Raw genomic sequence first — 107,074 nt, forward strand, 5'->3', positions numbered from 1 at the left:
TTTAAAATATAAATATAGCAAAGAGGGGAGGGATAAATTAGGAGTTTGGGATGTGCAGGTACAAACTACTATGTACAAAATAGATAAGAAACCACGTCGTACTGTATAGCACAGGAAACTAAATTCAATATCCTGTAATAATATATAGTGAAAAAGAATATGAAAAAGAATACATCTATATAGATGTATCACTGAATCACTATGCTGTACACCAGAAACTAACACAACATTGTAAATCAACTATACTTCAATAAAGTAAATAAAATTAAATATAAATATAGAGATTTCATTATATTTGGTAACAGCCTCAAGCAAACGTATCAAATTAACATGTTGTACACCTTACACAATGTTATATGTCAATTATACTTCAATGGAGAAAAGAAATGTGGGAAACGGCCTTATTGCTCTAGGTTATTCACTTTTCCCTATATCCATGCCTTCTGATGTGTGACATTGTGCTGTCTCGGGGTTTTGTTTACGGGGAGGTGGGTTTTTTTGTTTTGGTTTGGTTTGGTTTGTTTTTTTTTTTTTTTTTTTTTTGCTGTTTTAAAAATATATAGTGTTGTTTTAAATTAGTAATAATAATAACAGTGAACTTTAATAAGGGCTTACTATATGGAGGAAGTGCTCATTTGACGAACTTTTCTTACAGGGTTTGTAAGTGCGGAGAGTTCTACATCGCAAAAGCAGGATACTGTTTAAAGTATTTGATATCCTATGTGTGGTGTATATAGATAGGTCTGTTGAACTTTGTTATTGTTTTTCTTTCTGTGGCAACAAATGTAGATGCCACATTTCGAGAGTGACATGGGTAGATGGGAGTGCTTCCTGAGGAAGTGACAGGGATGGCCAGGGTATGGGAAACCCCGGGTAGGGATCAGGGAAAGGAAGCGAAGGTGTTTACACTAGAAGGAGACGGCTTCAAGGAAACATAGAACTGCTTTCAAATCCAACCAGACAGTGTGTGGAAAAGGGATTGCATTGATTTTGAGCAGTTTAAAAGGACAAATTATAGCCAATAAATGAAATGCATGTGACAGAAGATTTTGGACCAAAAGAAAAAAAAAAAAAGGAAAATGCACCAACAACTCAGGTTATCTAACACAAAGGGGGCTGCTGCGCTGTGGACCAATGGCTCCTATTCCTGGAGGTCCATGGATGTCCGCGCTTTGGAGAAAAATTCCTCAATTAAGTTAAAAATTATACCAAATGATATCAAAAGACTATTCCAAATCTCAGCTATTTGATGACACCTTCAAAATTACAGTCACTTTGATTCACTACCCCTGCAGTTGGATATTGAAATATTTACTTCATGTATAAATCTCAGAAATGCACCTGTGGGGAGGTCAGTCTGCATATAAGTGATATTTAGAAACTTCAAATACACACCAGACTGAGTGAGGGTGAGAGACCATCACTGAATCAACGACTCATCATTTGGGAAAGAACAGACCTTCTCAAAGAAATAGCAGAACAATATTTAAAGTCTGCAAAATAAATGTGTATTAGGCCACGTACTTATTTCTTGTGCATCCGCATTACGTTTAAAATCACCTTATCCATTTTGACTTGGTTCTGTCCTCCGTTCTGTCCCCTACTGAGAATTTAAGAAATCTCACAGAAAAGGTCCTTTGAAGCGGGGGTGTGCTGCTCAGGCAAGAGGGCCCCTGTCCTCCGCCCCAGGACCCAGGCAGGGGTCTGAAGCCAGCCCTCCAGGGAATAACAATCCTGCTTCTGCTCCGAGGTTCAGGGTCTCCTCCCACACCCGCGCTCTCCAGGGAGGCAGACGTGACCTATTCAGAGTAAGGAAGAAAGACTCAAAGGACTCAAGTGTGCCAAGAAGGATCTTTTTTTTCTTTCCGAGTCAGCAACAGTTTGAATGCTTTAGCTGAGCTCATTGGAATGGCCTTCAGGATGGGGGCGAGGGGGAGGGGAAGAGAGGGGGAGGGCGCAGCTGGAAAGAGGTAGCATGCGAGGTCCCTGGTGGGGCTGCCTTTGATTAGGGTGGTGGTCATCCGAATAGGCATGGGAGATAAAATTGCATAGAACTATATATATGGGCGTGCACACTCACACACACACACAAATACACGTGTAAAAACTGCTGAAAGCTGACTAGAACCTGTAGCCTGCTTAACAGTTTTGTACCAATGTCAATTGCCTGGTTTTGATACTGCACTAAAGACAGAGGAGATGACGGCACTGGGGGAAGCTGGGGGAAGGTTAAGGAGGACTCTGTACTATTTACGCTACTTCTTGTGAGCCTATAATCATTTCAAAATAAAAAGTACAAAATAAAAGGAAGGAGAAGGAGGATGGCCCTTCGTTCACTTGCCTCAAAGCTATGAATAAAGAAGGAAATAGGAAAAGAGGGAAAGAAGGGGAACCCCACAGGAGCTGGACCGCCTGTTTCCTGGATCCCTGAGGTACACAAAGTCCCTAACAAGGCTTCCTTCTCCAGTCTTGCCTCCCTCGACTCCATCTTTTTCTTGGCCAATGGATATGCTTTTAAAAAATTTGACCAGGTCTCTCTCAAGCTTGCCCATCACTAACAGGGCACTTTGCCCTCCTGCTCTCCCCACCCCGTGGACCTGGCCGTCCAGGGCTGCCTGCACACTCCTTGCCTTCTAACATCTCCGCTCAGGCTCAGGCTGATGCCATGGCCAGGTATATGCCCCTCCCCTCATCCTTCACCAACTCTCCCTCCTCTTCCCAGTTATCAACTCAGTAACCGAGACTCCAAGGCGTCTCTCCTCCCCTGACCCAGGGCTGAAGGAAGCCCGCCTCCTCGGTGCTCTGCTTGCTCCTGGCCAGGGATGCTCAGCTCTGTCTGGGCACCTTCTGCTCAGAACAGGGGCCCAAACAGTCAGAACAGATAAAGAAGAAAAGGGATGGACAGCGGGGTGAGGGCAGGGAGAAGCGCTCCGGGTTATTTCCCTGGTGGGCTTCGTGTAGTAAGCGTAAGTAAGGACGGGAGGGCTTAAATAAGAGAAGCTGGTGGAAAAGCAAAGTTTTTACAAGCAGCCATCTTTGGGCCCCGTTTGTGATCCTAGGGCTAATAAAAAATTTTAAATCATCCTGATAAAGACTCTGGAAGACCACCGTGTGACAAGTTCAGCAGGCAGAATATGCCTTACAGCAAGTCAGCGGGGATGTGCTCACAAGCCCCAGGGGACAGCCCCACACAGGAAGGGAGGGACATGTCCCCATAGAAGGGGCATGAGGTGCACCTGAGGACTGTTGTCCCCGGAGAGTCCGGAGGGCCTCCGTGTGGGTCCTGTCAGAGGCTCACTGACTCAGAGAACATCAGATCTTAATGATTCCAGCCCCGTCGTTTTATAAATGAGGACTCCGAGGCCTGAAAAAGTGATGTGCTATCCAAAGCTTCAGAACCAGCAGCTTGCTTTGGGGGTGGGGGGTCATCTCCCCAAATTTAAAGCATCACTTTGCTCTAACTAACCTTCCTGACCCTGAGCAGAGGGGCTGCCGTGGCCGCCCCCTCCCACAAGTGGCCCGTCAGTGGCCTGTCCCACCGGTCACAAAGGCATTGCAAACAACCAGAGAGAGGGAGTTACTGAGAGCAACACTCAAACTTCACTGTTTTTTTTAAGCAAAATGAAAACAAATAAATAACCCAGAGTCTTTGTGACTAACAATTCCTAGCACAACTGCATAAGGTATTTGTAGAGAACCATTCACAGAACCCTTTGGAAAGTTTTGGAGTGTTTTCCTAGAGGCCCACACGCTACCCGGAGCCCACTGTGAGCTTGAAAGGCTTTGCCCTGACACTTTCCACTTCCTGCTCATCCTCCTGTTACCAGGATGTTGGGGGGGGGTGCAGTGCGGAGGATGAGAGAAACTTCCTGCGGCCGCGGAGCTGAGCCCAGGCTGACCCGAGCTGGAGGAGGCTCTGTCCAGCGGAGCCAGCGAGGAGGAAATCTTGTTTCCTCTTAAGTCACCCAAGAGGTGGCACAGAGGGATGTGTAGGAAGTCAGTTAATTGTTGCTCAAGTCACAGTCTGTTTCTGAAACATGAGAATCGTGGCTCTGATTATCTCAGAGCCGAGAGAGAGGAGGGAACTGAAGGAAAAGTTTCCTCCGTCACTTGGAGAAGCAGCGGCACTGGCTGAAGAGTGGCCATTGGCTCGAGAAGGTCACATGCTGTTCTCGGCCACCAGAGCCAGACCCCAGGCACTGCGAGTGCGTCACCCTCCGGTAACCAAAGGCCAGTGGGCGCCGCACTTAGCTCTATGCCAAAAGCAGGCAGGAAAAAAAGTCTAGTTTTGAAAGCTTCTTCTCGATAGTTCAAACAGGACCATTCACATGCTTGGGAGGGGGCCCAGGGAAGGAAGACATTTGGGAACCATTGTTAGCTGGAGAAAAAAACACTCACACTGTAAACATGTATAAACGGCCTGGGTAACTTAGTTGCCTAAGATCCTGTTGAGAACTTTTACTCATTACTCTTGTTATTGTTACTATCGGAGACATCCCCTCCTACACATCCTTCCTTGCTCCTGGCAGGAGACATGTCTTGATCAAAAGCAACGAGTACTCACTCTCCCTTCCAGTGATGAAGGATGGGGCTGGCTGGGATGATGGGGAAATACACCGTCAGAGCAGTTTTCTACCATTAGTAAGGAATGGGGGTTTTGATGGGCATTAGTCAAGCAAAAAAATGTAATCCAAATAGTGACTTCTGAAAAGGAGATACACGTCCCATGATTTCAAAAGCTATGAAGAGCAATTTAGGAATACCTCTCAGAAAGGGGACCCTGACAGCAAGCTTCCTATCAAACCCGCAGAGACGGGATACCATCACGGCCAGGGACTCAGTGGTCTCAGGTAGGGATTTACATCAAAGAAGCCTTAATATAAATATGGCAGTCTGAAACAGGGCTGCATTTTTTCTCATTAATTAAGGGCTTGGTCCAACCTTATTTTGCCAGCAATGAACATCTGACATCGAATGTGGAAGTTCATCCCTTAAGGTCTAAGTCCAGATGCCACATCTTCCTGGAAGCCCTCCTGGATTCCCCAATCAAAATAATCATCCTTTCTTTATGGTCCCACAACACCTTCCTCCCACCTCTACCTCATTTCCTCTGCTTTGCACAAGAGTTCCTTGAACACACAGCGTCTCCTTCCCTAAACTGTAAGCACTTCAGGGAAGCGAGGCAGTCCAAAGGACTTTGGAGTCACACGAAATTAAATCCCAGCTCTGCTTGGTATGAGCTCTGAAACCTTAAGCAAATTCTTTACCCCACCTAAGGCTCAGTTTCATCATCTGTAAAGAGACATCATAATATTACCTACCTCGCATTTATTTTCAACACCTATGTGTATGCTGCACACAAGTTTAAAACAAAAACAAAGCAATAAACAAGAGGCAAAGGCTCCTCTCACCAGGAGCCTTCACTCCAGGGGAAGTACTGTAAGGGGCGGTCGGATCAGGCCTAAAGCGAGCTTCGCTGGCACATAATCAGCTCTAATTAAATGTTCACGTAATGGACTATTTAATCCAAAACAAAAACGAAAACAAAAACAAACCTCAGTCAATGAGTGAAAGGTGTAAGAATCGTGGACAAGCCTTCCAAGGTGGAAAGCACGGCCTTAATTCTCCAAATGCTTTGAAAATATTTATCCACGTCTGGGAGTCTATCCTAAGGAAATAACCTTTTTGGAGGGGATTACTACTCACTTCCTAAAGACTGGAAATTCAAAAAAATGAAGATTGTACTCTGAGATTTAAGTATAAAAATCACACCCATAACAAGGAAAGGAATACTTGTATCATGGTCTTCAATGTTGGTTAGAAATTCTCTCTTTCACTCTGAAGCCCAGGGTCTGGGTGGGTGCACAGTATTTCTGATTTAGTGTTTTCTGAGGTGAGTGCTGGAACCAAGATGTTAGAAAATGCCCTTCCATCACCTGCTCTTCTTTGCAAGAGAAAAGAAGTTGGGGCATTTCAACATTTGGCATGGCCTTCCACCTCACCCCTGACTCTCCCATGGGGAGCCCCCCATTCTCATCGACAGACCACCTGTCATTAGCGGTTCCCCCTTCTCACTGAAGCAGCAGCCAGGGTTTGGAAAGCTGCCTTCCTTCCCTCTGACCCACCTCCTTTTCTGGTGCCAACTCCCCCTCAGAGGAGACTTACAAGGAATTGTTTGTGTAGGGAGTGGCTCAGCCTCCCTCTCAGTCCCCGCTACCACCCCGTCCTTCCCAGCAGCTGGCTTTGTTGCTGCAACAAATGGGAACTCTTTCCTAATGTGGCACAGAGGTGTCTGTAGGCAGCCAGCCCTGGGACACCGCTGGCCACAGCTGGCTACATGTGGCTTTAGAACTTGTTTGTGCTCCAGGGTGACTAATACTTACCTACCTCGCTCCTACTCATCTGGCACTTGGAACACAATGCACCAGCTCCCCAGCCGCTGCCCAGTCATTCACAGGCGAGGCAGAGGGACTGGCTTTGGGTGGGACTGGAAGGCAGGGCCCCAGGGGCCCCCGGGACTGGGAGATGCTGGGGCAGCTTCTTCTCTGGAGAGTTTCTGCTCTTTCCACTGATTGGAAGCTAGTGGGTGGTCTGGGTAAAAAGCAGGGAACACACTCAGAAGCCTTTGACGTTCTCCTCCAGTTGAACAAGTCTTTCTTTACAAAATAATTTCACATTTAAATAAAGAAAGCTAGGTTGAATTTAGTCAAGGACTTAGAGTGACAGGCGTTAGGACTGAAAGAACTGAAAAGCAAGCAAGCGAGTAAGTGAGTGAATGAACGAATGGACTGATGAGGAAACACAGAGGAACAGGGGAGGCAAGGAGTCATGTATTCTAGGAATTTACCCAACGGTACCCTCCATCCATGTACGATGACTAATGAACAGATAAAATAAATTACGGTACATCCCTGTCATGGAATACAATACTATGCGGCTGTCTGAAAAACGAGATGTCAATATACATATGGGTATGAAAATGGCTACAATCCACTTTGTATGAAGAAGACAAAAGGTAGGAACAGAGCAGCACAGATACTATTTATGTGAATAAAATTGTTTTAAATATGGTTATAACTACATAGACTATCTCTGGAAGGACACAGCCTAGTCACAGTGGCCATGTGTGAAAGGAGAAAAAGACGGCTGGGGCCAGGGGTAGATGGACACTTCCTCCTCCAGTGAGTATCTTTTGAGTTTTACAACCTGTACATATATTATCTATTCCAAAATACTCATATATTTTTATTAATAAAAAATAAAATTAAAAGCATAAGGTAGATTTCTGTCTGTAGAAATGATCATATCAATATTAAAAATGAGAAAATAAGTCCCACAAAATATATACAGTATGAAACCATTTATGTTTTAAAAACTACTCTGCATGTGCGTGTGTAACATGCTAAGAAAATATTGGGAGGGAAACGGTGAGGGATTTACACATTTTATTCTGTATATTTCTATATTATTTCAAGGTGTTATAACCTATGATTATTTAGTAATTAAAATAGAAATTAAAAAAAAGAAATCGCTCTATACATACTGATCAGTTTTTACCTCTGAGATACAGTGTTAGCTAAAAAAGAGAAAAAAGTTATGTATATAATGCAGTATCTGTGCAGGAAATTTGCAGATGACTGCATGGAGATCTCTGAAAGGACCTATGTGGAACTGGCACCAAAGGTTCCCTCTGGGGATGGATCAACGGGGAAATTTCATTCCATGGTGTGTAAGTTGCAATTTGGTAGTTTTGTGCCATATGTACCCACTACCTAGTCAATATTTTAAATTATTTTTATTTTTAAATATAGCTCTTCCTTCTTAGACTAGATTATGCCAACAATAAGAGTAAAAGCCTAAAAAAACTTGGAAAATCAAGTGGTTTATGTCCCTTAACACACGTGCACGTGACTCCCATTCTAGAACCTTGCTTTCTCGGGAGCTGGTGCTCAGAGGAACTCACAAAAACACCCCCTCAAAGGCCAAAGCACAACTACGCTCCTACGTGCTCAGCACTCAGCATCCTTTTGACACCACCTGGGGGCCCCACCCTGCAGAGAACAATATCGAGCCAAGACTAAAATCAAACTATCGCAGTATTTGCTGTAAGCAAATTAATCATTCAAGAGTTGTTCGTTGAGTGACTACTATGTGCAGAGACTGGCAACACGCTCCCATTCATCTCTTAAATGTACCAGGATCACTGACAACGAAGCCCATTTTTTAAAAATCAAATTAATACAGTTTGATAGAATGTTTATTTTTAATTCTACCTTCTTCAAAGCACAGGTAGTGGGTAGAATGTACCTTCTGTCAAAAGTCCCCTCCTCTGGACAAAGTCACAGTTTCATGTATAAATCCCCAATTTGTCCAGGTGTTTAACATGTAGCTCCTAAAATAATTGCTCCAAAAATGACCACAGTTTTCGGAAGTCCCAGAAGACGGTCCCTTCTCTTCTCACCACGCCCACCCTGACCCAGGCTCGAGGGTCAGCCAGCGGCCTCTTTACTGGGCTCCTCCCAGCTCTGCCCGCCCCTCCCCACTGGGCACCACTAACAGGATGATGACGGGTCACCACAAATCCCCGACTCTCCACCGGTACCAGTCCCACTGCCGGAAGGTCCTCCCATCACCTACCATCTGAAACCTGCCATCAAGACCAGCCTCAGCCTCAGCACTTCTGTCCCTCTCCAACCACGGTCCTAGACAGCCCTCTCCCCCTCACTACAGTCCTTCCGGGGACTGCAGTATCAGAGTGCACATCCTTGGACAGACACTTCTCTGATTGAGCATTCCATGATTCATCTCTGCTGGTGACAACTACAGTGAGAAGGACCTCGGGCTTGGGAGTGGGAGGAGTGGGCTGGCAGGACAGGAGTTGTGGTTCGGTGGTCCAGCAGGCAGAGAGGCGGGAACCAGGTCATTTGCACCAGGGCCTTTTCACCACCTTCCTGTCTTTGGGGGAGAACCCTGGAAGGGAGACAGCAGGAGAGACAGGCAGCCTATGCATCCCGGATGCCTCAGGCCTGGTCCAGGGTTGGGAGTGAGGGCACAGATGCTGGTTCCTCCCTGGGCCTCCCTCCACCACCTCAAGGTGCTTTCATCCCCGGCCGCACCTTCTCAGCCCTCAGGTTACTGGAGCCACTCCACCAGGGGGCCTGAGGGCCTGGGAATCTTCCCCCCAGGGCAGCCCTGCCCAGTGAAGGATGGGTGCTGGGGTAATTCAGAGACATAATTAACATTCCAAGATTCTTCCACAGAGCTGGGCTGAAGCCACCCCTGGGGCCTCCTCCTGAAACACACCCTCGCCTGGGGACCTCGGCTCCCTGGCCTGAGTCTTCTGCTCCCTCACCGTCTCCCCAGGGAGCGAGTCCCAAAAAATCACAGGTGCGGGAGGCCTACTTCTGGGGAGCTGGGCCTTGACTCCTCCTGTACTGTGTCTCACTGACCACACTGGACGGCGAGCAGCCAAGGTCTACAAGCAGACTTTGCTCATAACCATCTCCTCCCTTACTGGGCCCTCCCTGCACTCCGAGCACCACGCTGGGAGGCCTCGGCCCATTCTCTCTCAATTCCTCAGAACAAGCCTACGGAACGGTATCCCTGTTTCACAGATCAGAACACTGAGGCTGAGGAATGGGGCAACTGGCCCAAGGAGACAAGCAGGGCCAGGCCCTGCTCCCTGCGTGTGTAACCATCATTCTAGACTCTGCACCCACCATGTGCCCACCCCAGGGCCTCCAGATCACACTTGCTCGGCATTCTTTACTGACTGCTCCGAGTGGGAGAACCCTCAAAGTAACCAGAAAGAAGCCTCAGAACAAGCAGACTGCAAAGGGAAATAACCAATTTTACCAAAATCTAAAGTAATCGACTTAGGGGTTGGGGGGGATTTAAAAACAGTTGGTCTTAAGATCATGGATTTCCATCATCCCTCCCGACCCTCCAAAGCCCTGGGTAGAAAGTAGGTCTGAGGCCCCTGTGGCTGATCTGATCCAACTTTGTAACTTTGTAGCTTCCACTCTTCCCCTCGTTACAGAGGAGTTTACCTTCTTCAATCCCTCTGCCCGCCCAAACAGACCAGGTGAGAATTTTTATAGAAATGTTCTTTGTACACATATAAAAAGTAAAGGGGGAAAAAGGTGAATACTGGGCTTTTCCGGCTGTCAGGAAACGGCATCTATAAAACCGAATTCAAAACATAGATATTGTGGGTCATAGGAAACTGTACCACAGAGCAGCATATAAAATTCTTCTGAAAATCAATTAAAAATTTGCCCCTTTGTTTGCTTCTTTCATTGGAGAGTGGTTCTATGAGCTAGTTTAGTAGGTGGTACTCAATGTATTTTAACAGCAACACAGCACCCTTATCAAAAACACTGGACACTGCTCATCTAAAAGAAAAAAGAAAAGAAAGCTCCATTGTGTTTACTAAGCTTGCTGCCCCTCTTAGATACCATTGTTTGGGGCTTAAATTGCGAGTCTATGGAGTAGGACCCGTGGCCCTTCCCTTCCTTGTGCAGACGCGGCAGTGCCCAGTGGGCGGGGACGGGGCGGGGATGGGGGCAGTGGTGCGTCTACGAAGCAGCACTGAGAGGCAAGGGGAGCTGCAGAGGGGGTGCCGTGCCCAGTGGCCAAGCCAGAGGCAGGAAGGGAAAAATGGGGGACCAGAGAGGCAGTTTAAGGAAGTACGTATACTGAGGACCATGGGAGTCCTGATTATGTTTCTCATCATCAGAAAAGGAATCTATGAATATTGAAAGGAGAAGGCAAAACAGAAAATTGATGTGTTAGATCAGAATGAGATGCCTCAGTGTGCACTCACTTTATAATACGTGTACAGGGATAAATACTGACATAGGTGGGTGCATGTGTCTGTGTACGAACAAGCTCTTGGGCCTCTAAATCTCACCCTCCACTAAAAGGAACAAGAGCCCCTTGGAGAAATGGCGATTCCTAGTCTGGGGCCATGAGCCTGGAACGTCTGGTGACACAACGTAAGGAACAGCTAAAAGAATAATGGGGACATGACAGGTGCACTCTGAAGAGGTTCCCACTGGTCAAACATGTAGCACCAAAACTAGATAATGGTAATAACAGGCAGCCCTGTGATGGAATACTACTAAGCAATAAAAAAGAATGAAATCTTGCCATTTGTGACATGGATGGATCTTGAAGACATTGTGCTAAATGCAGTAAGTCCAAAAGAGTAAGATAAATACCACACGATTTCACTTACATGTGGAATCTAAAAAACAAAACAAGCAGACAAAACAAAAGCCAGACTCAGGTATAGGGAACAGATTGGTGGTCACCAGAGGAGAGCAGTATAGGGGTGGGGGGTGGGGGGGAATAAATGGGTGAAGGGGATCAAGAAGTGCAAACTTCCAGCTATGAAATATGTAAGTCATGGGGACGTGATGTACAGCCTGGGGAATACAGTCAATGAGACTGTATTAACTTTATATGGTGACAGGTGGCAACCAGACTTACTGTGGTGATTCTTTTGCAGTGTATACAAATGTCAAATCACTATGTCGTACACATAAAACCAACATAATATTGTATGTCAATTATGCTTCAGTAAAAAAATCTGCCCATTAAATCACATGAATTCATGCATCCATTTGTATATATGTGAATATTATGTATTATATATATTATATATGGATATTACATATGTGACTATTATATATATAACAGTCATATATATAATATAATATATATAATAGTCATTATATGTAATAGTCATTTATATATAGATGAATGTGTGTATATATGTGTGTGTGTGTGTGTATATATATATATATATATATATATATATATATATAAAACAAGCAAATAAATGGAGAAAGGAAATTCTGCTTACAATGGAATGTCAGCAGAAGGCAGAGGAATGATAAAAATACAAAATTGTCATTTGACAACCATCAGGGGTGGCTGATTCAGGAGGCAGTCATCTGTGGAGACTTAGGCTGGTGGGAACCGGATATTGATGTGGTCACCTCACAAAATCCTTATCAGTTATGAAGGGAAAATGGGAACTTTTTGTTGAGAAACATCTCCAGTGACGAGACAGCTGACAACTGCTCAGTGCACAGCATCATCTCTATAGGATTCCTGCCAAGAATGCATGGCCTGAGTCTGGACAGGAGGAGCTATCAGACAGACCCAGGGGTGGGCCACCCTACAGAATGAAAGACCAGTACCCTTTCCATTCAAGGTCCTGAAAGCAAGGGAAAGACTGAAGAACCAATCCAGATCAAAAGACACTGTAGACACTTGACCTCTAAATGCAACATATGACCCTGAATTGTATTCTGGACCAGAAAGAAAGAAGTGGCATCGCTGGGACAGTTGGCAAATGAAACTGGAGTCTGGGATGAAGTGACAGCACATGAAAGGGACTTGGATGGTTGTGTAGAAGTGTCCTCGCTTGTAATAAACTATAATGGAAAATACATTTTTTAAAGAATTTAGATATAGACACATACATATGTATAACCAAATCACTTTGCTGTACACCTGAAACTAACACAACACTGAAAATCAACTATACTTCAATAAAAATAAAATTTTGATATAGTTGATACAGTTTTTTAAATAGATTGTTTTTTTTAAAAAAAAGCCAAATGGGAAAGGAAAAAAATAAATGGTTTAGAAAATAGCTGAAATACAATTCCAAAGGGCTCCCTCAGAAGCCAAACCCAACTCCGCACATCACTGTCAGGAAGGAGGACTGCCAGACGCGTGTGGATGCAGATGCTGCTGCAGCAAAATGACCTCCATCCACCTCTGAAACAAGGACTCATCAGTCACAGGCCCTCCGTTACAGCTCTGCTCTCGGGCGCATTAGCTGCCTTCTGAGCCTCGGTTTGGTCGTGTGTCATGGGGATCATCACACCTATCTCACCAGTTGTTATGAAGATTGGGGGGACCATCTAGGAGCAGACCACGTAGGGTCAGTTGTTGATGCAAACTTCTCACTGAGAACTCACTATCACTCTGGATTTACGCTGAGCATCAGTGAGGTTTTGGATTCCTGAAAGCTTAACTTTCACCCCTGAGTTTGTCACTTAACAGTCTGTATTTAAAGAAAAGAAAGCAATCCAAAAACTGTTGCAATTAGGCATTGGGATCATTATATGCAGAAAATGGGATAAAAGGGACTTCAGGCACGTTTATGATTCTGATATGCGGTGAGACGCCCACTGTTTAAACAAATTCGTAACTTGCTGATTGGTATTTATTTACCCTGTGCTGGGCAGAATGTGCACGGCAAAATGACCTCCATCCACTTCTGAAACAAGGACTCATCAGTCACAGGCCCTCTGTTACGCCCTGAAATTTATGACATCTCAAATAAAATGCCTGTTTCTGACATCTGCCGGCCTTGTGATGGGGTTTCAGTATTGACCAATATTGACTTGTCCGTTTTTTTGACTGCTCCTCAAAATCCATCTTTGTAACCCACAGAGGTCGCCAGCAATGGGTCCAGAATTTCTATATAGGAGAGGATGAGATTAAAAGGGGGAAATTCAGGAACTTGTCTTGAAGGAGTGTTTTTGGTTTTTTTTATATAGCCAGTACATCTTTGAGGCAAGTTTAACAAAAATAGCAAAGTTCCTTTAGAATTTCACACAGAATTGAAAAACAACATTTGTTCAGATTAAAAGATATTATGAAGATTACTATTATCACTGCCAGGTAGCTTTAGCAAGGGCTTTTGGAGACAATGACGGGGGAAGAGGGTGTAGCTCAGTGGTAGAGTAGCTGCCTAGTTTGCACAAAGCCCTAGGTTCAATCCCCAGCACCTCCATTAAAAACTAAATAAATAAGTAAACCTAATTACCACCCGCCCAAGAAAGAGCGAGAGTGGAGTCAATGACGGTGACAAACCCACCCTTGAGCTGGGCCACAGTCCTCAGCTTACTCTCATGCCAGCCCACCCCTGTCTTGCCAGCTGCGTTTTAAAGATGTTTAGACTCAGCTCCCAACCCATCACAAGGCAGAGTTGGTCGCTGCGCCTTCACTATGCTGTTAGGTGCTTCTCCGTCTATCCTGAGACTCACACTCAGGAAAGAAGGCAAGCCGCGTGAGAAATAAAGGCAAATTCAGCCCAAAGAAGGTGAACGACTCATCACAGCTACGGAGTCCTGGTGGCGAGGGACTGCAGGAGGAACTGCAGGGACGGGGCCAGCGGGGATTCCTGTGGAAGGAGCCCGGGGAGGCGCCAGGTCAGCAGACTCAGCGCTCGTTGTTGCTCGCTGCTGATTGAAAACAAAGGGCAAGGTAAATGTTATTTCAGATCCTCTTGCCGAGACAGACGATTCAAGTGTTAAGGGGAGCCCTCTCAGTATTTTAAAATTGATGACACCCCCCCCAAGGAGTCCAAGTGATGGAGCGCCCCCCCACCACCCACCACCAGATGCCCACGCTCCACCCTTCGTTCTTTCCAGGGACTCCTCATAGCCTTGACTTGCCTGTCTCTCTGATGATCTTTCCAGCAAGAATGGAAGCAGGAAAAGCAGGCTTTGGGAGGTTCTGGCAAGTTGACCCAAGGGCGGGGCCACCTCTGAGGGCCACCCTGCATCCACAGTTCTGGTGTGTGGGTGCCGGACCAGGTGCCCTGGGGGAGGCATGAGCCCCCGGGGTGCAGCCTCTCAGGAGCCATAATTGGTTCTCAGAGGGCCTTTGAGTCCACAGCCAGACTTCTTGAAAGAACAGAGCTGTTTGAAGCTCAGAGCATTCTCTCCCATCCACAGAAGCCATCCTGCAGATCTGAAACACTTAACTCACTGATCATTAATCATGAGGAACAGGTTTTGTGGCCAGTACTCCCGCACAAACACCCAGCTGCCATTAACTTGTACTGCAGATGTCGATGGGTGCGAAGGCTGGGCTCTGAGCACCAGAAATGAGTTCCTCTCAGCTTGGGGGACGATGAGGTGAAAAGAGAGATTTATGCAATGTAAGCTCTCTCTCTCTCTCTCTCTTTTCTTTCTTCCTTGGATTTTTCTCTATCTTGAGTAAAGTTCGGTTTTTAGAAGATCAAGCCCGGTTGTAAACACAGTCTTTAAAACCTTTGCACTGCTTTACTGCAGAATTTATGATTTGTTTACATTTGAGGCGAGGAGCGGGCGAGAGGGGTAATCCTGGGGCCTCTGGTAGACTACTCAAAAGAAAAAAGGGAATGCGGGACACACGAATAAAAATACTTCCTTGTTCCATCCATGATTTGTAGGTGCAGAATTCTCCCAAAGAGAAAGGTCATGCCCTAAGGAAATTGGCCCAGCTGGCCCTTTGTCACCATTAGAATAAACCCCTGACATCTTAAAAGAAGCTTCCAGAAATCCACAGATTGCAGGATTTGGAAACTGCATGTGAGAGAGCCAATGAGGCAGGTGCCTCAGGTGTTGCCTTCTGGGAACTGAAGGACCAATAAAGGAGAGGAATGAAAATACCTGGGTTCTGGTGAAAACACGCACCCGCTCCCGACTCACACCTCCTGGAGAGGCGACCTCCAGCAGACGGCACGCTCCACCCCAGTCCTCACCAGCCACGTGGCGACACTGGTGCTCGCCACTCAAAGGTGCAGTGAGAACGAGAGACGGCAAGTGGAAGCACTAGACGATGTTAGTCCTACAAGATGTAGAATATATTCTTGCTAGTAACAGTGATAATGGCAACGATAAATAGTTTCAAAACCAACTCTCAGTCTCTGCTCTAGAAAGAATGGGTTTTGGAAGTAGAGAAATAGTCCCCTTTCCTTATCTGGCCACCCAGGAGGACAGCTGCAGCTTCTGCAGGGCGGCCTCACCCGCAGGCGTTCCCCGCGCAAGGTGAGCCTGAGACGTCTTCCTTCGGAGGGAGTGCTGAGGTCACGGGGCTGGGGGCATCGCCGTGTCAGTGGCAGAGGATCACTGGCGTGGGTGAGGTCGGGAAAACTGGGTTCCATCTGGGGTCTGTCACTATCTCTGAATTTTCAGGGAAGTTACTTGATCTCTTTGGATCCCTCCAAAGTTTAGGTCGGAGATAAACCATAGGTTTCCTAAGTCGTTCCCAGTTCTAGAATCCTATGACTCTCTATCAGGCAATAAGAAGATAAATCAAAAATAATAAACAGTTAACTTCAGGATAGTTTTTTTTTTTTCCAGGATAGGTTACACGTTAAGTAACAAAATGGATTCGGCTGAGATGGATTGCGAACCAACATCAAGCAAGAATTAACTTGGGTTTTGTTGAGAGTTTTAACTTACTCTACAACTCATATCTACACTAGGCTTGTCAGCCACTCTTATTGTTTGAAAGACAAGACTAAAAATCTTCAATTATTGATTTAAAGAATTTGAGTAATACTGTTTGGCTTTTTACCAGACATCTTAAAGAGAGAATGTATCAATATTTGGATTAAACAAACAAACAAAACAGATGTAAGAACATCTGTGCCCTGTCGGTTATTAAGATAGTCCCCATTTCAGAATGAGGTAGATTTTGTTGCCAGCATAAAGCTGCCCTGGTGTCCAGCAGGAAGAAGTAGAAACAATTTGAATTCATATATGTTCTAGGCTTCTTAAGGCTTCTTTGAATCTAAAATGCATTACCTAGGAAGGGAGCGTATAGCTCAGTGGTAGAGCGTGTGCTTAGCATGCAGAGGTCCTGGGTTCAATCCCCGGTACCTTCACTAAAAATAAATAAATAAACCTAATTACCCCTGCCTAAAAATTAATAAATTAAAGATGTGACCTAAAGTTGACTGGACGAGGTCACATAGTTTGGAGGGAACTGCTTATCAGGTTTAGATTGTATCACCTAATCCCAAAGCACGAAGGATTCAATGTGAGTGGGAAACTGTAACAATAATATATAATTACATTACTGTCTAATAATACATATATGCTGTACAAGTTCCGAGCACCCTCTCTGACCTTGATCTATAGCCTGCCAAGCTTCGGGGGAGCTGAAAGCGCCAAGCAAGCCTGAGAAGGTATAAATGACTCCTGGGATGTTTTCAGGCTGCAGGTTTAGGATGCATTTTGCCGTTGCCTAATTTCTGGAAGCTGCACCATCTGCTCATGAGGGCACCATTCATTCGTGCCTCATAAGCCACATGCCAGTCTGTGGAAGGTGCCCGCTGGGCAAAGGGGACTGGCGAGTCCTACCCACTTCCCCGCGGGTGAATCTGTGGCCGAGGACTTTGTTTGGGGACAGCAGGGTGCTAAGTGAGCGCTCCTGCTCGCAGGTTCTCTGACGTGAGTGGGGAAGATCCGCAGGACGAGGTCAAGCGAGGTGTCAAGTCCCCCAAGAACAAGAGGCCTCCGTCGGCCGGGCAGGCAGGGAACGCACGCTAACAGTGGAAAACTCACTTTCTTGCCCCAAAAGACGTCCCCATGTACTTCCTTTAATAAAACAAGTGACTCAGGAGTGACTGAGGACTTTTGTCTGCCTGGGGCACTGCTAGAAGAGTGCCTGGCACGCAGGAGATGTTCAAAACTTGTTGAATGTGGGTGGAATGGTCTTAACACATAAAACATGGCTATTAAAAAAGTAAAATTTCACCTCAGTCTTGGAACTTGATTCATTAACACAAGGCCCCAAGCATGCCCACATTATGGATTTAGCGGGTATTTTGGCTGCAAGGAGCCTTATTTAGTACAATTACCTTACCTCACAGATGCAGCATCTGGGACCTAAGCTCCCTACATGATTATAGCAGAAGCACAGGACTGGGAGTCAGAGACAGACTCCAGGCCTGCTGTCTGCCTCTCTGCTCTTCAGCCGGAAGTTCGTCTGTAAACCTCTCCAGGCAGGCAGCAGGCAATGCGGTGTGCTGGTTAGGACTACGGGCTCTGAGTAACTTTGGGACTCACCCCCGCTAGCTATGTGGCCTGGATGTCTCTGAGCCTCAATTTTCCCTCCCTGTAAAATGGAGCTAATGATAGCACCTACCACATTTCACTGTTGTAAGGAGTAAATAAGGGAAAGCATGTAATCCCACTGCCTCTGCGGAACCAAGAAGAGGAGGATGATTCTCTGTGTAAAGATAAATTGTACCGTACACGCAATCCCGGCCAGCCCAAGGAACATTTGTGCTCCCAGGACACTGTGAAGAAATCATAACCCTCATCAGAAGCCACACATGCATCTGAGAGACACCAGAGCCAATCTCTGCTGGCGGACAGTGCCCTCTCCTAGGCATCTCCCAGCCACGGAGGAGAGGAACCGAGTATGACCACCCCCTGCTGCAGAAGCCTGTTTGGGAGGAAAAATTACCCAAGGAAGTGACAAAAAGGCAAAGTGGAGTGTAAGAGCGTAATTGCAAGATATTCCTAAACTCCAACACTAAAACAAAAGGATTCCTGAGTAACGTAAACTTTACACAGCGTCTAAGAGCAGGACTCATGGGTTTCACAGGAGGAAGAGTTCCCATTGCATTTGCCTGCAGCAGGTTTTAAAATCTTTATTAAATATTTTTCTGCAACCTTCTCACCTGCTGTTCCCCCTCCTCCACCCCAAGCATCTGTCTCTGCTCCTAACCCAGGAATGCCTGGTTCTGTTGGCTCCACCCTTTTTATGGTGGATTTTTCCTCTTCTGATCCCCAACTTCAAATCCTCCTTCCCTCCACTGTGCAGAGCTGGTCAGCTCCAGCCCTCTCAGAGTCCAAACCTGGCTCATTTCCAAAGATGGCGCCAGCAAGATGGCACCCATCTAACACCACCCAGCATCGTTAGAAGGCAGCTGTGGTTACAGACAGCAACATTTTCCTCATTACATCTCAACATACTGCTTGTAGCCTATGGTGGACAGACTTACAGACCAACCCAGCATTATCTGACCTCTTTTCCACTGAATCCACGTGTCTCTTCTGGTACCTACCCTCCGCCATGCAGTCCTCCACTTCAGTGGAAGCTGACATTTATTCCAGCTCCAGTGGTGAACCCATTCATCTGAGCCAATGGGACCAGTCTCATCACCTTTTACAAAATGCTTGATTCAGGGGTGGGTGTGTAACTAATCAGGGCCAATGATAAGTGACAGGAGATTTTCTGTGAGTTTCTGAGAAGGGAATTTCCTCGCTCTTCTGAGAGAGCTACAGGATGCCAGCTCTCCTCTGCTGGACAAGAAGGAGCCTTAACCCTGACTCCTACCAGCTGCCATCCTACAGTCCAAGATGAAGCAGCTTGGGACTGGCAGAGGGAAATAACTGGAGAAACCTGCATCTCAGACTAAGTTTTTGAGCCTCTGGACCTCTAGCCTAAAACCAGTGCTACCTCTGATGGCCTATGACTTGACCAACTACCTGGTTAAGCCAGTTTCAGCTGAGGTTTTTATTTCTCACAGTCAAAAGCATCCTGAGACAGGCCCCATCGCTTCCTAGGCACTGATCTTAATGTCCAAATAGACCACAAATTCTTGAAGGACGCAGGCTTAGTTTTTTGTATTTCCCACAGTACTTGGACAACACTGCACACCTGGCAGGAGTTCGAGTATTCAGCATAGGCTGGTTTGTTGTTATAAGGTCCTTGCTTTTTGTACTGTCACCCTGAAGTATCAATTTGAGCTCAGACACCCATCAATAAACAATTGTCAGTTAACGAAAATAATGGCTTTGGATATTCTGAAATTTTAACCATTTGGGAGTCATGACTATAAATGACAACTCTGAGCCTCAGGGAATTTGAACACTCTTCTCCGTAACACTCTCCATGTTTCTAAGAATCAGCCTCCACACAGGCGGGATCTGGCCAAAGCCCCAGAGCTGCAGCATCTCAGTGGTTTTGACTAACTGTGTTGTTGAATTTGGAAACGTAGCTTTTAACAAACGTATTTTAATGAACTTTGAAGAAATAACCCTTTCAAGGTAAATTCAGCTAAATTTTCTCCAGAGTCCAAAAGAGAAGTAAAAACAAGCTTAATCAAGCCATCGACCAGTAAGTGGCGGCCCAGAGCGTAAACTGTATTTTTTCAGGACTCACACACAGCAAGCAAAATATCCAGGAGAGCCCGGAGCCTTCGCCAAATCACAGACACAGCAGCCCTCGGCAGCCCGCATCCCAGGGATCAGCTCTGACCAGACTTGATGGTGGACATGTCAGCAAACACGTTTCCACTTGCACACACAGTCTGCTCAGAAGCCACACGCATCCTCTGGAGGCCTTTCGGTAAGACACGACATGCGCTGAAGGACCTGGCATTTACGCTGAGTTTAGGGAAAGAAGATGTATTTAAAAAAAAAAAAAAAGATGTATTTATTAGGATTTCTTACAACACATTGAAATTCTTACGCGTTAGCCCAGGACAGTGTCTTGGTAATTTATGTGAGATTTTCTGCATATTTCAGTGACTGACCTGCAAATTTCTATTCTGAGCTCCAACTCCTCTCTTGAACCTCATCCTACGCCTGAAATCCCCTGTTCCTCATCCAGAACTCCCTCCACACTGTAAGGGCTCCTGAAGGCCGCTGTTTTCTGCTGATCCTCTAGGAGTCAGGGGCATTTTCAGCGACCCCTACTTTTGTGGAATTCTCCACCACTCATGACCCCACTGACTGCATCCACCAGAAGGGAAATGCTTTATTTAACATAGTAGGTATTAATTTCTGCGGTATGTTTATCTATATCTCCATTGCCATGTTTATTTGTATCTCTGTATTATCTGTATTGATCATGAGCTTCTAATTGGCAAGGATCTTGACAGATTCACTCAAACTGAACAACGGGGAAAAACCGTAAAGCAAATGGGGTTTCCACTGTTCCTTGTCCTTTGTTCCGTGCCTGCTGCTTCCCGGACTTCTAATGCGATAGGACACCCTGACCTCAGGTCACCCACTTCCTCTCCCCACCTCCCCATTTCAAAATCCATCTGTCCTTTGCCCAGCACCTTGAAACTCTGCTCTCAGCTAAGTTTTCGAATGAGCTACAGTATAATGAGCATGTCTGACTATTTTTGTCCCATGCAGCGGACATACAAGTGGGACCCATGGTGGGAATTTGGGGAGGAACAGTCTGACCCTAGGAGCCTCCCAAGCTCTGTCAGTCAGGTAGGTATCCACATGTTTGAAGAGCTCAGAACCAGCCCTAGAGAAGGCCTGCTGTGACACCCCACAAAAAGCAGAGCTTTAACAGGTGGTGGTAGTAACAGGGCAACGACGACAAGTAGCATTGCCTACATGTATGTCTTTCACTGTTGACAGTGCACTTTTACATATGTTATCTTATTTCGATGATGATACTGACACACGTATGTGCGTGAAACTAAAACCTTAGCATCCAAGTGGCTCTTTAAATGTGCCCCTCAGCATGTTATCACAGAGGACGATGAAGCTCTTTTTATTTTTAAGGCATTTTTTTACAAATTTGGGGAAATGACTCTTTTGTCTGTAGCTTCACTCTTCTACATCCTCTGGGTGGGCAAGAAGGGCCTTGAAACCATTCTCATCTTATTTTCTATGGTCTGTCTCTGTAGTGTGACCATTCCCACACCTTGGAATGCTCGTGGGAGCGAAGGAGAAGCTATTTCTTCCTGCTAAGAAACCTAAAAGCAAGGCAAGCAACATGTCAGGAAGCAGCGCTCTTCAGCCAAGGAAATGTTCATGACTCTCTGACCCAGAAGTACGTAAAGGGAGACATCCTTCCTCATCCCCTCCCCCACGGCCCACCACCCCATCCAGCGTGGGACGAGAGGGGTGACTTCAGGGAGAGGGCAGGAGCTGGGGCCCCAGGAAACTGGGGATGGGTTTCCCCAGGCATCGCCAGCATGTTAGACCCGCTCCAAGATGTGAGTCTCTGGCCAGGACCTCCACACCCTCACACAAACATAAACACCTCTGGGGTGTGCCTGCAGAAACTCCAGGTGGTAGTGCAATTCCTGCCTTCTCCCCGAACACGCACATTCGCAACTCCCTGGATTCCAATTAGGAGTAGGAGGCGGAGAGTGGAAAGGCAGGTCAATCAGATACTTAGAGATGAAACATCCCAGGTGTGAGGCCAGAGGCCAGGTGGCTCTGCATTAAAGAAAGGTGGCAGCTTTTGTTTCTCTAGAAAAATGCAGGAGGGGAGGCCTGACACCCTCAGATACCTGCGTCTCTACTCTCCTCATCCAAACCAAAAGCTCAGCTCCACAGATCAATCTCTAGGGAAAGAAGAGATTTCACAACATCTCTAGGATATAGCAAATTCTAACCACTGCTTTCCAAAATCTTACTCTTTGCAAAATAGCCCAGGAGATATAAAGGCCAAGCCAGGTTAGGTTTTATAAGAGAAGTACTAAAGGGAATGCAAGAATCCTGCACACTTCACCCCCTGCTCATGAAAAGCCCCAGTGCCTGTGCACCTAGTCAGTGCTTTCTGGATGGATGGATGGATGGATGGATAAATCAAAATCTTTATATTGAAAAGAAAACCGATAACAAGTGTTGGTGAGGATGTGAAGAAAAGGGAACCCTTGGGCACTATTGGTGGGAAGGTAAATTGTTGCAGCCACTATGGAAAACAGTATGGCGGTTCCTCAATAAATTTAAAATAGAACTACCTTGTGGTCCAGCAATAATTCCACCTCTGGGCATTTATCCAAAGGAAATTAAATCATTATCTCAAAAAGGTATCTGCATGCCTATAATCATTGTAGCATTATTTACAATAAAGGAAATATGATATATATATGAGATGGAATATTATTCAGCCATAAAAGGAAAAAATCCTGCCATTTGTGATGACATGGATGAAACTTGAGGACGTTACGCTAAATGAGATAAGTCAGACAGAAAAAGACAAATCCCATATGACCTTGTTAATATGTGGAATCTAAAAAAGCACACGCAGAGAAATGAAAAGCAGACTGGTGGTTGCCAGGGGCGGGGGTGGGAGTGGAGGAAATGGGTGAAGGTTGTCAAAGGGTACAAACTTCCAGTTAAAAGATGAACAGGGCCTGGGGATCTAGTGCACAGCACAGTCACTATAGTTAACAATACTGTGTTGTATACTTGACAGTTGGTAACAGAGTAGATTTTAAAAGTTTCCAACATTAAAAAAATTGTAACTATGTGAATTGACAGATGTGTTAACTAACCTTATTGTGGAAATCATTTTGCAGTGCACACATACGTAAAATCAGTATACCATATACCTTAAACTTCCACAGTGTTGTATGTCAGTTATATCTCAATAAAGCTGGAAAAAAATGAAACTGAACTCTCCAGCCCCTGGGTGGCTGCAGCTGGGCACACCCACCTGGACCCTTTAGTTTGCTGACAGTTCACTTTGTGAGCTGGAAGGACTGCCGGAGCAGCCACCCTGGAGACAGCTGATGCTCTTCGGTGTTTAATCGTCTGTCAACAGAGGATCTCTCACATATATTAAAAAGCTTGTGTCTGTTTGATACCTGCAAACTAAACAGGCCCAGAAGAGTTAAATGACAAAATTAGCATTGGGGATGAAAGGCATTTTGCCCCAGAAGTTACATTTTAGCAACTTCTCTGGGGGAAAATGAGATCCTTTTAAGCAGAATTCCAATGATAACTGCAGTTTCTAGCACATACTCACTACATTTGTTGAAGGAATACACGGAAGAATAAAAGAATTTCAAACCATCTCTCTGAGATCGAATTTGCGGACACATGTGCCAAGCTTCAGATCAGTCACTTTTCCAGCTACTCTCATGCTCACCCGTTTCGTGATGATGGTACCACCAGCAATTTGAAGACAAAATCTCAGAGAGCTGGGGGTATAGACATCCCATTTTCATTAAAGTCTGTTTGTTCCCACAACCTTACGACTTTCAGAAATTGACCTACTCACAGACATAGAAAACAAACTTACAGTTACCAGGGTAGAAAGGGGCTGGGGAGGGATAAATTGGGAGCTCAGGATCTGCAGATACTAACCACTATCTATAAAATACATAAACAACAAGATCCTACTGTTATAGCATGGGGAACTATATTCAATATCTTAAAATAGCCTATAATGAAAAAGAATATATATATGCATAACCAAATCACTATGCTGTACACCAGAAACTAACACAACATTGTAAATCAACTATACTTCAATAAAAAATAAAATAAAGAAATTGACCTTCTAAACTTCTGGCCTTGTCTATTTCAAGGGATGCAGTAAAATCACTGAGTTTTGCACGACGCTTAATCCAGACACCCTGGAAGCCCAGAGCCATGAACCTCTGATCGTGGAACACAGGACTTCAGGATGGTTCTCTCTGCTACCGATTTGCTGACATTTCAAACAAATGACATCCACAAAATGGATCGGCACCCAGGCCTTCACTTCCCAGCTCAAAAAGTGATTGAGCAAAAGAAGCCAGTGAAATGAATAAAAATGGAGAGATGACAGGCATAAATGTGTGGGTCTCAGCCTGTCAGTTGCTCACAGAACTGCCGGACAACTGTCACCTGGCTCTCCTGTGCACGGCCCAGTCACCCTGCTAGCTCTGGCACTGTGCTGCCAGGAAAGGCAGCCGGACGAGGGGCCGAGACCCTCACTCCGGACACTGCGCATACAGCACCCACACCACCCCTTCCCTGGTCCACACCCCACTTAAAATACCATCTTCTGCACAGCAGTGTGAATGTACCTAATGCCACAGATCCGCACATTCAAAAATGGTTACGATGGTAAATTTTATGTTACATATATTTTATCACCATTTTTACAAATGAAAAAAGAAATGTGCACATTACCAGAGGAAGAGAAACCTAGCTTTGGTAATACATGTGAGGACAAGTCAGCCTTTGTAATAATAATGATAGTTAACATTTAATGACCCTTAACAAGGGGACTGCTTTAACCACAATCAATCCACATAATAACACTATGGGGCAGGGACTAATAGTATTGCCATTTCATAAATGAGGAAACTGAGGCACAGAGAGGTGAAGTCACTTGCCCAAAGTCACACAGCTGTGATATTGGATGTACCAAGGGACTCTAAAGCCAAGACAAGCAATTTATGTAATTTAATTACAATGCAATTTAAACGCATCCTCATCTATTAGCAGTGAACAAAAATGTTCGCTCCTGCTGGGCCTAAATCTACCAGAGATCAAGTCAGTATTATCACCGCAGCTTTGCAGCGTTTCTGGACCAGCTAGAGCATTCCCCAAACGACTTAGAACTGGCAACTCTTCTCCAACCCACATGGCAGAGCATTTCTGCTAAAACGCCTTATGTGACAGGGGAGGGAACAGCTCAGCGGCAGAGCCCGTGCTTAGCATGCAGGAGGTCCTGGGTTCAATCCCCAGCACCTCCATTAAAATAAATAAACAAATAAACCTAATGACCCCACCCCCACCCTCCAAAAAGAACAACAACAAAAGTTTTTTAATGCCTCGTGTGGGCGTCACGTGGCGAATCTAATGGGTACTCAGCAGACTCGGCTTTCCTCTCCACCCCTCGTCCACTTCCGTCTCCCGAAAATATCGAAGGCTGCCATTTCCAGGCCTCATGCATTGACTGCTTCACCAATACAATGTCCAATGAGTTCCCTGGAATTTTAACTAACACAAGAACGATATTTACAAGATAGACTGTAAGACCAGACAATGGGAGCAAATCACAGAATACGCATAAAAACAAAAAAGAGGGATGAGAGTACATCAGAAATTACCATCATTTCCCACATCAGAGAGTCGGCACCCTGGACAAATACGTAACGCTGAGTTCAGACTCTGACTTAACAACTTACCGCCTGAGTCCCTCACCGTCTTCTCCCTCAGTGTCCACTTGTATAAACAGAAGTCGACCCATATCTACTTCACAAGTTGTTATAAGAATAAGGAAAATATATATTAAAATGCTCGTTGAACTATAGAACAATACATACATACAGTCATATGTCTCCCTCCTATGCAACTTGTATAAAAATAATAGAAAATTCATAAACGTCAACACATTTCAAATACAAAACCAGATTCTGTGTTAGAAAGAACCCATTTGTAGAAACCTCCTACTCATTTAAGCCGTTTTAAAACCTGATGTAAAAGGCCCTTATCAGATGAGACTTTGATTTCCCTCCTACTTGATGCAATTTCTGTTTAACTCATGAAAGACCTTAGCTAAAATTATCAAGGGAGGTTAAGTATATTTCACTACTATCTTAGGATAAAGTCAAAAAGGATAAAGCTGTACCCTTCTTGATGTCAGTGGAGAATGGATGGTCCCATTGGCTTGATACAACAAAAGATTTTTACACTTGAAAAATCCTCTCCAAGGTTTACTTTCCATTCGGAAACATTAAGTATTAAAACCCAGAAATCATCCAGGAGTTCCAGTACCACTGTCCAACACCACAGAAGGATTGCCCCAAAAGGTGTCTGCACACCATTCCCTTGTCTGTGGCCCTGAATTCAATTTGGCGGGACTCAAAACGCTTCATGAAATGACATTCTAGTGGTTAGGACTTCATCCAAGAACCCACTCAAATGCCAGTACCTCCCAGTAGCAGAAGCCCCAGACACTTTTCTGAAACCATAGGTGACAGCTAAGAGCCACCCCCTTCTAATGAAGATCCTCTCCTTGGTGGTCCTCCCTGGAAGCCTGGCTCACTCCTAGCAGAGGTTCTGCCTCCCCGAACGTCTACTTACGTCTTCTAATTATTGACACTTTACAAGGACAACATTCCACGTTTGCCAAGTGCCAGCAGGGCTCTCTGTTCTCCACGCCACATGTAGAGGCATGGCCCTTGCCTGGAGGACTTGTGATGTAAGTGGGACAAGAAATAATACTGAGATAAGACATCAGATCCAGAGGCTGATAAGAGTCAAATGTGTGTTGGCTTCCCCTCTCCATCCCTCTGGGAGCCGATCTTCAGAAAGGAGGAGGCAGGAGTGAAAAGATGGATCAGTCCGAGAAGACCCTTCAGAGATGGGGAGATGGATATTCGTGAGGAGGCTAAGGGGCAGATTTGGGCTGAGGAAAGACAGTGGGAGAGGGTGTGGGAGGAAAGGACAGCAGAAGCAGAAGTAGGAACCAAGGACGGATATTTTAAAGGGACTGAGAAAGCGCTTCAAGGAGCAGCCTAGTGAGATGGTTTGAAAGCAGAGCATCTCCCTCCAGTAGGGACAGAATCGGAAGAGCGGTACCATCTCTTCAGCTGCTTTTTTTTCCAGCTGTCGCTGCTGGCATTTCCTTAAGAAAGCCATTTCAAAGAAGACAAAGTATCTACACACCAAAATGTTCCTGGCCCCTCAATGACAGAAAATCTAGAAGTACTCAAAGTGCCCATCGAAAGTATTGGTGACACAGGAGAGTCAGAGGGGACGGGTAGCAGAAGCACAGGTCAAGGTCATGTCATCATTGACTTTGAGGTTGGAATGAGGGCTGCCTCTCGAAGCTGCAAAAGGTGAAAGCTGAGTCTTCAGAAGGAACCCAGTGAAACTGGCATCCTGATTGTAGCTCAGAGAGGTAATGGCAACATAATACATTTATATTGTTTTTAAAAAAAAAAAAGAAAGAAAGTATTGGTGAGAACATTGAGGGGGGCAGTGTGATGAGTCTGGTACAGTAATCATGCTGAAGACAATGTACAAACACACAGAATCATGTATGTGATACTAGGAGGAAAAAAGCACAATACCGAATAGGCCTGAAATGCTGCAGTCACGTGAGGATGGGAGTATTGTTGGGGCTTTTCCAAACTTTGTTAGCATTCTTTTTACGTTCATCTTTTCAGTTTTAAGTCTTGAGCACTATGGCGGTTTCATTAATGGAGACATCCTTCCAGGGTTAATCCAAGTATCTCAGAAGGGAAGAGAATGGGAGGAGGAGTTGGTCTTCTTTGTAAACGCCCACCTACAGCCTCCACTGGAGAGGGGTGCGAATTAGTAATGTGGCACATTCGCTAATGAACAGGCCACCTGCGGGGAAACTGCTCAGGTCGCTGCGGGGCCCGACTGAGCTAATGGCTTGGAATGGAAGCTGTGAACCTGAAGATGCTCAACGGCCACCTGGACCATTTGCCTCAGATTCTGATAGCCCAGCTTCCCTGAGGGCCTCGTGGTTGCCTGTCAGATGAGACCCGAGCTTGGCATCTCTAAGCCACACCTCAACATTTCATGCGGCCTTAATTTCCCAAGTATTTTGTTTCATAAAACTTAGCACCATGGATAAAAATAAGAAAGGTGAATTTAAGCACTTGGCAATCACAGCACAGAGAAATGAAAAAAAAAAAAAAAGAAGAAGTCCGTTTAAAGAATTGCTTTGCTATATTGTTTTCCACCCTGATCCTCTCTTGTGAAAGTGCTACCTTTGGAAAGATCCCCAAAATGCAAACACACACAGCGTTAATTTTCTCCTTCAATGGCTAACAAGCAAAGTGTCGCCTCTCTTGCTGACCTAGTTAGTACTTAAGCAGCACCAGTGGGACCCCAGGGCTGAGAAGACCAGAATCCTCGGAATGCCCGAGGAAGAGTCCTGCAAACCGTGGCCCACGTGGCCCACGTCGCCCACCCGTCCCTCAGACACTGTCATGAGAATCAGATGAGACACAGGAATAAAAAGTTTTAAAAAGCTTTATACATATGTTACTAATATTATTAAATAAACAAAAAAAAACAATCAAACTCATAAAAAGGGTGTGTTTCAGGCATGTTAACTGCCCCCGGGAACTAACAGTGAGGGCACAGCGTGGGAACCGGGCTGGAATGTCTGTAAACTGACGTCTGGCTGCCTGGAGTGAGCAGAGCCCTGGAAAGAGCCACCCCGGGTCACAACCACCTATTGAAGAACAAAGAGGAAACACAGGCCAGAAGAGTAGAGAGAAGCCAAGGCCAGCACCCGTGGCTCTGGGCAGGCAGGCAGGAGCCCATGTCCGGAGCCACCTGCTCCCATTATCATCAGCACAGCCCTGCCCGCCGACTCCAAGCCCCGGCTGCTCACTGTCAGCGCCAGCGCTGCGGGCCCCTGAGTCACCCTCATGAGGACGCCCTGGGTTCCCCATGGATCCTCTCCCACCGGTGCTGCCAGATGATGAGATCATGACACTTGACAAAACTCTCTCTTTCAAAACCACCTTTTATCCAAATGGATAAAAAAAGAATTTAACAGGCTTTATCTTACCGTAGGCTGTCCCACCTTTGGCAAAGCCCACGGCTCACATATTCAACTGTGGTGGCGGTTTTAACATATATTTTTAGAGCAGTTTTGGGTGCACAGTAAAATTGGGTGGGAAGTACAGAGAATTCCCATCTACCCCCATCCCCCACAGGCACGGCCTCGCCCACTGTGGACAGCCACACCCGAGTGGCACATCAGTCACAACCCATGAAACCCCCGTCGCTATAGCCCAGGGCTGACAGCGGGGTTCACTCTTGGCATTGTGCGTTCGATGGGCTTCAGTTTTCAAGGAAGGAAACCAGCAAGAGGCGATGGGAAATTCAAATACCAGTCAGTAAGCAAGGACTCCGCCGTCCACGATGCTTCTACAAGTCCCCAGGTGATGCCCATGCTGTGCTGTCAGACCACACCTTGAAGCAAGACTCTGGCTTCAAGCTATGTTTGCAGGGGTGGGGGCTTTCAAGTTAAGTGGGTTTGGGTTCAAATCACAGCTCTGCCACTTACTGGCTGCCCAGCCAGTGACCGGATCTGTAAAAGCTTGATTTTCAAACCTACCCTGCAGTATTCAATGAGACAGTAACCACAAAGCTCGGGTCAGAGCTGGCACTGCATGCGCTGACCTGTGACTTGTGTCACTGTTCTTTTTGTTACTATTATCACTACCATTACAGCAGATTTTGGTTCATTTCTCCTTTAGCCATCTTTGTACAAAAAGCGTATTTACCACTTTTAGACAAAAGCCATATATTTTTACAAATATGTCATATTAATCTCACTAAGAACACATCATAAAATTAGATATGAGGTAACAGAATCATGTAACCTAGAATTTTAAATATATTCCAAGATTTTTCTCTCCCACCCTAGTTTGTGTGAAAAATCAAGGGACGGGGTTCTTTCTCTGCCCTTGAGCTTCACCCTCAAGGCCCGGATCTGTACTTCAGCCTTTCCCACCTGGCTTCACGTGTATTTGTCTGAAGTATAGAATGTTAGATTGGGAGAGAATTGTGAGAGGTCCCAGCCCAACTCCCTCATTTTATTAAGAAAATTCAGGCCTGAGAAGATGAGCTGGTGATTTGCCTAAAGTGACAGTTATGTTTTCCTGGCACCAGGATAAGTTGGGTCTATGTCTGTTTAATTAATTAAACAAGGAGGCCATTAGACTGAAGTAGTTCTGATGCCTTAGTAACCCACGTAAGCAAACCAAAATCTTAGCCAGCAAGGCCTCAAGGTTAAGAAATTGAAAACTAAGGACAACCAATCACAAAGAGCCAGCTAGGCTTTGCCAAATAAGGCAACTGCTGAGCTGCAGCCAATCAAATCATGTCCTTGCTCCGCCGCTGTGTCTCCTCTATAAAAGTCCCGCCCCGACTCCTGTCGGTGGAGTGCTCTCCACTACTTCTGGTTTGATGCTGCCTGAATCAAATCAGTTTTTGTGCAAACTCTTCAAAATTTTAATGTGCCTCAGTTTATCCTTTAACACATCACTCTCTCTAAGGCAGCTGTGTAGGTAATAAGAGACACGTCTCTTGTGTAGGGGACAGTGTGGGGAGACACTGAACAGCACACTCTGAAATCATGTACAAAATAAAGATAATCCTCTAGGTTAGCAGTTCCTAGAAAGGGGGATTTCAAGGCCAGAAAAAAAAAAAAGGGCGTGGGGAGAGAAATAAAGAAAGAAAGGAGGAGGGAGGGAAAGAGTGAGGAAAGAGACAGGGAAGGAAGGGGAGGGAAGGGAAGGGAAAAGAAAAAAGAAATTGCAATTTGGGGTGTTATCAACTTTTTACTTTATTAAGAAAGAACTGTTTTCTACAGTTACTATTCACAATAATCATTACTCCATAAAAAGAAAGAATATTATAAAGCTAAAAAAAATTGAATGGACATAATCCCAGAATAAAGGGCATTCTTAAAATTTTAGGTTTATGAAAAATTCAATTGTATCTTCTTACTTTTCTTATGGTATTGCAATCCAGCAATCAGAAGTGATCATTGGTTCTTAATCTACTTTGAGTCACAAGTGCCTTTGAAAATCTGATGAAAGCAATGAACCTTTCCCCAGAAAAATGCACATAACTACATTCCTATAAAAGTTTAAGGCCAAGATCACCTGATCTTAGACGACAATTTAGCCTCCAGTTGACTCACCAATGACTATATCCTCTGGTCGTCACTAAAGGCTCTGAGGTCCTCTATAAGCTGTAGCAGACTCAGGACAAGGTCCCACACTCAGGTCCTGAGGCCGTCAGGACAAGCCTTCTGCACAGTGGCATGCATTTCCATGAGAGGAGTAAGAAAGATGGAGCTTCCTCTCCTTTTGCCTGGATCCCGCCCATCAATTATACTGCCAAATCCAAAAAAATCCCCCCAGAAAAGCCCCAAATCCAGAAGTTCATCTGGGTCCAGGACCAAGAAGCTCCACCTGGTGGTGTAAGGTCTTTGAAATCTGGGAAATAGACTGGAGAGGGCAGGGAGTTACTCTGAAACAGGATCAAGGAACACATTGAGGTCCATCTGGGTCTCACATCCAGATCATTCTCAAAGCCCTATGGAGGAGGCAGCAAAATGTAAGAGAACTAATAGTCAGTACAGATTCAGCCCAGCGGAGGTAGACGTAGGAGGACACCTAAAAATCCTAGAAGCGATGTCTGGTGGCACCCAGAAAAGTGAGAGACTGGCAGGTACACACATAGAGTGATGTGTGTGATGACCACATAATCGCAGCCTGCTATGGAGTGACAAGCCATGGAAGGAAGGTGCTTCTTGACCTTGAGCAGTAGGTAGACAGCATTGCTGCTCAGCAGGGCTTCTCGGCCACCTGCCTTAAGATGACCTAACCATCCTGTACCATCCCAGCCCCCAGCTTGTAGTTCCCAAGGTCACCCATACAGAACATATCTGCAACATTCCTCTGGAAAAGGCCAGACAAGGAAGAGAGATCTTTGTTGCAAGTTTCAACACCTGTGTATTGAAGAGAGGAAAATCGTATTTGCAACCTGCCCTTCCATCCCCCATCCCTTGAAAGGCCCCCAAAATACCAAGTCCCTTATCTGTGCTGCCAAGAGAGGCATGTGCTGCTTCCTCAAGTCTGTAAGGATTCCCAGCTCCAGTATCACAGAATTTAGGAAGAATCGGGTAGCTAAGTGGATATTAGTCACAGAAATAGGTCTCCCTATATGGATATCAACCTTGTTTATTTGCGGGCAAAAGTTGGGGAAAATCCTTAATGGTGCCAGGGGTCAGGGAGAGGTTAATGAAAAGGTTTGGGGGAAGTAGGGAATCCTTCAGATCACTAAAACCAACTCTTATCTGGAAAACGCCAAAAGAGGCGATAATTTGACATATTTAAATGTAAATGTCTAGTGGATTCAGACATCTGGCTATGGAGTAAGTAGCCACAGGTAACTGAAAATTGCCCCTCTGTCCCACAAGGGGTACAAAGATATTGTAATGCTCTGTTTCTTAAGCTAGGTGGTGGGCACCTGGGTATCTCATTATTATTAATCTTTAAACTGATTATACATGATATATATGTTCTTTTGATTCTATATTTCATTAAAACAAAAAATTTGTTTTGAAAAAAAGTCTTCTCTATGCCCACTGCCTACTCTACCTGAGTGAGCAGAATGCCAATTACTAGACCAGATTTGAGATCGAATTTTTCTGTGTCTTTAGGTCTCCCCCTCTGTACGTCTTTCCTTTTTTTGCATTCCTGTTTCCTGGCCCTGCTGGAGAGTGGGCAGCAAAACCTTCAGGAATTTGTGAACAGGACTCAGGCCAGTCCCAGCCTTTGGATGCTCAGGATGGAGGCTGGGCCACCGGGACCCCTGTCCTACATGGCTGAAGGGAGACATGTCAGGTGAGCAGAACAGAGGACTTCCCTGGGCCCACCTCGCATGGCCTTGGCCTCAGCTGAGAGAATAGAAGCTGTTGGACAGACAGCAACTATAGCCTCTTGTAGCCCAGCCCTAAAGGGTGCCACGGGCGTGGGCCCTGCAGAAACACCCCCTCAGGTCTCTTTAGTGCATGCTTTCTTCTTCTTTCTTCTTGTTCTCTTTCTCTCAACCTACTGTCCTACAATTTCCGCCACCTACTGTAGGGAAGGGTTCAGAGTTGGGAGAGACGGGAGCTTGCCTTCCACTTTGGAAAAGAAGAGCAAGAGCCCCAAATCCTTGGCCCTGTTAAAATCAGCCCTGTTGGAAATGTCTTAGTTTACTCCATGTGAAAGTGGGCTTGAGACATGTGGCTGCGTTGACCTGGCAGGTTTGTAGTAATCAACGCAAAGACGATATGGCTCTAAGGGCACACATGACACCAAGTCCCAACTGCCACTATCTGGGGGGTGTCCATTAACACTGGGGAGTGTCCAAAATACTAAAAATAGCATTAACCTATGATCCAGCAATCCCACTCCTGGGCGTATACACAGAGAAAACTCTAATTTGAAAAAACACATGCACTTCAATGTTCATAGTGGCACTATCTGCAATAGCCAAGACATGGAAGCAACCTAAGTGTCCATCAACAGACGACTGAATAAAGAAGATGTGGTATATTTATACAATGGAATACTACTGAGCCATAAAAAAGAATGAAATAATGCCATTTGCAGCAACACAGATAGAACTAGAGATTATCATACTAAGTGAAGTAAGTTGGACTGAGAAAGATAAATATCATATCACTTACATGTTGAATTTAAAAATAATACAAGTGAACTTATTTACAAAACAAAAATAGACTCACAGATATAGAAAATAAACTTATGGCTACCAAAGGGAAAGGTAGGGTGGAGGGATAAATTAGGAATTTGGGATTAACATATACACACTATTATATATAAAATAGGTAAACAACAAGGATCTACTGGACAGTACAGGGAACTGTATTCAATATCTTATAATAACCTGTAATGGAAAAGAATCTGAAAAAGTATATATATATACACACACACACACATATATATATATGTAAAAAACTGAATCTTTGCTGTACACCTGAAACACAGTAAATCAACTACAGTTCACATTTTGAATGTAGTAATGTGACCCCCAGACACAGTTAAAGAATCCTTGAGAACCTATCTCCTTTGAAGAGCAGAACAGTTGAAAAAAACTGGTTAGGGTAATTTACAACAATTTGGGGCTTGAATGAAAGGTGGAGAGAGAGTGAGTGCAGCACAAACGATGCTGTGAAAAGGGTGTCAGACCCTTGTGTTCACCCTGCCGAGGGCAGTGTGGGCGCCCTCAGTCCCCCGGCACCGCGCACTTTCCAGGCAAATGGGAACTTTTCTCCAGCACCCACAGAGTCCTATTTTCAGTCAGTCAGTTAGTTAGTTAGAACATTATTTACCATTATTTCCATCACTGATTGTTTACTAAGTCTTTTGACATAAAGTTGTGTTTTAATTAATTTGTTGTTGTTGTTGCAATATATTAGCCTTTCAAGGCCTTGGAGAGAGAGTGACAGAGATTGAAAGCCAGGATCAACTCACTCAAAGATGCTGACTCCAACCCTGGGATGACCATCTCCACTCTGATGCCTCCCAAAATTGTTCTCAACTGAAGGTTCTATTTTTAATTACTTTCATTGATAAGGTACTTAAGAAAGAAAACAGTATTTCTTGTAATGATTCATCACCTCTTCCTAGAATGGAAGAACGGCCAATTCCTAGAAGACAGAATGTCTGTTTTAAAAGTAAAACGTGACTTAACCCTCCTCTTTCACATTTTACAAGCTCAGAAGGTGACCACATCCTGATGTGGGTTGGGGTTTTTTGGGGGCTGTTTTTTTTTAAGAAAAAGCAGACATTGACATCTCTGAAAGTGAGCATCTTGCTTCATACCTACTAGTAGCACTGCAGGGCCCAGAACGTCAGAAAGAATCCAAGGGAAGAGACAGGCACTCATTTTTATTTCAAGTTTGCTCTGTGTCAAGCTTTACGCTTGGCAGTTCACATAGAGCGTTTCATTTAATTTCATGACAACCTTGTCATGACATCCTATTACTCCCATTTTATAGATGAGCACACTGAGGCTCAGGGAAGTTAAATATTATGCCTAAGGTCACACAGCTGGTAAGTGGAAAAGCCTAGATTCTGTCTTATTCCATTGGTTCTTTCCAGTATACTCCAGAGTTCCCTAAACTTGAAGAAAATGAATGCAGAGGGTGTGGCTACCTATCGTTACCCTGAAGCCTCTGTGGTGAACATGTCTTTATAATGAGACATACTTTTAAGAAATATTTGTTAATCCAAAAAATACCTATCAATCCAAAAATTACCTATCAAGCACTCACTGGATGAATGACGTCACCACATCACCGAGATAAAAAGGCATCACTTCCCTGGTCAATAAACACATCTGATGCTAACTCTTAAGGCTGTTTGAAAATATGGAGCCATTTTCCAAAACATGAAGCAATTCCAAGCTGTATATTCCTAACAAGTCTTTGCAAATCTTGTATCAAAAGAGGAGCAGAGAAACCCACTGCTGAAAAAGACCTTAAAACGCATCAAGTCTAAATGTCGCCCTCTGTAGGCAGGTAAGCTGAGGCCCAGAAGAGCCCAGTGACGTGCTGGGGGTCCCACAGCCTGACCTTCGAGCCAAGAGAGGGGATGGGAACAGGCAGTGCCTGCCTTCGGGACAACGTGCTTTCCACCAAACGCCCCCTTGGTAAGAACCCTAAGAGAGTCTCCAAGTACCACCCGGCACAGAACCTCGGTCCTGAGTGAGCTCCAACAGATCCCTAAGGCCTCCTCCCAACAGTGCTGTCACAACGCCCGCTTCAGTTAAGCCCTTTAACCTTAGGCTGAGGCCCAGCTGCTAAGGCTCAACGACCAAGCCTGTGGAATGTGATGCTTCACTTGACGTGTCAAATTGGCGAGGTGATGGCACCCAGTTGTTTGGTGAAACACCAGTCTCAATGTTGCTGCAAAGGTATTGTTAGATGTGATCACCACTTCAACTGCGCACCGAGAAAAGCAGGTTACCTTCTGTGCTGTGGGTGGGTCTCATCCAAACACGGGAGTCCCTGAGAGCAGAGACTGCGGTTTCCCAAAGGGAAGAATCCTCCTCAAGCGTGCAACACAGTCTTGCCTGAATTTCTAGCCTACTGCCCTGCAGAATTTAGGCTTAAGACTCCAAGATCAACTCTTTGTAGTTTTCCGGGGGGGCATGGGTGGGAGGGCAGGTAATTAGGTTTGTTTGCTTATTTATTTATTTAATGGAGGTACTGGGGTTGAACCCAGGACCTCGTGCATGCAAAGCATGCACACTACCACTGAGCTATACCCTACCCCCGCCAACATCAACTCTCAACCGGAGTCATCAGCTTGCTGGCCTGCCATATGGATTTCAGATTTGCCAGCCCCCACAATAATTGAGTGAACTGTCTTGCTTAAAATAAATGTAGACAGGCAGACAGAGACAAAGACACACAGAAAGATGTGCACATATATACATAAACATATACATGTATGTATGCATATAGTTCTTCTTCTCTGGAGCATCCTCACAAAAATATGGAAAATGAAAGAATGATGATGTTCTAGGCTGCATATGGGAAGCAGAAAGCAGCTACATTAGTGAGTGTCTATCTCATGAAGGCACCGTGCTAGCACCCCAGCCAGGGTCACAAACGTGGCTCCTCTTCTCACAAAGCTAAAGCTGAGTAAGGCTTCAAGGCTGATGTCGGGGCTGTCAGGTGGCAATATTGCACTTTTTTTTGAAGTAAGGATCATGCAGCCTGGAGGGGTTCAGTAACCTGGTCAAGCCACAGAGCTGGTGTGTGCAGCCAGGATTCAAACCTGTGTGTGCACGACTGCACAGTCTTTCCACTTCATCACACCCCTGATTTACCTACAGCATCATGAGAGTCAAAAGGGGAGGTTTCAGGAAAAATGGAGTGGGCCACCATGTCAAAGGCTTCAAAGAGGTCAAGAGAGGAAGGCTGAACTGGGAGCAGCTCCCTCCGCTGCCCCAATCCAAGATATAACCACCAACCAAAGGCTTCCTATGGTCAGTTCCAAAAATAAAAGAATCTCTCGCCCATTTTTAAAGGAGAGGAGGCACCTTTGGGAATTTCTCCTAGGAGGACCCAACTGAAAATTCTACCACTGGATCTAGTGGTATCAAAGAATCAGAAATGTCTGTTGTAGACTCAAGTAATTGACAAAATATAAATGGAAGAACAGGTTTTTTTTAAGAAAGTCCTGGTAAAAGTACAAAGAATAATAAGTGTGTAAGAAAGAGTAACTGGGGTAAGAGTTACAGAAATGTTAAAAACTGTGTAATCATGTAGTGTGTTCCACAGAGACCAACTGGCATTTGGTTTTATAAGTGATAGGAAATACACAACAGGTGCCCCCAACATGATTTTCCAAAAAATAAGATGCCCTGTGTTCTCAAAATGTAAGGTGCTCTCTGAATTAAGTATAGTGGGTTTACAAAGTTCATTCAGCTGGAGTCATCACTCTCTCCTAGCCAGCCCTGTTCCTGGTCACTGCCCGGCTGATTGGAGCCAGAAATCTCCCTTCTGCCAGATTCAACAAGAGGGGAGCATGAAGAATGCAGCCTCTTATTTACAAGCTGTGAGGCCTGCAAAATCTTTGCAGAGTCTATCTCTCCATTTGGTGATAACTGATCTCCAGGGGCTCAGAAAGGGAAGCTGTTTGGGTCAGCACGTGTAGGTGTTTGTCCCTATTTCCTGCTCTCACAGTGCTTTCATTTACTCCAGCAAATGCAGCCTGATGTCACTGGAGACCAATGGTCATTTATGCTGCTCCCTGGAGGTAACTCAGAGCTGGTAACTCAGAGTTGCAGACACACAGTCTTTGAAACACCAGACTAGCTTGTTAATTCCTAAACTGATGAATGAAGCCATGCTCATAGTAAGAAGTTGCCAGCCTCTGCCAAAGGCCAAGCTTTTGCTCACAGTGGTCGGTTCTCAAGTTTCATTCAGTGTCCGCTCCGCTTAGCCAGAGCCAAGGCCATTGAGCAAGGAATCTAGAAACCCGGGTTCTACACTGATCCACAGGACTCAACCTCCAGAGACGCAGTTTCCTCAGCTAGACCTCAGCAAGGTCTCATGCATCTCTAAGGCTATATGAATCCATGATTTAAGTGAACAGCGCACTTATGTATTTCCTTAATCAGACAAGACCAAGAGCAGGGGTTCCCCACCAAAACCCAAGCCACCAGCAGTGCAAGTGGAAAATGCATATTTCCCTAGAAAATGCAAAAGAATCAAGTGAAAGAAAGATATGAAAATTCAGAACGATTCTGGGAAAGAAGCTTAATATTCTCTTAGCATACTTAACAACTGATTAGAAGAGTTATACTAATATCAAAAAGTGTGAAACACCTAGGAATAAACTTCCCTGGAAATATGTACAAGATCTACATAAAGAAAAGTTTAAAATGCCAATGAGGGTCATAGAAAAATATTTAAACAAATGAAAAGACACACTTCATCTTCGACAGGAAGACTTAACAAAATAAAGATATTAATTCTCCCCAAATTAATTTAAACTTTTAATATCCCAATAAAAATACCAACCCTTTCTTTTAACCGAACAAGTTGGTTCTAAAGTTTGTATGGAAAAATAAATAAGCAAAAATAGTAGTCAAATTCTTATTTTTTTAAAGATTAATGAGAAGGGGCTAGCCCTCTAAATATATTGCAAAGTATGATAGTCAAAGCAATTTGGTATCAAAGCATGAATAAACAGATTATTGATACAGAATAGAGAAGTACAGAAATGGACACACACACACATGCACACATATAAATTTATGTTAAATATATATCCACGTAAGAATTTATACAAGAATACATATACACATGAGAATCTACATTTTTTTTTAAATTCCCATTTTGAATCAGTGGAATGTAAATGGATTATTCAGGAAATGCTGCTAGAACAATTAGGTTGCCATTTGGAAAAACATAAGGTTGAATATATGTATACTTTACATGTTACAAACAACCAAAAACAAAAATTCCAAATGAAAACAAAATATAAACCTCAAAAGAAAATATAGGATTTAAAACATAATCTTAACAGTGGAGAACGTTTTCTTAAATATTATACAAAATTCCAAAACCATAAAACAAAAGATTGGTAAACTGAATTACCTTAAAAAAAGGAAAGATCATCACGATTTTTTTAAAAACAAAGTCAAATGAAAAAACAGGAATAAATATCTTTAAAGTATATATCAGACAAATTTCCTTCATATGCAAAGAACTTCCCAAATCAGTAAGACCAATAACTCAATAGAAAGAAAAGGTGAAGAATAGGAACAGAATTGGGCAGAGTTCACGTAAAAGGAACTACACATGACTCTTCATCGTAAGATGTTCAACCTCAGTCAGAATAAGATAAATGCAGAACAAAGCTCAGAGACACAAAATCAACAAAAAGCAAAATGTTTGATAACGGACTCATTTGACTCGGGAGGGAAAAAAGGCACTCAAAATGCCTGTGGGAGTGCAAACTGGAGAAACCTCCAGGAGCAATTTGGCAATATCTGTCAAAATTAAAAAGTAGAGATACTCCTTGACTCAATAATGCCACTTGTAGAAACTCATCTCATAGGTATATTTGCATATGAGTGAAATGACACAGACAGGAAAGAAAAACTGCAACGCTGCCCAAAGAGCAGAAGACTGGAAACAGGTTCCTCAAAGGGGCACTGGTTAAATAACGGACTACCCAGATATACAGTGAAAAAAGTAAAATGCAAAGCAATGTGTATAGTGTGCTACCACATGTGTTAAAAAAACTGAATATATATACTTGTATGTGCTTGCATCTGCATGGACTGTCAGTGCATATAATCAATACAAGAAATAAGAAATTATATCTGGGACAGGAACTGAGTAGCTGGGGAACAGGCATGAGAAGGGCAATTGTTTTTCACTGTATTCCCATTTATAACTTTTTAATTTTGTTCTATTGAAGAAATTTCAAGGGGGCAGGGAATAGCTCAAGTGGTAGGTCGCATGCTTAGCATACACAAGGTCCTGGGTTTAATCCCTACTACCTCTTCCAAAAATTAATAAACCTGATTACCTCCCCCCACCAAAAAAAAAAAAAGAAAAAAAAAGAAAATAGTTTTTTAAAAAGAGAAATGAAAAAAAAAAAGAAATTTTGATTAAGGCAAAGGCCAAAAAAAATGCAGATTCTTCAACCTTACCCAGGACCTGCAGAATCAGATTCTCTGGGGCTGTGATTCTAATAAGCACTGCATGTGATTCTTGCGCACAAAGGAGTTTGAGAACTCCTCTACAGAGAGCACCATTAGTAATGCAGCTTATCAAAATAATAATAGCAACAGTGATGTCAGCAGTTATGAACACTTACTTTAAAAGATAAAACCTGAGACATCCCTGCCAAATCTTGCACAAGTTTCCCTGAAAAAAAATTCTTTGGCACAACCACGCATAGAGTTTACATCACAATGAAGTATTCCTTCTTCTCTCTGGTGTTCAGCTTTAACCACTGTTAATCATTTCGCTAGCATTTTATACTTTGCTAAAAGCTTTACCCTAAGCTTTTGAGCTAGGTAAGGGCATAGCAAGGGAAGTGAATTGCTCTGGGACAACACAGTGCCTCCAGACTCACCACCTTCCAGCAGACAGCTGTGCACCCACTGCCTTCGGTGCTGAAAAGAAACCGATGACTGGAAGAAACGCATACATTTACTAGGATTCTTCAGTCTAGGCATGCTTGTGTTGCAAATCGCAACTGTGTCTTTCTGAGATGCGAGGGGAGAGGAAAAGGGTATAGCCTCAAGTCTCAGACAGCCCTGGCTCCCTTCTGTGTTCTTCCATTTCTTCCCCTTTAAATTAAGATGAAAAAACGCTATGGTGGAGTGACTAAGAGCCTGTGCTCTGGAGCCAGACTGCCGGGTTCAAATCCCGGTTCTGCTGCTGTGCGACCTTGGGCAAGTTACTTAACTTCTCTCTGCCTCCACAGACACGTCTGTGAAGTGGGGATAGCACCACCTCACTCACCTGGTGTGAGGATTAGATGTATGTGCAGCACTCTGCATGGAATCTGGCACACAGTAAGTGCTAGATAAATACTTGCTGTGATTCTTTCAGACCAGTCTTGGAGTATTAAAGGGAAAGAATTCACAAAAATAAGGGTAAACGCAGGGAAGGGGCAGAGAGACAGGGAGGAAAATCCTGGAATGGCTAAAGAGAAGACACTGAAGGCAGACGACAATGAAAAGTTGGTTGTTTCCAAGAAATAAAAAACCAACCACAAGATATTGAAGCAACGGGCCAAGCAAAGCAAAGCTGTTTTTTCCTTGTTCTGCGGACAGCTCGGCCGCCAGACATTTCCACTTTCCGGTCTGGGTCTGTATCGCTGTATAAGTTTTATATCAGGGGCCCCAAACCAAGCAGGTTTGGTGTTAGGAGGCGGCAGCGCCTCTTACCAAGTCCCCGTGTTCACGAGTATGAGCAGGACTCTCACCCCTACTGTCCCCTAAAGCAGCAGGAGGATGCGGCCTCCATAGAAAAACCTGAGGCGGTGAGGGACCCAGAAGGTTGCTCCAAGGAAATTCCAGTCCCATCGGCTGCCCTGGTCCTGGACTCAGGGAACCCAGACCAGACCACAGATCGGCCGTCACCTCCTCATGCATAATCTGCATGTAGGACTGTGGGCAACAAACGCAGATGGAAGAGACCTTTGAGGCCACACCACCCGGTTTCTCCATTTTATGGCTGCTGTGGGGACTGAGGTCCAGAGAGAGGAAATGACCTGCCCAAAGCTCAGCGACAGCTAGACTATTCTCTTACCACAGGGACCACTGATAACTGAGATGGAAGCCCTCCTACTAAGTAAGCGTCAGTTCATCTTTAACTGCCATATGTGAGACATTCTTAAAATGTCCATCCTTTTCAAAAAAAGTCACTAAGCAAAGTAAGTATTGCTTTAAAATAGTGACATCAACTGTGGAACCATGCTTTCCCTGTAACAGCTCCTGAGCAGGAAGAAAGGTGAAGTACCAGCCATCCAGCTAGTGGTCCGGGCAGATTTGGGAGATGCCGTAGGGCACTTGGTGGGCTCATGGCCGCTTGCTCTGCTGTGAGGCTCCAAGGTTCACCTGCAGCATCCAAACTCTCCTTTCGAAGCTCTTTGGAACTATCAACCATAATTTATTTACCCAAAGTTCCTATGAACTTACTTCGGCTTTCAGCCTACTTATCTTATAGTTGAACCAACTGAAAACACCATGTGACTCCTCTCGTCTACAGATCCCACAGACAGCTATCACCTTGTCCCTGATACCCACCCCTCCCCACCGCCACCCCTGAGACCAGAGCAGGGTGGTCTGCTCAGAACCCAGCTCCAGTTAAAGATTCAGCCACACAGAATCCATCCCGAGGCCTCAACTGGCCAGAGCTGCAGGTACCGTACTTTTTTTTTTACCCACAAACCATACTTTGAAAGATTTGGCCTAGCAGATTTATTAATACCTGTTTCTCATTTTAAATAATCAAACTCATATCTGAGAAAGCCCATCAAAGCTTCCAAGCAACAGAAGATAACCAGTGTTGCTAAACTGACTTGCTAGCTCAACCCAGAAACAAAATGCAATTTAATTGGCTAGAGCTGCCTTATTCTGAATAAATGATCCCTACTCTGCTCTCCCACCCTCTCCCTCCACATACTATCATTTCCTTCTCAGAGTCATGGGGATCTGAAGACCCTGTGGACAAAGCTGGTACACAGAAAGAACTTAACATGCCGAAGCCACCATTCTGCCTCAAATTGAAAGCAGCCTGGAATCTGGCAGGGCCAAAGACTTGCTGGCTGTATTACCCTCCCGGCAGCAAATTTATCTATGATCTGAAATTACATCGAATTTCCAGGACTGGGGAAAACATTTCCCGTGAGCAAGAAGTTCATTTATTTGCAGGAGAAAATGAATGGCTCCCTCTGCTTTCCTGACCCTCCCACAGGCACCGGGAAACAACACGAAGTAGCCCTGAAGGGAGAGACCCAGAGCCCACCTCGCCCACCCCCGCCAACAGAGTTATGTAGGATGACCTAGAATCAGCCACGGGTGACAGGGGACATAAATTCTGCAACGCACAGTAATGGGTCTGAGGGTTCTTTAAGCTGAGGCACACCCTCTATTTAAACGTACTCCCTATAGAGAAATGACTTGTTTTTTTGTGTTATACTTTGGGGGAGGGGTGCTGAAATTGTGTGCTTGGAATAAATCATCAAATTTCTGCTTCATACAACTATATGTAAGCAAGTAATCACAGAAAAGGCCCAGATTAGTGGAGCTCACGGCGTTAGCGCAGGCTGTAAGAAGCCCCTCCCTCTCTTTCCACCCCTTGGAATTTATTTCATGAATTCTTTCCACTTTGTGTTTAAAAAAAAGAGAGAGAGGCACTTTAGACTCTAATGGCATCTTAGGATTGGAAGGAGCGATATTTGAGACCATCCCCAGAAAAAAAAAATCCTTTGGAAGACCCAATAAGAAAAATTCATTTTCCAATCAAAGCATATTAGCTCTAACATCTCCCAAACCACCAGAAAGCACTCAAAGTAGTAAGAACCGTAAGAGGAGGAAGGGGAAAAAAATGAGTCAGTGGGGATAATTTTCTTCTGCCGTCAGACAATCCCTGTTCTATAAAACAATCAGCCGAACTCAGACTAGTATCTCTCAAGCATCCATCTCTGCCACCACCTGGACTCAGTTGGGGGTGGGGGGAACCCTCATTCCAGTCTCCCCAGCTTTGCTCTATGCAAGTTAAGCCAAGGGACATCAGACTTTCACAGACGATAAGCTTCAGATACTCCACAAAGAGTAAGACATCCAAAATGCCCGTGTGCTAAGTGCTCAACACCACCCTCCTTCAAAGTCAAGTTAACACTTAATGCTGGCTATGTGCCAGGCACCATGCTGGGCACTTCACATGGATTAGCTCACTTAATCTATGAGTTACATTTCACAGATGAGAAAAACGAGAGTTGGGTAACTTGCCCAAGGTTACAGAGCTCTGCATGCAAAGCAGTGGCTTGAAATCTCATGGTCTGACTCTAGATCCACCTCTTCTCTGTTGTCCTAGCCCACCACAGGGTATCAGGGTGCAAGTGAGCTTCAGTGACATCCCCAGACACACACACACACACACACACTCAGCCCTGGGTCTGGCTCCCAGCACCACCCAATCCCAGAGGAAGACTTCTCTTCCCTTGATTCATACTGGACCCCATAGAGGGGCTGTAATCAGGACACGAAAAACACTCCATGTTAGGGAGCCAAAATGAAATGCCACCATTTTGTTTGTGAAACAGCCTCCTGATTTCCTGAAATCCATGCAGCAACGCAGAGAATACAAAGAGGCTGTTCAAATCATTTTACATCTTCTGCTGAGTGTAAAGACTTCAACCTCAGAGGAGCTTTGAGACTTCACAGTGCTTTATAAAATCCAAGAACTAGAAAGGAAACCATTCTGTTTCCAGGCCACAGAGGATATTTCATTCAGAGGGAAAGAAACTCCTGACTTTTAAAATATTTTTAAGGATTGATCCTAAACAGAATGCTTTTCCTCTCAGATGTCATATACTGTTGGGTCCTTTTCACGTCTATAAATTGTCCCCAATGTGAGTTGAAAGTGATAACTTCACTCCATGTGCCAACTTCAAATGAACCAAGGCATAAAACAGCTCCAAAAGGACAATTCATTGAAAGGAAAGCCATAAGGCAATTTGCAAACATCACATGCACTTGTTTTATATGAATATCTATAGCCACATACAGTATCAAAATGAAACGATAAGGGAAGGAATTCACTGTACAGAAGACAAAACAATACCCTTTTTATTTTTAAAACTCTGGTGAAATAGGTTTCCATAGCACATCCCATTTAAAAAAAAAATTAACGTAAACCAACCTGCCCGTGGGTTAGTCACACTATAGAGACTTCATCATAGTGTGTACAGATGCCTAGAGTATTTACAAATGTTATCTGTTAGGTAGTAAAGTTCTGTTGCCACTTTTCCAGCACATATTCCACAGTAAGATAAAGGGGAGATACTGGTGTTCTTGTATAAAAAATCTTAACAAATGGATAAAGGCAATTTACCTGAGAGAAGATTTGTTCTTGAAATATTTTTCTTTTCACAATGGGAAATACAGAAATGGGATGTAGTTGTAAAAGAAGTGTAAGAATGTCTAAGTTTACATTTTTTCTTTTAAATTATTTAAGTACCATTAAGTTAAAATGTTTACATTCATTATAAAAAATGTTGTTAAATCTTATGCAAATGATTTAACACTGATTGCTGCAACGCAAATTGCACTTTTTTAAAAAATTATTGTATACATGGAAGAAAAATATCTTGTTTGCTACCCTGTTTACAAATTCCAACTGACTTTGGGTCAGTCACACGATATGAACTTTGAGAAACGTCAGTCACAGTGTATGTTACAGTCACGATGCAGTCTTGCAAACTGAGTGATCCTTTTGACAAGAGACTTCGTGAACCGACTCAGCCTCCAGAGGTGTGTACCAAGCCAATGGTCTTCTCCGTGAACACATGTGAACTCAGGGGTGGAAAAGGTATGAAGAAATTTTGGAATAACCGATACCGATCAGAAGAAGCACATGATTTGCGGCAATACACATAAAACCTGTGTTTAAAAAATCTCTCAATATTCCTCAGCAGGCAAAGCCCTGGTCCTAGTCCCGGGTTCTGGAAGTAGACATTGAATCCCCTGGCCAGCCCAGAAAAAGGCAGTCTGGAAGCGGCTGTGGCCATGGCAGGGGGCTGCTGCGGCCCTTCCCCAGAAGCAGTCCATCTTCTCCCTGGTCTTCAGGACGGGGCCTGGGTGATAAGGCAGAACAGCCTCTCAGGAGATACATCTCTTTCAAATAAAGGCACGAAAATCATGTGTCAGAGGAGAACGTCCCGTGGGCATCCCGGGCCCAGCCTGGACTGCTTGTCAACATCGGCTGTGGTGGTGCCGGCCATGGCGCGTCCTCCTGCTCCCACAGTGGGCTCAGGCCAGGGCCAGGGCGCACCAAGAATCCTGTCTCACCGACGATGTGACTTCGGCCGGTGAGGCCAGGCTGACGCCTATGTACAGCCCATCTTGACCTGAGTACTTGAGCTCGCTGCTGTTCTCGGGATTAGCGCTCTCCCCGGCACCAGACATCACCGAGGCGCCTGCCTGGTGGAAGAGGGGGACCGAGAGAAGGAGAAAGAGAAGGGGAGACACAGTTACTGATAAATGTGTCAAGCGGCTGGCTTCTGCTAGGTCAATGCTTGGAGACAAGTGAGATGCTGGTGCAGCCGGCAGAGCTGCTCACTGGGTGGAGCAGTGCCACTGACCTAACCCTGGTCAGTGCAGCTCTTTGAAACATCCCCCTGTTAACGTTATTAACTCGTGGCAGTAACCACCCAGCAGGATGCACAGCTGAACACAGGTAGGAAAGGGGAACTAGAGGGAGCCTGTTCATAAAAGTGCCGAACGCTCAGATCCTGACAGTGAAACAAACCACACCACGTAGGTAAACAGGCCTTAAGGATGCCCACACAATCTAATCATTTCAAAAGAGAAAATGCAGAGCCCTGTGCACACACACACAGCAGAACCACGAGGCTCAGCAATTCCATCACAGTCTAAGAAGGAAAGATACACAGTTCAGCAAGGCCTGATAAATGAAATTTTTGAGCACTGACTTCATGGAAAATTAACCCATGCATACACAGGCTTGAGTTCTTCCCAAGAGGAACAGGTCATGATTCAAGCAGACCACATGGCAAGGGAAATGCTAACATCCTATATCCGTCATGATTGTGGCAATTATTTCTCGAAGCAAAAGGTCACTTTCCTCATTTCATTCATTCCTTCCATCCAAACAAGAAAGGCCAAATAGAAAACATGATATAATTTAGCAGAATCAAACCAAAATAACTAAAATCATGTTTAGACTATGGTTTGAGAAAACAGTTGCATTTGACTTTTTAAAAAATCTGTCATAGTCACATACTTTTTAATCATGCTTTTTTTCCCCTTCTAAAAGCTCTGAAGTTCACCATTTCTTCCAAGCCTTCAGGGTTCCAGTCCATAAACTTTCAGATACTTGTTTTTTTGACACAGGTAGAACATCTTGTACTTTTCAAAGCATTCCTTTTTTACATACACAATCCCATTAAATCCTTAAAACATCCATCTATCTGGCCAAGCTGATGCTACAACCACTTCAGAGAAACACGGCACCAGACACGGAGCAAACTGAACGGAAGGTTCGCAGAGCCTCCACCGCTCCACTCAGGGGCCTGGAAGGAAATGTGGTCCTGACCTTTCCCGGAGAAGATCTGCTTTTCTGTCTAATCCTCACAATAACTGCATGGGGCTGGGAGGCAGGATTTCATGAGGTCTGACCATGGAACTTCCTATCTGCCATCCCAACTTCCTCTCAGCTGGACAGACCAACTCCAGCAGCGCCACAGGTAACCAACCCTCCCCTTTCCTAGCAAAAGTGAAGGTCTGTGCAAGTCCAGCAACAACTGTACCCTGCCCCCAAACTTTTTTTTAAATAACACAAACTTAAAGACTTAAACCGTGGGGCTTTGGGTGCCTAAAAAAAGCAAGTTTCACAAACTCATTGAGATGTCTAAAATTTAATAAAGATACTTGTGAAAATTCTGAAATAGATAAAATAATCCTGGTATAAACATGGGGATTACCTTTAGCCTAGAACTTCCACTGTAAGCATAGATCTAGATTTAACCCCCAGGGAAATAAACAAAAGGATGGATGATATTCAATCAAAAAAAGTCTTTGTTTTAGAAAAGAGCTACCACATAACCAGAAGCATGAGCTCCCTTATAAATGATTAATGTCAGACCCACTTTGTATGACCCACCTAGGCCCCCTAGAAGCACGTGCATTTATCTGACTACATCTGACTTCATCACAGCAAGTGCTCTTTTCTGAAATGGTGCACGTAAAGCCCTTGCAAAAGTGTCTGACGACAGGAGAGACTAGATCCATACACGCTACTATTAGAAGTGTGTTATCGTGGTGAAGAGGAAGGAGCGTGGACCTAACTGAATGTCCCCAGTGTCATCCTTCACCAGGTGAATTGCCACCATCACTGAGTGGGGGCAGCCCTAAGAACTTATCCAGAATTAAGCGGAAACCACCTCAATGATGACCTTCTCCTAATCGTTACTGACAGCTCTTCACAAAGAGAAAGCCAGGCGCTTCCACAGCCCTAAGGGCTCACTGACCCTTTTTCAGATCAGCCACATTAAAGAAATCTTACCACCTTGGACATTATTCTTGCACCTAAACTGCAGTCCCAAAAGCTACTGTTTAAGTACTTATTGTCTTCTTTGTTCAGACAAAAAAAAAATAGTCCAGCTATATGGCAGGCAAACCCCAAATTACACGAGAGATGACCTCCCGAAAAGACAGCAGCTCGTTTGAGGTTGCAACATCTGAGTCTGTCAGAAAAAAATACAATAAGCACTGGTGCCCAAGGTTTGAGAACCTTATTTTTAAGTGGTGTTATACTATTTAAGTATGAAATGCTACAACGTATAGCATTTTTTTTGTGTCATCATAACTCAATAAAAAATACTTTAAATTTTATGTCACGATACACAATGATATCATCATGATGAGAGCTGATGAGATTTGATGGGACCGATGACCCCAGTCCTCCCATCCCTGGCTGGTGGGGCCATATTCTGGCACACGCCTTAGAAGGCAGTCAGCACAGCCATTAAGAACTTTATACCCTACTTAACTCGGTAATTTCACTTCTGGAAATGGGTTATAAGGAAAGAATTCACAGGGAGGGAAAGATATCCATTGCAGGGTTACTTATAATAATGGAAACCATGGAAATAATCTAATGTCTCATAAAATGGGGATGGTTTGGGAAAGCAAGGGACATCCGCTCAATGAACTATTATGCAATTATTAAAAATAATAAGATCATGCAGCAAAATGGAAAAAATCCTGTAGTGCAATGTTGAGTGAAAAACAGCAGGATATAAATTCTAACTAGGTCATAATTACAACTGACCCATGCACATGCAGAAGTATTTCAAGGGAACCCAGGTCGGGGGTGGGGGACAAGGGCACCATGTGAGAGGGCCCAACCTATCAGCCGTCTGTACTTTTCTTGTGAACTTTTTACTTGAACGGCACAGTGCAGTCTCACTCTGGGGAAGGGCAGAAGACATTAGCACCAGAAATGTGAGGAACTAGCCCTTGAGAGATGAGTCAGCCTGGACAGAGGCATAAAGTAGCATGAAAAATAGTAAATAATCAGAGCGGAGGGAGGATTGGAAGGGCCCCCACCCCCAACGCACCCCTGAAGTCAGCCCCTCGCCGTTACGTGAAGCCAGGCTCCAGGCACGAGAGAACACCAAGCACGGTACACAGAGGGGTTTAGCGTAGCTTGCGCTCTTGAAACTGGCACTGTAACTGCAGAAGTCTAGAGTGGGCACCACCACTCTCCTCAAGAAACCTGGCCTGTCACATTGTGCATCTTAAGTGCCTTTCCCTCACTGGGGATATTAAAGAGCTACCTCGTGAGAGTCAGTTTAATTTGGGGAGAAAAATCAGAGATGACTTATTATGCCCCGAGACCCAGTATACACACACGTACATATACAAAGACAAATTTAAATGTCAACTGATTAAGGTTTTCCCCATCTAGTTAAATCCCTGAAAGGATCAGATCGCAGACATCCCAACGCAGCCAGAGCAGGCAGGTCAGCAACCTAAATCACCATCAGCCTAATCCCCGGGACGTTCAAAAACAGAGGAGGGTGCTTCGAACGCCCACAGTTGAACCATCCTTCCTTCTTTCAGAGGCGGCTCGGGCAGGCGGAGGTCCTGGCTCTTTCCCGGATCAAAGTGCAATGTGAGGGTGGAGCAGAAATCTGTTCTGTGTTTCCACTCACAGCTATGGGCCTCCACCCTCCCCCAGACACTGAAAATGGAGGCACTTCCTGTTGAAAGAATGTGTTATCAGCACCAGACCCAGCCCGGGCTTAGTGCTGAGAGCAGGCCAGGGCAGGTTAGGTGGGAGATCCAGAGCAGTGGGCTGGACACTGGCCTCCTGAAGGAATAAATGACTTCAGGGACAATATGTTGCTGCAGACGTGGCCATGGAAAATATCCGCTAGCCTGGGAAGTAGCACAGCTCCTTTTTTTCCTGTAACTATAAGCCTTTGCTCATTTTTGGACCTGTATCTGGAAGCTCAAGGATTTCTGACAACGAACTCCTGGAGTCAGTGCCCAGCAGTGTCTGGCTCAGAGTGGGCTCACCGACAATATTAGTCCTTTTCTTTTCCTTTACTTATCATTTTCATTCATAGACAGGCCCAGAGACAGCCCCCCACGATACCCACACAGCAGCTCTGGAAAGGCAATCAATACATCCCAGCAAAGGAAAACCTTATAGGACACAGCCTTCCCAGAAGAATAAAGGTTCTCAGGCTTATGAATTATAAATTTCATTTTTGAAGAAGAAAACAAACAAAATAAAACAAAAGAGCCGGCTGGTGTGTGCTTGGTCCACCATGCTGTAATCTCTCAGTGCAGCCCCGATCTGGAGAAACAAAACGTGGCACCCCAGGCAGGTTGGGGGTGAGTGTGATCATTCCCAGAGCCCAGGACTTTGAAGATGATTACACTGTCTCCTTAGCTTGAATTCGGGCTGTCAGCTTCCATGGCCTCTGATCTGTCCTTCCTACACATCTCAGTAAGTTGTGGTTATGGCTTTTCCTTGTGTGACTGTGTGAGGGGAAGCCAGCCGTCCCTCTCTGCCAAAGCCCTCTTGTCTGCTTCCATAACCTCTAGGTTAGACCCTGACGGTGCCTGATAGCAGCCTTCCTTAAAAGTAAAATTAAAAACTGTGCATAAGTTCCAACAAAGGAGAAACACTTTCAGATAAACCCTAACTTCCACTCTAAAAACCACGGCCATTTCAGTTTGGATGGAGGTAACGGGACCAGACACAAAAGTGACCCAATGAGAGTTGAGGAAGTGACACAGGAAGATACACAAACACACAGAGGTTCTGTCTCCCCCAGGACATGTGAAAACCATCAATCACAACAAAACCCCGAAATTTCCCGTAACAGCTCAATAAAGCTCAAGAAGGGAGAGTCACGGTCACCTCAGCTGATGACCTATCTCAGTGTTTAGCAGAATGGTTTATTTTTTGTAATTTAGCAAATTCCTTACTGAGGAGAGCTCACTGGCTGCCCCCATGACCCCCTTGCCCCTTCTGGGCCTGAGCTGGCCGGGTTGTAGCCATTCCCGGGATGCTGCCATTTTCAAGGAGGAAGAACTCGTCTACACACACCATCTACTCTGGACAAAGAAGCAAACTGCTTTATGTGTCTGTACACACTCAGACGGCAGGCATGTTGTGAGACAGACAGGCACGGCCCAAAGTTTCTAAGTACTCTGGACTATCAGTAAAATACTGATGCACGTATATAAATTACAGGGGAAAGGGTTTGTCCCACAACTTGAAGTCATTAGCGTGCTATAGAAAAAGTTTATCTTCTAAAATGAATGCATGCCTCTATTCTAGTCAAATTAAGAGGCAAGATTTAAAATCTGGTTGATTATGATCTTAACTTTTAAAAACTGGCTTTTTAGGAAATTGGACAAGCAGCCTAACACCGTGGTCCAAGAACCAAGCAGCACTCACAAGAAAGCATCATGAAAATGCTAAGAATCATAATGTATGAAAAATTGTCGCTTTCAGGGAAATAAAAGTATTTAAATATGGTTACATTGTTAATACAATAGTTCTACATCTCTAAATCTCCCCCATTAGGAGAGTTAGGATTTATTTCTAATGTCTTGGGATAAAAAAAATGCCATGTGAATAAAGCACATCGCTGTTAGCTTCCAAGGTCATATTTAAATAGTGCTTTTCTACTTGAGCTTCAAAGAGGTCTGCAGGCATCTCCCACTTATGCTACACAATACTCCTAAGAGGACCAGATGGTAGGAATTATTTTTCCCCTTTAGTAGAAGCGGGAAAACAGAGTCTTTACAAAACCTTGGCGGCTTGCTAGTCACACACAAAGCTGGAGCTAGCGCCCGGCTGCCTGGCTGTTTCCTTCCAGCTGCTAATCCGTGAACCCCCGGAATAAACTTCAGGCCATATTCAGGCTTCACCATGAATCAAGTGACTAAACTTAATGAGAGCTTTAAATGAAAAGTATTTGTGTTTAATAGGATAAAACTAGGATTGTGAAGCATGTGCACCAGCTCTGGTGAAACCATGCCATGCTAACAACCACCAAAGGCGCAGCACCCTAAGTAAACTGTCATTTAAACATCGTCAGATAATAACTTCGAATTGTTTATTCAAGAGACTTCAACAGGACACTGAAATCAATACCTGTTATTTGCTCAAATCTTTCTTAAAATCTGTGGTCAATAAAATAATCTCTTCGTGCTCTGGCTCACAAACTCTTAAATACTGGCCCTGGTATAGTAGAGAGCTGAACTATGAATGATCGCTTACATCAACACCTGTCTTTGAAGATGCTTTTTAAAATTATTAAAATTTCAGAGAAAATTAACAGATAGGTCTGAACACAGAGCTAACAGATTGTATTTAATTCATATCCATTAGATCTTCATATTGCTAGTAACTCCTTTGGCAGACACCCATGAAATGCATAATAAATTACTTTTGTTCCAGTAAAGGAATTCATTTTCTTCGAAGATTCATTTAGCAATAACATTTCAGAGCATTCTAAGCCAGATTTCTTAAATTTGGCCCTGTTTTCCCGTAACATTATTTCATGGTTTGTGACAATTTTGTATATTCTTTTAGAGGCAAGGGTGGGGGAACTGCAAAGCATCCGGAATCAGCAAAGAAAAATTGTGTTCTGAGTGAGATGAAGCCTTCTAACCCGAGGCCATATGAAAAGAGTGACACTCTGCCTACACTTAGTCTTTACCTAGCATTCTGGCTTTCAGATTGTGATGAGTCACTTATTAAATAAACCACAGTCCTGTGACAAATTGGGTAGACATATATGTTATAAACTATTTAAAGAGCAATACAGTTTTACTGTTTCCTAATATATATATGTATATACACACACGGAGTCATTGGATATTAATATAGCACAAGGTATTTCTAACCACTCCTCACCATCCTTCAGGACATGCACGCGTGCACACACACAAGGAAAAAAAACAGGGAAGTCTAGAAAAGGCCTCCAGATCAAAATGAAAGTATGTGAACTCCACATGCTTCAGCGTTCCCTGCCAGGGTGACGTGTGACTTCCATGGCGAGGGCCGATGTGGTCAGACAGGAACGTGAGTGAGTTATTAGGAAGGGCTGCGAAAGAAGAAAGAAAGGGAGCCTGGCACGTAAGGAGCGTGAAGATAAAATGCCAACAAAATATTTATGTTCATGGCTTGCAGCAAGTGGCAAGAGGGATATTAATAACCGTGATGATTGGTCGACTCCCTGGGAGCGGCGGGAGACGTCGGTTCCAGCCCCGGCTGCAACGCGGGCTGGTTTGGTGACCTTATGGAGTCACTCCGGGTCCTGGTTTATAAATGAGGCAATAATAATACCTAACTGCAGCTCTCTCACAGACCCTGTTGGGAGATTAATGCCTTTTTAAATTCATTTAGAAAAAAGTATTTTGGACTATAAACTCTGGGAAAAACAAATGGACATTTGCTTCATAAGAAATGCCTTTTTAATGATTTTTAAAAATTAAAGTGAAAGCAATTTGGACATTCTGAAAGTTCCAACTAACTTAGCACTCACTGTGTATGGGTTTAAATCACACCACCAGAAGGACTTTAGCACTGTAATCTTGTATTTCATACTTTAAGAGAGACTCTATCATCACACTAGGCACATAGCAGTTAAATTTTACTGCCTATTATTTTTCCTATTACTTGACTAACACAAGTCTTAACGTTTAACAAGAAAATTTATATAATGTGCCTTATATATTTCCTTATGAGCAGATCACTTCTCTGGAGCTATTTTCCTGGCCTTCTTTGATGCTGATATTATTAACCAAATTAGATTTCTTTAAGAAAATGTTATTTCTTCTCTCTAAAGACTTCAATATCACATATACTCTCACATATTAAATCCAGTGTGCCATAGTGATAAAAACACTGGCTCTGCATCTGCCAGACTTGGGTCCAAATCCAAGTCACGTTTCTTAATTCAATACATAATCTTGGACCTATTACTGAGTCTCTCTCCACCATGTAGAAATTGGAAACAAAACACCTCATTTGTAGAGGGACAACTGGGAGTAAAAGAGAAAAGGCACATCAAACACCAGGCATGGAAAAGGTACTTGACAGAAGCCGATTTCCTGCTTTCCTACATCCACTATCTTATAAATGAGAAAGTACGGGAAAGGGAGAAAACTCCCCGAAAGCACCATAATGATTCATCTAGAGACGAATCCACTAGTGCCTGGCGCTCAGGAACCCTACAGGCGCGTGTGGAAGAGTCAAGGTAAGAGTTAAGCAGAAACTTCTGTTCCTACTCCAGCAGCCTCTGAAATCTTCTCTTCACGTTCAAGTTCCTCTGAGTGAAAGCAACTTGTCCATATGTAGATGCTTTGTGAAAGTTCCTTTAGTTAATAATAGAAGCTATTTTGTGACCAATCATAACGTCACAGTAAATCCAAAGTGATTCAACTACTCGGAGAAAAAGACAATAGGATATAAATGTGCTCATAGATATAAGCTATGTGACTCAAGTGATGTTTTCCAACTTTTATCATAGGATGCAAATATTAGCATATAAAATAAAATCTATAAAAAGAATTTTAAATGTTAACCTGCACAAGTACTCAACTTTTCTTCAGAAGGCCTTACAAAGACATCCAGATATCCCAACAAGGGTCAGTCCCTGAATCACTGCCTGCCGGCTATAAGCACTTAACTCTTTCAGACTGCTGCTAGTACAAGATTTAGCACCATGCAGCTCAGTGGTATTTCTCCTGACAAGATCACTGAATAAGGCTATTACCAAGCAGTGACTGAAGTAGGGAAGCAGGTCTGGCTAGGCACATGGTGTCCCAGAAGGATAAATGAGGCAGGAATGAAGATACCTACTTCATATCAAGAAACTGACCAAAAATGGGTAAGGGCCGCCGAAAAGCAGAGAACCAGAGAGGAATCTGAGATGAGATCTGGATCTCAGTCTAAGGACACCTGCCTCTCTTTGTGGAAGCTATCTTGTCACCAACAACAAACCACAAAGGTGAGGGAAAGAATTCCTATCACTAACACACCATCCCTAAGACGTTTCCATTCAAGTGTCACCAGGCAGCCACCCTGAAACCATCTTGCCCCGAGGAGCCCTGGGGACCAAGAAACTAAACATTCTAAGTCCTAAGGTCAGGACACATCACCAGCTCGGAGGAAGTAGTTTTCCTTACTTATTGTGAGAGGAAACCCTGCTTGTAAAATGTAGAAACAGGAGCATGCTAGCATTTGCTGGCATCAACAATCAAAACACTCCCAGTTAAGAATGTTTTAATTGTTGGACCATAGCGTAGCAAAAACACATTCATCACTGCACTGGGTGTTAGAGAAAGACCATCTTTTAGAAATGAATGTAGTGTGGATCCTACTTAAGGCTGACTTAATATTGACTTCAAACAGCTTTAATTATCTGCCTTCCATCTAATTTATCCACCTCATCTCCTGCCTTTGGCTTTTTACACCCTACAGTCCAGCCATACTGAATTCCTAAAACTATGTCCCTGGAGTATCATAGCTGCCCATGTTATTTTCCTTCCTAGAGACACCTATCCCAGCTTTTCCCCTGCAAACACCCCACTCAACCAATCCAAATGTCCTCTCCTCTGCGAAGCCATTCCCAGCTCTGCAGTCACAATTCACAGCTCCCCACTTCGTTGCTCATTTTAAAGCACTTCCAAATCTGAGCAGCAGTAAGAACTGTCTCTACGTAGGTGCCCCCACCACTACCACTACCACTACCTACGTTGGGAACAATCCAACGTCCAGAACCTTGTTTTACTCAGTGGTAAACAGGGCCTCCCACAGCCCAATACTTCTTAAATGGAACAATGACCACAAGGCAGGGCTAGTCAGAAATAGTTCACCTCCATCTATTTCAACATCACATATTTAATGATAACGTCGACATTATATTTGCAGGTTTAATACAAACTTAAGTGGGTTTTAGTTTCTGTTAAATAATTATAGAACTACTTTTAGGAAGGCAAATTATGCTCAGTGACTTCTTATTCTCAGACATTGCCTTACTGCTCATTTTACCACCAGATTAAGCCTTCCTGTCCCAAAGGAAATTAAGAAAAATATCTTTTACCTTTAAAAGTGGGGCATTAAGTTAGAAAGTTTATATACATTATTTTACATACATATCTAACTATATATACAAGTTTTTTATATACATGTATGTATGTGAAGTATCCTCTAGTTTTATAAAATTTTAGTTACTTGTCGTAAGAGGGATAGGAATATAGAGACTACTTATTAAACCTTATTTGGAAATAGAATGTTACCATATTTGCCTCCTAAGAACAATAACAATGAACACTGTAGAATATAATTCAGTCAATAAATAGAATTCAATGAAAGATGTAAATATTCTTATAATACATAGAGAATATAAATACCAAAGAAAATCTGGTGTGTATTTAGGTCATTTTTCAGTAAATCTACACATGAAAGAAAATTTTAGACAGAAAGATTATTCTGGGGAAATTTATCTTTAAGCTCAAAAGTCACAAAAATTAATCAACTCTATCAAAAATTAAGTTCAGTGTGTTAAGTTTCTTAACACAAAGACTTCCCATACAAGAAACTGATTAAGTTTCTAATCAATACAGAAAAAAATAAGGAAAAAATGAAAAGTAATAAGGTCCAATGAATAGCAAATACTATATAAAGGAAAGCAAATAAATCACTTATTGCAACTTAAAAAAAAGAATTCCCAAGGAGCAAGACAGGGGCTATTTTAACACCAGGCTGTGCGGGAGCAGCAGCAGGTCTTCCTGTTCTCATACAGGAAGCTGCCCTCCCAGCTGCCTCCAGAACCTACACCTGCACAGCCTGCAACCCAGAAACTGAGTCTCAAGGGAGCCGAGTTAGCGACCTGATGACCATCAGAAGGAATAAGACAGACATCTAGTTTTTAAAAAACGCAGAGCAGTAAAAGCACGTAAAGAGAAGAAATGCCAAAAAGTCAACGAAATGAGGCTTCAGAGCAGTGCAAAAATGATTTTCATGGCACTTAGACATTTGTTCTGGAAGAACACTGTGTCCTAGGAGTCCTGCCCACACCTTCACTCCTGCTGGGGAGGGAGCCCCGGAGCCCCCACTGTCAGTGCCTCCCTCCAGTACACTCGGGCCCTGCCAGACTTGCTCGGAACCAGGGTACGTGCTGACCTGGTACCACCACTGAATACACCCACATGCAAGGCAGGGCAGGGCCATCAGGGCTTAGAAGAAGCCTGCTGGAAACGCCTCCTGGTGATCTCCTAAGCTGACTTCCCAGAGAAGAATTAAAAGAGCAAGTGTGATCCTATGCTGCAACAGTCTCCGTCTTTTGTGCAGTAACTCACAGTCATTAAAGAAAAGGTGGAGGAGCAGCTATGTTGCCACTTAAACATCTCTACATAGAACGTGTGACCCCAGTTTCCTTGTTCCCCTGGGAGTATGTCAAACATTGCCCTTTGTTTTGTAGCTGGTTGTCCCTATTAACCTAAGACAACCCTGCACTACTAACTTCCAGTCACAGGGGCCGCTGGAGATCAGCAGGACGGACCGTCATCACAGGAAGCTTAACCGCCACGCTGAAGGCACCTCGTACTGCGTCCCAGATACAACCTTGCCATGTGGATATAACAGCCCCTCACCTATGACACTTCACAGAATCCCATAAGCAAGCAGTCAGCTGCCCTCCAATGTCATACACTGGGACCCAAAATGAGAAGATGAAACATCTTTGTCAACAGAACGCCTTTCACAAATGCTTCTGCCCCACGGCTCCTCAGCTGCCATGCTGACCACGAGGAAGCCACCGGCCCAGAGAAGGCTCTGAAAAGTGCCAAGGGACCAACCAAAGGACATACATTGGCACCCCCGGGGAAACCACTGAGTCTACTATAATTATTCTTGGAGGGGGATAGTTTCCGAAGGCAGCCAGCAGATTGCCAGGTAGGCCTGGTTCCAACCACAACCACATCAGGTAGGCACTGATGGAGGGAGACATCCGGGATGGGCTCACCATCGGCAGAAAACCCACTAGCCCCGGTGCCAGCCGGGCCAGGAGGGCTGGATCCCCGGAGGAAGGAAAAGAGGGAGGGCAATCCTCCCACCCCCCACCCCAACCCCGGTGTTTCAAGAAAAGCATTTCAGAGGGAGGCCACCTGGACTCAGAGAACTGCCTCCCTGTCTGCAGCTCACACAGCTGTTCCTGGGGAGGCTGCCCGGGCTCAGGGAGTGACAGGGAACCTGCAGTAAAAGACCTTGTAGGGAACTGTTCTCCAACTCCCCCAATCTCTAAAGTATTTTTTAAAGTTTTTTTTTTTTTAATACTAAAATTGCCTTGCCTCCTGGCCTCTAGTAGGGAACTGAGCATTTCCCCGAAGGCTCTGGCCAGCCAGCCGCCTCTGGCTTACTGGGTCCTGAGTGAGAGATGCCTGGACACCAAAGTTGCCCTAGGACCAGCTGCAGAACTCCTGAGGTCCCCTACCAGACAGGCCCGGGCCAGACCCCGTCACTGCCTTTGCACCGTTCCTCCCCTGGAGGGCAAAACTGATCGGACTTGCAAATAGCCAATTTTGAAATTTTACATCACAAAACCAAGAGAGCAAAACAGACTCCACCCACTATGGTTCCAAAGCCCATTGTTGGGCAAATATCTCTATTTCTGCGCCGTTTATCATTCAGATTTAGCTTTTGCCATGCTAAGGCTGGACTGTATCACCGAGCTGGCAGTCCACATTTCAGACAGACACTGAAGCCGAGACCGAAACCCTGGCTGATCAACACTCTGGAAAACCACAATACTGCACTGTTTTGCTTCATTTAAGCTAGATAACTGCTTCTGAGGACTTAGAGCATAATCAAGAAGATTTTAAAATAATATTGATCTTTTCAGTTCCTCGCAAGTAACTGTTTTATTTACCATTTTAGATCCTTAAAGTTACATCTTACTCTCCTGTAAAACCGTCATTCACCAGAGTCCACCTTTAAAAAGAATAGACACATTCTTTAAGAACATGTGTCTGCAACAAACAGAAACAGAAAGGGTTTTTTGCCTTGTGAAACTCTGAAAAACGTCTCGTTCATGAAGGAAAAAGCCCAAGAGTTTGAGTCAGAGGACAAATAACAATATCAAATATAGTTTTAAACAGTTCTTTTAAAAAAATTTAATGCTTAATTTTTCTTTGTTTAAGCCAGTAAAAATAATGACGAAAATCTACAGTTCCTAGTTCAAAGACACCTTGAGAGCAGCAGTTTAATTTTACCTGCAGCACAAATTTCCAAGCCCCACCCCCAGAGGCTCTGACTCAGAAAACCCAGGGTGGGGCCCAGGAATCCGTAGTATTTCAAAGTACCAGAAATAAAGCAAAATTAATTGTGGAAAACAATTACTAAGTACGTAGGGATTGTAATGCTGATGTTTCGTCCTAAACTAGTCTCAGTGTAATCCTACGAATCACCTGGGGCACCCGCCCAGGTCCCACCCTGGGTATCCCTGAGGACCCGGGTGAGGCCAGGTCATTTCTAAAGGACATTCCAGGTAAATTTGGGAAACATGAGGGTGGGAAAGTGCTCTTCACTTGAGAAAAACTGAGTTTCAATCAGTTTTACTGAAACTAAGTCTGTGATCTTCACAAAGAGCCTGGCTGGCATCCTCGTCCTCTGCATAAATCACTCACGAACCGAATTGCTTACAGGCCAGTCGCAAGGTTGAGATAGGCCTGGGTACAGTTAGGGTGCATTGGAAGAAGGCAATGCTGTCTAGCCCAGCAGGACAGTTAGCGTAAGATCTGTGAATACAGCAGCACGTGATGCATTGTGATGCACTTTGCTTTGGGTAGATTTAAAAAAAAAAAAAAGGAAGGAAGAGAAAAGAGAGAAAAAGAAAGAAGGCTGGAGATGACAGGACAAACAAAAGCAATCTGAATGTCATGGACACTGGGATATATGAAACCACTGAGCTGGTACTTTTTCTGATCTATATTAGAAATATAGATAGACAGACAAATATAGATATCAACTCAGATAAAAACCAGGAAATAAAACACTTTAAAGCACTTCAAACCAAAACTTCTTGCTTTTACTTAGGTCAATTTAACCATAAAAAAAATGGCGTAGCTCTTAATTAAGAGGTTTGTAAAGTACTTAAGTTTGTCATTTTGTTGACAATTAAATGTAATTTCCTCTAAAAACTATTCTTAGGTATCAGCTACCTAAACTGAACTGTTGGTTTAGATTATTGTACTACCAGATAAGATAAAATTTGAGATAATATACCAACTCTCCAGCTTAGAAAGAGTCTATACACTTACCCCCGAAGCTGTCGGTTGTGTTGTAGGGGAAGTATTTTTGCTGCAATCATCGGAGTTAGAAGAGGTGGAAGTTGGAGTCATGGGAACAGAATTATTGCTATTACCTGCAATAGTCAAAATTGACCTCATAAATACACATATACTCAACTGCTAAGGTTGGCAAATACTTTACAGTCAAATAGCATTTTGTTATATTTACCAGAGCAAGCTTTTGACTTATTTATGTTCTTAGGTTTTCGTTTCCTGGTTTGAATTCCCTCTTTTTTCATAGCAAGCGGTCGAGGCACCTAAAAAATTTCACATAGGCCATAAGTTTAATAAATACATTGAAGAAAAACCAAACTAACTAAAGACCCAACATCAGTACTGAAAGCCCTTATTTAAAAGAACTTGGCATAAATTTCAATCCAATTTTTATACACACTTCATAGATTTCAGCTGCACAAAGACTACACTTTCCCCATCAAATGCAGAGATTCCTCCAGAAAAAAATGGGGTGATTTGCCAGGGAGAATGTATTCCTTCAACTTAATGTTTATTGTTATAAAGAGATCATGTATTCTTTTTCTTACATATACCAAGGTTATTTTTCTTTTTTAAAACTGATGTATTTATAATATCCTGTGCTATCCTTGTGCCAACTATAAGTGTCAAATATATTATTACTTTTTGTATAAAAGTATTTGATTATATTCAAAATTTTAAGATATAAACTAGTTTAACTTTAAGATATAAACTAGTGCGCTTCTAGTTTGTTCCATACTTTTTTTCTTCTTAAATGTACTACTTTTTAAAGGGTTAAAACCATGTTATCAATTCTAAAATATACATTTCCCACATTTTGGTATTTCTAAAATTGGGATGTCCTACTCTGGATGTGTGAAAGTTTAATTGGCAGCATTTTGTTTGTTTCTTACTAGTATGTAAGATAATAGTTTCTATTATAATTAACAGGACCCTAAATTCACAAAAGTTCATATAGAATATCAGAATTTTCATTTTCATGCCCTCTCCTTTGATTTTTTTTAACTGAAACCATGTACAAACAAGACATCAGACACGTATACACATGAACAGAGTATGCAGCGCACCCCATGGAGTTTCATGTAGAGTCCACAAGCATTGCACACGGGTTCACCCTCAGCGTTTCTGCGCCACAAAGTGGTGGTTGTGGTGTGACAGTTGGCACAGGACAATCCAAGCCGCCGGGAGGAAGGCTAGAAAGCAGCAGAAGAAAGTTAAGTGTACAGATACAAGTGGTTTGTATGCATATGCTACATACATCACCATGTCTCATCTCTGCCATCAACAAGCATGTACCTGGTTATTACAAATAAGAGGTTCCCTGAGAAAAAAGTTGAAGTGTAATTAGGTTGCCCTTCCTGGACCATAGAGTGCTCCATCCAATGTATACGTTTGACTTGCTCCAGCCTATTAGCATAGATTACAGCACTCACAATGTTGCCAATGACTGCATGCACCGCAGTTGTCAGAGGCCTGAGATATAAGGGTAAGGAAATGCAGTCAAAAACTGCCTGCCAATGTGTTAAATGCCTTAGGGGAGTCCCCACCTCATCTGAAAACTGAGATAATCAGTCCTCAGATATTTGCAGAGGAACAAACCAGAAATTGTAGAAGGGCTGATATGTATTAATAGAAATGGATTTTGGAAAATGCACAAAATTTTTGTAAAATATATTTAATACATCTCATTAATTATCATGACCGCCTATTGCCTGAATTTCTGTATTATCCATTTTACAAAGGAAATGCAAATATTACGACATGGTGTTAGTGCTGGCATTGTCTTATATATGGTGATACTGCTATATTTTATTACTGTCAGTATAGTACTCAACTTTCACTCAAACGGTTAAATGGTATTATCAGAAAAGACCAACAGCCTGGCATTGTCACTCTGATTTCCCTGTTCCCTTTATACCCATAACATCCTTAAATGGAATTTATTTCCTCTAAATTATTATGTGTGAATTATAAAGAGGGGGAATTTAAGCTAGGATAAATTTCTGCCTATAGTGGCAAAAATCTAAATTTGTCTTTAAATTACCTAGCCAGGCAACTAAAAATTGTGCCATGACTATGGGGAAAATCCAGGGACAAAAGCAAGTTGAAAGATACAGAATCAGGGAAGTCAGCCATGATGATTAATTTAAGAAAAATATAAAGAATGGAAAACAAAAATATAGATTGAGCATCTATTGAACATTCAGGTTAAAAGACAGATTTCCAAATTCTTTGTTGGCAGATTTAAAAACTAAAATTGAATTTTGCGTTTACAATTCACATCCTGTCAATATTACTGCAACATTACCTTTACAGACAAGTTATAAAACCAAAGGCAGACTAGGCAGCCTCTTAACACCATCACATTTTTGGTTGAAATGAGCATGCCTAGATAATAGAGCTATTTGGGGGAATTGCTTTGTTAAAATGATGAAAACATTAAAAAAAAAAAAGTACACACCAGGGCTTCTTTATTTCCTTCCCCCAGCCCCAGCCTTTATGGTTAAAAGAAAATAATTTCCCAGAACACTCCTGTCTCTTCATAAATGTGAAATCAGTAAACTAGGGACAGGAAGGTTCATTTTATAAACAGGTCATTTATGACAGTTTCCAGTGGAATTTGGAGCCAATGTGAGGCAAACTTGTTATCAGAATTTGCCATTATAACAAAGGGCTTTATGACAGTCAACTGCAGATCATAAGTGAAGTCAGTCCCCATAAACATGTGAAATGAAGGTGAGTGGGTTATAAAAGTTCCTTGTAACAAGTGATCTCAGTTATATTCATCACTGACAAGGAATTCAAGTTACACCATAAATCTCTTATTTTGCAATGTATTACAGGTTCAAATTCACAGTGATTGGTTCTGTATTGCTGGCTAAACAAACTTTGGTTCAGTATTCTATTTCTGAGAACTAACCTAGATTCAGCAAAACCATAAATAAGAAGCCCACAAGGAGAAGTAATTGATAGACACACCCTTCAATTGGTATCATTTATAACCCATTTACAAAGCACATTGGCTGACCTTGGTCACTGCCCAGACACCTGCCACACAGAAGGAAAACTAATAGACTTAGAGATGTTAAAAACTGAGGGTTTGGTTTTTTTTTTTTTTTTACTGTAAGCGCACAAAACTCACACCACTATCTAAATATGGATGTTACTAGATCAAGTTTATAATGCCACTAGAACCTAAATGGCTCCTATTCTGCCAGTTTTTGCTCAATCTCGAGAAAATGTTACCTTTCTAAGCTCAGCTAGTTAGTACTCAGCTCAATGTGCCTTTCCAAAAAGTAAGAATCAGTTTCATTGTTCATACACTAGCTAATACATGAAAACAAGGAACTTCCTTGGAATATTTTCCAGCTAGCACTTTTTTTTTTAATATGATGCATGTAAGAAAAATAAAAACTATAGGGAGTCAAGCACTGAAGTTAAAGATGCCCTTTGAAGAGAAGTTTAAGCTGTGGGAGGCTATAACAAGTTTAAGGCACATACACTCATTAAATTAACCTCGGCCACTTTATTTTAAATGCATTAAAAACAAAACAACCATAAAACTAATTGCTTCTCTTTAAGGTGTCAGACTTACATTGTGATGCAATTTCACTCTAATCTATTTAACACAAACAACATGTGCAGCGTTTGTTCCTGCTAATTAGAGTATAACAATTAAATAAATTACTTGGATACTTAAGATGTCTGGCATCTAACTGTAAAATATTTTACTTTAAAAGGTATTAGAGTATGAGAGCTGGGCTAAACAAATGTTAGCCTTACAGTGGGGCTTGTGGAAGCTTTCATTTATTTTCTCTAATCACTAGAGCACTAAATACCCTCTCCTTCTAAAAAACACACATGACAATAAGAGATTAATGCCTGAAGAAAATCAGAATTCCCACACTTTAAAACGTGTGGGGATGGTGAAAATCGTCTACTTGAGAAAAACATGGAGATTGCATTTTTTCTCAAGTTCTATGTAGTTCTCTGAACAGCCAGATTTCAAAATAACAAAGGTTAGAGTAAACAAATTTTTCACCAGACTCAAGGACAATCCAAAAGACGGATGGAATTTGGAGCTAAAACTAGTCTGACTCGGAGGAGAGGTGGAAGGGAACCAGAGGTAGACGGCACAGAATCAAAGGATGTGGGGAGAAAGGGAGGGTGGGCTCCTTGCTGCCGTATTCCATTTGAGGGGGTGTTACAAACAAGCGTGTTTTTTTCAAGAATAAAATCCAAACCAGACCAGGGTCTACAGGGAAGAAAAACTCCTTCCCTCACCTGACCTGGGGAAGTATACTCAGTTTTTCTCCTCAGAGGTTACCATTGTTACTAATTTCTTGAGTCTCCTTTCGGAATTTTTTCAGTGCATTTACAAGGACACCTAGAGATATGTAAATACAGAGGGATTTTGTACTTTGAAAAGATGGAAGCACACTACACCCTCCCTTTTATCCCGCCATTTAAGAACGTCATTCTCTACATGTAAATTTGGACAGGAGGCTGCCTTCGTCCCCCGGCCGCTGGTTTCGGGATGATGAAACGACTGGATAACCGAGAGTCCCGCGGGCCCTGCGCTCGGCCCGCCCCGGGCGCCCCCGCGGGGACAGGTGCGGCGCGGCCCGGCAGGCCGGGCGGGGAGACCCGGGGCCCCGAGCGAAGAGCGCCGCTCCGGGCCGCGCCGCAGGGGAGGGCAGCGCTCGCACTCACCACTCGCTTCTGCGGCTTGATGAGGGGCCGGCTGAGGCCGTTCATCTTGCTGTAGAGGCCGCAGGCGTTGCACAAGTAGTGGCCGGTGCCGTCCCGCCGCCACAGCGGCGTCTGGATGGAGCCACAGTTCACACACTCGCGGCTCTCGGGCAGGTCCTCCAGCAGGTCTGCGGGACGAGAGGCCGGTGAGGTCGCGCCGCGCCCGCCCTCCCCACGGCTCTCCGCCACCCCGCTCCCTTCCCCACCGGCTTTCTGCTCAGCCGCCCAGCCGGGAGCCGGCTGTTGACCACGCGATCGAGCTGCTGACCATTTACTTGCCCCATACTTCTGCAGCCCTGGGCGCGCCCGACGCAGACCCCAGGGAAATCGGAGACAGAGCTGGAAGCCCGGCCCGAATCATCTGCCTTCTGTCTCCAAGAACCTCAGAGCTGAGATGAGCCGTGGGGAGGTCGGTTTGGGTCCCCTGACCCCTCTTTTCCGGCTGTTCCCAAGTTTTTCAAAACTGAAATCCATCATAATTACAATGTGCCACTTGCCAAACCCCAGCAACTCGTGCAATATTAACAGTGGTCATGACCCCCGCCCCAACTTACAAATATCCCTGGACATGGGGAGGCTGCCTTTTCCACTTTTATCTCAAGTAATTTTTTAAAAGTATTTGCCCTATCTGCCAGCTTTTCCTTTCCTCAATAAAAAAAGACAAATGAAATTAGAAATACTGTTCTTGGGCACTTTTGCCAGTTAATTAGAAAATGACTCAGGTCTCCTGCGGTGGGGGGTAGGCACTAAGATTAATAAGCAGAGACAAATGTTTGATTTTCATGCCACAGGGGCCAAACACTAAAATATTATGATCTCAAAGTGAGTCTGATTGCTTCAATCTACAAAATTTCTACAGACGGTTGATATTTTATAGATTCAGAAAATTACTAAGATTGTTCCAATGGTAAATAAAAGCATTTCCTATTTTCCTACACTAAAATTTCAATTCATGCAATCTGTTTAAATTGTATTTGTCATTTTGCTATTTGCTTAGTTTTCTGAAGTTCACAATTAACTTAAACCTACTAATTAGAAAAAAAGTCTTTATACTAAATGGTTGCAATCTCTATTACTTCCCCTTGAATCAGTTAAATATGAGCGAATTATCTAAAATGAGATATGTATGTATTATGTAATTTTAAGTAGACTTTTAAAGAAGATCTCCTGTTTAGAGTTATTATGTTTGAATGTTACAATCTGGCTTTCATTGAGGAGCATTTCTGAATCAATTTTTGAAGTAAATATTCAAATAGTTTTATTTGAAGATTGTGTGTACTAGCGAGACTTTCTATTCTTTCCCTTGCCCAAGAAGTTTACAGCTTGTGTATACCATCTACTTTTGCAAAGATATTTAAATGTGACTTTGGCACACAAAAATCCTTAATTCCATCAATATTAATTTACCCTGCAAAACAAGTCTCCTTCCTCATCAAGAAATGAGTTTAAAAGGAACTACCATCCTACATAACTCGAGTTCAAAGTTGTCATGGGGATACTGCAACTTACAACACATCACAAAGATTTATTCTTCTCCACCCTAAAAGCCACTATTGACTACGGTAATCAGCAAAATGCTCAGGACTTCAAGGACATTGAAGTTAAACAAGGTATTTGTCTTTGTTGTTGACTTTAAAATGTTACCTATCAGAGCCCCTCTCCATGAAGAAGTGGGACATTCCCTGGAGAACCCAGCCCCATGTCTGGCCTCCTTCTCCCAGGCTGGAAACAATAAAGACTCCCAGGAGAAGACAGTGTGGATGTCCTAGGTCAATCTCTTTAGTCAGCTGAAAACTCAACGACAAAAATTAAAGTCCACTTCGGAGAAATAAAATTTAGGAAGTTGGTTTATTTTTAATTAAGTAAAATCTACAGCTCTCATTTCCCTCCACTTTTTCCCACTAAAATAAGAAAAATGCTACTTTCTATAAACCACAAAATCTGATTGTGATGGAAGCTCATTCACAGGTTGCCCCTATTCATCCTCTCTCTCCTAACTCGGCTGCTTTGGGTGCCTCTAGGGAGTGAAAGGCTCAGGGGAGAAGGGCACCGCCAGTGAATGTCATCCAAGGACCCAGATTATAGAACCTGATTCCGCAGGAGTTTGGGAGCGCACTGGACCCGGGGACAGAGCTCATCCTACGACGACTCCCCACCACCCACCACCACTACCAGCACCAGAGAGAAGTGAATGGAGCAGGTTCTCGGAGGCCGTCCGCACTGTGCAGGTTGAGAAAGCTCAGGGATCAGGTTTTAGCCCTGCTGTTTGCTCAGATCAATTAGAGTGCCTCCCAAAATGGTTTATTTAAAAAAAAAATCAAAGTGGAGAAGCAGACAATCAGTTAGGAAGCCAGGAAGAGTGGGGCTGGGGGTGGAGGTCTCTCCAGCATGAGAACACCTTGAGGATAAGCAGAGTTAGGGTCATTGCCTCCCCACCCCAGACCCCAGACTGACTTATTCTCAACACCTTCCTGCCTTCTTAAAAGACTCCATGTAAAAGCTGGGTGTTCCCAAACCCCTTTCCTTTTTTCTTTTTTTTTTTAAACATACTCTGGGTCTATAGAAGATTTTTCTAACTTTGCAGTGTCCTACCTAGAAAGTGAAAAAATTAGTGAAAGGATAGGCTAAGTTTAAAGTGAAAAACTTGACTTGTCTGCAATTGCACCCTCCTGCCTCTATAAGGATTTTCCTCACGAAGTCAATGGCTTTAAATCTCCAAAGACTCAAAGATTATGACTTTTGGACTGTTTATCTGTCCTCTGAAATGCTGGCAGACAAGGGCAAAGCAGTATGGAGATCACGCTAAGGTGCGTCCCAAAGCAGTCATAGCTGCCCCCTACCCAATTCATACAGCTTTTCAGATTCCCTGCTGGATTCCTGACAAAAGCCTCACACCCTAACCACCACCCCCTTCCCATCCTTTGAAGATTCAACATCTCGTCTCTCTGCTCCCAGGAGCCAGACGCGGGTCCCTATGCAGCAGGAAAGGTGACAGTGTTCTGCTCTCTCCAAACCTCAACAGGGCTCCCACCCACTGCCTCTACATAGACCGTAAAAAGACGGTCTCCAGGGCCAGCTTTACAGGGGAGAGGAGAGGAAGCCCAATGTTACTGAGAGAGGGTGGTCCAAATCCGATCTTTAAGGCCACTTACACTCAGCTTGTCTCTGAACACAGGCTGGCAATGCCTCACTTGATGCTGACTAATCAGGGACCCTAAGAGACTTGCTATCCCTAAATGAAGGGCTATGAAAATCCCCACCCTGGGGTGTGAGAGCACCAGGTAGGATCATTTGGGCTGATGTGCCTCCTTCATCTTTGCCACCTTTGTGACTCCCGCGGTTCCCCTCAAACAATGGGCAAAATAACCCCCAAAATAAATCAACTAAAAAACATTTTTTTGGTCTTAGGAGGCTGTCAGGTTTTATCAAACAGATGAATACAAAGAAGAGAGACCTGTGAAACCACCAAGGACCCAGAATGCTGCGGACCAGGAAAGAAGCCAACGTGCCTTTTTCAGGCCAGACAACAATAGTTCACACCCTCCCTGCTTGAGCAGGACACTTTTCAAGACGCGGCATTTCCAGGTATTTTGACAATTGTGTTTTCACAGTTCGCTCCAAACTGCCCCCGGCCACTGAAATGGAAACCATGAATGGGACTGGAAACTGAAAAATCGTTGGGCTGAACTCGCAAGACTAGCTGTGGGTGCTCCAAGACCCCTGGTCCCAGCCTGGCAGGCGCAGGCGGGAGCAGCACCCCCAGACACACGCGGCTCGCTGATGCCAAGCAAAAGGGCCCCTCCACCAGCTTTCCCCCCGGACAGTCACAAGGCTGACCTCTCTTCTTTCCCACTCATTGAGGGGCAGGTAGATCCCAACTAGGTCCTTTTCCATTGTAGAGCTCTTTTCAACCTTCTCCTAGAGGAAAGCAAACAGCTTCCGAGAGTTGAACTGGGTGAGGCTGTGTGTGAATCTGAGGAGAGGGTGAATCAAATGCCCAACACTCTCCTAAAGTTACCCCCCCAAATGGAGTCTCACTCTTTCAACCCACACACACTAGGGTCTGCTACAGGGCTCAGGCCCTGTCAGTTCCCTCCTGGGCTCTTCTGTCCCCAGTTGCCCACCCCAGTCACTATTCATCAAATCGCTGGGCCTCCTCCCAGGCACTGAGGTCTATCTGCGCATCTGTCTCTCCCGCGGAAAGGCACCGAGACAGTCCGCAAAACAGAAGCACCACACCAACACTGCCAGGCTCTGGATCACCCTGCTCAGGTCTGCAGATCCTGCCTAGGGCCAGGCCGACTCTGGCACCCAGATAGGAAAGCTCCGGAAACAGGGCGCAAGTCACGGAGCTGCTGCACACCCACTTGCGCCCCAGCACCTCAAGCCCCCACCCCAACGCTGCGGCGCGACCCTTACCTGCGCTGGGGCCTCGCGGCACCGGGAGCGGGGCTCCGGCGCGGCTCTGCAAGCTATGCAGCACCGGGGTCTCAAAGGGTCCGGCAGGCCAGGCGGGCGTCAGCGGTGCTCCCACGTAGGGCGAGTAGGCGCTCGGGTGGTGGTGGTGATGGTGGTGGTACGTCCCGTTCAGCGGCCGCGCCGCCGACAGCGAGCTGTACTGGTGCTCGCGGCCGCCCATGGCCGCCAGGCTGCTGCTGCCGCCGCTCACGCCGCCCGCGCCCCCGCCGCCGGCCGCCGCGTAGCCCCCCGGGTCCCGAGCCGCACCGTTGGCCATGGGCGGGCTGGGCGAGTAGGGGAAGCGCGCAGAGACGTGCGCCGCGGCGGAGCCGGCGCTGCCGGGCCCCGCCGCCCCGCTGCCAGCCGCGCCGCCTCCGCTGCCGTACGGGGGGCTGTCGGCTGAAGCCTGGGGCCAGCCCGGGTGCGCGCCCGCGCCGCCCGCGTGGTTGGCGGGCCCGCTGCTCGCCCCCTGCAGGTACGGCAGGCCGGGCAGCATAGAGCCCACGCGCGTGGTGGGAACGTAGACTGGGGAGCTCGCCGCGGCCGCGGCCGCAGCCGCCGCGGCAGCCGAGTGCACGAAGCCGCCGGGCGCGCCGTCGTAAGCGGCAGGCCCCTGGCTGGAGAGGGCGGCGAGGGTCTGGTACATCTCCTCGGGCTGCTCGGGTGCGAAAGGGCTCAGCTTGGCGCCGCGGCTGGACCACAGCAGCTTGCTGGCGGTCGCGGCCTGGTCGAGGTCAGTGAACAGCAATAGGTCCTCCCAGCTCGACAGGGCGCCCCCGGGGCCAGAGACCCCGGGCGCCGAAGGTCCGTGGGGAGCCCCAAAGGGATGCGAGGCGTAGGGACTGAGTAGCAGCGAGCGGGCCGTGGGTCCCGCCGCCGCCTCCGTGTCGAGCTGAGGCGTCCTGCAATTGTTGGCGCCGCCGGGGCCGCGTTCCCCACCCCGAGAGCAGCAGGAAGAAGAGGAGGAGATGGGAGAAGGCGGCGTGGAGGGATCCCGAGCTGGAAAGGCTCCGGAGTCGCTGGCGTCCACAGCCGCGGCCCCGAAGCGCTTCGGCAGGCACCAGCCGCCGTCAGTCAAGGCCATCCACGGTTTGGAGCCGCTCCAAGCTGACTTCTAGCTCCTGAGACCGGGTGGGGAAGGAGACAGGGTCGAGAGGAGAAATAAAAAAGTTATCAAAAGCGTAGGTACAACGTCTCACTTCTACTACGCTCCCTAGCTAATGAGATTCCTCAAAATCTCGTTCCTGCCCCTTGCTCGAGGGGTGGGGTAGGAGAGGGGCATGGAGCCTGCGCAGCAGCCACAGGGTCCTCCCAGGACCGGGCTACTCGCTCTCCCTCACCTGCATCGCTCGGGTCCCCTCGCCTTCCCCTCCCACCTCCTCCGCAGCATCCTTCATTCACGCGCAAGCCAGATCCCAGAGGTGACTGCGAGGCTGGCCGAGGTTTTCCTTCCGCCCCAAAGTGGCTCCCTCCCGGCCGATGGCGCACAAAGGAACTTTTAAAGTAGCACTGTGTGTTGGCGCTGCCTTATCCCGCCTCAATACGGGAGTCCTTCGCCGGGAATGCCACAGTGTGAGGGTTGACTGCGTGGAAATCATTCGCCCAGGGAAGGCAACCTGTCCCCGAAAACGAAACCGCCGCTTTCTCCCATACTGGCTTTCCCAGAGCTTCCCGGACTGCGCTGACGAGACAGAACGCCGATAGAGAAATGTAACCCAGCCCAAGGAAGGTGGGGCGCCAGGGCAGAGACTTCAGTCTCAGAGCTTAGGGGCACGGGCAGTCCAGGGTGCTTGCAGAGCTGGAGTCTCATGCCCAACCCGCGTCCCCGCCGCGCCGCACACCTTAGATACGGCTCGCCTTTGCAGCCACCAGCGCGTGCGCTCACGCCGGCCGGGCCACCCCGGCCCATCCCGCAGTCATCCCCAGCCGCAGAAAGGCCAGACCATTCCGGAATCGGACGTAGCGGGGTGGAGCAGAGCGCAGAGAAAAGGAGGGGTAAATGCAAGGGGGGACGTGAGACCTCCCTGGAGCCAAGGCCACCCCAAAGGGGAGAGCAGGAAGAATGACAGGGAGCCTAGGAGGGGGTGGAGGAGGGAGGCGAAATGCAGCCGAGCTGGCCTCCTCAGGGCTGCTTCTCCAGATCACTTAGGCTCATCGGAGATAACCATACTAAAATTAATACCCACACACAGACCCGGGCTAGATAGCAAGAAAGAAGTCTCTGCCCGCCTGACTGCCGGCTCCCGCCCCTTTGCGCCGAGATAACTTGGAGATAAGGCTGCGCACAGATAAGCGCTTCGTGGAGAGGAAAAGACAGCAGAAGTTGGTCTGCGGTGTCCCAGGAACCTGGGAGTCGCTACAGCCTGCCGGGAGCGGAGAAGGCAGACACCCTCGGAGCCGCCCGCGGTCCGCAGAGGGCCAGAGAGCCGAGGCTGAGGGGCCTGCGAAGGGTGGGGGGACAGAGGAGGAAAGAGGGAAGCTCGAGCAAGAGAGGAAGCAGTCGAACCTCGGGTGGGCGCTGCGCATGGAGAACGGCGGTGGCAGAGGGTGCTCCCGAGCGCGGAGAGAGGCCGAGGGCGCCGGTAGGCAAGCGCGAGTCAAGGGTCTGCGCGGTGCTGCTGGTGAATAAAAAGGAGAGAGGAGGCGCCTCTTACTGCTCTGCCGGAAAACTGCAGCCTGCGCTCCTGATTGGACTCACCGAGCCCTAAACAAACAGCGCTCGCCGAAGGGTGCCAGGCTGTGGGTCGGAACTGCGCTCTGTGAGCAGCTGGGCGCTGGAGGTGAAGAGGAGGAGGAGGAGGAGGAGGAGGGAGCCAGGGGAGGAGAGAAAAGAGGGTGGGGAGGGGACGGCGGGCGGCGGGGGGAGGGGAGCACGCCGCCCGGGCAGACAATGAGCCCCGCGCAGCCTGCGGTTGTGGGCTGAGCTGCGAGCACAGCCCTGGGAGTGGGGGCGAGTCCATCCAGGGGGCGCCGATCGCCGGGACGCCGGGGGAGGGGCTGAGGTGGCAGAACGCCAGACCTGGCTAGCGACCCACACCCATTCCCCCGCCCCCGGTTACACGCGCACTCACGGGAGCGGGGTTTGGGGGGAGGGCGATGACTGCACAGCCCCACGCGGCCACCGCTGCTAGAGAGACGCGCCAGTTCCTGGGTCAACGCGCCCCCAGAATGAGAGGGGAAAGTGGCCTTCCCCGCTCCTCCTTCCACATTAAATGAGCTTTCTGCTCCGCAGTTGTGTGATCGACTTTAAACTTTCCAGACCTCTTCTTGAGACCCTAGGGCTCAGGTCGTGGTGGCCGTCGGGGGTCTAGTCTCCTGTGATCTAGTAAAAAAGGAACTCGAGTGCCTAGCTCCCTGACTCTGCCCTGCCTTTTTAGAAATGTACTAAATTCCTGGGAAGTTTCACGTCGGCACTCCTCAGCTAACCTTCGGGAACTTTTAATTCGGGGCCATTGTGTACGTAAAGGTCAGTCCCTGAGGTGAGCAGAATGGAAAAGTGCTTCCACACCAGTCGCGCCCGGAGGTGCTCTCCGAGTTTTGGCGTCCCGTTTACTTTGAGCTTTCCCTGGAGAACTTCAGGTAAGTCTCAGATAAGTCGTTGGAAAGAGGAGGGGGTCACCTTCCCTGGTCCCAGCTTGAAATACCGCTTCCCAACCCCCACCCTCGCATACACACCCCTTCTTCGCTCCCTCCAAATGGTTATCACAAGTGTGTACAAACTGATACGGTCCTTAGCCAGCAAAGGGACTGGAAATGAACGTCGCGGGGTTATCAGCGCCGATCTGTCAGCAGGGAGTCGCGCGGCCGCAGGTTTGTCCGCGGCAGGAGCCGTGATATATGTCTCGCTCCCTTTCGCCCACAAAAAGGATTTCTTCCGACAGCTGTGACCCCAGAAGCCTGTCGGGAGAGAATTTTAACTAGGGCAGGAGGAGTTGTTTTGTGGGAATGGATTTTTACACTTTTTTCCCCAGGTAAATCGAAGTAAATGATTTTCTAAAGGTCAGTCTCCCTGAAAGCGTTTGGGGTCTGTGTGTGTGTGTGTGTGTGTGTGTGTGTGTCCGTCCAGCTGGGGAAGGGAGAGGAGCCTGAGCAGAGTTGAACTGGGGTAGGTAGGAGCACAGTAAAATAGGGTTTCGAGAGATTGTGAGACCTCGTGGCTAAATGTGCTTCCTCTCGATATAACTGAGCTGTGAACCTGCGTATCCTGGGGGGACAAGGGGACAGGGCCTGGCAGCGCGGGGGAGGAGGGCGGGAAATCGAGGAAGTCAACGATTCTTCTTTTTTTTTTTTTCATTCTTCGTTGTAAATTGCTGCTAAACACTTCTGAATTTTAAATTGCTACCGAGAAGGTCCATAAACCGTTCTCATCCAATTTAGTCACTTTTATTACATTCCTTTCTGCCTCCCCCAATCACTAAGGCGGCTCCCAGTTTCAGCGCGGCCGCAATTCCGAAAGACTGAAGGTAGAAAACTCTGGAACGGAGGCTGCCTACTGGAGCAGGATCCAGGAGCTTTAAAATTTAACCCGAGTTCGATCGGATAGGTCTACCAGAAGAGATAACCCTGCGTTCGCCATCCACTTACTTAACTCTGACCAGGGCTTCCAATGCCTTTCTTTTGGTTTTTACCTGCGTTCCGACCAAATTTTTACGTAGACTGGGTTCTGCAGAAGCTCATTTGTAAGCAGTTACAGAAAGGTTTGATTTTCTCTGAGTCCAACTGTTCTTAAATATTTTGGGGGTTTGCTCTCAAAAGCAAAGTTTTCATTTTTAAAATTCTTATCTCGGTTAGGTGATTTCTAATGAAGACAAGTTAACAAATAAATCCTTCAACTAAGAGTCCAGGCTGTGAACGGCCTCCAAAGCCTAAGCCCCAAGGAGATCTGAGCCCCCTAAGGAGATCCGAGCGCGAACCTGACTCCTGCTGTGTGTATTTCTATTTCAAGTACGGGGGTGTCCGTGTGAATTTCCTTGGACAATAGCTGACCCTCAGGGACCTGCTTTTCCCGCCGCTCTGCAACAGCGGGGAGAGGGTGCGCTGGCCCCGGCACCGCTGAGGCAGAGGTGAGCGGCGGGACGCAGATCACAATGTGCTCATTCTAAGGCACGAAGGGACCCTCGAGATTCTCAATTACTTTTTAACATTGCCTAAAACAAAGGTGAAGGCAGGGAGGTCACTGCTCTTCTGCAGGTTCACGAATTGTTTTTTCGTTTTATTTAGACTGGTTTTCCAACCAAAGGAGAGAATGGGTAATGAAATGTTTTACTTGTCAGTTAATTTAAAAATAAAACAAAACTGACCCGTGGAGTTTATCCAGACAGAAAGCCAGGTTGCCTGACTCTTTCAGTTCGCAGTTTTCCCAACGCATCGGCTTTGGCCCTGGGGACAACACCCCCGGGGAGCCGCATATTTTTAAAGCCACCCCCACGGGCCCCAGGCCCGGCGCTCTGAGCTTCCTCTGAGCGTCCCAGCTGGTCTGAGAAGGCGCGGGGGGATAAGGGGTGAGGAGGGAGAAATGCACCCCAGGAGCTGGCGAAGGCCCTCAGAGTGCTCCAGGTAGACGGGCTCCTTGAAGTTGCCGTTTTCTTCGTGTTTCCTTTCTTTTTTTTCCTTTTCTTTTCCCTCCGCCGCTCTCTTCTTTGGGCATTTGCTGATCTGAAACGAAATCGTTTCTCTCAGGACTCTTCGGATGCAAGGAGTGGCCCCTCTGGAGCGAGCCTCTTTCTCCGAACGGCCTTCACCCTCGGAGAGGGGCTGGCTTTCGGGAGCCGCCTGTCCCCAGAGCTGATTTATTTGGGCCGCGCGCGCCACACCGCTCTTTGCGATTCGAATCCAGCCAGAACCCGGCCGCCAATAGGGCAGGGGGCGGGGGCTCGGCGGCCAAACGGGAAAGGGTGTTTGGGCACCCAGTCGTGCGCCGCTTCCGGAGGAGTTGCAAGACCCAGGCGAGGACCCGGGTCACGATCCGCCTTTATCCCCGCAAACTGTTGTCATTTCATAAAGCTTCTGGGAGCTCCAGCAACGTTTCAGGAAGAAAAAGAATACATACAATTTCTGGCTTATCATTCTAAGTTGAGCGGATTTTTTAAAAAAGCCAGATTTATGGGCCCTTCTTTCTTGTACCATATTTCTTCCCATCCTGGGGACACTTTGGCCGAAGGATATGGGGTCGCCTCGGCGACTCCCACCCCCGCCACCACCCGGGCCCACCAGCCGGGTCAGGGCGGCGCGTCCCCGGACTCGACGGCTGTCAGTCCAATGGAGGCGATCGCTTACAGTCTTGATGGTGGGTTTTGCGGGGTTTGTTGTTTAAATTCTCAAAAATTCTAGAACAACTAGTTAGAAACATCAGGTGGTGACGACGGAAGCGCGGCAAGTACGCAACCTAGAGGTCGCCCCAACCGCATACCCTGGCTCCCTGCCCCCGCCCGCCGAGGGTCACTGGGCTCGAAACACGCAGTACCCACGCCGGGCCCCGGGCAGTCGCGATCCGGGCCGGGCCCGGCGGCCCCGCGCCCCGCAGCCCCTGGCCGACCTCGCGCGCCGCCGGCGGCCGCCAGCACGGCGCGGAGGTGGGCTCGCTGCGGCGGCGCGCGAAAGGTCACCGCGGTGGCATTCCTCTCCGCGCGCTGTTTACGTGACTTAATGTACTTCATCCGCCGCGGGTAAGTTAGGGCCGCGATAAGGGGGCGGCCGGGGGAGGGTCGCTGTAAAAGCCCCAAGCTGGGCGCCTTCCAGCCCTCCCCTCATCCATTAACCTTTTTACTTTCTTCTTCCCTCTCTCTTTTAAAGCTTGTTATCTAGGCCACCCAATGACCGACGAGAGATTTTCCCTCCCTGCTTCTCCCAAGGCCGCTTTAAACCAAATAAATTTAGCTATTAAGGGCCACGATGTCTGACAAAAGATCGAAAGGTGTCTTTCCATGATCGCTTAAAGAAGCGAAGGAGAAGCTTGTAGCTCTCGGATCCCGATAAAGACATTCCACACCGGCGCCGGCCTCCCTCCTCGCGGCCTGCTTGCGTCCCGACTCCCTGAGATCCCCACTTGGCGGCCCAGATCTCGGATGGGCCCCGCGGGACCTGCGGCCGCTGACCAGGGAGTGCGGAGGTCCCCAGCCGCCTGGCCGGCGAGGACCAAGCCCAGGGATCCCGGGAGCTGTGGGACTCCGGGCCGGAGCTGGCCTCCCCAGACAGCCCCGCTGCACTAGACAGAAAAACTAAACCGAGCTCGGTGAGACCCACATCACCGTCCCATTTTGATTATTTTCTGATACTGAATAATACTACAAAGCCAGACCACCCTTACTTTCTCGCTCCCACTCCTGGCAGTTCTGCCGAGGGGCAGTGTTGCTCCCCATTTCTGGGCGTCGGAAGCAGACCTTTCGAATCCTGCTCAGAACATGGTGGGTGGAAGGAACACCACCTGACTCACAGTGAGGTTGATGAAGAGGGTTGAGCATGCAGAATAACAGTGTGCAAGGGGGAGTCAGAGGTCCAAATATTTGGTCATCCTCAGGTTGTCTCGTTATGAAGCGTGGTATTTTTTGTTATGTTGTTGTTGTTGTCACTATTATTTTTATCTACTACTGTCATCACCACATGAAGCTTAGGGCTGCCAGCTGGGCTGAGGCCCTGCCCCTGGAGTCATCCCCTCCCTTTTACCAAAGGTGAAGCAGGGAATGGCCAGCTTCCTGATCCAGGACAGAAAAGTAGGTCTGGGGAGTCAGAGGCCAGGTTTTCAGTCTCCTGCACTGAGTCACTTCTTCTTGCCTTAAGTGGATGGAGCATCTCCATACTCCAGGCCCACATAAGCCTTTTCTACCACTTTGTAGCAGGTGAGGTAGAAGATGAGACCTCCGCCCCTTGACTTCCCTCCTACTGGGCTTCTTCCGCCATCTCTGCCCTCCCTGCCTGTTCTCTGGCAACCTTGGAGACAGGACAGAATTCCAAAAGGCAATTCAGCACCTTCAGCTTCTGTCTGTCCCTCACGCTGTCCCTCAGAAGTTAAGGATTCCTCTCTTTTCTCATCCCCTTCTCCAAATAAGGTGAACTCCAAAATCATCTACCTTATCTACTCCTTACTTCTTACCCACCCTCCAGGAGTGGGAAAAATTAGAACATCAGAGGGAAAGGGATCATGTATACTCTCAAGAAGGTGAGAGAGATGCAGAAATTTCCATCCCACTAGACAGCCAAAACTTGGGCTTAGACCTCAGATTTTGCAGGTATCATTAGGTGTTTTAGGCATTGCCAATTCTAGGGTCAGGGTCCAGATGCCACTGGCCCAGAGCTGTCTCAGCTCAGAGAGCTTTGGGACTGGTTTTCTTTTTCCAGTAGGGCAGGGGGCATTGGGTGTTGCTAAGGGAAGCAGAAAATAGGCTTTTGGAGATTTGCTTAATAGCTAATGCTCCTTCCTGAGTCAATTAAGAAAAAAAATGCCCAAGAAATAAAAAATTACTGCATTCGTCACCCAGAAATATGACCTCTCCCTTCAGCTATGCTGCAAATATGCAGAGAATTAGGACCCATATGCAGTCCTCCAGTTTCCTGCACGTGCCCAGCAGTACTGAGTAGGCACTGCACAGAGAAGAACTAGGAGAGTTAGCTACCAGTTTTGAAGTGTTTACAGTCTAGAAGGTTGGCACTTCTGTAGAGCCGGTTAGGCAAAGTACCACAACTTCCAAGATGGAGGGAGATGTCTGAGCCTTTTTTCTTTCTCTAGGAAAGTACCCAGGCTCAGCTTTTCCTCTAGGCTTCACAGTGAGTTTATAAACAAGGGGGTTGCTCTAGCCCACACACTGAGGATATTCCTAGGAGCCCAGACTCTGGGCCAACCTGCCTGGGTTTGAATCCTGACCTCACCCCTTCCTAGCTGAGTGACCAAGACAAGTCACCTAACCTCTCTGCCTCGATTTCCTCATCTGTAAAATGGGTTTGATAAAAGTATTGTTGAGAGGATTAAATGATTTCTTAGATGTAAAGGGCTAAGAATACCCAGCACAGAGTAAGCACTAAGTGTGAACTGTTATTTCCAGTATCTATATTGTAATAGATTCACATATGCTGCATCAAATTTCAATTTCTTGGGTGACCTATCTGTCCCCTGGAGCTAAATTAATTCCCAGGAAAGAACTTCTGGGAGCACTCATTCAACTCAGAGACCTTTCATTCACCAGAGGTGTCAAGCTTTTCCTATGTACGAGCAATGAGGATTTTATCTATTGCATTATGGTAGGAAAGGGCAGGGGGCGAGACAAACATAGATCTTTTACTTGCTTTTGGTTCCTTTGAAGATGAAAAATTCCTTGTTGTTCCCCTTGCAAATGCCAGCAGCAGACTCCAATGTCTTCTACAGGACAAAGATAGTAATCTTGACGCTCATCCTCTGCTCCAAGAAAAGAACCCCATAGATCAATGACAAGATCCTAGCACAGGGGACTATGTTCAATACCTTGCAATAGCCTATAATGAAAAAGAATATGAAAAAGAATAAATATATAGAACTGAATCACTATGCTGTACACTAGAAATTAACACAACATTGTAAACCAACTGTACTTCAGTTTAAAAAGAAAAAGAAGACCCCAGTCCTCAGCAGCACCCCTCCTTGGGAACTTCTTTCTGGCAGGAGATAGGAATGAATTAACAAATGGGGCCACAGAAAAGGGCAACCTTGAGGACCGGCATTAGATATAAGGGGAGAGAAAGAACTAATTAAAGTGACCTGGTCATCTAACTAGTTTCATGTTTTTACCTTTCAATTTGTTATTGCTGTTTGTGCTGGAGACTTATTCTACATTAATCACATTTTGTTAAGGAATTTAAAAAGAAAAGTAAAGATCTATGAGAAGCTAGGGGACCCATTATTGACAGAGGAAAATCTAGGCCATTCCAGAATTTTTTCAACTGATTTTCTGTTTTATTTGTTTTTTTTTTCTTATAGCACCCAGTCTTCTAAAAAGAGATCTAAGCCTCACTAACAAAAATTTTAAAAAAGAAATCCATGGGACATAACAAAGAATACCATTCTCTAGATGAAATGACAGGGAAAGAGGTTTGTTTTTCAGGAGGGAGCATGAAAGTCTTCCCCTCCACACAGGTTTTCTGCTGGGTTAGTGCCAGAGCCTGTTTTCCTCTTGTCTCTGACAGTCCTGATCTTCCCTAGGTTTGATTTACTGAGTGCTGTCATTTCTCTGCTCTTTACTTTCACAATCACACATTCAAACCTGATAAAGTTCAAGACCCTGAATACTCACAGCTTTCCCAGATTTACAGTCCCACTGCCCCCCACCCCGGCCAATGGTCCCCAGGCTGATTGAATCCTCATGGACAGAAGCCATGGGGGATCAGCAGAGAGCCAGCAGATCCACGAGGGTTGGATCTACAAGGAGCGTTAGCCCCACGTCAGCTCTGTTAGTCAAAGCGAACCTTGGCAGCTTTCTTCCCCTAGAAAGTGATTGTGGTCTTATTTTAGTTTCAGCTTCCAGTCTGTGACCTGCTTGTGGGCAGGGACTGGATTGGTAACTTGCAAATTTTATAACTAGTGAGAACTGGATGTAAAATCTTGATCAGCTTCCATGATTCTCCTGGACCTACTAAACAGCCTTGTGATCAAGGGCAAGCCACTTAACCTCTCAGTGCCTCAGTTGCTCCATCCATAAAATAGTAGAAATATTACTTTCGACAAACGTTAATCATGAACTAATGACTTGAGTCCTCCTCCCTGGGTATTGCTCTGTCAAGGTCCCAGGAGAACCACTAGCATGTTTCTGATCTGGCTGTTTGGATTCTGTCAGGTTAAAACAAACCTACAAGTTAATCTAAATACTATATCAATGGGCTAAGCAAAAGAAGTGATTCATCTGCAAAGACTGAGCAGTTAAATTAGGCTCAAGTTTTCAAACCCCTGAAATCTCTTCTGATGGAAGATGCTATCTAAATATTCTTTGCCTATAAAAATGTAATAAGTCAACTAAATCACAGAACAGTGGCGAAAAGCAATTACTGACCATGAATGCCCTTATTTCCAAAATGGTGACTATATGGGGACTTCATATTTACAAAATAAGTAATTATTTTACATGATTTAATGTTTTTATTTATCTTGACCCATCAGAATTTTCTGAGTAAGGTAAGCAACACTTTAAGTAGGTCTTTTTATTTGTAATCACTGTTCCAAATCCATGAACTAAAAAAGTTTTTTTTTAATTTTTTCCCCCTTTAAAATTCATATTCTAAGGGGTAGGGTCTAGCTCAGTGGCAGAGTGCATGCCTAGAAAGCACAAAGCCCTGGGTTCAATCCCAGTACCTCTATTAAAATAAGTAAATAAATAAACTTAATTACCTCCCTCCAAACAGAAACAAAAATAAAAAAATAAAATTCATATTATAAAGACAACTAAACTGTCATAATATCTAAGAGTAAAACTATATACATCAGTTAGGGAAAGAAGCTGAATTATTGCCTGCGTTCTTCAGAAGGCACTTTTTTTTATCCTATCCAGTTGGGAGACCCCAATTAGAGTATATTATGATGCTTTTTTTTTTTGACTATAATGATACATCTACGGGAGTGAATACAAATAGAAACTTAACTTGGATATCAAGTAACTTTTTCTGGTAACTCCTGAGCTAAGTTACTGCTCTGTTTATAATACCACAAATTAAAGACATGCAATTATCCAACAAAAACTGTGAATATTACACCATTTTAAAAGACTGACTACCACATAGCCAGTGCCTAGCCATCTCTAGCCAAAAACCACAGTGTAGAGCCACAAGTAAAGCTGTCAATCTTTGCATTTCAAAGGCACCTTTCTGGGGAAAGCTCAGCTTGCTCAGGGCAGAAGTGAAGGGCTTGGCCAACAGGAAAAAGCCTACCCAGCGGCTGAGCTGGTGGGCCAGCAGCAGAAGCTATCCACATGGCAGGGCTGTGGCTGGATCAAGCTCCCACGTGGAGGCTGAGAACATGGAGGTCTGGGTTGGAATCGCAGCTCTGCAGCTTGCTAGCTCTCTGGCTGTGTGTCCTTGTGCCAGCTCCTTGATGTCCCCCCTTGTCATTTTCCTCAGCTGTAAAAAGAGGGTGGCAAGAACAGCAGTCACCTCTAAGAATTGTTATGAAGACTACATGAGTTAGTATTTGTAAAGTGCTTAGAAGAGTGCCCAGCTCAACATGCAGACTATTTGAACCATTGGATCAAGAAGAAAAATGCAAACTTCTTTTTCAGACCACCTCTCAACGGGGAGGGAGATGGGGGAAGAAAGGACATATGAAAGCCTCAAAAAGGTTGGGTAGGAAGGTGATCAAAGGCATACAGAAACGATACAAGGGGGGTCGAGGGTATAGCTCAGAGGTAGAACCATGCTTAGTATGGATGATGTCCTGGATTCAATTCTCAGTACCTCCATTTAAAAAAAAATCTAATTACCTCCCTCTAAAAAAAAAATAATAATAATAGCAAAAAAAGAGAAAAGGTATGAGCAAAAGCCTTTAAGAATGTCAGACATTTCCAATGGGGATTATTTAAGATCATAAGCACACCCTTTCTGAGGATAAAACCTTACAATGTGCTGTCATTGCAATGACAAATGTGCCAATATCTTGATCAGTGGAGTCATAGGCTTCTGCCCAGTGTATCGTGTTTATATGAGAGGCGAAAGTGAAGGTTGCAGAGGCAGTAAAACTCTCGGGCCAAATATTTTCAAAACTAACAAATATAAAAGTTTCTTCTTTCTGGTGTGCCGGTAACACTTCTCACTTGAAGAAGCCCTGCTCGATGGCTAGAACTCAGCCCTGGGGTTGCAGCACCCAATCCATCCTCGTGAGCTCCCCCAGTGTATCCACAGTCACAACTGGTGTGACTCCGATGGCTGTGAAACCCATCCTAAAACCAGTGAAGGCTGCCACGTGTTTCTCTGTCACACAGCGGCCCTCTTCTTTCTCCACCCACCCCACCACGCTCCCACAAAGAAGGCTCAGGCAGCACTCTGGTCACTGGAACATGAGATGGATCACACGTGGCTCATCTCTACTGAGTCGCCATGCTCCTCTGGTCTGTGAGACTTGAGGGGCCCCGATCACATCTCTTTTATCTTTGTATCCTCATGGACACACACAGTGTCTAGCACATAACACTCTAGACCCTGCCTAGTTGAACAGACTGTTGAATGCGATCATTTTGAAAGTTTTAAGATATAAGGCTCCAAGCCCAAGGCATGAATTCCAACATTATCAATATCACATTATTCTACACTAAAGACAATGATCTCCTGGGGACAGGGTATAGCTCAAGAGGTAGAGCGCATGCTTAGCATGCATGAGGTTCTGGGTTCAATCGCCAGTACCTCCATTTAAAAAAAAAGTAATCAAAAAATAAATAAACTTAATTACCACCTCTTCCTGCACCAAAAAAGATAATGATCTCTTTATCTGAAGCTTTAAAATTAATTTTTTTTAAATCTTTTTTTTTTTTTGTGGAGGAAGTAATTAGGTTTACTTATTTTAAAGAAGGTACTGGGTATGGAACCTAGGACCCTGTGTGTGGTAAGCACACCCTCTACCATTTAAGCTATGCCCTGCCCCCTAAGTTTTTTTCTTCTACGTCCTCCTAAATAGAATTCTCAACCAGAAGGTTTGAATATCAACTTTTGGGGGGGGATTCTATATTGAATAGTGTTGATTATCAAATGACATGTTTATAAACCATTTTCTGATCCAATAATCTTAATACAAACAAATCCCGACTGTAGCCTGTGGAAGTTGGCTAATCCCAGGCATTGTATGGTTGGTCCTCACAGGGCTACTACGCAGCTACTACTGCAGCAGGTGTGTAGCTCCCCAGACTCTATCTCAGTTTTTATGGACTTTATATTTCGCCATGTCCTACTACCTCCAACTTCAAAAAACTTTCCACATTTTTTTCTCTTAATTCAGCCACTTAAGAACATTATACTGTCCACAATCAGGATTCTATATTGGCCAATAATTTATTAAACCTATTAGAAAGAGCACTTTAAAAGAAGAATCAATGGCTAATAGTCAGCAAGAATTTATTAAACATCAACAACATCTCTAGCACCAAGAACACGAAGCAGGGGGTAAATCACATTTTGAGTACTGGCCACATACTCCTTCTCTGTTTCCATCATTCTGATGTTAAGAAACAGATGTCAGTCTTGAGAGCAACTGCCTTTTGCCAATAGGTATAACAAAGGAATAGATTTATGAATGGCACCTATCCAAAATAAAATAGGATAAGGTTATACCAAAGAAGGGGAAAACAGTACAACAGAAACAAGGGTCCCTTCTGAAGGATACATTCAAATACAATGGCAAGTTCCTTTCCCTTATGTTTTCCATTGTGTGGTTCAGCTTAGTCCAGATTTCTCTTCAATGGTGGGGATGTGCCTAGTTTGAGACCTAGTGCCCTAGCTGAAGAAAGCCAGCCATCAACCACACCATGGGTCCTCCCTCCCTGGAAGCCCCCCAAATACACAGGAAACAGGGCAAGACATGTTATGGAAATGAAATTCAAATGTTCTCATCCAACATCGCAAAAAGTAGAGCACCTTACAAAAGTACTGCAGATAAATTACCCGCCCTGCAGAATCCTTTTTTAAAGACTTGTCACCATAAAATATCCTACGTAATTAGAAGCACCCCAAATAGGTTCATAGCACAGTCCTAGAGCCACATCAGTTCAACTATACTTCTGTAACGCAACATCAAGAACAAACGCCAGTATCATATTTTCTCTTCTTGATTTCATCTCTCACAGTGATGCAGGGACTGGGGGCTGGCCACGAGGAAGAGGTGAAAAAGAATTGTCTCTCATTTCCTCCCTCCATGTACCGAACCAGGGCTCACAGAAGAGGTGTTAGATCTGGACATAATCGGTAATTCATTCAAGGGAGAGAAGAAGCATCCAAACAGCTATTCTTTTGCCTACAGAGCAACTGCCAGGCTACAAATGGGGGTCTGGTGAGACCTGGACCAGGATTCTGTATGTAGATGACCATATAGTGAGGAACCACAGGGCAGAGAGTAGGAATGATGTGGAGGGAAGAGCTACCCCAATCCACACCCTCTGAGACTCAGGGAAGAAAATGAGATCTATTGACTTCTTTGGAATCGAGAGATGCAAGGAAAGCCCAAGGCCACGCTATGAAAGAGGTCAGATTATCTTCAGTCTCTTGTTCCTGTACCCGGTGCTGTGTAACCAACAGGGACCCTCATCAATTACCCTACATTCAGTCCTCCCCCTCTCCCCTCTTCCAACAACCCACCCCAAACAGGTAGCCCCCACACTAACCTAAGTTAGGGTGCTATTGGGAGTTCATGGGTTAATAACCAGCCCATCAGAAGTGACCTACTGCTGGTTCAGTGGAGACTTTGTACAGTGCAGTTTCTTAAAACAGGGATTGGTGGAATTTTAGACTTCTTGGCAGTCCTGTGGGAGAGTTTTGTGGGGGAAAAAATCTCTTAGTAACACTTAATTCAGGTAGGCCATCACCTGCCACCCCTACATGTAAAGGAGGCTTTACCTAATCACTATTCTGAGCATGGATCTTTTCATTTCAAGGCACTCTCTGAGCTTACCTGGTCACTTGTTTTTCAACCTATAACTTAAGCGTTGAACCCAAAGTATTATGAACCATTGCATTTTTATGTTGAAACCATCCAAAGATGACAAATATCTCTAATCTGAGAAAAACTCCTTGCTTTGACTAACCCATGGGTGGAGAAGAAGAAAATTATTGTTTGCTTTTGCTTAGAAATGTGAGCCTGTTAGGATCTCTCAGGTGTCCCTAAAACTGACAAATCAGAAGGTGAGTTTGCTGTATAAAATAAGGTGTTCTGTGTATAAACATTTAGAGGCAAGATGTGAGCATGATGTTAAAAATTCAAAAATGGTTCAAGTAATGATGGTAAATCCTCAACGTCTGTGAAAGCAAACAGGATACAGCTTGCTGAACAGCAAAAGAACAGTTGTCAGATGTCGTATTATTCAAGAATGCTGTCCTATTACAGGGATTCAATTTTACCTACTTCAAATGAACCAGTAATGAAGAATCACAGAATGTTAAAGATAGGAGATGCCTTAATCCTCATCTAGTATTACACCCTCACGAGAAACCTGAGATCCAGAAGTTCACTTATGAGTTGCTTATTTGGAATTTGGAGCAGCTTTTGTCATAGGAATACTGTAATAAGTGATGGCTAGGGCCCTTACCTCACCTCACTAGTATACAATATTGCACACTTGAGCAATATTGTTGTCTAGTATTGTTTCCTGCAAGTGTACACCATTTTATCTCTGTTCCTGGTGAATATGCACAATTGACTACCATCCATAAGATGTCAGAAGGAAGACATAGCCCCTAGAGACAGTACATACAATGCCCGGATACAAGACACCTCCAACCTGCTGTGACGGTCCCAAGACACAGCAACTGGATGGAGCAATGAGAATATCCAAATCTTGATGTAACTGAAAGTTCAGAATCAGTTTAATCCAGGAGCTCCTTCCCCATTTCTCTGCCACTCTCTTCTTTCTATGTGTCTCTCCCATTCATTGATTTCATCTTCAGGTCACTTTTGTCAGGTGGCAAAAGGACTTTTTATGGCACCCAGAAGAAAAGGGAGAAAACCCCAGTCACAGGATTCCAAACAGGAGTCCTGAGATTCACCTTGACTGGAACGTTTAAGTCATATGCCGGCTCTGAATCAATGACCTGAGCTTGGGAATAGAATGGGCTGATTGGGTTAAGACAAGCAAGAGTTAAGGTTGAGATTGTCTCCCCTCAAAGTACATGGGTGATGATGTAAACGCAAATGAAATTGTGGACCCACTGAGGTGGGTGATGGGGAGAAATGGATAGATAACCAACAATATCCACTAACCCATCTTTCCCTGTTGACCCCAGCCCTAGCTGCTGAAGAAGGTAGCAGGGTAGAGCTAAGGAAGTGGATTAGCAGGGGCAGGTGCACAAGGGTGGGGATCAGAAAAAGGAAATGGAAATGTTCTGCTCTGGTCACTCCATCCTAGCGTACACTCTACCCTCATCCTCCAGGAGCCCAGGCCTTAGATCCCTACTCCATCTCAAATTCCAGCTACTCAGACTTTCACTCTACCTTAGAACTTTAGGATTGACCACCACCACAAGAAAGGGAAATATCAATCGAAAAATATCTCTTCCTGCCTCATTTAGAAGTGGCTACATGTCTTCCATCTTCCTCTTCATTCCACTTCCTTGTCAAAGGGAAACTCAAGGGTCCAAGGAATATGACTCATGCTTTGTCCCCTGTCTAAGTGGCTTTGTTACCTACTGACTTCCCAGTATGCTTTGGGACAAAACCGTGGTGGCTTTGAATCCACTTTTTAATGGTCTGTCTTTAGTCAATCACATACTAAAAATTGCAAGCTTAACCATGAGGCTGGCTAAAGAAATGCACAAAGAAAGTGGGATTAATGATGCTTTCCCAACTACCCTCAGATTAATAAAATTACATTCACCCACCTTTACAGAATATCCTCTTTCTGACTAACAGTGGTCACAATGTTCATCCCTGAGCCATCAAGCTGTAAAGTATAATAAATAGGCTTGTGATTGGAAAACACAAGCTACAAGTTTACAACAATCAATGAAGACACAAAAGTAAAGTAAAGAAAAGGTCCATTACTCAGGCTTCTCTGCAAAATGGTCCCACAAAAAGATTGATTTCAATCTCACTCCCACTGTGCTCCAAAAAGCCCAATTTCTAAAATGGTGGTTTCCCCCTGGCTCAAAGCCCAGGCCTCTATCTCTAGAGCTTTCCACAGAGTTCCAAGTAATGCAGCCTTTGCTTGACTGAAAGTGGAAGGCTGGAAATAAACTGTCCTATTAAGTGTTAAATTGAAAGAGTTAAGCTGTCATATTGCGATAATAATAATTTAGATGTTTGTGATGGCTCACAGTCATTTAAAATGCTGACTTAGTGAAGAGAGGCATCCGTGCTGCGTAGGAATGGACGTACCTGCCGTAGGTGCCCAGCAAAGCTGACGCCTGGTCTGCGGTCTCTGAGGCAGAATATGCAGTCGCAGAAGAAGAAAAGTACCAGAATGGAGTTTTTCTTTCTGATAACGGCAAATAATTTTTGAAAGTTTAGGCTTTTATTATATATCATTTTTGAAAATGAAGTTTTTGTTTCCGAATGAAACAAATATATTCCTCAGAGTAGAAGTGAATTGTTCTTACAGTCATCTCCCCTTTTGATTGATTTCTCTCTCAAATAGTCCCTCTTTTTCACTAGCATGATTTTACCTCTGTAGAGAGGAATTCGTTTTTCCCTGGGGGCCATGAATGCAGTGACAACCATCAGCATAATGATGTTAGTTGTTTTGTGTTACTTAGAAGCTCAATTTGGGGTGTCATTGTCCCTCTGCTTTATTGAACGAGCCTTTTTTAAAAGGGTGAGTTCTCTCCTCAATTTAGGTTTAGGTTTCCAGGAATGTTTTCCAAATTATTCACTCCCTTGTGATTTACCCTACCCTTCGCAGGGGCCCAGAGTTAAGTCTGGAGGAAAAGGTTAGTTCACTCTCATCAAACTGGAGTCTGTTTAAAAGGAAAGGAGCTGTTTCGAAACCCTCATTTCTCAACTGTCAGCGTTTAAAATATATGCAGCAGTCACAAATGGACTTAAATGGATATAATCTTTTTGAAAGTAACTTGATAATCAGCTTTAATAGCAAGGGAGTTTATTGTGCAAGCTTACAACATTATCTCCAATGGTGGTCAACTGTAAAGAATTTATATGTCCCACAACAAGGAAATGGTTAAACATGGCACATTCACACAATAGACCATTCTGTTGCCATTAAAAACATGTTTCTGAAGGATATTTAATAAATGGGATAATCTGTATGGCATCATCATGCCTACCGGCTGGTGAAATAAACAAACCTTTATTTTCTATTATGTGTGAGCGTGAGTTTCTCTATTTCACGAATGTCTATAATGAGCGTTCATTGGTTTTGAAATAAAAAAATTCCAGGAATTCAGGAGGGCTAGGCTGGACCCTCACTCTGGGTGTGAAGTCTGGCTGTCAGTGGGTCAGTGGATCAGGGAGCAGTACATATCCAGTGCCTGCTTTGTGCCAGGCATGGGGACAAACACTCATGACACAAAAATGACTTAAAAATAAACCAAAACAACACCACCCAGGTGAGGTGGTTGGACTAAGGCACCCTACAGTTAACGGTGAGTCTTGATTGTGTGAACCAGTGTGGTGCTTGGTGTCCCACTGGCCAACTCTAATCACTAGTTCCCTAAGGAAAAAAGCTCGTATAACAAAAGCTTCTGGGTTCAATCCCCAGTATCTCCATTAAGGAAAAAAAATCCAAGATACCAATCACCAAAAAGTCAACCGAATCTAAAGTTTATTTTTCCTATATGCCATTTCTAGAAGAAAAGCATAAATGGTAAGGAAACCAGGTAACATAGTGAATTTAAACAAAAATCAGCTCACCCCCTACTTCCTTTTTAATGGAACTGGGCGATGAGAGTTGCCTTCATACTAATATAAGATATTGTCCGATTTTTTTCCCAGCCAAATCTCATTCTCTTCTTATTTATAGTAACTTGACTAATCTTGCACATCTGAGGAATGGCTTAAAATGTATATTCGATTTGAAAGAATACTTTTTCTTCATCTTTGGGTTTAGATTCTTTGAAGAGTGCTACATAGAGTAATGTTTAGTTAACCAGAACCTCTTAACCATTCTAGATAAATGGAAGAGTCTGTAGTTAGAATGTCAGATCATCATCAAGAATTCAGCTTGAGATAAAACAAATTTTTGGAATTTATGTCTGTAAGAAGCTTCTGTGTAAATAACTGTTATCGTTGTTGTTGGCAAATGATTGATTGGATTATAATGAGTGAAAATATACATAATAATTAGCCAAAAGAGTGATAGTCTCATTGATAATAACTTTATTCAAAAGTGATGTCATTTCTTGAAGGCGTATCTTGTTGTCAAACACAAATGGAAGCAATATAATGTCTAGACAGCCCCAGATAGGAACTGAAAAACTTCAGTCACTGAAAACTGGTCCCAGTGATGTGACTATCTGATCTGGGCCAGTGTATCAACACACCTGGGTTTCATTTTTCTCATCTGTAGAATGGGAATTGGTAATGGCTACTTCCTTATTAATCCTTATGACTTAAGGATAAATAATGTATTAAAAAATGCCTGTGATTCCTTGGCAGAACAAGTGATAATTAGCTGAGACTCAGAAAATCAGGGGTCAGTGCAGATACATGAAGGTGCTGCATCACCTCCCGGCCATTGTCTGGGCAACTCCACCTTTGGGAGTCCCCATGTGTTTTGATAACAAGAACAAGTAATTCTCTGTGAAGATATACATACAAATGGCCAATAGGCATGTTAAAAAAATGCTCAATATTGCTAATTATCAGAGAAATGCAAATCAAAACTACAAAAACTACAAAGCTACAAAAACCTCACACCAATCAAAACGACTATCCTTAAAAAGTCCATAAATGATAAATGCTGGAGAGGCTGTGGAGAAAAAGGAACCCTCCTACACTGCTTGTGGGAATGTAGTTTGGTGCAACCATTATGGAAAACAGTATGGAGATTCCTCAAAAGACTAAAAATAGACTCCTTATAGTCCAACAATCCCACTCCTGGGCATATATCCAGAGAGAATTTTAATTCAAAAAAACACAGGTAGAATTGTGCTGTACACCAGAAGTTGAAACAACATTGTAAACTGACTATACCTCAATAAAAAAAATTTTTTAAAAAAGACATGCACCCCAGTGTTCATAGCAGCACTATTTACAATAGCCAAGACATGGAAACAATCTAAATGTCCATTGACAGATGACTGGATATTTATACAATGGAATACTACTCAGCCATGAAAAATAATAAAATAATGCCATTTGCAGCAACATGGATGGACCTGGAGAATGTCATTCTAAGTGAAAGAAGCCAGACAGAGAAAGAAAAATAACGTACAATATCACTTATATGCAGAATCTAAACAAAAAGATGAATGAATTTATTTACAAAACAGAAACAGACATAGTCACAGACATAGAAAACAAACTTATGGTTACCGGAGGTGGGCAGGGAAGGGAATAGGAAAGAATAAATCAGGAGTTCAAGATTTTCAGACACTAATATATATATAAAAAGGATAAACAACAAGTTCACACAGTATAACACAGAGAACTATATTTGATATCTTGTAGTAACTTTTGGTGAAAAAGAATATACATATGTTCATGTAGGACTGGTCATTATGCTGTACACCAGAAATTGACACAACATTGTAAACTGACTATACTTTAATAAAAATATTTATATACAAAAAAAAAGTTTGCCTTTTCACATGAATTTCAACATTACATTTGTCAATGAAAACAAGGAAGTACTGTTTGATTTTCTATAGTCTCAATTGTATGTTTACAAATCTTTATAAAAACATTTTAATTTTTCTTCACCCACTTATACAAAGAAATTTTTTTCTTGATAGATATGGAGAATTTCAAGAGGACGTTTTTAAAGTCTTTCTTAGGATCTACATGTAGCTATTTCAAACATAAAAATGGACATTAAAAAAAGCTATGTTCATAAAATCAGGGTCAGATTTCCCATTCACAATTTTGAAAGGATTTTATCTGAATGTTTTATGCAAATTTGATGTTCACTTTTTCCCTATTACCTTCTGGCCAAATGGTGTATAGTAATTGCTTTAATGCTCTGATCCCTCTCCTAAATAGTCATCTTTATGCTCTCGAACAGGCTTCCACTTTGTTCCTCAATACACACCAATCTCCTTCCCACCACATCAGTATGCTTCTTTTGAACAGGCATAGATTTGATTGCATCACTGTTTGTCAGTCTTGAGTCCCATCTACAAAGTTTCAATGTGATCGTCTTGTTTACCCCTGGTGTTAGAATCTCGAGTTTACTCTGCCTGTTACCTGTGCCCTGTGAGTCTGTACACAGACAGCTAAGGCCCTAAGTACTGTTTCCGGCCTCCTTCTCAGTTGGTTTCTCACATGAATCATCAGGCACCTCCCGCTCCCTTATTCTTTCTACCTTACGCCTATTACTCTTCAGAGTAACTGGATTTACCTAGGTTCTTTCCTCCCTTCCCTTATTTATTCTCTTTTCAAGTGCCATGTATAAATTATTATTTATCAGGTAAACCCCTGAGTTAACTATTATTTCCTAATTTTGTGAGCTGCCCTCCATACCAAATCAAAAGTGCATCATTTTCATAACTATCCAGAATCAAGATCCATAAATCCAAATACAGGAAAACAAAATCATCTTCACAGCCTGCCACTCAAATCTCAGACCTTGAAACTTACACGTCACTAGTAAGATACAAAGTAAATAACCAGGTAAGCTCCCAAGTCTTAAACTTTATAGTCTCTTAAAAATGCTTCCTTTGTTTGCTGATGAAGTCATTCATTCAAACAGGAGACAGTGTGATCATTTTTCAGTCCTGGGTATTACCGTCAGGCAACCGATCTCTTCCACTCACTTCAGCCTATCCATTACCCTGTTAATTCTTCCTCAGAAATGCTTCTTGATCTGCCCCATGTCTATCTCTACTGGATTGTCTTAATGGAAGCCCTCCTTATATCCTGTCTGAAACATTGCACTGGTCTCTTTTACAGTTTAGTCTCCACACTACCACCAGAATCATTGCCTGATGCTTCTCAGACAATCAGTAGCTCACAGTACTACAGAATGAAATTCATCACCTTTGACAACATGGCCTCAGAGGGTTTCTTTTCTGCCCTCATCCTACATCTTGTGCCAATAATTTGTGCAATGCCCTGAATGGATCATGTGCTTCTGTGCTTTGGGGCCTTTTCCCATCCTCCAGTGACCTAACTATTATTCCATCTTTCAGAGCTCATTCTGGGACCCTTCAATTCTCTTCCTTCTCCATTCCTTGCTGAAGTTAATCTCCTCTTCCTCTAGTTTGTCTTCTAGCTCCCCCACCCCAATTTCTGTTGTCTAGCAAACAAGGACTGCCTCATACTCTCTTCTCCATCTTCTCCAGCACTCAGGTAGCCTGGCACATAATCATTGCTTGAATTGTTAAATTTCGAAGAGTTTGTGAGCCAGTTGACCTTACGTTGGTTGCTTGAAATTAGCCATAGTGAAAGTATTTATACCATGGAAAACTGCCCTAGGACAACACTCCAATAGAAGCTTTTTTCTTTTCTTTTGGAGAGTTGCTTCTTAAACATTTACCAGCACATCACTGACTGTACATCTAAAACATGACTGCCGCCCAAATCAACTGTCCCCTTTAAAACCTGCTATACTCAGTCCCAGTATCCTCCCCAGAACTAAACAGTTTGGTGTGCATTTTGCAGACCCTTTTCCACACGTTTTGTGTATTGTAACATTTGCCGAGTGTAAGCCTGTGCACTCATGACCTCTCAGCCAAGAAGCTTTCTCAAGCTGCTCCTTCCATCACTACTGTGACTTTCCTCTGACTGCCTTCAGCACCCATGACATCATTTCTAAATTCTGCGTGCTTTGTGTTAGTAAGATTTTCAGTTGTTTGGAGAAAGATACCATTAAATGCCTGTATTTTCTACTGATCGGACAACCCTCATTAAAATGAGAAAGTTCCAAGGATCTAACATATATCACAGTGACTATAGTTAACAATACTGCGTTATATACTTAAAAGTTGCTAAGAGAACAGACCTTAAATGTTCTCACCACACACACACACAAAAATGGTAGTTATATGAGATGATGGTGTTAACTCGCTTTATTGCAGTAATCATTTCGCAGTACATATATTTATCAAATCATCATGTTGAACACCTCAAACGTATACACTGTTATATATCAAATCACATCTCAATAAAGCTGGAAAAATATTCAAATACAATAAAAAGAATAGATCCTCAAAAATGTCGATTGTTTCATTCTTTGATCCAAAACCTGCTAGGAATCATCCAGTGCTGTCTGAATATAGCATTAGATACGAAGGTATGCAAACAATAAGCACTTGGTGGGGAGTTCTTTTTTTATGTATATAAAGGACAACTTCAGCTTCCTCAGGGTACCACAGTGCCTCGGTCAGGGAGTTAAAGACAGGGAACAGATTAAGTTGCTATCTGTTGGCATGTCTTTAGTTAGGTAAGGCCCCCACCTCTCCCTAGTCACAGCCAGCCTGGAGCCGCACAGTGTTAAGAGGGAAACTTCAGGCTCTCAGTTGAGATTCTCATGCTAAGCAGCCTTTCCCCGTGGATGCAGAGTTGCCATCTGACCAGCAGATCTCCTCTGCTGTGCGCAGCAAGGCACTGTGACACAGCTTGAGGGTCAAAGTGGGACCCCACTGGGTTGCAGAACCAAATTTCAAATACAGAGAAGAGGTCATATTTAACAAGTCCAATGCCTAGAAGCAGAAAGAGTGAGGTTTCTTCCAACAACCCCTGCCCTACTGTCTGCCGCAGCCCCTCCTAAAGTGAGACCACCCACACCATCCTATCTGAAGGACATTAAGGAAAAGTCTGTAGTATATTTAAACAAATCAAGCAAAGTAAACCAGCCCTTCCTATAAAATAAAATTTAGATATCTGAGATGAGGTGATAAAGGCCACAAATTTTAGTCCTTATGTGTTGTTTCCTCAAGTGTTGGATGAAAAAGTTAAAGTAAATACAGATATGAATGAAGGGACTTGGTCCATCTGACTGCAATATAAGAAAAGCAGTTCAGTCTTCCCCAGAGATGAGAAGCCGCAGCTAAGACTACCCTGTACCATCAGTCACTTCAGAGCCAACTGGAAAAACTAGGAGATGCTGTTCCCCCGTGAAGGAGAAAGGAGTCCTGCGTCCTTTTAAAGTCTTCTTACATTTCAATTGTCATCCTTTACTTTTTTTCAAGTAAGTAAGAGGTTTATCCTCTTTCATTCAAAACTTAGTTATAACAATTTAGGGTAATTATAGTACAAGGCTTACTTCTGATAGATTCCAGAATATGGGAAGCAAGTTACTGGTAGAGGACAAGGCCCCCAGATCTCACTAAGGCCAGGGGTCCCCAAATGTGTGCATTAACAATGCCAGGGCTGACACATCAGCAGAATAAGTCTAAGAAACTTCAGGCAGGATCCCTGGCAGACACTAACCCTGGCAACCATTTTCTTTTTCTTTCCCAAAAAAGCATAGGCAACCTCTTGACTAATTTCAAAAAAAAAATGGGGGCTTAACACTTAACAGAGTGGTTAGCTTCAGTATCTTCCAGAGCTGGCCGTACTCTGTGGGTGGATCCTTCACTGCCTCCCAGGCTTCTCTCTGCTCAGAATCACTTAGTCCGTCACTGAGTCTCACTCCCCCAAATTTCCCAGCTCTTGTCAAATTCCCATGCTTTCAGCCATGTTGCTCTGTTTGCCCAAAATACATTTCCCTGGAATATCACCATGATCAGGCCATATCATAGTATTTGTTTGTTTGTTTGTTTTATGGTCTCACTTTTCCCATAGGCCATGAGCAACTTGAGCTCACAAAGTACAACCAGCTCATATTTATTTATCCAAAGGCTGCCCCAGCACCGTATTTAACAAGTCCAATGCCCAGAAGCAGAAACAGTGAGGTTTCTTCCAGCAACCCCTGCCCTACTGTCTGCCGCAGCCCCTCTTAAAGTGAGACCGCCCACACCATCCTATCTGAAGGACGTTAAGAAAATGTCCTTGACGGATGCTCAATAAATGTCAACTGAAGGAATCGGTGAGTCTAGGTGAAGGATATCATGCTATTCCTTGTACTGTTCTTTCAACTTTTATGTAGGCTTGAAATTTTCAAGGAAAAAAAGGTTGAGGGAAAAAAAAGATGAATTGAAAGGAGGTCCCTAAAGTTCTGAGTCACTGTGCCTAGGATGTTAAGTTCGATGAATATAGTTCTTCCTACAGAGCAGCAGTCCTTCCAGGATCTAAAATTCCTTTGAGATGTTTGAAGGTGGTTCTGTCTGGTGTGAGTGTGCACTGGAGGGGGCGGGAGAGGGATGGTCGGGAGCCACTGTGCAGGGGCATGATTATGGAGTAAAACCTCTTAGCTTCCTTCAGGGGAGGGGTCCCTCTCCAGCCTGGGGTCTAGCCAAGGAAGGCCTGAATAAGGACATTGTAAGTGGAGGGAAAATCTGAGATGCAGAACTCCACCCACTCCACCTCAAGGAGCAATCACGCTATTCACTGTTCACAGGTGCAGCAAATCCCGCCCCTAGGAAGTGGCCACCTTGCCCGGCTCCACAGATCTCCGCCTCAGGGATCACTTTTTCAGGTTCAGAATCCTCTGCTACTAGGCTGCACCTACTAATCTGAGTAAGCCAAGGTGATCCACAGCCTCGATCTGGCCATCCCACATCAGACTATTAGAGCTCAATAGATGGTAGCTAATAATTTCACTAGGTAAGAGTTCTTTAGGTGAATGTTTTGATTTCTCAAATGTTCTTCTGTGACTACGACTGACATCAACCAGAGAGAGCTCACAATTTGGAGGAAGAAACTACATTAGAAAGGGCTGGATGTGGTGAAGCCCAGATCACTGGGACAAGGTCACCATTTGATTTTAAGTGAAAGAAAAGAGGTTGAGCCCTAGAATGAAGATTTCTAAATTCTGAGCAAAGATATACTGTGGATTCCTAATTTCTCAAGAGACAAACGGTTAGAGTGCTCCAAGTCCCCAAAGTGGAGGTTCTGGGATGTGGGTGTGGGGTGGCCCCCTTTTAATCGGGCTAATCTCACCCATTTGTGCTTGGACACACGGCACAGTGTCCTTCCTTTGCCATCCCTATAGGGTATTTTTACTTCTTCTTTTGAATGGAATTATTTTATGGGGATACAATGACTTTCCTACATTATTTAATAACTTTTGGAAATATCCTTGACCTGGAAAGTTTTTTTTTTAATATGACACGTAAGGTTTTTGGAAATTGCTACTGACTACTTAGAAACATAGCAATTCTATTTTTTCTATTCCACACCACCCCCTCAACGTTAAACACTTCAAGAGGCTCACAGATTTCCTTATTTAGTATTTCCCAACTATAGTTTTCAATTGTAAAACAGGGAACAGGACACAAGGTTGGAAGATTCTTAAGTCTACCTTCTTTCTGCATCTATGATCACTGGGATACCATTTCTTTAAATTTCTACATTTGAAAGTTTAAAGCAAAGTTTGATTTTTGCCCCCCAAATATGTTAATTCCTCTTTGAAAGTATTCACTGGAGGTGGGGTGGTAATTTATTTATTTATTTATTTTTAGTGGAGGTACTGGGGATTGAACCTAGGACTTCATACACACCAAGCATGTGCTCTACCACTTGAGCTATACCCTCTCTGCTGAAAGTACTCGTTTTTGAATCTCGAAAGTGTTTGAGAAAAGATGCCACAGTCCTAGGCAGCTTGAAGGGGTCACACACATCCCTGGATCACTTCTGGATCCTGCCTGGCTCAGTAAATGTGATGAGCCCCTCCCTAGAGTGCCATGCAGATATTTCAGGGACATACAACCTGCACCTATACCTGGATCTTGTCTTGGGTCCCCCGCCCCAGCCCAGGAGGTGCTGTGCTCCCCTCTCATGTTCCCAAGGCAATAAGCAGCTCCCCCACCCCTTTCCTCTGGGTCTCCCCTCCAGCCTGACCAAACCCTTCCTTCCTACCTAAATATTCACAAAGCGCCAGCACAGACTTCGGAAGCTGTAAAGTCACATGACCATAGTGCCTTTGCCACCCTTTTATATTCCTTACTGAAGTCCACACTGAAGCTTTTTTGTTTTTGTTTGTTTTGAATTAGTTTTGGGTTTTTTTTTTTTGCAATATCTCTGTAACTATGACAAGATCAAACCTTGCCTATTACACAGCTAAGCCAGCCCTAAAGGACAAGGTGTGAAACTGTCCTCTGTGTGACTTAAACTAGATTCTCCTAATGTCCTACACTTTCAAAGTGATGTGAATGCTGTCTACAATGAAGCTAAGTGGTCTGTCACTCAGGTTTTCCTTTACAACATTACCACTAAGATATTTGTCGAACTACGGTTACCTAGAGGGATGACAACAAATATGTTCTGGAGTGAAAAAAGCACGAATTCCCAAACCCATCTGAAAGAGGGTTTCCCCATACAGTCTGTCTGCTCTCCCTTCCCGGGCAACTAAAGCTTCACTCAAGCCAGGCTGCTCAGAAAACCAGTGATGTAAGGGGTTAAATTTCCCCTTGCACCCCTGCCCTGTTTATGGACTAACTGTAAAATAAATAACCCATAGCATCAACCAAAAAAAGGATTGCTTGAGCCTTTAGTTCTCTCAAGACTCAATTTTAACCTCCCCTTCTTTCTACTTATGTCTTCTTCTGCAGAAGCACAAGCCAAACACACTTAAAAATCAGGCGTCGAGAAGAACACGTCAATCCCTAGCTCTCCCGACTTCTGATTCTCCAGTCATCCAGCCCTGGCGATTCCTTCTCAGCTAGGATGCGGTGACCGTCATCACTGACAGAAATTTTCCCCTCTTCTCAGTAACACCCCTGGGGTCTTTTTTTTCTTTTTCTTTGTTGCAAAGTACAGGATGATATTTAGGCAGTCCCACTTCCCTCACTGAGATGCCTTGTGCAGGAGAAAGGGGCTGTTTTCCTGCTCTTGACCTTTCTTCCCATTGAAGAGACTGGAAACAGGTGTGTGGCTCAGGAGAATGGCTGGGTTAGAAGTGCCAGTGCTTCTGACTCTGCAGGAAGAATCTCCAGCTGAGGGAAGGGCTGCTCCTGACTCATCAGAGCATCCCCACTGACTTGGGTGTTAGCAGGCATGCACAGTGTCACCAGGCTGCTTCCTAACACCGTCAGTGGGTGGCAGGTAAGGGAGGTGAATGAGATTCGTTTTTCTTTGAGCCAACTCTAATAAAATTAATTAAGGGCAAGCGAGGGACTGGTGGGTGGTTTCAGAGAGAAATAGCCTGCTGGGATCACCGTTTTCTGTTTTTAGTTCATCAGAGGAGCTATAAAACCCCTGAGAGTTTGAGCTCTCCAGATGATTCGAACAGATGGTTCTGTGTATATAGGTTGTATGTCTTTAGAACCATCCCATAATAATCAGCACCCTGGTCAGAGCCACAAACCGCTGGTCTACACCTACCATTCTATTTGTTAATCATTCTATTTATGAATAAGGCTTTTAAAGGTATTTGATGAAAGAGCAGCAAGGAAGTCCATATGCTTTGAGTGTATTCAAATAGGTATTTCTGGAAACTCACTCCCAATCCTGGAACCAGTATTTTAGAGAAGCTGCTGTCCCCGGTGGGGTACGAGGCACCGACCAACTCCCTCCTTTCCATGAATACGTTCTTCCAGATGAACTCTGCTCCTAGTGAACTCTGCAAAGGGAGGAAAGCGGAGGGAGGGAAGATGCTTCAGGAGGACGACACTAAGCCAGACGGGTGCAGAGGAGCACAGGGCATTTGCCTCCTGGACCAGGGTAGGAATTCAAATGCAGGGAAAGAAACCTCAGGGTTTCACTCCCATTTTCTTTGGTACTCCAAGTGATTGGTACTCTTTGGTACTCCGAGATCTTAATGACCAAAGTTCAGCTAACTCCGCGATCTTCTTTAGACCCCAGGGAAGCCAGGTACCACTTACCGCATAGGGAGAATGAACCGCCCGTCACAGGAAGCAGTACGCCCTCTCAATGCTTCTCCGGTGAAACCAGGTCCCCCAGTCTCAGGCTGAACACCCAGAGTGCTCTGGACTGGTGACCCGGGGGCAATGCCAGTCATCTCCAGGCACAGGGCCACCTCCAGTGTATCCATGGTAAGTAGGAAACTCTGCAGGAATCTGGTGTCCTCACTACTGGGCTTGGCTGCCTCATCTGCTATCTTTTTGTTATTTAGATATAGTAATGGTTTTCTTTCACTCATACAAATCAAGGAGGCCCAAATGTTCCAGGTAACTCTAGATAAAATAAGTGTGGCAGCAATTCATACAAAGTAAGCCATGGCATCATGTAGGAAATGCTCCCACGGAACACTGTGCATCTCACACATCTAGGGAAACACCCAATGTATTTACAAAGCAGGTGCCTGCACTCATACACTGCTAAACATCAGGTTAACGCCAGCCTGGGGACCTTTTAATCCTTGGCATAAATAGAAATCGTTGAAAATATACAACTAATGCCAAGGATGAGGAGGTTGTTTATACAGGGACATGTCCCAGCAGCTCCATCGGTTGGTGAGCTCACTTTATTAAGGACATTTCACATGAGATCAGTCAGGAGTGGTTTTTAAAAAGATAGACAGAAAAAAAACTGTTCAAGGACATTTCCTAGGCAGGGTTGGTCACATGAGGCAGCCGCAGGGGGCAGAGAGGGGCAGGCGCCCCGGGCCCTCCCTGGGGCTGCGAGGGCTGGGAACACAGGGGCTCTGTAGCCAGGATGCTGCTTGGGCAGGAACTGGGCTGGTCAAATCAAGTGAAGTTTTTGGAAATTTTGGGCTCAATGAAAGTTTCTGGATTTCCTTTCCCCCAAACCCTATGTATTCTTCTCCATCCCCATTTTAAAAATATACAAATACATACGCACAGGAAACACACGCATGCATAGTATGTGTTTGAAGATTTCACTTGTTTTTGGCAAATGGGCCTGGGTCAGGGTAGTTGGATGCCACAAAATGCCCTGCCTATAGCAGAGGTGGGGGTGGCAGCTTTGGGAAGAGAATGCCGGGGAACCTGTCCTAAGAGATCCCCTCAGACAAACTGAATTTCCATTAAAGAACGAAATACAGTCATGCAAAAGATGAACAATTACCATCCTGTGGGCCAAAACATTCCACAAAGTGAACTTTCTTTGAGATCTTTTACCTCTATCAGGAAGTGTTATGGATATACAGCATATTTCCTCTCAATTTTAGAAAAAATAAGCATTGAAATGGAAAGAGTATAATTTTGCTAATATCCATACCATTAACATGATATGAGTAAAATGTCTAGCTACCTAGAATGCAGGCCTATTTGTTAAAAGTATCAATATTATATGCTGGTTAAATGAATGCTTGAGTCTCACTGTATCAAATTTTACTCACATGGTCATGCAGAAAGATAATAATTACTAATTTCTATTTGTATGAGAATAACTTTCAATGTTGATATGACTTTATAGCCAGTGTGCTCAGGGCATCTTAATGATCTCCTCCTGCTCCAAGACCACCGAAGTAATCATTAGAAATCACCAGTGTAAAAAAATAAATAAAAATAATAAGAAAACACAATTAAAAAAAAAAAAAAGAAAACACCAGAGTAATTTTCCCCCTGGTATACAACCCTCAATGGCTCCCCATTGCCTACAGAAAAAAGGCCAAGATCTTTGGCATGGCACAAAGTCCTGCCCCAACCTGTTTCACCCCCCTCTTCCCAGTGCACCTGAAACAGGCTTTGTTCTTTCCTCTTTGATCTTGAACATGCTGTTCTCTGTTCTTAGAATTGCCTTTTCTCCTTTATCTGTCCTCTGAACTCTCATCCTTCAGGACTGTGTTCAGATATTGCCTGCTTTCTTGATAGTTTCTCATTCCCAAAAATGTTCATAATTCTCCTTTCTGTGTCCCTGCTTTATAACTTAGTATATGTACCTCATGATGCATTTAATGATCTGTTTGCCTGTCTCTGCTGCTACACTGTGATCTTAACAAGTAGGAACTTGGAATTCACTGAAGGATAGCTCTAGAACCTAGCAAGGGATATCACAAGTACTGTCTAAGCACCATTGTGCTGCAAAAATGGGGGGGAGGGAATACCACCTCTCAGGATTTTCATGAGATGAATATGGTATGGGTAGGAGATCTGACTGCCTCAAATGTAGACCTCTCCATTAAAAATATCAGTGTGACATGTTTGTTAAATGAATGCTTGAATCTCTATCAAATTTTACTCACATGTTCATGCAGAAATTTCACTTGTTTGAATTTGTGCAAAGTGGACACAGTGAGAGCAGGCAGTTTGGAGGCAGAGCCTTGGAATGAGTTCTGGAATGCTCACTCACTTGGACCCTCTGTGGCTTAGCTTCCATGCCCTACAAATCAGCCGGGAGTATTAGTCACACCCACCCAACAAGGCAAGCAGGTCTGGGAGAGGGAGAGCCAGTCGATAACATTCCTGGAGTTCTATCAATAGCACGGAGGACTTAACTGTGAGGCAAGGACAGTGGGGGACACAAAAATAAATCAATATTTCCCTGGCTCTCAAAGAGCTTACAGTTTCATGCAGGCAACAAGATGTACATGAGAGACAATAACGATAACTAGAATTCAGAGATTGTTGTGAGACAGGTATAAGCTAAGTACACTCACAGTATGAGGGGGGAGAGAGTTTTATCCGCGGGGGTGGGAAGCAGGGGCTCAGGTGTATTCTGTGCCATCCTGGGTTCTGGGTGTTACGTGGCTTGTCTCATTTAGTCCTCATGCTATCGTGAAGGGAAGGGTATTCTCCTAGCTGAGAGATGAGCCTGGAGACTCGGAGAGGCTGAGTATCATGCTGAAGCCGTACTGATAATACAAGATGTTTCCAGTTGTCATATTCACACTTTGTTACACACCAGCCTGATCCCCAGGTGGGAGGGGAAGTCCTCCTGAAGTTCCTGGGACCACAGTAGGGAGGATTAAGTGTCCCAAGGAGAAGGGACCATGTGGACAAAGATCCAGAGGACAAAGTTTGACAAAAGGGACAGCCTCTGTGTGTGTGTGATGGGGGAGTGGGAAGAGGGAATCGTGGTTGGAAAAAAGACTGGTAGACTAGCCAGTGAGGGCCAGATCATGGAGTGCTTTAAGTTTCAAGCTTAAGATAATTTCTAATAATGATAATGATGATTTAAAAAATAACAATACTGCCATGTTGTGATTATTGTGGTGCCTTTCTTATGACCAACTTAAAGGTCTTTCCAGCCCATGCTATCAAATTCCTGCTGCCATTTATCCTGTTTTATGGATCAGGAAACTAAGACAGCAAGTGTTTCAGTATCTTATGAAAAGTCATGACACCAGGGCACCTTGAACATCTAGTTCCTGATCATCTAAAATACTCGGTACAAAAACGAAATAACATATGAACCCTGAGCCTCACTTTTCTCATCTGTAAAATGGAGGTAATAACATCTACGAGGTTGTCCTGAAGAGCTTTTCAAACTTGATAAGGTAGCACAGGGTAGGATGTACAGATAGGGAGATAAGCAAATATTTCCTGTAATCCTGGAAATGTCATTAGGGCCCTTGGGAATCGGGATCTAATGTTCAGAGAGATTTATCTGGAAGAGAGAAATCCGCAAGTGAATGCGGCTGTGCTGGTGGGCCAGCAGGAGAGGAAACCACCACCTTTGCACATCTGAACCACTAACAATGACTTTTGTTGCTGAATGTGCTACTTTGCTCCTCCTAGTAAAATCTTGTCAAACAGGAAACAGGTTTTTAAGGCAATAGGGTCCCTGTGAGTTCAAACTTCTACTTTCAAATGTTCTTCCAAGATGCACAATTGGCCCAGATTTACAGGAAATATTTAATTGGAATCGGAAGGCGCTGGCTCCACAGGCCTCGTTTTATATCGTCTGCAGGCTTCCACCAAAACGACTTTGGTGTGTAAGCAGTGGCCACTTGCTCTTCTATTTGCTGGTGGGGAGTGAAACCAAATCAGACTCCAGGGGTGCCCGTGGGGCCTGAGCGCTGTCTGCACGGGGTCAGGAAAAGAAAGGAGGAGAAACGCTGTCATAAGAGAATTCGTCTGAGAGGAGAGAAGGGCTGAGGGTGAACTTGGAGTGACATATTTATGAGCTTCGTATCAGTTGCTCGTGCTGATAAGCGTTGGTTATTCAAGGAAGGAAAAGTCACCTTTGTGTATATAAAATATACAAGATTCATAGCCTGAAAGGACCGAACAGGAAAGCATTGGGTAAATAGAGGATTTCCCTTCAAGTATAATGTGAAAATTAAATTACTGCAAGAAAGAAGAAGGGAGGTGTTTCTTTCTGATCAGACGCTGAGAAAACTAACGACTCCTTAATTTGAAATCGAGGTTGACTGGCTTTCAGCCTTTTGGGGCTTATTCTGAGAACGTTAGGGAAAAGAAATTCCTCCTCCCCCCAAAAAGTCCTTCCATCTCTTTTTGCCGTGTCCCTGCCCGGCCTCAGAGTGAGAGGAGGATTTAGGGTCACCTGGATGGAGGTTAGGCTTTCGGATCTGCCTCTAACTGGCTCGATGAGATTGGGCAAATGAGTTCCCAAGTCTCCTTTATTTTGTTTGCAAAATAAGAAAATAGTAGCACTTGTCTCCTCAGACTGTGTGAGGACTGGATGAGAAAATGCACTTTCGTTGCCTCCACAGCACCTGGCATTTTGCAAGCGTTTCCTAAAGGTAAGCTCTGGTTATCGCCATACCGCAGACCACTGGTTTTCCCCAGAGTTTTCCAGTCTTGGGCACCCCAGAGTTTTGCAGTTATCCCCATGGAGTGTCAAGAAAGCCTCCCAAGGCCCTTAAAGAAATAGAGTTCGTTTTAAAATCTCTATCGAATGTAGAGCACTTTGGTAGGTGAGGGTGGAGGTGGGGATAGAAGAAAGAATTTCCTGGAAATTCCGGCCTGATTTAGTTTCCCAATCCCCAAACTACCTTGATCCATGGAAATGACCTCCAGGCCTCCGCGTTCAGAGTATTCAATGGCTTCTGGATTAGGCCTCCCAACCTAGATAAAGGTCCTTCTGCTCCCTTCCCCAGCTGCCCCTAAACCTTCCCCATTCCTTGCTCCCTACTTCCTCTGGTCTGATAAGCCTATCTCCATTCGCAGCTAGGCTCTGCATATCTCAGAACCCACCCTCACCCTCAGAATATTCTCCTCTGTAAGCTACAAACTGACCAGTCCCCATTCAAGCAAAAGTATGGGTTCCTGCGTGATGAGGGTTTGTGTGACAAACGTTCTTCCCTCAGGCTGGCTTAGACAAGATAGTCTCTAGAAGAAAAAAGACAGGAAAAGGCCCTACCTTTGGAGAATTTTCTATCACACAGGATAACCTGTCAGTGCACACGCACCAAGTATAGTCTCGGAAGGCCCCGTCCAGTGACTCCTGCTTGACAACGAGCTCAGTGCATGGAGTCAAAGTTATTCACAGGAGCCCATCTTAATAAATCCCCCTTTCCTTCCTCAAGGCTCTGTGCTCGCTTCCACAGTAAAATATATCTCTAGCTTGATTTGGGGTTAATATTTATCATTTATTTTTTATTGGAGGTACTGGGGATTGAGCCCAGGACCTCATGCATTCTACCGCTGAGATATATCCTCCTCTACTTCTAGTTTGATTTTAAGTCACTGTCTCAGAACTCCTCACAGGGGACTCAACCCGAAATGAGAACCTCCAGGGCATCCTACTTGTATCTCACATCCCATAGTCCATCAGCAGATTCCAGTTAACCTCCATTTATGTTCAGAACCCATCCTCTGCTCATCCTCCCTTGTTCCTGCCATGGGACAAGCCACCATCACCTCACCCGGTTTACTGCGAGAGTCTCCCAACTGGGCTCCCCGCCAGTTCCTGATCATCTAAAATACTTGGTACAAAAACGAGTCCTGCCCCTCTCGAGTCCATCACACACAGCAGCCAGCGGGACCATTGGAAGACTTAAGTCAGAGCACATGTCACTTCTCTGCTCAGAACCCTCCAATGGCTCCCCATAGCATTCTGAGTAAATGGTGAAGTCCCTGTACAGTTGGCCCCCCTTATCTGGTGTTTCACCGTCCGTGATTTCAAGTTACCCTTGGCTAGTTATAGTCTGAAAATATTAAATTCCAGAAACAAACAATTCGTAAGTTTTAAATAGCCCGCTGGTCTGAGTCGTGTGATGAAACCCGGCTCTGTCCCTCCAGGGAGGTGAATCATCACGTATCACACCCATTAGTTACGTAGCCATCAGATGACTCAGTGTCACAGTGCTTGTGTTCAAGTGGCTTATTTTACTTAATAACGGCCCCAAAGCACAAAAGTAGTGATACTGGCAATTTGGATATTCCCTTACTGTGCCTAATTTACAAATTAAACTTTATCACAGTTTTGTGTATACATAGGAAAAACATAGCTTAGAGAAGACTCAGTACTATCTGCAGTTTCAGGCATTCACTGGGAGTCTTGGAAGGTATTCCCCGAGGATGGGGATGTGAGGGTGACTGTATGGCCTCCGTGTACCTCTCTCATCTCATCTACTCTTCTCCCCCTTACTCAGCTACTTCCGCAGCCATACTGGTCTCCTTTTGGTTCCTCAAACATGCCAAGCACAGCCCTACCCTAGGGCTTTTGCATGTTCCATCTCCTAGATGGCCCTTCCCTAGATAGCCATACGGCTCACTGCCTCACCTCCTTCAGTTCTTAAAATCTCACCATCTTAACTAACCCTTCCCTGATTGCAACCCTATTCTGTATATTCATTTCTTGATGTATTTTTCTCCATATCATATGTCATCACTTAACTAGTAAATATTTGATCATTTGTTGATTTTACATCTCATCTCACTGACCTCACTAGAATGTAAACTCTAAGAATGTAAGAAGGGAAGAGGTTTTGTCTGCTTTGGCCCCATATCTCCAGGGCCTAGAACAATGTCTGGTACCTAGGAGACGCTCTAATCATATTCAAGCTCAATAAATAAATGAATAAGGTGAACACCCTTCATTCAGTGCCTTAGTCCTGTAGGGGGCTGATGTAGTCATTCAAGGGAAAATAGGCACTAGTACTGGTCTTAAACCCTGTTGGCTGCCGTTTACTAGCTGTATGACCTTGAGCAAGACACCTAACCTCAAAAACTTAGGTTCTCATCAGTAAAATGGGAATAATAACAGTCCCCATCTCATAGGATTGTGTGGCTAAATAATTTCTAGAGAGTGCTTTGTCCAGAACTTCAATAAATGATACTTAAATTTAATGTTTTTGCTATTGTTACTTTCAGGTAATAAGCACCCAAAGTCAAACTCCTCAGTCACAGGATGGAAGAAAAAGTACATGGAATCCTTTTTCAACCAACTGCCGGATGGAAGAGCAGCTGTGACTCAGGAATGTGTTCAATTTCTCACTAGAAATTGCTGTGTTTTCATTATTATAAAGAATACCACT

The 107,074-nt window shown here is 44.6% G+C and overlaps 1 protein-coding gene across 8 annotated transcripts; it reads right to left on the reverse strand.

The window, feature by feature from the left end:
• Positions 1-15,547: 15,547 nt before the first annotated feature.
• GATA6 (GATA binding protein 6) lies at positions 15,548-72,672 on the reverse strand. Of its 8 annotated transcripts, none has more exons than XM_072949124.1 (7): positions 72,415-72,650; positions 69,870-71,029; positions 65,412-65,578; positions 61,766-61,891; positions 60,874-60,961; positions 60,675-60,778; positions 15,548-15,642 (listed from the first exon to the last, which is right to left on the reverse strand). In XM_072949124.1, the coding sequence occupies exons 2-7, from the start codon at positions 70,990-70,992 to the stop codon at positions 15,637-15,639; spliced, it is 1,614 nt and encodes a 537-aa protein (XP_072805225.1). In that variant the 5' UTR covers positions 70,993-71,029; positions 72,415-72,650; the 3' UTR covers positions 15,548-15,636. The 8 variants fall into 8 exon arrangements, with proteins under 8 accessions (XP_072805225.1, XP_072805223.1, XP_072805221.1 ...); XM_072949122.1 differs by lacking the exon at positions 15,548-15,642 and adding an exon at positions 20,043-20,201; XM_072949120.1 differs by lacking the exon at positions 15,548-15,642 and adding an exon at positions 44,893-46,277 and having other exon boundaries at positions 72,607-72,672.
• Between the last annotated feature and the right edge of the window lie 34,402 nt (positions 72,673-107,074).

This window comes from Vicugna pacos, chromosome 24 (assembly GCF_048564905.1).
Source record: "Vicugna pacos chromosome 24, VicPac4, whole genome shotgun sequence".
Classification (NCBI taxonomy): Eukaryota; Metazoa; Chordata; class Mammalia; order Artiodactyla; family Camelidae; genus Vicugna; species Vicugna pacos.

Excerpts from the sequence above, each read along its gene's own strand:
- GATA6 (XM_072949120.1), bottom strand. The coding sequence starts at position 70,992 with ATGGCCTTGACTGACGGCGGCTGGTGCCTGCCGAAGCGCTTCGGGGCC. Across the intron at positions 60,779-60,873 it reads TAAGTCAAAAGCTTGCTCTG|GTAATAGCAATAATTCTGTT; the intron begins GTAAATATAACA and ends TGACTATTGCAG. Across the intron at positions 46,278-60,674 it reads CACAACCGACAGCTTCGGGG|GCAGGCGCCTCGGTGATGTC; the intron begins GTAAGTGTATAG and ends CTCTTCCACCAG.